The sequence below is a fragment of the Oncorhynchus kisutch genome, linkage group LG21 (genome assembly GCF_002021735.2).
Source record: "Oncorhynchus kisutch isolate 150728-3 linkage group LG21, Okis_V2, whole genome shotgun sequence".
Lineage (NCBI taxonomy): Eukaryota > Metazoa > Chordata > Actinopteri > Salmoniformes > Salmonidae > Oncorhynchus > Oncorhynchus kisutch.
The window spans coordinates 17,039,196-17,183,374 of NC_034194.2; the positions used below are offsets into that span (position 1 = coordinate 17,039,196).

The 144,179-nt window shown below is 42.1% G+C and overlaps 7 protein-coding genes and 1 pseudogene across 11 annotated transcripts; 2 read left to right on the forward strand and 6 right to left on the reverse strand.

Annotated features, from left to right (window-relative positions):
• Positions 1-33,912: 33,912 nt before the first annotated feature.
• LOC109866297 (gap junction alpha-1 protein) lies at positions 33,913-39,618 on the reverse strand. Its single transcript, XM_020454886.2, has 2 exons — positions 39,040-39,618; positions 33,913-36,686 (listed from the first exon to the last, which is right to left on the reverse strand). Exon 2 carries the CDS (start codon positions 36,671-36,673, stop codon positions 35,522-35,524), a length of 1,152 nt encoding a protein of 383 aa, XP_020310475.1. The 5' UTR covers positions 36,674-36,686; positions 39,040-39,618; the 3' UTR covers positions 33,913-35,521.
• A 446-nt stretch (positions 39,619-40,064) lies between these two features.
• Positions 40,065-41,468, reverse strand: LOC109866192 (gap junction Cx32.2 protein-like). The gene is made up of 2 exons (XM_031800155.1): positions 41,456-41,468; positions 40,065-41,018 (listed from the first exon to the last, which is right to left on the reverse strand). Exons 1-2 carry the CDS (start codon positions 41,466-41,468, stop codon positions 40,195-40,197), a joined length of 837 nt encoding a protein of 278 aa, XP_031656015.1. The 3' UTR covers positions 40,065-40,194.
• A 1,344-nt stretch (positions 41,469-42,812) lies between these two features.
• Positions 42,813-43,511, forward strand: LOC109866193 (gap junction Cx32.2 protein-like; annotated as a pseudogene).
• A 4,892-nt stretch (positions 43,512-48,403) lies between these two features.
• Positions 48,404-51,280, reverse strand: LOC109866541 (gap junction Cx32.2 protein-like). Its single transcript, XM_020455257.2, has 2 exons — positions 51,143-51,280; positions 48,404-49,650 (listed from the first exon to the last, which is right to left on the reverse strand). Exon 2 carries the CDS (start codon positions 49,628-49,630, stop codon positions 48,887-48,889), a length of 744 nt encoding a protein of 247 aa, XP_020310846.1. The 5' UTR covers positions 49,631-49,650; positions 51,143-51,280; the 3' UTR covers positions 48,404-48,886.
• A 1,167-nt stretch (positions 51,281-52,447) lies between these two features.
• Positions 52,448-54,517, reverse strand: gja13.1 (gap junction protein alpha 13.1). The gene is made up of 2 exons (XM_020455238.2): positions 54,423-54,517; positions 52,448-53,802 (listed from the first exon to the last, which is right to left on the reverse strand). Exon 2 carries the CDS (start codon positions 53,777-53,779, stop codon positions 52,904-52,906), a length of 876 nt encoding a protein of 291 aa, XP_020310827.1. The 5' UTR covers positions 53,780-53,802; positions 54,423-54,517; the 3' UTR covers positions 52,448-52,903.
• A 277-nt stretch (positions 54,518-54,794) lies between these two features.
• Positions 54,795-56,929, reverse strand: gja11 (gap junction protein, alpha 11). Its single transcript, XM_020455352.2, has 2 exons — positions 56,837-56,929; positions 54,795-55,996 (listed from the first exon to the last, which is right to left on the reverse strand). The coding sequence occupies exon 2, from the start codon at positions 55,973-55,975 to the stop codon at positions 55,079-55,081; it is 897 nt and encodes a 298-aa protein (XP_020310941.1). The 5' UTR covers positions 55,976-55,996; positions 56,837-56,929; the 3' UTR covers positions 54,795-55,078.
• Positions 56,930-57,483: 554 nt separating this feature from the next.
• hsdl1 (hydroxysteroid dehydrogenase like 1) lies at positions 57,484-59,611 on the reverse strand. Its single transcript, XM_020455450.2, has 4 exons — positions 59,117-59,611; positions 58,568-59,013; positions 58,191-58,400; positions 57,484-58,066 (listed from the first exon to the last, which is right to left on the reverse strand). Exons 1-4 carry the CDS (start codon positions 59,334-59,336, stop codon positions 57,995-57,997), a joined length of 948 nt encoding a protein of 315 aa, XP_020311039.1. The 5' UTR covers positions 59,337-59,611; the 3' UTR covers positions 57,484-57,994.
• A 218-nt stretch (positions 59,612-59,829) lies between these two features.
• On the forward strand, positions 59,830-98,064 carry tbc1d32 (TBC1 domain family, member 32). 5 transcript variants are annotated; one of them, XM_031800396.1, is made up of 34 exons: positions 59,830-59,889; positions 60,320-60,499; positions 60,602-60,763; positions 60,978-61,155; positions 61,611-61,682; positions 61,807-61,932; positions 62,368-62,446; positions 62,549-62,652; positions 62,745-62,806; positions 62,892-63,042; positions 63,157-63,216; positions 63,572-63,674; positions 66,973-67,110; positions 67,271-67,360; positions 69,076-69,218; positions 70,159-70,286; positions 70,517-70,718; positions 74,315-74,394; positions 74,558-74,696; positions 76,777-76,864; positions 76,946-77,064; positions 77,905-78,024; positions 78,655-78,743; positions 81,481-81,603; positions 81,912-82,020; positions 82,516-82,609; positions 83,237-83,362; positions 84,333-84,416; positions 90,423-90,492; positions 90,865-90,980; positions 91,505-91,659; positions 92,679-92,819; positions 95,181-95,369; positions 97,031-98,053. In XM_031800396.1, the coding sequence occupies exons 2-34, from the start codon at positions 60,345-60,347 to the stop codon at positions 97,154-97,156; spliced, it is 3,921 nt and encodes a 1,306-aa protein (XP_031656256.1). In that variant the 5' UTR covers positions 59,830-59,889; positions 60,320-60,344; the 3' UTR covers positions 97,157-98,053. The 5 variants fall into 5 exon arrangements, 2 of the variants coding, with proteins under 2 accessions (XP_031656256.1, XP_031656255.1); XR_004204662.1 differs by lacking the exon at positions 59,830-59,889 and having other exon boundaries at positions 59,896-60,499; positions 84,333-84,430; positions 97,031-97,211; positions 97,801-98,064; XR_004204660.1 differs by lacking the exon at positions 59,830-59,889 and having other exon boundaries at positions 59,896-60,499; positions 97,031-97,211; positions 97,801-98,064.
• Positions 98,065-144,179: the final 46,115 nt, after the last annotated feature.

Genomic DNA, 144,179 nt, shown 5'->3' on the forward strand with positions numbered 1-144,179 from the left:
GTCAGTCTAAATCATGAATCAGCTGGCATCATTTTTATGGATATATACAAAGAAATGTAAATTAAAAGGAAACTAAGTGCAGATCGTTTGCAGTCTTTCCAGCTTCAGTTTGAGGTGATTGTGTTAGCTGTGCTGTTGGCTAGCAACTCTGAACAACAGTGTCCCGAAGAGAACACATGTTCTATCCAAGCAAAATCGCACCTCATTAGCTCATTGTTATGGATGTGCGCAAATAAATCTCACTAGAAAACAGCTTAAACAAACGCAGCTACTGTTGTTATTCTGGCTGCACTATTTGACTTGATTGTAAGTTAGCCACAGTTGGCTAGCTAGCAAGCAAGGGATAAGAGCGTCTATAGATACAGAACAAAAAGACTGAACGACTGGGTCGCGTCTCTGGCAACCGAACCGACAGAACGAACGACCAACCGGTTTGGGTAACTACCCTAGATTTGTGTTGGAACTATATCTTGTGGAAGGATGAAATAGTATGAATAAATTCATCAAAATAACGTTTTTAATGAAAATATGTCAATATGTTGGTAACCCGTTGCATAAAAGTGATAATGCCCTCAGAGCCGGTGTTTGGCGGATATATTGGCACAGTGAGACTTCGTCTCGGGCCTAACAACACCCATACCAATATATCCTCCACCAGCTTCTCGGGCATTATCACTTAATTAGGCATATCATGTGAAGTAGCCTTCACGTAAAATAATTGTCAAAAGTACAAAAGATACTGTTGCATGTGGGTCTAAATTATTTATGAATGAATCATACAGAAATATCGAAATATTTTTTCAACAATTCGAAAGCAATTGCCTGTCTATTATGAGGGAACCTCCTGACTCGTTGCATTTTTCTATTAGCGAGACATGAGGTGTCCAAAATATCTGGTGACTAGGTGTTACTCTTATGAGTAAAGAGGCTTCATGCATAGCTTTTAATTTTTCACATAAGAGTAGGTGTAAAATGTCTCTATTCTCAGGATTTATGTCCAATTTTCGATACTGCCCCTGGTTAAAATCTTTAAGAGTCTATTGATGCACCCATCCGTTAATCTAAGTCACATAATAAAAAAATCCCCATCAAAATCTGTCAATTTAAGCCAGATATAATCTGTTTTTTTGCATGGGCTGAGTCTCAATCCATCACTATGTTGGTCTTTTTCATCTGCGGTGGAAGGTGGCCGAGCTACGGTGTTTGTTAGAACATGTGGCATCCCAAAAATAGGTCTTCTCATGTCTGTAGCATCCAAACTATAACCACTCTATGGAAAGGGGAGACTCACAAACACAATGGTCTTCTCCGTTCTGCTCCACAACCCCCACAAGTGTCACGGGACTCGCCTGAAGTCAGTAACCGCAGATGTGCCAACTTCTGTTTCTAGCATCCGACCCGTTTGAGCAAGTGTCATGGGACTCGTCTAAAGGTAGCCCATCCCAGAGTAAGTGAGCAAAGTTGAGTGCTTGCGCACCGCTCCTGCGCTCCTCACTTGCTAAAAAACGTATCCTCGCTCACAAAAAAAAAACTGCAGCTCCAAATTCACTCCATTCATTAAAATCACAACACCAGTCTATTTTTTGTCACGACCTGGACCTACCATTTGGTTTTGAAGTATTGAAACCAAACTATATCATTTGAATGAAACGTATTTGAATTAACATGAAAAGGTGAACATAAGTGCTCATCATTTCAAATAGGCTACATGTCATATTAAACAGCATATAAACACTCTAAATGTCACGTTCGTTAGAATAAATATCGGACCAAGCTGCAGCGCGATATGGTTTGCACATAATTTGTTAAAGTGAAAACTTAGAACAAAACAAATAAAGAAAGAAATAACGACGACCCGTGCCAACAGAGATGCTACGTGCACTAACTCAAAACAATATCCCATAAACACAGGTGAGAAAAACAGCTACTTAAATATGATCCCCAATTAGAGACAACGATTACCAGCTGCCTCTAATTGGGAATCATACACAAACAGCAACATAGAAAAACAAACCTAGAACCCCACATAGAAATAATAAACTAGACTAACCCCTAGTCACGTCCTGACCTACTCTACCATAGAAAATAAAGTCTCTCTATGGTCAGGACGTGACACTAAATAGGTCAGGAGCCAAACAGGGAGCCTAAGAAGAAACTCAAATGAATTATTTAGGCTGTATTATTTAAATTATTTCAAGGCTATAGTCTACAAAGAAAGACATTGTCAAGCATTTGCAAGTGTGACACACAAGGCTGGTAGGGAGTCAGGAGCATTAAACGCTCAGCATTTAAACAACATTTCGTTGTATTAAGTTATTGTAGTCTATAAATTGTGCATATAGGCTGTGACTTACTTAGAATTAAATTTAAATTAAACAAAAAATGCTTTTTAGGCTCCAGTCTATTTTAATTCATTTTTAGAAACACGAGTTTGGCCAGTCTGTGGCTGAAGGCTCATGAGATGGTCCCTGGAGAGCACCATTTTGGCCACTCTTGCTTGGCTGGGCAGGGATGCAGAGTTGTATTTGGTTTTAGATATGTAGGTAGGCCTAAAGACAAAATAACCCAATTAAAATGGAAAGCTCCTTGAATGCTGGAATATGCCATGACTATTGGGGCAAAATCAATCATTATATAGATAATATAACATCAATTAAGGAAACTTTTAAGAGATCAGATTTTTTGTTTATAAATACCTTGCAACAATGACACACTTAATTAGCTACCCACCTCATTCCTTTCTTTTAGCATGTGCATGTACACTGAACAAAAATATAAATGCAACATGCAACAATTTCAAAGATTTTATTGAGTTACAGTTCATGTAAGGAAATCAGTCAATTGAATATATTCTTTAGGCCCTAATCTATGGATTTCACATAACTGGGAATACAGATATGCATCTGTTGGTCATCGATACCTTAAAAAAGTTGCTGGATATTGGCGGGAACTGCAACACACTGTCATACAGCAGACATGTCACTCACACAACGGCATACACGTTGTCTGCTATCTGCCCTGTACAGTTAAAAGCGGGATTCATCCGTGAAGAACACACTTCTTCAGTGTGCCAGTTGGCCATGGAAGGTGAGCATTTCCCCACTGAAATTGGTTACGACGCCGAACTGTAGTCAGGTCAAGACCCTGGTGAGATCGATGAGCGTGCAGATGAGCCTCCCTGAGATGGTTTCTGGCGGCTTGCGCAGAAAATATTTGGTTGAGCAAACCCAGAGTTTGCTGTCCAGGTGGTTGGTTTCAGACGATCCAGCAGGTGAAGAAGTTGGATGTGGAGGTCCTGGGCTGGCGTGGTTACATGTGGTCTGAGATTGTGAGCCCCGTTGTACCTACTGCCAAGTTCTCTAAAACAATGTTTTGGTAAATAAATTGAATGTTAATTTTGATAAATTAACATTCAATGCTCTGGTAACAGCTCTGGTGGACATTATTGCAGTCTGTGGCATTGTGTGTGACAAAACTGCACATTTTAGAGTGTCCTTTAATTCTCCCCAGTACAAGGTGCACCTGTGTAATGATCATACTGTTTAATCGGCTTCTTGATATGCCACACCTGTCAGGTTTTCTTGGCAAAGAAAAAATGGTCATTAACAGGGATGTTAACAAATTTATGCACAAACTTCGAGAGAAATAAGCGTTTAGTGTAGTGCATATGGAACATTTCTGGGATCTCATGAAACATGGGACCAACACTTTACATGTTGTGTTCATATTTTTGTTTAGTGTAGTAATAAGTACACCATCATGCTTTTGGGACGTGTGTCTTTTCAGATTCCACAATGAGTCTTTAATGGTGGACACAACATCATCGCACTCCCTCTCGTGCTCTTGGTCCACATCTTTGTACGTTACCTTGATTTTGCACCTGTGTGTATTATCAGTTTCTTAATGAAAATATTTAGCGAACTCCATGACAGTAGCTAAAGAAAGGGACTATTAGCAGCACACAAATAGACTACAAATTCATGCTGGGCCGGGCATGCCCTGAGCTCGTGAAGTGAGCACTTACTGGAGCAAAACTGGAGCGGGCAAGAAGGCAGACGCGCCAGCCTTTGGGAATCTAGCTCCACGCTCCAGTCAAATTGGGCACGATAAGCTCCTCGCTCCTCTCTGCTCACATATGCTGGCCCATACAAACCAATGGAAGTATGGAAGTCATTTTGTGACAAACAAAAATAAGGTGTTACATACATGTAAAAAATATATTTTTTAAAATAAATACAGTACCAGTTAAAAGTTTGGACACACCTACTCATTCAAGGGTGTCTTTTTGAAGAATATCAAATATAAAATATATTTAGATTTGTTTAACACTTTTTTGGTTACTACATGATTCCATATGTGTTATATGTGTCACAGTGTCTCCTGACCCCTCCTGTCTCAGCCTCCAGTATTTATGCTGCAGTAGTTTGTGTCGGGGGGCTAGGGTCAGTTTGTTATATCTGGAGTACTTCTGCTGACCTATTCGGTGTCCTGTGTGAATTTAAGTGTGCTCTCTCTAATTCTCTCTTTCTTTCTCTCTTTCTTTCTCTCTCTCGGACGACCTGAGCCCTAGGACCATGCCTCAGGACTACCTGACATGATGACTCCTTGCTGTCCCCAGTCCACCTGGCCATGCTGCTGCTCCAGTTTCAACTGTTCTGCCTTATTATTATTGGACCATGCTGGTCATTTATGAAAATTTGAACATCTCGGCCATGTTCTGTTATAATCTCCACCCGGCACAGCCAGAAGAGGACTTGCCACCCCACATAGCCTGGTTCTTCTCTAGGTTTCTTCCTAGCTTTTGGCCTTTCTAGGGAGTTTTTCCTAGCCACCGTGCTTCTACACCTGCATTGCTTGCTGTTTGGGGTTTTAGGCTGGGTTTCTGTACAGCACTTGAGATATCAGCTGATGTACGAAGGGCTATATAAATACATTTGATTTGATTTGATTTCACAGTATTAATGTCTTCACTATTATTCTACAATGTAGAAAATATTTAAAAAATAAAGAAAAACCCTGGAATGAGTAGGTGTGTCCAAACTTGAGACTGGTACTGTATATATATATTACATGTATACATATATACAGTGCATTCAGAAAGTATTCAGACCTCTTCAATTTTTTCACATTTTGTTACGTTACGGCCTGATTCTCTGGTCTGATGAAGCCAAGATTAAACTCTTTAGCCTGAATGCTAAGCGTCACGGCCTGAAGAAACCTGGCACCATCCCTACGGTAAAGCATGTTGGTGACAGCATCATGCTATGAGGATGTTTTTCAGCAACAGGAACTGGGAGACTTGTCAGGATTGAGGGAAAGATGAATAGAGCAAAGTACAGCTAGATCCATGATGAAAACCTGCTCCAAAGTGCTCAGGACCTCAGACTGGGGTGAACGTTCATTTCCCAACAGGACAACAACCCTAAGCACACAGCTTTGACAACGCAGGAGTGGCTTCGGGACAAGTCTCTGAATGTCCTTGAGTGGCCCAGCCAGAGCCCGGACTTGAAACCGATCGAACATCTCTGGAGAGACCTGAAAGAAGCTGTGCAGCGACATTCCCCATCCAACCTGACAGAGTTATTGAGTATCTGCAGAGAATAATGGGAGAAACTCCCCAAATACAAGTGTGACAAACTTGTAGCGTCGTCCCCAAGAAGACTAGAGGCTGTAATCGCTGCCAAAGGTGCTTCAACAAAGTACTGAGTAAGGGTCTGAATACTTATGTAAATGTGATATTTGCATTTTTGCAACAACAAAAAACTTAAGCAATTTTAGAATAAGGCTTTAAAGTAACAAAATATGGAAAAATTAAGGGGTCTGAATACTCTCCCAGCAGCCCGGAGTCGCCTCTTCACTGTTGACATTGAGACTGGTGTTTTGCGGGTACTATTTAATAAAGCTGCTAGTTGAGGACTTGTGAGGCATCTGTTTCTCAAACTAGACACTCCAATGAACTTGTCCTCTTGCTCAGTTGTGCACCGGGGAATCCCACTCCTCTTTCTATTCTGGTTAGGGCCAGTTTGCGCTGTTCTGTGAAGGGAGTAGCACACAGCGCTGTATGAGATCTTCAGTTTCTTGGCAATTTCTCGCATAAAATAGCCTTAATTTCTCAGAACAAGAATAGACTGACGAGTTTCAGAAGAAAGGGCTTTGTTTCTGGCCATTTTGATCCTGTAATCGAACCCACAAGTGCTGATGCTCTAGACACTCAACTAGTCTTCAGAAGGCCAGTTGTATTGCTTATTTAATCAGGACAACAGTTTTCAGCTGTGCTAACATAATTGCAAAAGGGTTTTCTAATGATCAATTAGCCTTTTAAAATTATAAACTTGGATTAGCTAACACAACGTGCAATTGGAACACAGGAGTAATGGTTGCTGATATTGGGCCTCTGTACACCTACGTAGATATTCCATAAAAAAAACAGCCGTTTCCAGCTACAATAGTTATTTACAACATTATCAATGCCTACACTGTATTTCTGATCAATTTGATGTTACTTTAATGAACAAAACATTTGCTTTTCTTTCAAAAACAAGGACATTTCTCTGTTCCGTTATTTATTAAATTCACTCCCTGTACTTGCTTCTCGACTCCACGTTATGGAATAACGCCTCACCAAAGGGAAGCAACCCAGGATTTTTTTAATGGTGTTGTTGGGTCCATGGGCCACTGCCGAAGCAACCGGGGATGCCTTGAGAACCTAGGTTCTCAAGCCTCGGTTTTTCCTCGTCAGGCTTCCATTGCCAAAGCTACTGGAGATGCTTCAGCTAGCTCGTCAGGCTTTCAAGCCTCAGCTGGCTCGACAGGTTCTCAAGCCTCGGTTGGCTCATCAGGCTTCCATTGGTGAAGCTCCTAGGGATGTCTCAGCCGATTAGTCAGGTTCTCAAGCCTCAGTCGGCTCGTCAGGCTCCCGTGCCTCAGCCGGCTCGACAGGTTCCCGTGCCTCAGCAGAGCAACCGGCCCGCTCCTGGGCCCCAGGACCATTCCTCTGGTCGGCGTCCTGCGGCTTGAGCAGCATGTCAGGGAGGGGGTACTGTCACGCCTACTCCCGCTCCCCCTCTCTGGCGCTCATTGTCGCCAGTTTTCTCATTATTACGCACACCTATCACCATCGTTATGCGCACCTGCTCCTCATGAGACTCACCTGGACTCAATCACCTTCCTGATTACCTCCCCTAAATCTGTCACTCCCTTTGGTTCTTTCCTCAGGCGTAATTGATTCTGCTTCAGTTCCTGTGTTTGTCTGTATGTTGGCCGATTAGGCCTGGCTCGCAGGCGGCGTTCCAATTAATCCCAAAGGTATTGGATGGTGTTGAGGTCAGGGCTCTGTGCAGGCCAGTCAAGTTCTTCCGCACCAATCTCGACGAAGCATTTCTGTATCGACCTTACTTTATGCACAGGGCCTTGGCTCGGAAGAAATGAATTTGACTAGAAAATGACGTTCACCGGCACACAGCCACAAACACAACACTCCAGACTTTTGAACAGGTGGAAACAAATACCCTCCTGTTGGAATTACATGGTAAAAAAGAATTTGATGATAGAACCAGCCGCTTGATAGCTGAAATATTTTCAGTCAGGGAAAATGTTCCTGTAAATGACATAAAGTAGTTATTCTCAACAGATTACTGTCACAACTGTTCCTAAAAAAAAGGGATTTCAATCAAACAAAGCTCACAATCCAGGCTCTCTTGGCTGAGAGTTGAGGAAAGACTGACTGCATCGCTTCTTTTTTTAATAAGAAACAATCATGTGTTTGATTTGCATAGTCAACTTACACACAGCACTGACACACACGCCACCAGACGTCTTTTCACAGTCCCCAGGTCCAGAACAAATTCAAGGAAAAAAACAGTATTAAACAGGGCTGTGATTGCATGTAACTCCCTTCCATCTCATATAGCACTAGTTAACAGCAAACCTGGTTTAAAAAAACAGTATTATACAGGGCTGTGATTGCATGTAACTCCCTTCCATCTCATATAGCACTAGTTAACAGCAAACCTGGTTTAAAAAAACAAATATAGCAACACCTCACAATGCCTTTCCCCATGTGACCTACTTTTTGTGCTTATGTACTGACATGTATGTGTAACTGATAGATACACACACTACATGTTCATGTTCTTAAATGTATGTAAATTGTAAAGTCTTTGGCCTGTAATGCCTTTTTCGTTGTGTCAGACTCCGGTAAGATTTGCTGTTGCCATTGGCTTTGGCTAATGAATCTCCAATCCCTTTCCTTTCCTAATGGGGATCCATTATATATATTTTTTCCAAGTTAATCACCAACCATCTATCTCCACCATACTGTGGGAGATCAAATCAAATGGATACCAAATGCTGTCACGACTGCAGTTTGGTAAAAGCCAGACAATTGCCCTTTACTAAACTCCATTAAGCTCTTATTTTCCCATTGTAATCTTCTGAAAAGGACACATCAGTTTGACAGCCTTCATCATAGTGAAATGAAGAGACCTTTTTTTCTGCTGTGTGATGCTGCTCTTCAGCTTCAGCCCTGCTAAACACAACAGCTGTCCTCTGGAGCCCCAATCCCCAAGCCTGCACATTGAGCCTGGGCTTGGATCCATGTGACCCACTAAGAACTTAACACCAGCCAGCCTGCAGGCCCAGGCCCTCAGCTGAGGCTTCAGGGGGAGAAGAGAGGACAGGGAGGTGGAGAGGACAGAAATCTGCATCCAGATGCACCTCGACCTGGGCCAAGACAAGTTCACAACTTTGGATGCACTTTGTGTCATGAAAGAGCTGCCAGCTGAGGTAAAAGAGGCAGTCTATCACTACTTAGGGTTGTATTATAGGCAATTTGGTTCCATAGCCATTTTGGAACTTGGTAGTGAGTGTTGCAACCGAGGACCGTTGATTTTTACACATTACGCGCTTCAGCACTCGGCAGTCTCGTTCTGGGAGCTTGTGTGGCCTACCACTTCACGGCTGAGCCGTTGTTGCTCCTAGATATTTCCGCTTCACAATAACAGCACTTGCAGTTGAGCTCTAGCAGGGCAGAAATTTGATGAACTGACTTGTTGGAAAGGGGACATCCTATGACAGTGCCACGTTGAAAGACATTGAGCTCTTCTGTGAGGACATTCTACTGCCAATGTTTGTCTATGGAGATTTCATGGCTGTGTTCTTCATTTTATGTGTTCTTCATTTCACGATGAAGAATACAAACAGTGCAAGAGCTGTTACTTACAGTAGGCAGTGCTATGCAGGGGCCCTTTTAAAAGACTCCTTTAGAGCTCTATTCTTCTGGTGATGGATGATGCAATCTCAGACACTCTTGCTGGGTTTTCTTCCTCTCACGGAGACTTGGTAACTCAATTGACGAGGAGCCGACATGCCTTCACATAGGCTGGCCACTAATTTAAAGCCACATAAACTTTCCACCAGACTTAATAAACTGAGCTCACTTACACACTCCTCAGTAGCAGACGGGAGGTGAACCAGTCTGACACAGCACTATGTCACCATTCCTACAACAGATGGGTCTATACGGAGGGTACAAAACATTAGGAGCACCTGCTCTTTCCATGGCGAATTTAGACTGTTCTGAACGCAAAACGGGCTGCAAATAAATATTAGGCATGGTGTCCTTAGTGTTTTGTACACACAGTGTATATCATACAGTCATGTTTTGGATGGGCCCGAGCCCTTTTTGGTATGGTGAAAATGTCTTTACACATTACACCCTGATAAAATTTCCACTCCACCCTCCTAAAATGTTGACTTACCTGAGAAAGTGAAAAGGTTAGGGATTGGTGTATGCTCTTCCTTACTCTACCTTGAAATGTGAAACTCAGCTAGGGCCTGTGGCGAGGGAGACAGGGGTGCTGGAGGGTATCCTCTTGTGGCATAGACACACTGTCCCTGGCTGGCCCACTGTCAGGTGATACTGGTAGCTACTGTTTATGAAGCTGTTTTGTGGGCAGTAAAACCCAAGAAGAGGGTTATTAAGCCCTGTCTATGTCTGAGAGACCCAGGCCAAACGGTTCAGTAATTACAGCATATAAATGTTCAACTGCTTTCATTTTCATTACTTATTGCTGAGCCCAGCAAAAAATAAATATTGTTGGACAAACATACCTAGTATGTAAATTACTGAATGGCTGTCCTCCATCTATATTGACTCACCTGACTGTCTGATACAGTTCCAATGTGGGAGATTGCTAGAGGTTCAATAAGGTATTCCAAACCAATAATGAATGGTACTGAACCAGTGACTGGGTGATGTTACGCCCCTGAAAACAGGGGAGAAATAATCACGAGAGTGATACGGTGTTGTATTCTCAATTTAACGTTTAGTTGAATGAATTTCACAAAAGTAACACATTACAAAACAACAGAAAAACCATTATACAAATAACACAGCAAAATATCTTATTAACAACGTACATGTTCATTCACAATCGACATAAAATGGCAGCTACTCTCAGTACGATGCTATTCTTCACTTCAACCGAGCAGGGCTAATATTACTCTCTTCAAACTTAACTCTAACTTCCTCAAAACGTTACTAAGACACACCTTAAACACTCTTGACATGTTAGTGAGTTATAACATTTAAATTACTATTTTTATCATCAATAAAGTACCTGAAAACAGGGGAGAAATAATCACGAGAGTGATACGGTGTTGTATTCTCAATTTAACGTTTAGTTGAATGAGAAAAAGACCGCGATTTTCCCCAGGAATATGGGTGGAGACCAGAGCAATCGATCTCCGGCTCATAGATTAAGAGCATTTCGTAGATCACAGATTAACACTTTTAGGCACTACAAAATCAAGTAATCAATATAACGTTTACACATTACTCTCACAATTCGTACCCTTTGACAGATTTGAACTTTAACACAATTATATGAATGTTATCAATCTTTATCAACTGATACTGAATGCATCTTTTTAACCTTAGATGTTTTAAGATCCTCACATACTATGAACTTACTAATACTTTTTAATGTATAACAGGCTATGACTATTTTCTTTAACCTGTCACACTCTCCCCGACACAATAAATGTTGTCCCAACATTACCAACATTGTCTTCTTCAACAGTCCGTATGCACTGGACCTAGAAAATCCTCTTCTGTAAGGTAGTACTTGAGCAGAGGTCAAGGGTCACAGTTCAAATATAACTAACAAGTTATATTCACAGTCCATATCTGTTGACCAGCTATATAACATAAGCAGTATTTTCTCATACTATTGATCAACAGTCCATCAATTTTAATGATCTATATGCATAGTCTGCAAATTGTCTCTTTTGACAGTCTGTGAAATCAGACAGTAGTCCATGGTCAAACATGTCAACTCTGTAGTCTCATGTTTGCTGAAGCCCATACATGTAAGGTGGCTGAAAGTAACATTGCTGTAGTGATGGCAGCCATGGAACCAGTCCTGGTGCAGAGTAGACAGGGAACAACTGTGGCTGTGACTGTATACTGTAGCAGGAAGGGATACCAAGCTGATCATAGGTGATACGTCTTGGAGGGTGTCTCTCTCTTTGTGGCAGTGGGTAGGCTGGTTCCTCAGGTTCAGCAGCATCAGTATATGAAGGAAAGGCACTTGGTGGACGATCATCAGGCAAATTTTCAGCAGGCAAGTTACTCTCCTCAGCAGGCAGGTCTTTAACTGTTGTTGTCTCCTCCAGCCGCTTTTCAACAAGAAGCTGTGCTGGTAGCGTATCAGGGACTGGCACTGCAACTGTCTGTTTCACTGTTGGGGGCCTGTGTTCCCACTCTCTCGCTGGTTCAGCATTCCTCTCCTCAGGTACTGTAGGAGATGTGGGAACCTGTAGCGGCTCATGATGAAGGTCATATTCATCCCCACTATCTTCATCAGAATCTAGAGTCTGTGATGCAGGCTGGTGTCTCCTCGTTTTCTGACTTCTGTCCACTTTGGTCATTTCTGGTTGTGTCTCAAAAGGTAAGTGGTCACAGGACATGAGCAGATTTCTGTGCAGGACCCTGGAGCGTCCCCTACCCTTTTCTGGTCTCAATTAATAAATCGGCAGGTCTGAACCCATTTGTCTCACCACTGTGTGAATTGTATCTTCCCAATAGTTACGGAGTTTTCCTGGTCCTCCTCTTGGTGTCAGGTTTTTAATCAGAACTCGCTCGCCAGGCTGTAGCACTGAACTCCTAACTTTAGTGTCATAGTACTTCTTACTTCTTTCAGCGGCTTTCTGAGCATTTTCATTTGCAATGGCGTATGCTTCTTCCATCCCTCGTTTCCAGTTCTCCACGTATTCTCGCTGGTTACTGGAACCTGCCTCTGTGCACAATCCAAAGAGCATATCAACTGGAAGCCTGGGTGATCTCCCAAACAGAAGATAAAATGGTGAATAGCCAGTCACTTCGCAACGGGTGCAGTTATAGGCATAAACCAGTTTGTTCAGAGACTCCTTCCAATTTGACTTTTGTGTCTCAGTTAGTGTCTTTAACATTTGCAACAATGTTCTGTTCATGCGTTCCGCTTGACCGTTTCCCATCGGGTGATAGGGTGTTGTCCTGGACCCCGCCATGCCACTGAGTTTCTTTAACTGATGGAACAACTGATTTTCAAATTCTCCCCCTTGGTCATGGTGGATGCGGGACGGGAACCCAAACTTCAGGGCAAAGTCATTGAAGATGAGATTTGCAGCAGTTTTACCTGACTTTGATGTGGTGGCGTAGGCTTGAGTGAACCGTGTAAAATGATCAACAATCACGAGGATGTACTCATATCCCCCTTTGCATCTGTCGAGATGAAGGAAGTCAATACATACCAGTTCAAATGGCTGTGTTGTCACAATGTTTGTCAGAGGAGCTCTTGTTGCATGGGCTGGCTTTTTCTGCTTGACACAGCTACAAGTTTTAGTCACATAGTGCTCGATGTCAGATTGCATATATGGCCAGAAGAAGCGGTCACGTACTAGTGATACAGTGCGGTCAGTACCTTGGTGTCCCATGTTATTGTGCAACTCTTCCATCACTTTACCTTTGTACTGCTCTGGTAGAACTAACTGCTTGCGGGCTGTAGTGATTCTGTACAGAATGCCATCACTGTCTATTGTCAATTTGTCCCATTCTCTGAATAGGCATTTTGTCTTTGGACTGAATTTCTTTTGCTCTTTAACTGGCGGTTTGGAACCAGACAGTTTGAAATTGAGCACAGGACGGATGACCGGATCAGATTCTTGTGCTTCCCTTATCCCATCTTTTGGGATCGAGCTGGTTGTTGCAGTGGTTGTCTCACCTTCAGCTGATACTGCCATAGATGCAGCTGAAAATGACCAAGGTACAACAGCCTCTTTCTGTACCTCAACTGCTTGTATCGTGGCGGCGATGGTGTCTGGTGGAAGCTCCTCAGAACATTCTCTCATCAGTGACTCTACATCCAGTGGCATCCTTGACAAAGCATCTGCATCACCGTTCTCTCTGCCTGGCCTGTACTTTATTGTAAAGTGGAAATCAGCCAAGTCTGCAACCCACCTGGAAGTGGTTGCGTTCAGTTTTGCAGTAGACAGAATGTAGCAGAGCGGGTTGTTATCGCTGTATACAGTGAAGGTCGGAGCATAGTACAAATAGTCATGGAACTTATCAGTGATTGCCCATTTTAGAGCTAGAAATTCTAGCTTGCTCGAGTGGTAGTGATAGTTCTTCTCAGCTGCTGTTAAGGTTCGAGAGCCATAAGCAATGACCCTAAGCTTCCCCTCTTGCTTTTGATAAAGAACTGCTCCCAAGCCTTGGTGTGACGCATCAGTGTGTACAACAAATGGCTGAGTGAAATCAGGGAAACCTAAAACTGGTGGGTGAAGCAAACACTCAATCAGCTGTTCAAGTGCCTGTTGATGCTGGTCAGTCCACAGGATTGGCTTGTTTGAGGGCACCACATGACTTACTTTCTTTGTTTTTGTTTTCCGTGGGTGGTCAGGTAATTTCTCTGAATCTGCTTTCAGGAGGTCATACAGGCAGCAGGCACTCCTAGAAAAGTCTTTGATGTACTGTCTGTAGTAAGTGAGTAAACCAAGCATTTTTCTGAGCTGGCCCACAGTCTCTGGTCTGATTTCTTTCAATGCTCTTACTGCTTCAAAATCGTCTGGGTCAACTCGGCTGCCCTCTGCAGACACTATTCTGCCCAAATAACGGACCTGGGGTTTAAAGAGATCACACTTACTTGGCTTGAGTTTAATGCCATACTCTCTGAGACGCTGCAAAACTTTTCGCACATCATTCACATGGCTGTCGAATGTTTTACTGAAAACTAGCGTGTCGTCCAGATAAGGAATGCAGATGTTATCCCGGAGCCCTTCCAAACACTCCTCCATACACCGCTGAAAAGCTGCAGGAGCGTTCATGAGGCCGAATGGCATACGTATCCACTCATAGAGTCCCCATGGGGTCACAAATGCTGTCAGTGGTCTGCTCTCTTCAGAGATGAACCCCTGGTGATACGCTTTCCCCTGATCTAAGAGGGAGAACCAGGAATTACCACCTAAACTGTCCATGATGTCTTGGACCCGAGGGATGGGCTGGCGGTCGGGATGTGTCTTTCTGTTCAGGTCTCTGTAATCTATACACAACCGGAGGGTCCCGTCCTTCTTACGAACGCACACGACAGGTGAAGAATATGAAGAGTTTGACTTCCTAACCCAGCCCTGGACTATGAGGTCATAAATGTAACCCTTCATCTCCTGATACAGTGGCCTGGGCACTGACATGTATGTGCGCTTTACTGGTTCAGAGTCCTTTAGAGAAATAGTCATTTTCAATCGTTCAATGCAGCCAATGTCATTGTCTGATCTGGAGAAGGAGTGACACTCTTCTCTAAGCATTTGCCTAACAACCTCTCTCTGTTCTTCGGTTAGGTGAGTTAAATCTACTGGTGGATCCCACTGTTCAGTAGCAGTACATGGGGTTCGAACGCTGGTGTGATTCACTGTGGCTGGGGTGACAGTTTTTTCAAAGACTTGGGCAGGTAACACAGTCATAATGGTTTGTACTGTACCGATTATTGTGCGTCCTAGCAGGGCAATGTCGTGGTCAGTGGGGTTAGAGACATCAAGCAGGATAACTGGAAAAACACCTTTCCTGACTCTGACTAGTGTGTCAAAGAACTCAAGGTCGTCTGGCCACTGCGGGTTCAGGTCTGGCTGGAAAAGCATTGTCATGTCATCTTTGAAAGGCTGGGAAGCTACACGGCACTCAATCTGAATGCTACTGTGTTTTGGTACAGCAACCTTCTCTTTCTTGGTTTTCACTGCGTATTCATCTGTCTGTTCTGCGCTAACAGCCTGTATAAAAGCTCTCACCTTGTTTCTATTGAGGCTTGGGAAAGCTGTTTTTACTGTACTGTATCGTTTAGTCTTTTCGGTCATTGTCAGGATGTGCTCGATAACATTGAAACCTATGATGGGATGTGATAGGTGACAGCCTTTCATTACCAGCACCGGGATGATCAGTTCCTTTGTTTGGTCAGTTTCAGAGGCTAGCCGAAAAGTTGTTTCAATCCATCCCAGGTACGGCATTTCAGTCCCATTTGCTGCCGTCAACCTTAGATCATCAGGTGAGTCCAGAATTTCTGAAACATCTCTCAGCCTTGCGTTTGGGAGAGATTCCTCTTTCCATCGTTCATCAATGACCGATACCTGAGAGCCTGTGTCCCATAGAGCTTGGAGGTGGTGGCGATTCAGGTGACACTCAATAAGGCACTGTCTGCCTACTAGCGAGGTGACCTTACGGGGGTGGCAACCTTGAGCTAGGGATGGTAAGGAGTGGGCATTTTCCTCTGTACAGGAAAACCTTTCACTATTAGAGTCAGTTTTCAGGTGAGTGCATTTTTCCTTATGTTTAGTCCAATGTTGGATTTGACATACTTTGGAACAGTATAGTGTCTCTTTACATGAACATTGTTTCAGGTTCTCAAATGAACCTTCTCTGGCACAATTTGCACATTCCTGGGACTTTTTGGTAGCTACGGTTAACACTCGTCCCTCAGCGGTAACCCGTTTCCGTTTAAAGGGGCCTCCCTTGATGGTCTGGCTCCCCGGATTTTACATCCAGCTTGAAAATGTTCTCCACTCCCACATCGGAAGCAGTGTGTGCAGCGTGCATCTGTTCTGGCCTGCTGGCAGACAAAACACCTCCTTGGAGCTTGAGCAGAGTGGTTGGTATACCGGTTAGGTGCATATTGATGCTGCACAGGGTCAGGTGCTTGGGACCGACTGTAGTTGCTGTAATACTGCTGCTGGGAAACAGGTGGCTGGGGGTCCCTATTTGGCCTCCTAACTGGGGGTGGGGCAAAGGCACAAGGCGGTGACTGAAACATAGGCTGCTGTAATGTCTCTTTAATCTGAGCAATCTCTGCACTGAGACCTTTTAGAGAAGCTACACCTGTCTTAAGTTCAGCTAACTCTGTTAACAGTCCTGCGGGTATCGTAGTTTTGGCTTCCTTCACAGGACACTTTGTAGATGGCGTATCTTCTAATTGGACTACACTTACAGTTGTAGCAGGCTGTGGGGCATTAAACCGCTTTTTGTTTCGTCTTTCTATCTCATTAGCACAAGCAATGTTAAGCTTCTCTAGCAAAACCTCATCTGATGTTTTGCTCTCTAGCAGGAGAGGCTGCATGTCAATCCTGATACTGTCACTCTGGAGACCCGTAAGGACTGTGTGAAAACACATGCTCTGGACTAGAGCAGGGTCATACTTAAGCCCTGATTCTGACTCCTGGGATGCAAACAGTACTTTTTGCCTCAAATCTAAAACGCGCATCAGGAAACTTTGAGGGGTCTCCTTGCTATGCTGTGCTTCTGAAGCTAGCTGTTTGTAAAGCTCTGTTGCACTCTTCTCTTGGAAGTGGGAACGCAGGATACATCTAAGTGTGGGAAGAGTTAGCTGGGGTTTACCTTCCAAGTAGCTACGTAGCTGTGAGCCTGGAGAAATAGCCCTGACTACTGCGTCTACTATTTCTACCTCAGGATATCCTCTGTGAAGTCCATTTTCAATCTGATGGACAAGGCTGGAAAAAATAAGTTTTTCTTTCTGGCCCGGTTCACCTATCTGACCAGAAATTTTAAACTCTTTGCGCCAGTATGAGCTGGGCTGTGCATTGGGTGAGAGCGGCACGCTCCCCTGAAGATTGGCATGTTGTTGGGGCTGACGCAGAGAATCACTGGCTTTGGCTGCAATAATCTGCTCAGTTCCCACCCCTTGTTGTGGAGTTACAGTTCTCAATTCCTCTATTCTGTGATGTGTTCCGGCTGGTTCAATATCATGGTCAATTTGCCCTGTTTTGTTATCTATGCCACTGATCATCTCTGTCATTTCGTCTCTAAGTAGCAACAATTCCGACATGCCGCCATCTTCTAACTCTGCAACTTCCTCTCTTTCAAGGAACATCATAATGCGAGTCATTAATGCTATGTGGGATTTGTCTTTAACATCTCTTCTCTGTTCGCCTGATATTTCAAGGAAATCACATATCTCTAGTAATTTGTCTTTAGTCAGGGTGTGCAATTCTCCTACTACCTCTTCCTGTAGTTCTTCCAAGGCGCTTGTCATGTTGACAGAACAGGAGGAACTTTTACTGTGCAGGAGTTGACTCTGAATTAGATGGTCCTTACTGTCTCTGATGGTCGATCAATGGCCTCAGTTGACACGTACTTAACCACTAACTTCCAACTTCCCTCGAACAGCAACACTTTCCTCACTGCAGCCTGCCTGAGTTGTTATGTGGAGATTTAGCTGGCTCGGAATTCAGCGACCAGGGTGTGGAAACTGGACATCTGAGCAGCAATCTCAGCGAAGCCTCCAAAAATGTTACGCCCCTGAAAACAGGGGAGAAATAATCACGAGAGTGATACGGTGTTGTATTCTCAATTTAACGTTTAGTTGAATGAATTTCACAAAAGTAACACATTTCAAAACAACAGAAAAACCATTATACAAATAACACAGCAAAATATCTTATTAACAACGTACATGTTCATTCACAATCGACATAAAATGGCAGCTACTCTCAGTACGATGCTATTCTTCACTTCAACCGAGCAGGGCTAATATTACTCTCTTCAAACTTAACTCTAACTTCCTCAAAACGTTACTAAGACACACCTTAAACACTCTTGACATGTTAGTGAGTTATAACATTTAAATTACTATTTTTATCATCAATAAAGTACCTGAAAACAGGGGAGAAATAATCACGAGAGTGATACGGTGTTGTATTCTCAATTTAACGTTTAGTTGAATGAGAAAAAGACCGCGATTTTCCCCAGGAATATGGGTGGAGACCAGAGCAATCGATCTCCGGCTCATAGATTAAGAGCATTTCGTAGATCACAGATTAACACTTTTAGGCACTACAAAATCAAGTAATCAATATAACGTTTACACATTACTCTCACAATTCGTACCCTTTGACAGATTTGAACTTTAACACAATTATATGAATGTTATCAATCTTTATCAACTGATACTGAATGCATCTTTTTAACCTTAGATGTTTTAAGATCCTCACATACTATGAACTTACTAATACTTTTTAATGTATAACAGGCTATGACTATTTCCTTTAACCTGTCACAGTGACACTGTTGCCCCCCAAAAAACATGAAAGAATTTGTTTGGAAGAGACTTGGCCAAGCCCGCCTGACTGACTTCCTCTGAAATACCGTGGGAACATAATGGTGGGAACGTTCAAACTGAAAAGGTGAAAATAATCATTTCCTCAATAATTATGTTTAGGCAAAACAAACCCAATACATAGAATGACATGATGAGTTGGCAGCATAACATACGATTTCATAATCATGGAGTAAGCTGTGTCTGGGTTTCAAGTTCATGAACATAACATCATTTTATTGTTGTGGGCAAAGAATGGGCTTTAGTCTTCTTGAAAATCAAAAGAACGCCACATTTCAAGGTTTCATGTGAGATTTGAATTTCAGGTCTTTAAGAGAAGTGTACGTGGTTGGTAGTGTCATCCTATTTTCCACAGACACAGTGTTTCTGTTCTGATTAAGTCCAGATCATTTTTGCTGTATTTCTATGGTAGTTAATTATCATAATGCTCTCTTCTAATAATTAGTATTACTATTTATGTTGTGTCACTTTCGGGAAAGTTGTCTTGCATCTCAACAAACAACAGCACAGCATCACCAACAGGGTCATAAATACAGACATACATCACAAGTAATATCTACAACAGACAACACAGACGACGGCAAGAACAATTCAGTTGGCAAAATCTAGGAAGTACAAATCTGAAGTTAATAATGAAAAGATGTGCAGGTCTTTCCTCTAGACTAGACCTAAAGGCTATCAGAACATTGTGAGAAGAGTGTTTGTGCATACAGGAAGGAAGGATATAACATTTGATGAAAGGGACAGCAAGCCAAATTAAACACTTGTCTGATTTGCTATGGTTACCGTTCTTCACACTTTTCTATTGCCTGTGGACTATATTGGTACAAAGGGGTGCAGACATCAAGAGCTTAGAGCACTCACCTCTAGTACGTGAAGGGATGAACTCCTGGAGTGCACTTTCTGTCCATTAGCTTAGTTAAATGGTACTTACTCTTACTCTACTCATTACTACCATAAATCATTTTCCATCTGAGAAACTATTTCAAAGTATACATGCATGTATGTACTACAGCTAAAGTAATTGTTGACCATAACAATGACTGAAGCTTAAAAGATGTGGTCATGCCCTAATTTATATCCACTTCTCTAGATGAGATGAGCTCATTGCTTCTGCTGTGCATTTTTTAAATCAACTCATAGAAATGATAATTGCTGTATAAATACATACGGTACTTTTGGACTCAAAGGTGTTTCTTTTAAAACCTTCATAAAAGCATACAGAGCTTGGCAGTGCATTTAAGTATGTGTCCAACTCTTTGTTGCCAACATCCCAAAGACTGACAGCAAGGCATTCGGAGGCGTGCGAAGCAGAGGTGGGGTTGCGTAGGGAAAAAAATCCTGATCTGGGCTCATGCGGGGAAAATTTGAAAAAGCAAAACACGTTTAGTTGCGCATGTGGGAGGGTGTCTCTGCAGTTGTGCGCCATTTTGTCTTTCCATCAAACACATTGAGACTAAATACTTGCATTCCTTAGGTCTGTCACTTTACATGCTACTGTCAAGGGCAATGAGAGCTCATGTCCGTGAAGTACAAATCCTGAATGTGTGCCTGGGTACACAGCTCCCTTGTTAGTAAATATACTTTGAATGGGCCTTCCCTTGAGTAAGGGCTTGGTTTTATTTGTCAGCATCATTTTGAATCAGCATTTTCAGCTGATTAGTTCTGGCAGTGGGATTGGGTTGGAACGTTAGACATTTGCCAATATACTTTGGGTGAGGAAGGATCTCTCTCTCTCTCTGGCTGTACTCAGTCAAAGTGAAGGATTTGAAGTCTCTGCTGAATCCTGGAGTTAGGTGCATTGCTTGCAGTGGTACCTACTACTCTGTCCCCAATCCCTGTGCATATTAGCCATTACATCCAGGTCTAATCCAGTGCATATGCTTGGAGATAATGGGGGTCGCCAAGGTTACACCTCATTAGCTTCACTTCAAAATAACAGAATAATTAACAGATTAGACCTACACTACCGGTCAAAAGTTTTAGAACACCTCCTCATTCAATTGTTTTTCTTTATTTGTACTATTTTCTACATTGGAGAATAATAGTGAAGACAGCAAAACTATGAAATAACACAGATGGAATAATGTAATAACCAAAAAAGTAATTTGACCATGAAGGCCTGGTTCACACAGTCTCCTCTGAACAGTTGACGTTGAGATGTGTCTGTTACTTGAACTCTGTAAAGCATTTGTTTGGGCTGCAATTTCTGAGGCTGGTAACTCTAATGAACTTATCCTCTGCAGAAGAAGTAATTCTAGGTCTTTCATTCCTGTGGCTGTCCTCATGAGAGCCAATTTCATCATAGCGATGGTTATTGTGACTGCACTTGAAGAAACTTTCAAAGTTCTTTACATTTTCCGTATTGACTGACCTTCATGTCTTAAAGTAATGATGGACTGTTGTTTTTCTTTGCTTATTTGAGCTGTTCTTGCCATTAATATGGACATGGCCTTTAACCAAAATGGTGCTATCTTCTGTATACCCCCCTACCTTGTCACAACACAACTGATTGGCTCAAACGCATTAAGATGGAAAAAAAATCCACAAATGAACTTTTAAGAAGGTACACCTGTTAATTGAAATGCATTCCAGGTGACTACCTCATGAAGCTGGTTGAGAGAATGCCAAGCGTGTACAAAGCTGTCATCAAGGCAAAGGGTGGCTACTTTGAAGTAGCCACCCTTTTCTTTTCTTTTTTGAAGAAAGTGTTTAACACTTTTTTGGTTACTACATGATTCCATATGTGTTATTTCATAGTTTTGATGTCTTCATTATTATTCTATGATGTCGAAAATAGTAAAAATAAAGAAAAACCCTTGAAGGACTAGGTGTTCTAAAACTTTTGACCGGTAATGTATCTAAACTTCTTTCATTGTTATGGCAGTACACAAATCCTCAATTATTTTCACTGTGTGATTGACCTGATTGAGATTAGATTTGGGAAGATGGCTGGCCAAGAGAAAGCAATGTCTTGGATATGGCTACCAGACTACCATGGGTAGTAATAGGGTGGCAAAGTCCATTCTGCAAGAGGTTGTGCCATTTCCAAGCCTCTTCAAAGGGTAACATGTTTGTTGTTTTTGTTGTTGTTTGTGCCTGGCTCGGTTGCTGAAGGCATTTGCCTTGCTTGGCCTTCTCATCGTGCAGTACGTGTTTAGCTCTTGTTCATACAGTACCTTCATACATTTCTAGAACTCTCTTTCCATATCTCTCGACCCAACCCACTTGGCACAGACGTTAATTCAACGTCTATTCCACTTTGGTCCAACGTAATTTCACTGATATTACATGGAAACAACGTTGATTCAACCAGCTTGTACCATGTGGCAAGTTTTTTTGTTGTACTTCCATTTAGTAATTCCACTGCAAGATGCTGTGGAAAACATGACAAGTTATTGTCTAACAATCCTTCATGAAACATTTGATATTTGTTGATGTTTTAGTACACAAAACATGCCATAGGGTCATTGTATGTGCAGTGTTTTGGAAAATAGCTATGAGTTCATTTAAGAACATAAACCAAACGGATTATCACATTAGTCCTGAGTACAATTACCATTTGTCTAGGATGATGGAGAGGGAATATGTCAGTATCTCTGATGTTTGGAGATCTCATCACTAGAACTACCCCAAGGTAGTGGCACTAGCATCTTACATTTTTTGGTCCTCTGTTTTCAATGCCATTTAATCCTGTTCATTTGTGCTGCGTCCTCCTTCCTTCCCTCTTGAACATAATAGTTTGTTCCACATTTGGGCCTTTTGTGTTCTGTCCAAAAACACTTGGGATTGGCTCCTTTCTATCAGAGCGTGAACATTTTGAGAGTCTCTTTTTTTATTGAACAAAGGATGTTGAGGGTTCCCAAAAACTGTCTGGATGGTGTGCAGGAACTAGCAGGATCAACATCCTCTGTCTTCTTTCATGTTGCTTTTCAAAACCTGTCCAGTCCCCATTGTTGGATAGCACACGTACCCTCCACTTCCTGTTCAATTTCCACAGTGGCCTTTCTCCTCCTTTTCTACATGAGTTGCTTACGCTCTTTCCCTCTCTTTTCATTCTGCTTCATCCAGCTAAATACTCACGTCCCCAGTGTGCAGGCTTGTATGCTAATAGAAAAGCAGTATGCTCTGCGTGACTCATTATCAGTAGCAAAGATATTGCCCCGGTAAATCTACTACAACTACAATCGCTTGAGAGGCAAGACAGTAGCCTCTCATCTTTACATTTCATCTTCATTACATCTTCAACATAACCAACGCCTCATGTACACAGCCTTATATTGCGTAATAGCTTGCCAATGAAAACAAGTTCAGTTTTGACATTGGTGGATGTGTTCTTCAACTTGTTTGTTGATTGCATCCACAGCTTTAAAGTGGTGCTATGTTATACTCAGCATGTTGTATTGGCCTCTGAAAGTCATTTGTAGCCTACAGTCCTCACTAATCTACTGAATCTAGTTAGCCCTTTCCTGCAGTCAATGACCAAAAGCGCTATATTTGGCCTCATGGATGGAATGTTATTCATATTTTTTATAATTTCATAGTTAATACATCATTTAAAAAAATGTTCGACAAAAATCCAGTGTTTCTATGTTAAACAGTTTTGTTATATTTCAGTCTTCAGTGATGTATATAAAGTGTAATATTGGGATGCAAACTCAAAATGTAATACATTTCAAGTCTATATCTGACATTGTACAGGTGTCTTCTTTTTTTAAAGCCCATAACCATGTGTGCGTGGTGTATACTTTTTTTTCAAAGTAGATTTTACCTACTTTTACCTAAGTATTTTTTTACCTAATTCTCCTTTTTCATTTTAGTTCTCCTAACCTTTTACGTAAGTTATCCTAACCTTTGTTGTTAGTTCTCCCAACCACCAACCTAAATTGTCCCCATTTTTCTTCTTTGTTGTTATGATGCAACAAGCAACCTGGTCTCAGAGAAATATGTACAATACTATACGTCCTCCAAGATGTATGATAAATCACTTCATCCAATTCATATGCTATTCTCGAACGGGTAAGACGTATGATAATATAGGTTTTCTAATTATTGGGATATTATATGACCGCTATTACCTTCATAATGTAACTTAACGTAACATAATACAGTATTACATACTAACTGGAGGTAGCAAATTTACAGACCAAATCCTACAAATTTTCCCTGAGACCAGGTTGATCTACCATGTTATGGAAAACTCCAAAGAGTAATATGAAAACAAATATACATGTCAGAGGGTTTAAGGGTTTGCATTCTTGGTGTGATTGCAAAGTGTTTATGAATTGTATCTTGTGATATAGGCTACTGTGGCGATGAATACTTGGGCAAACTAAGGACTGTAGTCATTTGGGTGAAGGTAAGCTTTAGCTATTGCTAAGCGCTAGTGCAAATCCAGATTTAGCTTAAACACCGGACTTAACTGGTTCTGATTATCAATCATAACAGAATGATAATCAGAAAGTTATTTTTTCCTAAAGGAGATTTGGATCCGTTTACAGTGAGTAACAGTTTCCACTGGGCAGTCTGTTCTGCTCTGTACTCCTCCTACTGTCTAAAGCCATCTCACTTGCTTTGGGATTAAGAATTATATGTTACTACCAACTGGTCTTGTTTCGTTTCATTTGCATGAGAGGCCAGGTGGTATACAGTATGTACTGTAGGGTCTATATTTTGTTACGCAAGTGAGAGGTTGACTTTGGGCCTGACCCAGTGACTCTCCAAGCCATTAATCACACATTACCTCTGGTTATTTCACTCTGTTCCCTCAGCGAGAGCAAGCGTATAACTGCTTACAGACCTCTCCCGGTGAAATTATTGCTATGGCGAATATGTACAGCATTGCCAAAAGAATCTTGTGCTTCAATGTGAAAGTGATTCAATCTCAAGCATATTAGGTATGTGAAATATAATGTAGAACTCGCCATTCCTGGCTTGATTTTGGAGATTTGGATCTTTCCATGGAAAACCAGGACCCAACTGGCTAAATATAGACAAACCAGCATTGCCTATGTACCAACCAGGCTACATTGTTAGCGACTGCTGATGTGGAAGTGTTAAGAAAATGTGCAGAACAGTATTTAGTGAGATGTGGAAATACTTTGTGTGTGCCAGGAAAATTAGCTATGGTCTTTTTATGCATGCTACATACTGTACTTTATCATGACCTTTCAAAGAACAAAAACCTGTCAAATGGTAAAACTTTTACGATATATCCCATCCATCTAAATCCAAATACAGTATCTTGATTCATGGGCAGTGGCTTGAACTGGCTTCTAATACTTAGGTTAACTTGGACATCTTTCATGTTACCCTTAGCCACTGTACTGGCGCCGCGGTGGATAGCAGTTGTTTTACATGTGTTTTTTTTACGCTGACCCTAACTTTTTTTGTACATAATGTCTCTGCCATAAATTCTTACGACCCGAAAACAGCTTCTGGACATCAGAACAGCGATCTCTAACCTCAATTTGGATTACAGTTTCTACTTCAACAAGTCGTCTGCTCTGGACGATCTGCTTACTCTGGACCAGGCCCTAATCCCCGGGACTCCAAAGAGAAAGCGACAGCGGAAGAGAGGCAGGCGAGCCGACATCCTGACTTGACTACGCTGGTGAGCAAAGAAGACGCTTCTACCCTCCGTTCTATTGGCAAACGTACAGTCACTAGAGAACAAACTGGACGCGCTCCGTTCAAGACTATCCTATCAATGGAACCTGAAGAACTGTAATATTCAATGTTTCTCAGAGTCGTGGCTGAACAAGGACATGGATAATATACAGTGCCTTGCGAAAGTATTCGGCCCCCTTGAACTTTGCGACCTTTTGCCACATTTCAGGCTTCAAACATAAAGATATAAAACTGTATTTTTTTGTGAAGAATCAACAACAAGTGGGACACAATCATGAAGTGGAACGACATTTATTGGATATTTCAAACTTTTTTAACAAATCAAAAACTGAAAAATTGGGCGTGCAAAATTATTCAGCCCCTTTACTTTCAGTGCAGCAAACTCTCTCCAGAAGTTCAGTGAGGATCTCTGAATGATCCAATGTTGACCTAAATGACTAATGATGATAAATACAATCCACCTGTGTGTAATCAAGTCTCCGTATAAATGCACCTGCACTGTGATAGTCTCAGAGGTCCGTTAAAAGCGCAGAGAGCATCATGAAGAACAAGGAACACACCAGGCAGGTCCGAGATACTGTTGTGAAGAAGTTTAAAGCCGGATTTGGATACAAAAAGATTTCCCAAGCTTTACACATCCCAAGGAGCACTGTGCAAGCGATAATATTGAAATGGAAGGAGTATCAGACCACTGCAAATCTACCAAGACCTGGCCGTCCCTCTAAACTTTCAGCTCATACAAGGAGAAGACTGATCAGAGATGCAGCCAAGAGGCCCATGATCACTCTGGATGAACTGCAGAGATCTACAGCTGAGGTGGGAGACTCTGTCCATAGGACAACAATCAGTCGTATATTGCACAAATCTGGCCTTTATGGAAGAGTGGCAAGAAGAAAGCCATTTCTTAAAGATATCCATAAAAAGTGTTGTTTAAAGTTTGCCACAAGCCACCTGGGAGACACACCAAACATGTGGAAGAAGGTGCTCTGGTCAGATGAAACCAAAATCGAACTTTTTGGCAACAATGCAAAACGTTATGTTTGGTGTAAAAGCAACACAGCTCATCACCCTGAACACACCATCCCCACTGTCAAACATGGTGGTGGCAGCATCATGGTTTGGGCCTGCTTTTCTTCAGCAGGGACAGGGAAGATGGTTAAAATTGATGGGAAGATGGATGGAGCCAAATACAGGACCATTCTGGAAGAAAACCTGATGGAGTCTGCAAAAGACCTGAGACTGGGACGGAGATTTGTCGTCCAACAAGACAATGATCCAAAACATAAAGCAAAATCTACAAAAATAAACATATCCAGGTGTTAGAATGGCCAAGTCAAAGTCCAGACCTGAATCCAATCGAGAATCTGTGCAAAGAACTGAAAACTGCTGTTCACAAATGCTCTCCATCCAACCTCACTGAGCTCGAGCTGTTTTGCAAGGAGGAATGGGAAAAAATGTCAGTCTCTCGATGTGCAAAACTGATAGAGACATACCCCAAGCGACTTACAGCTGTAAGGTGCAAAAAAGGTGGCGCTACAAAGTATTAACTTAAGGGGGCTGAATAATTTTGCACGCCCAATTTTTCAGTTTTTGATTTGTTAAAAAAGTTTTGAAATATCCAATAACTGTCGTTCCACTTCATGATTGTGTCCCACTTGTTGTTGATTCTTCACAAAAAAATACAGTTTTATATCTGTATGTTTGAAGCCTGAAATGTGGCAAAAGGTCGCAAAGTTCAAGGGGGCCGAATACTTTCGCAAGGCACTGTACATCTCGCTGGTTTTTCCATGCATCGTCGAGACCGGTCGGCAATGTTCCCTCTAAACTGCACACGGGCGCACAGCTCCCCCGGGACTGCCATGCAGAAGAAATATAAGCCAGCGCAGGGAAGCACGAGATAGAACTTCACTCAAATGTATAATTTTCCCCTTTAGCTAACACTATCAACATTTCCCTTTACTGTGGGAATTGTGATCAAATCAACACAATATTAGCCACTTTCAATGGATCATACTGAAACAAAACGAACTCTGCAACACTTAGTATGCAAACTAACTATGCAAGAGATTTTGTAGAAGGCCGAGCGCATCGGAATAGGATTCTATTGCATTGACAGGCATGACTCAGGCCTTTAGTCTACACAGACCGGTGCGCTATAACCAATCAGAGCCGGATATGCAAATAGACCATTGCCATATATGGATTTGTGCCATTCACTTTGAACTGGACTGTTTTACAGCATGACCTGTTGTGATTAGATGCATTTGTTTTGAGATCAAAGGGAGAGCTACATGTAGCCACATGTGCACATTTGTTCATATCCTTTGCTAGTTAGTGAGTTATTAGCTCAGTTATAGCGAATTTGTAGTCAGCAATGTGGGAGTGATTGCTTCCTACAAAACCACAAAACGTACATTTCTTGCCATCTTTTTAAAGCGAGTCAGGTAAAGAGAATTTTTTTCTTAAAAGGGCAGTGGTGTATTTTGAGACAGGTTTGAATAAGCTAAGTAGCAAATAGGCAGAGGGTAGCATAATTTGTCCGATTTTCTGTAATAATGGTATTGGAATAATAATGAATTGTATTTTGTAAAGTGGTTTCTTGCATCAAACAACACAACAAAATGTTCAGTCACCTCATTGTCGGAAGGACAAGTGGATAAACAAGTTCATGTCAAGACCTGCATGTTTAAAAAAAAAAAATCTCAAGTAATTAGACTTACATTGAACACCACACATTGTAGGCCTACATTATGATCAAATAGCCACAGTAGCCTTATTGGCCACAGTTAAAACACAAAATAAAAAATGATAACGCACGCTGGAAGTTGCACAGAAGTTTGCGCTCAGCAGACCTGAAATGTTCTCAGTGCCCGAAAACCTTTTAGGTGAACATTACGGATCGGTAGCCTTTGGTAAGATGGAGTGGGGAGAGGTGGGTCTCTCTGTTAAAAGAAAGCTGGTGCGCGATCTATAATGTTAAGTCTCAAGTTTTTGTTTGCCTGAGTTAGAATACCTCATGATACGATGCAGACCATACTATTTACCAAGAGAGTTTTCCTCTATATTTTCCATAGCTGTCTATCACAAACTGATGCTGGCACTAAGACTGCACTTAATGAGCTGCATAGGGCCATAAGAAAACAGGAACACGCACGTCCAGAGGCGACGCTTTTCGTGATCAATGATTCATACAAGGCTTGCTCTCACCCTTCCTGACGGGCCACCCCCAGGTGGTAAGGGTAGGCAACAACACATCTGCCACACTGACCCTCAACACTTTGTCCCCTCCTGTGCTCCCTGTTCACCCACGACTGCGTGGCCGTGCACGACTCCAACACCATCGTTAAGTTTGCCGATAACACAACGGTGGTAGACCTGATCACCGATGACGATGTGACAGACTAAAGGCAAGATGTCAGTGACCAGGCAGCGTGGTGCCAGGACAACACCCTTCTCCCTCAACGTCAGCAAGAGAAAGCTGATCGTGGATTACAGGAACAGGATAGCGGAGCATGCCCCATCCACATCAACAGGGCTGCAGTGGAGTGGGTAGAGAGCTTCAAGTTCCTCGGGTTGAACATGGTCCACACATACCAACAGGAATGAACATGTTCCGCACACACCAACACAGTTGTGAAGGCACAACAATGTTGCTTCTCCCTCAGGAGGCTGAACAGATTTGGAATGTTATAGACTGTTCTTTCAGCTACCACACTGCGAGCGGTACCGATGCACTAAGTCTGTAACCAACAGGACCCTGACCAGCTTCTACACCCAAGCCATAAGACTGCTAAACAGTTAACCAAATAGCTACCTGGACCATCTGCATTGATCCTTTTTGCACACTTTTGTGTAAGGACAGACGCTAGGAGATGAGAAGCAAGTACAGGGACTGAACATTTCATAAACAAAGGACATGAAACAGAACACGGACAGTGTCTGGACAGGGGAAACAAAACAACATTAATGCAGACACGGGAAGAAACTGAGGAAGTGACAGATATAGGGGAGGCAATCAATAAAGTAATAGAGTCCAGGTGAGTCCCATGAAGCGCTGATGCGCGTAACGATGGTGACAAGTATGCGTAATGATGGGCCTCCTGGCGCCCTCGAGCGCCAGAGAGGGGGAGCGAGAGCAGGAGTGACACTTTTGACTCATCACATAAGCTGCTGTTACTGTTTATTATCTATCCTGTTGTCTAGTAATTTTACCCCTACTTATATGTACATGTCTATCTCAATTACCTTCTACCCCTGCACATCGACTTGGTACTGGTACCCTGTGTATATAACTAAGTTATCGTTACTCATTGTGTATTTATTTGTCATGTTATTACTTTTCTTTTCTTCTCTATGCATTGTTTGGAAGGGCCTGTAAGCATTTCACAGATAGTCCACACTTCTTGTTTACCAAGCATGTGACGAATAAAATTAGATTAGATTTTGATTTGATTCCAGCTACCTGAGAGACCCTGTTTTTGTGTTCAGTGCTTCTTCTCTGCATCTCTCTCTGCCTTAGGCTCATGTTGTGTGGGACAAGGAAGCTCATTAACCATATACCTCATATGCTGCTCACAGACTTCAAAAGCAAAAATGTCTGGGACACAGCTTAGCTTTCTGCAATCTGTGGTTTATGTGCCTTGAAATAAAGGCATAATAAAAATATGAATGTGTTGTTCTCTCTCTCTGTGTGTGTGTGTGTGTGTGTGTGTGTGTGTGTGTGTGTGTGTGTGTGTGTGTGTGTGTGTGTGTGTGTGTGTGTGTGTGTGTGTGTGTGTGTGTGTGTGTGTGTGTGTGTGTGTGTGTGTGTGTGTGTGTGTGCGTGTGTGTGTGTGAAAATGTTAATAAAAAAAGAATGCATTAAGTTTAACGAAGTGATGTCTTATGGCTGATATTATGGTAAGAACCCCTAAGAATGCTTTTAGCTTTCAGTGTCTGGTAACTTTTCAACAATTATTCAACTCTTCTCTTTAAGTCAGTTCATAAATAAAAATGAACTAATAAAAACACATAGTTCAGATACAGATCTGTTTCACTTTTTGTGTCCTTTTCCGTGAGAGGAAACCCTGGGGGCACATGCTCCTATGCTCTGGGACACCACATTTCAGCACATACTGTACATCCTGCTATGGCTCTGCTTATGGTGGACACCTCCAGGGCAGATCCTCAATAGAATGGGCATGGTATTGTGTGCTTGTCTAACTGACAGTAAAAGTGCATTAGCACAAACCTACTTCGTCTCAGTGCATTTCCTCGTGTTCATTAGACATGTTTGGAGCAGCTTTCCCGTGTTTAATAAAACCACAGTGCTCTGTTTGGGGGCCTCCGTCCGGCAGAGGAAAGATTTGAAGAAAATGTATTGGGTATAAATCCAATTTGTAACCACAAAGAAAGCTGAGACCATTTGAGATCTGCTACTCTTGCCATTTAAAATTGGAAGCATCCAATTGTTTTCCTTTCCTTATGCTTATATAAACAGTTAGGAGTTTGTAGACAGCTCAGGAAACATCACTCACTGTGGATCTACCAATTAAAGAGGATCTGCGATTACAGTACACAGGTAGCACATACAGTGACTATGATATCTCCCACATTTTCTCACATACATGTGGAATGGTTGAGTTTTATCCAGCCTGGGTTTATGATCTCCGTGCTTGGTTTGAGTCTGATGAAAGACCTGCTTGAAGGGATGAAACATGATGTTCTGTTTCACCTATAATCCCTGCAACCGCCAGTCAGCAGCAGGTGGGATGTTTCCACGCTGTGATTTTGAAAGAGCTGCATGTCGAAGTTTGTTAGCTGACCCAATAATGGTGACTGTAAAGTAAATAGGGTCAAGTCTGTGTTGTGTCCACAGCTTTGTCCTAACAAGGGATGGGAAACTGAAGGCATGTAAAAAAACTAAAAAAACAAACATAGGTCAGTTAAAAAATGAATGCTATACTGTCAGGTCCATAATTATTGGAACCATTGATAAAGATGAGCAAAAATATTTATACAAATAATGAGCTGTATTGTATGCAACAATTTTAAAATTATTTTACACTAATACAATTGCTCAGAGAAAGAGATTTTGTTGAACAAATAATGCAACATCTAAAAAAAGAAAGGGGTCACAATTATTGGCACCCCGTTTTCTATACTCCAGAACCCTCTCCTTTGCCTTTTTCGAAAATGTTTTATGATCTTAGAACGTTGCAAGGAATCTTAAAACCATAACCCTACAGTATCAGTCCCGAGACCCCAGCAAAAATTGTATTTTCATTTATCTGACTTTCATTTATCTGCATGTCCAGCTCTTCTATTTAGCCTTACAATGAAGTGTTTTTCCATTTTATTTTCAGGACAACCAGGGCTACAAGTAGAATATGAAACAACTTGACATAAACAATAAAATAATGTCTGCCAAAGCAAAAACCTGATAAAAAAAAAAGGAATTTCTATGTACGCTGTAAGTACAGAAATGGTTTGATCAGTGGGTAAATTAATATACAACTAGTCAATGACAACTGTGTGGAGTTTGTAGTTTGTGACAACAACTATGTGAGATTAATACAGTATTATAGGGATTTCATATGACGATCTTCAATGTGGAATAATCATTTATCTTCTAACGACTCTTGTGTAGCTTGGAAACAGAGGGAAACATACAGTACGTGTTTTCGTGGGATTCTCAGCTTTTCATAGATAGCTTTTAATAGTTTGTAGCTCAAACCATTCAAACTCTACAGATGATTTTGTAAAAAAAACCTGCCACAGGCCCCTTTGGGATACGTCCTTATCTCACAAACACCGCTTTAGTTATGCCCCCATTAATCACACAGACTAAGGCAGAGGCAACCAGGTTTTTGGCAAAAAAATGTCCTAGCACTGGGTAGAGTTCATGATGACCTTGACCTTAACAAGTGCCCCAGGACCAGTGGAAGCAAAATATCCCCTTTTCTACATATGCTTCTGTTTTTTAACGCCACTGGTGTGCGTGGCCAAAGAGCTCTATTTTCATGTCATCTGATCATAGCACAGGTTCCGATCTAAGTGCTGGATTTGGCATAGAAAAACAGAAGCATATGTAGAAAAGTACACCATACCCAGGGTAAAAAATGGTGGATCTTTGATGTTATGGGAATATTTTGCTTGCAATATGCAACATAGCTCAGTATTTGTAATTATATATTTCATACAGTTTTTTAAAAGCATTTTTATCAAAGGTTGCCAATAATTATAGACCTGGCTATATCTACCATATACAGTACAGTAGATAGTTTATCTCACTTTTGATGTGTTGTGCTACCCATTCATCTGTTGTTTTGCACGCTGTCTTTCCTTTAGAGGACAAGGGAATGGCTAATCTGTCAAAGATGCCTAATAAAACTCATTTCCACCCTACTGACATGATAAAAGGAACAAATAACTTTTAAAAGCGTATTTTGTGACGTGAAATATCACGTGAGGTCTACACCAGGCACCAGCTGTTTCTACTAGCTTTACTACAAGTATGTATTGGTAGCACCGCCCTGGCCTTGTGGTCTGAACGGTTGAACAGGCGGTGGAAATGTTACTCAGACATTGAGGTTTACAGTAGTCTGTGAAGAAAACAAAGCTGAAAGTGCTGTAAAGCTGTTCTCATCTGAATCCTTGTTGTCTAAAAAGAAGCAATGAAACATACATTAACACAGTCAAATGTTGTGCAGTTACAATCCCAGGACTTTATTTGACATTTATCAAGTGTGCATGTGGTTAGCATCTGCAACAGAGAGTCAGAAGTTGTGGTACTATAGTGTTCCATCACCTTCTGAATGCTTTCGAATGTGTTAGGACTACTGTTTGAAATGTGAAAATGCTGTGATTTAGTTTTGCTAATTTTGTTTTACGTTTGAACTATTTCTGCCATTTAGTACTCAACAGTAATGCATTTGCTTTTAAACAGAGAATACAGATGGTTGAAACACATTTAAGATAACTTTATCTTAATTGAGTAAACTGCTGCTCTGTTACTTTTCAAACTCTGGCAACAGTTCTTAATTGGTATCTACTGTTATGTAAATACGTTATGTAATAAATATTTTTCTTTTAAATGGTGTGTTTCAACTGTTTTTGTGTCTTACAGTGACATCTTGTTTAAAAGTCCTGATAAAAAGTCATTGTTAAATTAAAAATGTAGATTAATTAGCATTGGATGAAAGTCGAGCTTTTCTATTCGGCTCCAGCCACATGTGGTCTGCAGACTGGATCCAAACATGTGGTTTTATTTAGCTTTGTGGAAAGGTTAAATAGGAAACTTGGATAACAGAAAAAAGTGCTGAGTCTTTGCATATTATGAAGTTTTCAAAGTCTCCAAGGCATTTTCACTACATATACTACATAGTACTTATCATTCTCTTAATATCGAGCAGGGGATCTCATATATGATTATTTGTGTGTGTGTGTGTGTGGGGGGGGGGGTTGTTACCTATGATAGAAGAAAGGCTACTGTTGTCTCAACACATGACAAATGTATATTTTAACCATGATATCTATTTAATACCTATTTTTAAGGCACTTAGGTTCTGGTGGCCCAATGAGTCTGGACTATAGACATAGACTGAATCAAGAAGAGGAAAGGCAGAATGAGGTGCATATGATGACAGACTTGTAAAGAAAGAAAAAATCTTTATTGGTTAAAATTGCCTTTCACAGATATAATTAATGAGTTTTTTGTTTCTTGCTCTCATGCACTTACACACTGTACAACAGTGGATTTCCATGGAATGACATTATCTGACCCCATTATTAAACAAATGTACACCGAAGTGTGTCTTGTATTCTGAATGGAGGCCCTTTGCTTTAGCCTTTTGAGATCATTGAAACCAGCGGTCACAAAAACAAGCCCTGTCTGAATGTATGTACTGTAGTGATTTCTGCCTGGTGTAGTAACATGAATTAGTAACTTAGATATCAGAAAACACTTGCCCCCTTTTTTTTTGCCTCATATTACACCGTAGTCAAGATCTCAGTGCAAACACCATCGCAGCTGAATAACCCATGAAACTCTCTGTAGACGTACCGAAATACCATGATGCAGAATTGGGAGAGAAGAAAAAAACACAGAAAACATGAAAATGTCCAATTGAAATCCCATCTACAAGTGTTTGGTAGTTGTGGAGCTACATTGGCATATACCTTTTAATATATTTGACTAAATATTAGTCTAGCTCTATAAGCAGTCTTCTAAAAACTCACATTGGTGAAACAGTTAGCTTGAATTACAGTACTAAAAATCTGTCTCTCAAGCAGCAATGATTACATTGAGTTAAAAAAAAAAGGTAAAATACAAATTATCATTCTACTGCCCTCCTCTACCATCCTACAGGAAAGAAAAGAAAAAGCAGACGTACACTTTAAAATGAGAACAAAAATAAAGGCTGTCTTTCAAAGATGCTTCGAGACCCAAATGTAGCAATAAGAAACTGTTGCTCTGTATTTCTCTTCCAACAACTTGAGTCCACAGTCTGAAAGCAACCTCTTACCCACAAAGCCCAAAACAACAAGTATCAAATAAAACAACCCACATAAATTCAAAGTTTATCAGGAAATGACAGTCCACGATAATAAAAGCAACCTCTTATTTGTTGAGAAAATTGTATTCTATTAATCATTTTTTATTATTATCAATAAATATGCAGGTGGGTGTAGTGACTTTATATCATTTGTATGGATAGTAGTACATTTTTATCTAGTGGTGGATGTACTGTTACTAATAAATAAATATTAATTCATGAAACTGAGCATCCTTCTTACAATCCTGTTTCACAAGACCGACTTGGAAGTCAGACAGAAGACGAGTGTGACGGAGACATACAAGCCCAATGTTTTCAAACTACTTGCAAAGCATGGAAAAAGACACATTGCTATTATATTGAAGTGCAATCTTTCTAAATGGAATGTAACTGTGTGAGGCCATATAATGATAACTAATACATCGCCAAGGCATATTCTTCTAAAGTGAAACGTGGGCACAGTTATCGGAACAGGGTCACATGCCCACTAGATGTTTTTGTTGTTAAAGCTTGTTAGCTCCACTAGTTTCAAAGTCATCAATAAATGTATAGTACCTCCAACAGTGTAAGTATTTTAATGTCTCTTTATTGACTCTCTAGTTAGGACAGTGAATGGGCTATGCCCCGCCCTGCCCGCCCCGCCCCCCTTGTACTCTCTGTTCTCTGGCACCAAGGCCACCGACAGGGGGGGCTGGTGAGGGGCTAGACATCTAGATCGTCTGGCCTTGGCCGACTGCTCATGCGACTGCTGGCTCGACTGCAGGGCCTGGGGTCCATCAGGGCCAACGGCTGCAGCTCGTGCCCTGGGGTCAGTTTCTTACTCTCCTGGGTGTCGTCAGGGAAGTCAAAGGCCTGTGCATGGGAGTTGGAGATGGTGCTGCCATTATGGCCCAGGCGGTTCTGCTCCGTGCTGTAGTTGGCCCAGTTTTGCTCGTTGGCTTGCTTGTTGTAGTTGCGAACAGAGTTGGTTCTCTCCCCAGTGGCCAGCTTGTACCCCGGGGGTGACATGGGTGACAAGGGGGCAGTGGGAGAGGAACAGCCATTATAGTAGGCATACTTAGTGGTGGACAGATCCTTGGGGGTGGGGCTTAATGTCCCAGTGCCAGGGTAGTGGACGGGCGGTTGTTTCCCCTTCACGCGGTCTTTGATCCTCTTGAACGTCACGTAGAAGAGCTCAATGACATTCAGAACCAGGGAGACCAGAGAGACCACCAGCATGAAGATGATGAAGACGGTTTTCTCAGTGGGTCTGGAGAGGAAACAGTCTACTCTGTGGGGGCAGGGGGACCTCTCACAGGTGTAGACAGCGGCCAAGCTGAAGCCGTAAATGTACCACTGTATGACCAGGAAGCCCACCTCAAAGATGGACTTAAAGAAAATGCTGACGATGTAGGTTCTCAAGAGGGCTCCCTTCATCTTAACCTTCCCATGCTCCTCCAGCCCATGCTTGAGCTTTTTTAACTCAATCTTCTTCAGAGGTACGTCCACATCGCCTCCGTCGTTCTGGATGGTTTTCAGCCCTTCCTCTTTGCGGTTAATCTTCTGCTCTATTCGCAACAGGTAGAACACATGGGCAAGGTAGAGAAGAGTCGGCGTCGAGACAAAGATAATCTGTAGCACCCAGAACCGTACATGTGATATAGGAAAAGATTTGTCATAACACACATTCTCACAACCAGGTTGCTGGGTGTTGCACTTGAAGGCGGACTGCTCGTCCCCCCAGGCAGACTCCACAGCGGTTCCCAGCACCAGGATCCTGAAGATGAAGAGGACAGAGAGCCACACCTTCCCTCCAGCTGTGGAGTAAGCCTGAACCTTGTCCAGTAGCCTCCCCAAAGCACTCCAGTCACCCATGATGGAGTTTTAGCTGCAATCAGACAGAAAATAATCAATATATTGTAAGTGTTCAAACATATTCCTATATACAGTAAACATGGTTATATAGCACTATATCTCAAGTTACATTTGTGAATCGGATCAAATCACATTGTGTTTGTCACATGCGCCGAATACAGTGAAATGCTTACTTACAAGCCCTGAACCAATGATGCAGTTTTAAGAAAATACCACACACAAAAAAAAAATGTTTTTAAGTAAGAGGTAAGAAAAACAAAGAATTAAAAAGCAGAAGTAAATAACAACAGCGGGGCTATATACAGGGGGTACCGGTACAGAGTCAATGTGTCAAATAAATCTCAATGCTTGAGGAAAATGTGTAACAACTAGGAGTCTTGCGATGGCTGTAGTGACGCACAGAACAAATCCAATTGCCAGAAAAGACCTGAACAAGACCAATGTCAACGACCACCTTTCACTATGCTTAATGAATCGTCAACCCAGAAAGCCAATTTAAAGGCTATTGTCTTCCTATTGGAAGTCATGAGAGGAGAATCACATTGTGTGGTCCTACCAGTGTTGATGGAACTTCTTAAAATACTGAGTAAGTGAACAGTGTAATCGTAGATGATAGGGCCCAGATTGGTGAAACACAAGCGCAGACATTTGTTTCCCCTTCATCGGCAGGGTATGAAAACATGCGCTGGGGGCCTGTTTCTCAGCAAACCATCGTTTGTTAACAACTGTAATAAACATGAAACAACGTCGAAATAAGAGACGCTGACCAAATTAAAAGATGTCAAATAGCGTGTATGTCAGCATTTGTCCATGTTAAATTGTGCCGTACTGTGTAATCTAAGGATTGCTATGCAAATACCCCCCAGTCTCAAAGAAATGTATGGCAGTTTTAGACACAGTTACTGTTCCGCACATAACACATGCATTTACTAGTCAGCGGAGAAAATAACTACACGATCTTCATAATAGATGTGTCATTTTTATCCTCACTAACTATCCATCCTCAGTAGATATCATTCCCAAAATCTGGTAGAAACTCTACCTGTGCAGCCTATGAAGGAAGTGGACAGTGGACTAAGGCACGATACTGTAGCTCTCTGCTCTCAGTGCAAGCCTAAGACTGGGGACCAACAGCTCTTCTGCTGGGGAGTGTCTGGAACACGCTCTCTCTGAGCCTCGGAGTCTAGAGCACAGGGCCCCAGTTCATTGTATGCATATTAGTGACCTGCCTAGCTCGGCTACAAAGACCCAATTCTTAATGATACTAATGACACTGCACGTCAGATGGGAATCAAGTTCGTAAACGTGAGTACCATCCGAATAAAGATTCTGAAAGATGTCAGTAAACATAAAAAGTCCCTGGAATGACTGCACAATAAACAACCATGGATGAGGAGAAGCCATCTGTTGAAGGGTGTACCAACAGCATGGCTTCATTTAGCTAATACTGTACTGCATACTGTGCAGGATGCCTACAGTATAGTGAAAAATAACCAAGGACTGCTTCTTACTCAACAATGATGGTACCATGATAAAAAATAAAAATAAATGTTTCACTGAGTCGTTTATAGGCCTATTTAATATCACAGTACCATTTGGAAACTTGAATAATAATAAAAACAGGTCCATGTAGACATTGCTGGTCTACAGTAAGAAACCCACTGATGCCATCATCCCCCTGAGATCTCTGATCTTGAATTTATGTTATTACGGCAATGTAACGAGAAGTTGGGCGAATAAAGAAATGTGTAAGGTTGTAAGCACATCAGCTCAACTTCAAGATTCCCTTAGATTGGAACTGTGCTCTCGAGATGCAAGGAAGACCTTTAAAGATCTGAGTCGCCCAACTTGATCACACTTCACGAGGATATTCTATAAGGCCAAGGGGAAAATATCAATGAAGCATGTCAATATGCTTGGTTACGATGTAGCTGGTTTTAAAACAAATCAATCCCCAGTTTACAGTTTATATACTGTTCAGTTAAAGTCCTCTATAAAGCTTGTAAAAAAAAAAATCATTCCATGCTGCTTTGAGTAATTTGCCTCGGGTTACTCGTTTATTTTAAAAGCACTAAACAGACGAAATTGGTCAAAATAAAACAGCAAAAGAAACAGATGGATCATTTAAACTTTTCATTGTTAAACACAGAAAAAATGAAATGTTTTATAAAGAATATATTATGGACCATACTATAGCAGATAGAAATATATAGAAATACAATGCGTCTGGATTTGGCACAGTGTGTCTGGATTCTGAGCGCAAATTAGTGTCTCATCATAACTTCTGACAGTGACAAAAATATATATAGATACGAATTTTTACCTCTTCATGTCAATAATAGCAGTTGATATAGCGCAAAGCTTACCTGGAAAGTTACTGAGAAGTCAGAAGAGAGCCCTTAGGGACTTTCTCCGTCACTTCTTGAAAACAGTCACCGCTATCTTGAAATCCAAGTTTGGGACCACGGAGAATCTGAGACTGACTTGTCAAACTTTCCTTGCTTATAACAGTCCACATACGGGCTGGGGGAGAGAGAAAAAAAATAAACGATGGAGAGAAAAGTTTGGAGTCAGTCACCTGACCCCTACGTCAAGACTTAGATATCCCTACGCTCGGTTTCTGTACTTTTCTTCTACTGAAATGTAATTGTGCAATAGAAAAATGAACCTTTTTTTTAACAAAGATTAATAGCACCTTTTTCAGACCAGTATGAGTTTACCAAGATCAAGTCTACAGCCTATACTAAAGCGTTCTATATTAGGTCCTGTGGGCAAACCTGTCAACGAGTAGCCTAGTTGTGGAATAGGCTATGTTTTAATGTGTTAAAATAAATCATATTAATCGCATGTAGATCAAAACATGTTTGATAATCTTGTTTTTCATAATTTCTTAAGCCACGCTATGTTGTTGTCCTATGTCTCCCTTTACGTAGTGTTGTGTTGTCTCTCTTGCGTTTTGTCCTATGTTTATATGTAATGTATTTCTAATCCCAGCCCCTCCATTGTGGCAGGAGGCCTTTTGCCTTTTGGTAGGCCTTAATTGTAAATAATAATTTGTTCTTAACTGACTTGCCTTGTTAAATAAAGGTTCAATAAAAATGACGGACCGAAAGTGTCATGAAAGGTAACTTGTGTTGCGTGTGTTTATGTACAAAGATCTAGACCTATAGATAAGACTATAACACATATCCTATACTGCAGATCAGCAGTGCTGTCCACGTCATCTCAATCACCAAGTTTATGCTGCCATCTAGTGTATGCTCTGGGAATGAGTGGCTGTGTGGTGTTTTTCTCATTTCCGTTTACAGTATACATAGCTTGCCAAACATTTGTCATCACACTGTCAGCATAGAAATTAACTGTAATATGAACAAACACATACTCAATTCACTGGAATGTAACTGTACACTTTTTATATTTCTTGTAGGCCACTCATTACAGTATGCCACTTCACAGAGCAGAGCGCCATCAAGTGAAATCTATTAGAAGCCTAACACGTGTTCTTCTCTTCCTCCAACAGTTCAGCTTCGCTCTGGACTCTGTGTAGTAATGAGTGAGTGATCTTTATGTCCATCCATGTTACCGTGCCATGCTGATTCTGGGTTGTAGAGGGTGGCTGTGTTCTCAGATGAGTTGATATGCAGTGGGCACTGTTTCTTGGCTCCACATTTTACTCTGGTGAAAATCAAATAAAACACCTCGACCACATTCAAAAGCAGAGACACACTGGCCACAACAAGCATGAATATTATGAAAATGGTCTTCTCTGTAGGACGGCACATGAAGCATTCAGCATCCAGTTTGGAACAGGGCTCTTGTTGACATTGGAAGAAGGATTTCATGACAAACCCGTATAAGTAGTACTGTCCCGCAATAAAAGCGAGCTCTAACACTATCTTAAAGAGCAATTGGGTCATGTAGCTACGCAGCAGTATTCCCTTGATTTTGATTTTCCCCCTGTCATCTGTGTATTTGGGCTTCTTCAACGTGCCATTATCTTCTTGGCTGTGCAGTATGGCTCTCAGCTTGTTCTCCTGGCTGATGACATGCATGACATGGCCCAGGTACAGAAGAGTTGGAGTGGAGATGAAGATGATCTGCATGACCCAGAAACGGATGTGTGATATGGGGAAGATCCAGTCGTAGCAGACATTTTCACAACCAGGTTCTTCGTTGTTGCAGTAGAAATCAGACTGTTCGTCGCCCCACACACTGTTGGCTCCAGCAACCAGAACCAGGATCCTGAAGCTAAACAGGACACTTATCCATATCTTCCCAATCACTGTTGAGTGGGACTGCACCTTGTCCAGTAATTTAAAAGATATGACCAGTCCCCAAATTGCGGCTTATTAGTATCTATGGAATAAGAAAAGGAGTAGTCTAATTACATTTTATTCAGGAATCCCTTCATAGAGAAATAGTGAAATCCTACTAAGATTATACTTCGACTTTGATAGTAGACTAGTGAGCTGTCAACCCGACTGGAGAAGTACATTAGTTTCATAGGACTATTTTAAAATTAAGTTAAAATAATTTCTAATCAAAATCTATGATCGTTTACTGTATATTTCTATTGATATCTACATTTACATGAGATACTGTATTATCCTCAGTTTGTACAAAACGGATTTACTCACCAGTTTTGTTGCTCAGGTCAGAAATACATTTTCATCAACAAGCCGGAGGCGAGGAATAATGCTTGTGCCCATGGATTAGGATATTGAAAAACTGAAAGGGTAGTCCATTCTTATAAACCTGATGGGTTTGGTCAGCCTGACTCACAGTCACACTGCATGCTTGTTGTCACACTTTGTCACGACTTCCGCCGAAGTCGGTCCCTCTCCTTGTTCGGGCGGCGTTCGCTGTTCGACGTCACCGGTCTTCTAGCCATAGCCGATCCACCTTTCATTTTCCTTTTGTTTTGTCTTGTTTTCCCACACACCTGGTATTCATTCCCTCATTACATGTCATGTATTTAACCCTCTGTTCCCCCCATGTCTGTGTGTGTAATTGTTTATTGTCAGGTTGGCACTCTTCCGGCTGGTTTGCGCCGGGTTCTATTTTAAACCCGTGCTTTTTGACAGCCTGTACTTTGTACCTTGTTATTTTTGTACTCAGTGATGCCTCACCTGTTCTGAGGGCATTTGTTTTTGTAACGCGGTTGCGTTCTATTAATATATTGCCTCAGTAAAGTGTCTTGTCCACTCATCTCTGCTCTCCTGTGCCTGAATTCCAATGCACCAGCTACACCCACACCTTGACACACGTTTACACCAATCAGACTTCACTTACGGATTTGACCCATGCAACAATGGACACCTTGAAAAGTGGATGATCCTCCACCCTCACCTCATGTTAACTTCAGCACAAAGAAGATCTAAACATGTGAGATCCAAACACACTCTGTGGAGTCATTCAACCCTCTCTGACTGTGTTGTCTGCAGAAAGTTAATGATTCTTACCGGATGTTTGTCTTATCTGAATGTTTGTGTCAGTACTTGAAATGACTGTACACAGCTGAGATCCTCCATGAGCAAACGCATCTGTTGATGTTAGGCATCTTTGAAAGTACAGTTGCCTACTCTCTACAGTAGGTAAGAACCAAATACCATGGATCGTGTTTGATAACATCCATGAATCCACCATGGCCTTTTGGATTTACAGACATTTGATTACTTCACAGGGATGAGACATTGGGTGTTGACTGGCCAATGATGACATATTTAGTTGAAAAGACAGTTCTGAGGAAGAGCATGAGTTCCGCCTTCCTTGGTTTAAACATTTGTAAAGAGGAATGAAAGTCGTGCAGGGTGTCAGTGAGTATGGGGGTGGACGGTGTTGACATCATAATGATACAAACAGATGTCAAACTGTAAGAGGAGAGAATCCAATTCATCTAGAGAGTTCAGTAGAAAATGACTGGTGTGAGGAGACGGTGCTCACCTCTGAGGTGAGAAAGCTGCTTAGGTTTAACAGTTGTATTCAGCGGGTACTGTATCCTTTAGTTTACGCGGCAGCAAAACATGTTACATAGAACATCGGCTAACTACTTTATCTACATTTGTAATAACACAATTATTATCACGTTTTCATGTTTTTTTTTGTATCTTCCCTTTGACCATTTAGCCAAACTTCAATCATGGAGGACTGGTCCTTTCTTGCCTCCCTGTTGGACAAAGTACAATCCCACTCTACGGTTGTCGGGAAAGTTTGACTGACTGTCCTGTTTGTGTTTAGACTGCTGGTACGGGTGGCAGGGATCGACAAAGTATGGGGAAATGAACAATCCTATATGGTCTGCAAAACACTTTCATCGGGCTGTAAGAGTTTGTGCTAAGACCGGGCTTTCCCCATCTCCCACATCTGCTTCTGGGTCCTTCAGATCGTCTTCATCTCCACCACCACTCGCGTTGACCTGGCTCATGTCAGACACGTCATCCGCATGGAGAACAAACTAAGATACCAACAATCAAAAGGAAATAAATGAAGTGTGAAGTCACCACGAATTACACTAACGACAAGGGGAAAGTTCACATAAAGGAGACCTTGCTTGTCAGTAACATGTCCCATGTGTTTTTTAAAGATTCTATTTGAGGTTGGATTCATAGTGGGTCAGTGTTCCCTGTATGGCTTCGTGTTGCCCAGTAAGATTAAATACAGTGGATACCCATGTAAAGGAGACCGTGTAGAGTGCTTCATGTCAAGGCCCACTGAGAAGACTATCTTTATCATCTTCCTGCAGGTGATGGCTTGTGTCTCTTTGCTCCTCAATGTGGTCGAGATGTTCCAGCTGATTGGGTCAAATGTTAGGCAGGGGCGTATGACAAACACAGTTTGATAAAGATGCATTTTGCTAGATGTCCGGTTGAATCACTGTCTGTCTTCGTAATTTGTTTTCTCATGTATAGATACCCATGCTGATGAAAGCCATGCAGTGTAGACCTCACAACCATAACAGTGATCTCTGACTCTGTTGTGTAACACTGATTGAATGTATTGCATAGATATTTGTGTTACATTTGTGTTACACCCTTTTATGCGTATGCAGGCAACACTGGGATGTTGTAATGAATAATGAGAAATTGCTGAGTTGTGACTTAAATATCTCATATGTCTAGGAATGTTAGAGGAGATTAGATGCATAGGCTACCGACATCTGGGTTAACAGCGGCAGGTAGCCTAGTGGTTAATAGCGTTGGGCAAGTAACTGAAAGGTCGCTGGTTTGAATCCCTTAGTCGACTAGGTGAAAAATCTGCCTATGGGCATTTGAGCAAGGCACTTAACCCTAAATGATCCTTTAATTCGCTTTGGATAAGACTGTCTGCTAAATTATTAAAATGTGACTGAATTCATTTGTTGTTGTTGTGCGTTTCTTGATTGTTCTGTGAATCATGAAATAGTGCTGTGCATTTTCTAATAAAAATGTGCCTTTTCAACAGATACATCTGCCAACTTCTCTGGACACATGTGTGGCAGTGCGCAAGGGAAGGGGTTACAGGTACCCTCGCGGGTACTAAGATGGCTGCGCATGATGCAGCATGCCAAACTTGAGCCTGCACGCAACAGAGAGGCATGGTTCTCGGAGGAAGTGAGCAGCAGGTTTGTTGAGAAGAGGTCGAGATATCCAGGGCAGCGGGGCTATTGAAAGTGTGCATTCAGAGCCCAATCTACCGATCAAGTAAATGTTAACATGGGCTAATTGACTGACTCTCAGGGAGTGACATATAACAATGGGAAAACTGTTGATGCATTACCAAGTTTAGACATTGCACCGGTGTTCTACTGTTTTAACTCTCAACAGCAAGTTGAGACCGCGATTGATTTTTGCTGGAGGGGGATTGCAGAGATCCAGACATCGGTGTCCTCATATGTAGTTACGGCCCTGGCAGCAACTGAGGCCACAGCAACGGTAAAAGTGATCAACCGTACAAAATCAAATGTTGGAAGATCTTTAGTGGGCCACCCTCTAGCAATGTAATAACTCATGAGTGGGTCGAGGATGTAAAAGGTGTTCGCGTTATATCACAGCTACCCAGTCGGTGGATTTCTTTTTCTTTTTTTGATTTGGAAGGGTGACAGGTAGCCTAGTGGTTAGAGTATTGGGCCAGTAACTGAAAGGTTGCTATATCAAATCCCTGAGCTGACAAGGTAAAAATATATAATTCTGCCCCTGAACAAGGCTGTTAACCCACTGTTCCCCGGTAGGCCATCTTTGTGAAATAAGAATTTGTTCTTAACTGGCTTGCCTAGTTAAATAAACAAGAGATAAAATACAGACCTTCTAGTGTTTGTTCTAACCCAGAGAGTAGGTTGGAGTTTAGCTGGCTGTGATCCCAAGACCTTTGAAGATGAGTATAATACACTCAGAAATGTATTTCCTGAAAATGTCAAAGATAAAGCATTATGTAGAGACTGAAAGAAAATGATTAGACAAAGCCCTAACCCATCTTCCATAGATGTACAGCCCTTCACTGGGTTAACAAGGGAACTTCTCAGGGAAAATCTAAATCACATCATGAGGTGTGGAATCCAGTTGATTGTGAAACCACATTGGTTATGAATCAGACATACCCAATACTAGTACAGCTACTTGAAGCTGTTCAAACTCATCATAAAACACTTGTGGATGAAGTGGCTAACCAACCAATTTGTTTCAAATGTTAATGTTCTAGCCACATAGCCAGGTGTTGTAACCAGAATGTGAACCCCAACCTAGCAAGGGGGCAGGAGCCAAACCATGCCAGCTCGGCCGAGGGCCACGTGTCGGTTGTGGAAAACTGACACACTGCTCACTTAACCCGGAAGCCAGCCACACCAACGTGTCGGAAAAAACTGTATACAACTGGCGTCCGTGTCAACATACATGTGCCTGGCCCGCCACAAGGAGTTGCTAGAGCGCAATGGGACAAGGACATCCCAGGCGGCCAACCCCTCCCCTAAACCGGACGAAGCTGGGCCAATTGTGCTCCGCATTATGGGTCTCCCGGTCGCGGCCGACTGCAACATCGAACCCGGGTCTGTAGTGACGCCTCAAACACTGCAATACAATGCCTTAGACTGCTACCCATTTCGGGAGGCCGAAACAGGGAATTCTGTCATGCCTGCTCCCACTCTCCCCCCCCCCCGGGCACACGAGGGCGCCGGGCTCCCCGGCATTACGCACTCCTGCCACCATCATTACGCACACCTGCTTCCCTCGTCACGAGCATCAGGGATTTATCGGATTCACCTGGACTCAATCACCTGTTTATTACCTCCCCTGTTCCCTTCTGCTGCATTGATTGTTGTCTGTCTTTGTATATCCGTGTGCTGATGCTGTTCCTGTCTTGTTCCATGTCTGTTCCTAATTAAATGTTGACTCCCCGTACCTGCTTCTCGACTCCAGCGTTGGTCCTTATAGAATTCTTGTGGTCAAGGACTCGATGGACCCAGATACCAGGGAGAGAAAAGGGGAGGTTCCAGGACTAGTGGGAATGAATGTAATTCAAAATTATTTCAGCATTCTCAAGCGGCATCAGATACCAGTGTGAAGCCACATTTAGGCAGGCCTTAGAGGTATGTTGAGCCTAGGACAAACAGGACAACAAGTTTGTAAATCTTCTCTCCCCTGCACACATTTTAATCCCACTATGAAGTTGGTCTCAGCCACTGACTGCCAGGTTGGGCTGAGCCCAGGGGCACCAGTACTATGAGAACCTTTGACACTAGAGGAAGGTGACTTACCAGCGGGTATCTTAATGACCAGTGCCTTTATATCTCAAGAAACTGGCCAGTTATGAATGTGGGGGTAGAGAATGTGTATCTGGAACCAGGTATGCATTTAGCTTCCACCCAGTCAGCAGAGGTGGTGTTTAGCAGTTCAGAAACAGAGGTTATGTTTACAGATATTCCTGATGAGAGTAGGTCTACTGTATTCATAGAACATATTCAGTTGTGTTCAAAACCAGATAAACCATCCATTTCAAAACAGGTGAACTACAGTTTCACAAATTGAGTCCATCTCAGGAAGAACAGGTCAGGGGTTTACTGCATAAGTACTCTGATGTTTTTGCTAAAGGGGATGGATGGAGATGTAGGATACACTGACCTGATAGAACATGAGATTCCTCACATGGATGATGTTCCAGTATGTCAGAGGTACAGATGTTTTCCACCAAGTCAGTAGAAGAAGGTCAAGGCTCACATCAAACTGCTGTTAGAGCAGAAGATTATCAGGGAGACTTGCAGTCCGTATTCCTCACCTATAGTCATTGTTATGAAGAAGGGTGGCTCAATAAAGATGTGGATGGATTACAGGAGAATGAATGCTACAACGAGATGAGATGCTTACCCACTCCCAAGAATTGAAGAATCCTGGATGCACTGAGTGGCACCTGCTGGTTCCCCACGCTGGAGCTGTTGAGTGGCTTCAACCAGGTGGAGGTGGCAGAGAAAGACAAACACAAAACTGTTTTTTTCCCCAGATGCCTGTGACATGGGACTAGGGGCCCAGGTACACGATAGAGAGGGGCCAAAAAATGTAATAACAAACTAAATAAAACATCAACAATATGACCATACATATTTGTCACATTAAGCTACTGAGCTTGAGCGGGAGGTTTAATGAGAGGCAGCCTCATGTACAGGCCGGCGGGTTTATTTAAAGTGTGCATTCAGAGCCTCAGATCCTATCACAGTTTTAATTTATTCCCAGTATTTATTGAGATCTATTCCTGTATCGTGGTATGACCCAGTAGCTTATTTTCATCATAGTCTTATATCCTAGTAGCACCCTCAAGTTCAACACTATGTGCCCTGTGTTTGTATCGCTCGTTCTTTTTGTTAACAATTATGAATTATTGTGTAATTCAGAGTTTGAGTAGATTTACCCATGCAGCACGGCAGGTGTAAAAGATTAATCTGGAGTTCATTGTGCTTTATGCAACTAGCTCTCACAGTCTCATGTTAGAATTAAACGTTCGTCCAGGTTTCTCAAATGTAAAATATTGAAGTTGTTGAAAATGTAACATTTCTAAGTGTTTAATGTGAAGTTTAGGCATTAATTCCTAAAGGTTAGGAATTAAAGCCGAATGGTTAAGGTAAGGGTTAAGGTTTGGGATAGGCTTAAAACAAAAATCTCAAAAACATCTTTCTATCGCTGGCTTTCAACTTGCAACCATTGGAATCAGAGGCAGATGTGTACACCGATCCACCATCCCCAATGCCCTTGCAAATCCGTAATCTACTTGAAGGTAACAGCGCTCACTGTTGCCCCTGGTGGCCGGTTTCCACATCATCTCCCGACTCTCAAGCAAACTTTCACTGAATAGTACAGACAGTAGATGACTCACTTGTATTGAAAATCTAACAGATGAGGTACTTATACTTGCGTCTTATAAAATTAAACCATAATTGACTTGTAATAAACTGTACATTCCTGCAGATATACATACTGCGTGTAGTCTACAGCCTCATTGCACACACATTTGCTATAGTCCATTATCACCATGAAGATTTTGTTGCACCTCTTGACCGAAGAAGACTATGCTATATTTACAGCCAATCAAATCAGTGATACAGTATACACATCATAGTCTAGTTTTGCTGCACAATTTACTTTTTTATATGCTGTGCATAGAGTATATTGACAGGAGAAAATATTATGGTATAAAACATCACACCAGTCACCTGTTTATAGTTATTTAAATGTTTTCCTCACCTTATAACATAAAATACACTCTAGGCAAAGCTCACATTTTTTACATTTTATTTACAACCACATAAAATAAATACAAAAATCAAACTGACATATTTACAAATATTGAAAGTCACAAATAATTTTGTTTTGGTCACTTCGGTCAGTGTGGTTTCAATAACCCAAACAATGTATGATGAATCACATTATATTAAGATGATCACATGATCACAAAAAGCCAATTCGAGGACCATCTCACTGAGGAGCGACAAGACTGCTGAAAATTAGGTTGCATTGCATTTGATTTCCTTCTAGTGCTCACCATGAACAAATACAACATGTTGGCTTGGTTTACCAGAGGACAACAAATCAAGCTCAAAGTTTCAGTCCTGTTACACCTACTGCATCGTATTTACCTATTCTTCTAGAATCAAGCCAAGCCTAACAATATTTTTTAGACACTGCATTATTTTAGGACTGAACAGTTTCCGTGTCATCCTTTCTCTGCCACTGAATAGCTGAGTGGTGATCAATGATTTCAGGCAGTACTGCCCCCATCCAGACAGCTGTGCATTGCGATGGCTGGGACTTTTTGGGCTCGTCTTCTTGAGCCAGAGCCACACTTAGAGCATATCAAATAAAATATCTCCACCACATTCAGCAGCAGAGATACGCAAGCCACCACCAGCATGAAGATGATGAAGATGGTCTTCTCTGTTGGTCGTGACATGAAACATTCTACAGTGAACGGACAGGGAGCTCTGCTGCATTCAATTTTGGGGTCCAGAATAAACCCATACAAGTAATACTGACCCACTATAAACGCTATCTCAAGCAGAATCCTGAATAATATATTGACTGTGTAACTAGCCAGCAATTCACCTTTGATTTTGACATGACCCTTCTCATCAGAATACTTAGGCATTTTCCCCATCTCATTGCCTGCCTGACTCAGCCATTGCCTCAGTTTGTTCTCCTTGTGGATGACGTGCATGACATGTCCCAGGTACACCAACGTTGGGGTGGAGACGAAGATGATCTGAAGGACCCAGAAGCGGATGTGGGAGATGGGGAAGGCGTGGTCATAGCACACGTTCTTACAGCCGGGCTGTTTGGTATTGCAAATCATATTGGACTGCTCATCGCCCCACACCTTCTCCGCCCCTGCTCCGAGGACCATGATCCTGAAGATAAACAGGACGGTCATCCAAACCTTTCCAATGACCGTGAAGTGCGACTGCACCTTGTCCAGCAGCGACGACAGGAATCCCCACTCTCCCATTTTTTTGCTGATAGCTCTGGCTAGAAAGACGTAGAAAAAAACCCATAAATGTATATGTTTGGGAAAACAAAGAGAAAGGTTCAGTTACACTATTGGCAACACTCTGACAAATGATTGGAAATCTATGATGAGAATGAATGAAAAAAATACCAGAGTGGATGAACAGAGAGCAGTCTGTGTTACGGAGAGAAGAACACCAGCTGCTTATGGGATGCTAAGGCTATTTCTTTGAGTAAAGTAAGCTATAAAACACATTGCCTAAATGGAAAGATTCCACATGCTGTCTGTTATCAAGAGATTAAGTGTATTCTAAGTCAAAATCTGATGTATAATATTTGAGCATCAGACATTATAATTTAGTTTTTCAATAGGAAAATATATAATGTTTTTCTTTATATATATACAGTACATTACAGTCAGACCCAACATTATTGGTACCCTTGATAAATGCACACTCTATAAAATAAATAATACAAATGCTAAGCTACAGTATACTGTAATATTATTTTATACTAATTGAATTGCTCAGAGATTTTGTTTAAACAAGTCATTTAAAAAATGTGATAAAAGATACTGGTCAAAATGACTGGCAACCCTGTTTTCAATAGCTTTCAATACCTCACCTTGCGAGGATAATGGCACTAAACATGTCCTGGTGCTTGGTAAAGGGCCCAATGACCAGTGGAAGGCAAAATAGCCCCATAACATCAAAGATCCACCACCAACATATTTGATGTTATGGGGCTTTCACTTCCACTGGTCCTGGGGCCATTGTTAATAAGGTCATACGCATCATGAACTTTACCCAGTACCAGGACATTTTAGACCTAAAACGGACAAAAGTGCATCTTCCAGCAAGACAATAACCTCAAGCAAACATCAAAATCCACAAAGAAATGGTTCATTGACAACAAAATCATCTCAGCCTCCGGACTTGAACCCCGTTGAAAACCTGTGGTTTGAATTGAAGAGGGGATCCCAAAAGCACAGACGAAGGATATCAAGGATCTGGATTCTGTATGGAGGAACGGTCTAAGATACCTTCCAATGTGATCTCTAATCTAAATCTCTAAACTACTGTATATCTCTTTCTCTGAGCAATTGTCATAGAATAAAATCATTTCTATATTTGTTTGAGAATACAATATAGCTCAGTATTTCATACTCCCTTTTCTTGCTCATCTTTATCAAGGGTGCCAATAATGATGGGCCCAACTGTACATTCTGTTTTGAGCATAATTTTTTTTAAACAAATTATTTCGATTTATTTGTATGATATGCCCAAAGTATGTAAGTGTAAAATGTCCCAAATACCACAAAATCAATATTTCAATAAAAACTCAAACTTTTGTTTCTAGGTTAATTAAAGATATGTTTAAGCCTAGGTTGTCCCTCTTACAATGGTTCAAGCGTATCCAGAAATCATTTTGCTTTTGGTGATATTAGATTAGCATTCTTATGTGTTTTCATGTAAAGGGAAAACAACAAAATAGTTCATTAAATGTGTCTTACCTTTATACAGACACCTTCTGAACACAATATCCACCAGTTGTAAGTGGCAAATGTTCAAATGCTACGTACTGCTACTAGTTTACCTTGAAATTCAGTTTTGTCGAATTACACAATTGTCTTGTCGTGCGAGCTGACACGTTGTGCATGGAAATGATACATCTTCTGTTTAGAATTATGTGTTCCTGGGAATGATTGTACCAGTTAATAATTGGCAAAACAATGATAAGGTACATTTTAATGTTGAGTCATTTTGTATTTCCAAATGAGTCAGTAATAACCATGAAATGGCATTGTAATCTAAGCCATAGCCTTTGCTAATGATTCTCATTGACAATGTGGGTGGTCCAGTTCTAGGTAGTCAAAGGGTAATATAAGTTCATGAAATCTTAAATCAATATTTGTTTTTGTTTTTTTGGGGGGGGGGGGGGGGGGTTCCTTGGATAGTTTTCAGAGTATACTGTATGAAATTGTATTGTTCCTTGGATAGTTTTCAGAGTATACTGTATGAAATTGTATTTTTGTTGTTGACAATGCTCTCCCTGATTGACATTAATAGAGTTCTGGCAAAACATAAGGATACTTATTTTATTATACTATAGCTATACGCCCCTTTATTGTGAGGGTTGGAGGATGTGCCATTCATCATTTTCAAGTTGTGCCTATAGCAATATTTTCATATGCAGTCTTGCACTCCTAGAACATTTATCTGGATTGGTATTTTGGCAAAGTTCTGGTATAATAATAAGCCACTTTATTTTGAGGGTTGGGAGACATACAGATGTAGGATCTTAATTTGAGCCAGTTTACTACAGCAGGAAAATAATCCTGCAGCAACAGGAAATGTGAATTATTAGGTGGATTATAATGAATGGATTTTTTGTAAGGGTTGATAAACCTTTTTTTATTTATTTATTTATTTTACCTTTATTTAACCAGGCAAGTCAGTTAAGAAGAAATTCTTATTTTCAATGACGGCCTGGGAACAGTGGGTTAACTGCCTGTTCAGGGGCAGAACGACAGATTTCTACCTTGTCAGCTTGGGGGTTTGAACTCGCAACCTTCCGGTTACTAGTCCAACGCTCTAACCACTAGGCTACCCTGATAAACCTTAAATACACTACAGCAAGAAAATAGTGATCAAATGAAGATCTTATTCTTCAGTGATGTTCATTTAAAAGCAATATTTCCATAAATGCTGTCCTAAGAGACTCAACTATTCATGTGTATTATTGTAACATGTTTCTGTGATTGTTTGATGAGTTTTCAGTCTCTAAGGTTCATGCAACCACCATTAATACAAACATTTAAAACATTATTTTTTTTACAATATATTTGATTTATTCCTTCAAAAAAAGAAACACTGCATATCTAGATTGTATTGTAGGATAGACAATATCTCAGTTGTTAACATTCATCAGGCTAACTTCCTTCATACTGGACATGGAGACATAGAAATAGTATCCACGAATTCATCTGACTGGGGAAATACATTTACAAAATCCCAAAGCTTCCTATAACAGAAAATGTTACATAGAACCATTGGGATATAATAACTGAATTGCATTTCTATTCAAGGTTGAACAGTAAACACTCACAATTGAACAGTAAACATTCAACATCAATACATAAAATACACTAACTACTAGTGCACTGCGTTTAAATCAATAAACATAAGAAAGCAAAACAGGTAGTGTATTCATTCAGATTTTCAACAATACAAAAGATCAAGATACAGTCATGGCTAATTAACTTTCAAGTGTCTTAGTGGGCACCTAGCAACCTTTTCTCTTGTGTGGCTCCATCCAGACTACCCCCTAAACTCTGCCCACTCTCAAACCCCAGGTTCATCTTATTCTGTCTCAGTGGGTCCATCTCATTATCCACGCGACCAGACCACCCAGAGGAGTGGAGGGTGGCGGGGTTCGCTGCTGACGTAGTGCGATGAGTGCGCCCCTTGGAGCCGCCACATCTCACTCTTGTGTAAAGCAGATAGAACACCTCAATCACATTCAGAGCCAGAGACACACAGGCTACCACCAGCATGAAGATGATGAAGATGGTCTTCTCTGTGGGACGAGACATATAGCATTCTACAGTATAGGGACAGGGAGATTTGGAGCAAGGGAACATGGGAACCATGACAAACCCATACAGGTAGTACTGGCCAACAATAAAAGCGATCTCTAGAATGATCTTAAAGAATAGCTGGGTCATGTAACTGCCCAACAAATCTCCCCTAATTCTGACCTTCCCTGCTTCATCTGTGTATTTGGGCTTCTTCAACGTGCCATTATCTTCTTGGCTGTGCAGTATGGCTCTCAGCTTGTTCTCCTGGCTGATGACATGCATGGCATGGCCCAGGTACAGAAGAGTTGGAGTGGAGATGAAGATGATCTGCATGACCCAGAAACGGATGTGTGATATGGGGAAGATCCAGTCGTAGCAGACATTTTCACAACCAGGTTGTTGCGTATTGCATATGAAACCAGATTGTTCATCACCCCACACGCTCTCCGCTCCAGCACCCAGAACCATGATTCTGAACAGGAACAGGACACTCATCCATATCTTTCCAATGACCGTTGAGTGGGACTGCACCTTGTCCAGTAACGTGGAAAGAAAACCCCAGTCTCCCATGTTTGCTGATGTTCAATGGCTTTCTGAAGAGGAGAAGAAAATAACCAGGTAATTCATTTGACAGGAGAAGGCCCATCTTATCAATGAGTCAGGTTGTCAATGTTTTCCACTTCTCTTGTTATCCTTAATCATTCATTTGATTTTTGGGGCACGCACACAATGGCATCAAGACCAAGTTCCTAAAACTGATATCCCTCTATCATTAAGACAATACAATATATATATATATATATATTAATATATATATATATATATATTACAACATTGTATGTAATAACCCTTCTGTATTGAAAGATAACCCTCGTTCAAAAATAAACTTAAAATGTAAGCAGTTAGGCACACAATGAAAAGCAACAAAAACGCACATGACAGGCTAGATCATAGTTCATGTCTAGTATGTATTGATTATGAGGAAAAGTTGATGTATGCCTTATTTACTATTAATAATATGTTCATATTTTATGATATTGCATGGTAATCAGTACACCCCAAACACATTACGTACTGAACAGTCTACTACTATAATAACTTAAATAAAAATGAATTCGATCCAAAAGAATTACAGAACAAACTACTACTTGTTTTTCTTTAAAAAATGACTCAAAGGATAGGAAAATGTGAAGTGAAAAAAGTTGCCTCCTACCTGGTCCTGACTCTATGGAGAATATACCTCTTAGACCAACTGATCACTAACATGAGTTGAACCTTGAGTTTTGGAGGATGGTGGTAAGGATTGCGTCAGGTTCCCCGTCACGTTGTCATAATCATCTAATTCAATTTTAAAAGTTAACCTGTAAAGGACTAACAGGAAGAGCGATATATAATGACTGACAGAAAGATACACACCCACAACAATAAGAAACATGCACTCAACAGACTTCATAGGAACACATCTAAAGAAATAATTTTGTATTGTTATGAATTGATAACACAGAGCCCGGAGTTGTTCCTAAAATAGGCATCATGGTGTCCGAAACATTCAAACCAAACACAATACGAGCCAGAATAATTTCCTTATAAAATCATTATTTATTAAATCAAGATTATAGTGTTATATGAATGACATCTACATATACATGCAATGTCACAACCAATAATACAAAATCCCAAAGAAATATTTAGAAAGAAACATATTTATATTAGACAGCTCAAACGTGAATCCTTTATCACATAAAAACATGATGAATATGTTACTTAATGTTTAGGAGAAATATATATGGCTGTAGACTGGCATGCGAATCATTGAGTCAACATTACAAGCAGGCTTTGTGAAAAAGAATGTGTACAAAAGCTGACACCTTAGATGTGGACTTCCCCCATGTTAGCAGTGTTTTCCTCAGAAGCCACACTTTTCGTCACCCCACTGCCCAGCTTCCTCCCCTGCAGCTCCAACTCCAGATTGACCCAGTTCTGGATCATCTGGTCTTTGTTCTCAAAGGCCTTCCTCTCCAGGACAGGGGTGACCGGGGTCACCGTGTAGTCCTGCCGCCTGTCCAGACACTCTTTGACCGATTTAACAAACAGGTAAAAGAGCTCAATGATGTTGAGGAGTAGAGACACACAGGCTACCACCAGCATAAACCAGATGAAGACGGTTTTCTCTGTGGGTCTGGACAGGAAGCAGTCCACCTTGTGAGGGCAGGGGAAGCGAGCACAGATAAAGCGGGCCTGGAGGGTGAAGCCATACAGGTAGTACTGTCCCACGATGAACCCCACCTCTAGAAGGATCTTCACCAGTACGTGCAGTACGTAACTGCGTAACAGACGGCCACGCAGGTTAATCTTTCCATTGTCGTTGCTGTACTTGGGGACTTTGTAGCCCTTCTTCAGGAAGTTATTGGCCTGCTCATCCTGTGCTTGCTTCTTCATCTTCTCCCGGACTTTCTTCTCTACGTGGATGATGTGGAGGACATGGCCTAGGTACACCAGGGTTGGGGTGGAAACGGAGATGATCTGAAGCACCCAGAAACGGACGTGTGAGATGGGGAAGGCGTGGTCATAGCAGACGTTCTCACATCCCGGCTGGTCTGTGTTACAGACAAAGTCTGACTGCTCGTCCCCCCACACCTTCTCTGCCCCGGACCCAAGGACCAGGATCCTGAAGACAAACAAGACCGTTAGCCAGATCTTCCCTATGACCGTGGAGTGGGACTGCACTTTGTCCAGCAGCCGGCCCAGCAAGTCCCATTCACCCATTTCGATCAGTTAGACAGTTTGCTGTGGAAAAACATATCATTGATTTATCACATGGTGGATTACTGTTATGACTACAACTGTCAAATGTTTTTAATGTTTTAAGCAATGTTTTAGAGAATGAATAGATCTCATAACAGCATGAAGTAAACTGTACTAATTAAAATGTAACAATGATTTGTCAATCAAGAACCTTCTTTATCGGTTAATTTGAACCATTGAGTACATTGATAAGTGAAGGCCCATGAGGCCCAGATATCAGGAGCCATTACAATAACAGACCTTTGCAATCTGGTGGGAACCAAGGACCTGACCTTGTTAAACCCCCAAACATTGATTGCTTTATGCAGGAGGCACAAGACATTACAATTATTTCCTGCCTTTCCATTACAGTTTCCTGTGCCACAATTTAATTCAGGGTCATTTACTGAACACATACACAAAATGGAATCTTTGCCGATCAACATTTTCTGAGGAAAAACTTCTCACTGCAGATAGTTTTTCCTCAAAGATGTAAGCGTAGTCTAAGTATTGTTAAACAGGTATGTTCACGTCATAAATACTATAATTATAGGCTATGTCATTACTTTTTAGTCATGGTCAGCAAATCTCATCAACCCTTACAAAATATCCCTTTAATGTAAATTTCAATTGATTAACCTCACTGTCCATGCATTATGACTGTCTAGTATAGTATTACCAATCAGAGGCAATGCACTTAACTATTTTAAGAGACCTTTGCATTTTCGTAATAAAAGAAGAGACCATTACATCTCACTTTCTAATGTCATGAATGCAATTTGCACAAACCTGGTATTTGATTGTGTAATAATCATAAGTCAATTGCTTGCTTTTTCAACTTACCAACGGACAAGACTTGCAGAAAGTTTGGAGCTCTCAGTCTCTCAGGAGGGTGATGTCAGAGTGAAGCCGAGAATCCTCTCAACCTTCCCCTCTTATGGAGGCACCATCCAAACCACAGCAAAGACTACATATCCCACCTCTTAGTCATGACACCATTCAATGACCTGTGGTAGTGTTGTTGCCCAAGGTGAAACCATAAAATGATAATTTAGGTTCATATGATATCTACTGTATACCAAACATAGAGGCAGGGTATGCCAATATCCGAGAAATTACGCTTTAAAAAAAAGAAAAAGTGAGACATTGCCAACCTGCAACAAGATTGAATTGACTACATATCAAATATTGATTTTCATACACAATGTGCATTTTATGTGTCTAATAATTAGACATTTTGCCATTTCTTTGTCAGTTGTTACTTTCCAATTCTTCCATCAATTGTTTTGTTTTTAACAGCAGACTTTACTTCACATGTCCTTGTGAGGATTACAGACAATGACTGACCACATTTTTTCTAAATAATATTACATATGTCAAGATGGTTGATCTTTCTAAATAGAAATGATTTACAAAACTATCTTTGTTGTTAAAAACATATATATGTTATGTTCAAAAATGAAACCCTGATCAAGTACATCAACAAATAGTTATCTAGTAAGGACCATCTTTATTGAGATACATTTTAGATGAAAAGTCATTCACGAGCACACAAGTTGTTTCTGCAATCATATCACCAATATTTATAATCACAGCACATCACTAAATAAAAAAGAACCCATTTCAAAATCTATTCTCAAGTATACTGTCAGTTGTACCAAAACAACTCTTTACATAGGAATGCCAGTTAAACACCTCAGTGATCACTGTTGGTCAAATAAACCTCAAATCACTGCAAAAAAATATCTCCATCACCTCCCATATCTGTGCATTTCACAGATGTCATCAACATAATTTGGGCACTACACTCCTGGAGATTCTTTAGTATTATTATAAACTATGAATAAATATCATTTTGTTATGCAATTCAAGATACAATCATTACACAAACTAATTCACTCACTAGTGTAATATCATCTGTATGATGACTGTATGACTACCAGCAAGGCATAACTTTGTTGTCATGAGTTCAGTGGCTGGAGTTCTGTTTCTGGAGAACTTTCAGCATGAGCTTGTGAGCATACGTGACCCCAAGACCCAAATCCATTCGGGCATTGACTGCACAAGTCGAAACTGGAAAAGAGAACACCAACAAGAGAGTCATGGTTAGTCTATAGTTTAAAATGGACTATGGCTACTAAATGTCTATCCCTCTACTCTACCAAGACCCATTTTAAATCAGCACTGATCTGTGTACCTGCAGTGTATGAGGCCAATAGCCTGTGGTTCTGTGTGAGATGCCCAGGGTGGAGATGGCATGACGGGCATACACGTCTGACTGCGGTATTAGCCACCCGCCTGCTGATGCTCCATGGGGCGCCACTTGGAAAGGTACCAGACTTTGCACAAAGACTCCCTGACGACCATATTCATGGTGCAGAGCACGTGAAAAGTTGTCAAGGTAAGCCTGAGAAAAAAGAGAAGAATCACAGCCATTTCAGTACAACAGTAGGCCACAACGCATTTACAAACATGAAGGTCATTAGGATCACACACACACACACACACACACACACACACACACACACACACACACACCCTATTAGGTGTGTATGTGTGTGTGTAGAATCTGACCGTAGACGCAGAGAGAGCAGCTTTGCTTGGAGAGGGTCTATAACATGCCCCAGAAGAGATGTTCACTACTGCTCCACGTCTCCTCTCTACCATGCCAGGTAGAACCAGGCGCGTCATCAGTGTGGTGGCAGCAATATTTCTGTTGATTACGTCCCATAACAGGTCTTCAGACAGGCCAGTAAAGTTTGGCGAGTTGCGAAGGGAGTCATCCACACAGTTAACTAAAAAGCCTATGTCTTTGTCCCGCAATGCATCTTTGACAGGCTTGCAAGCTGCATGGCCCTGACTGAAGTCTGCCACAAGCACCATTGTATCCACTCTGTGAGTCTCAGATATGGCCTTGGCTGTGTCACTGACACTGGCACCCTCTTGGCTTATCAGGATGATGCAGATGCCCTGCCTGGCAAGCTCCTCTGCATAGGCTTTCCCTATGGCCTCTGAAGCACCTGCAATACATGGGCATAGAAGACATGATGAGAACCACAACATAAAAACCCTTTATGTGAACTGTGGAATTATTCTCTGTCTATTCTATTGCATTTACCTTACCATAAATGACAGCCCATTCACCAAAACGGCGGCCAAGGCGCGTGCTTGGCATCAGTCGAGGAAGGAAATGCACCCTGACAAAGCTGTAGCAGTCCCGCACGAGGATAACAGCTTTGCTGGCTGTATACAGAGCACCCACAACGGCTAGGGTTTCCACACATGAATTGCATGACCGAGCAATTTCTTTGTACAAAAGCTCAAAACTGTCAACAGCAGCCATAGCAGTCACGGGTTGGTATTTAGCTAGCTAAACTTTTTTTTAAACTACAGACAATGGTTTCCAATCCTAGCCAATCTGTACTACTTATGTTCGTCAATAAGCCAGCTAACGCTTTTCTGATTATATACTTGACTTGATACTTAGGACAATTTTGTCTCGTATTATGCCATCTAGGTAAATAGCAGTTCTGACAGGTGCAATCTTGAGCTAGTTTGGCTTTTGACAGACGCTCCTTTCCCGGAAGGGACTGTAAACATGGGGACCATGTGACACCTAAAACAGGAACGGGATTTAAAGGCACAGTAACAAGCATAACGTCTGAAACCTTTTACAAGTAGTAGCTGTAATTTATTGCATATCATCATTGTCAATATTAACTTCATAAAAAATTCAAACATCCTTAAACATCCTCCACCATTGGTGTTTGTTTGCAACCCTTTTCTCAGCATCATCTTTGCCTGTGACCTTAATCTGCTTTGAATATCCCACAATGCACGAGTGTGAGCTAGCTACCTGTTTCCATAGAGACAGTGGTCGAGCCAAGCTGCAGCAGGTTCGAAATGTTTATAAACTATTCAACTAGCTAACGTTAGCTAGCTATAATGACTAAATACGCGGTACCATATGTAGCTAGAAAGTCTTACACCGTTTATTACAATGTGATACATTTGCAATGGTTTGGGGAAATGTTGAACGAAGTTAGGTCATGCAAAGGACTTTATCTAATTTCCTTCGTAGCTAGCAAGCTAACGTTAGCTACCGTCGTTAGCAAACTATGTTAGCGCCCTAATTGCAGAAATGTTAACAAACACCATCAACTGGCTACATAGCAATACAATGCGTGTACAGGTTTTTAATACAATTACATCGCTTGTCTAACTAGCTAGTTATCGCATTGAAGAAGCGCTGTAGTAGCTAGCTAGATAACAAAGTTGGCACATTCTAATCTGAATTCTGCAGATAACGTTACAGTATTTCTGCAGAGAAGAGTGAATCCACATCAAGACCATGTCTCAGTTCTCAGCTGAGGCTGAGGCTGAACTTCAGTCTCTGTTGAGGCAACTTCTAAAAAGCATCAAAGACAGAATCTCTGGTGCACCATCCATTGAATGTGCAGAGGAAATCTTGCTTCATCTGGAGGAGACAGACAAGAACTTCCATAAGTATTCAGAAATAAATTGCTTTCTCGATTGTTCCCATCAAATCTGTAGTAATTTGTGTCCATTTTCATATCATTCTTGTTTATTATTGGTCTCTTTTTTTAGTTATGAATTTGTTAAGTACCTGAGGCAGTATGTGGAAAGCTCTCTGGGAGCAGTCATCGAGGAGGAGACAGAGAGCTGTGCCCGAGGAGAGGGATATGCTGTTGGGTCTGTTCAGGACACCTTGGTCCATGCTGTTACAAGGAAGACTAGAGAATCTGGAGAGTATGTATGGTGTCTCTTTCCAGTGTCCATTAAGCATTCCCAGTGAAGACGAGATGACTAACATGACTCGCCACTTATTTCACAGAATATTCCACCGCTTACAGGGGGAGTCTGTATGTGTGTGTATGCTTCACAACGAATACAATCTTGAAGCAGGAGTGTAGACTAGATATGGCATTGCATTCACCCATCACATTTACTTTCTCATGTGTAGATACAAGCAAATGATGCAGACATTGAAGAACACGATGATGGTAGTCGTTGAATCCTTGATTAATAAATTTGAAGAGGACCAACTGAGAAAGGAGGAGATGCACAGGGAGAGCCAACATCAGCAGTCAAACAGCCATTACACAGACAACTGCTCTGACAGTGATTCATCCTTCAATCAGGTAATAATAGCATGTAAAATAAATAGCCTACAAGTCACTTTTGATGCCCTAATTGAATTTGGTCTGCAACGTTGTGGTCTGCTACTCAACATTGCTATATATACGCATGATGTGTTTTTGTTTGTGCTGGCAGAGTTCATATTGATTTATAGGGGGTTTAATCTAGGCCGGGACAAAGTGAGGATCCACCCAACTATCCACTGAATGGCTTTTTATACACTATCAGAACAGTATCATTATACCTTATTAACATATTTATTTTGGTTTGGATAAGTAATACTATTAAACGTGTAAATCATTACGTTATAGGCTACATTTGTTTGTGTTGCCTCTGAGTTGCGTTTGTAATCAGTGTAATTTATGCTGTCTAATTTTAGCTTACCAAGCTCAAAAAAGGGAATGTACAGTAATTACACATTAACTACAGTTGCAAATGCTTCCATGTTTCCATACAGAGTTATGCATTTATCAAACAAGAACAGCTGCAAGTTCTAGCTGAAAAGCTTGACCCTAGTAGGCCTAAAGAGGTAAAAGGATTTCAATATGATTTCTATCCTGTATAATTTGCTAGGTTATTACTAGCGGCAGAGATTTAATTGATTGGAGCCAATATTGTGTGGTCCCTGAGAGTGAAAGTGATGTGTTGTGCAGGTGCGCTGGGAGGCCCTGCAGGCTTTGTGCTGTGCCCCGCCCTCGGATGTGCTAAGCTGTGAGAGTTGGAGTGGCCTGCGCAGGAACCTCTCTGCTGCCTTGGCTGACCCAGACCCTGACCTCAGTGTAAGTCACTGAATAATGCTCACAGAAAGGTTGGCTCCTATGAGTGCAGATAACATGTTCTCAGAGAGATGCCTGTCTTGTGATATTTTGAAAATCATATTAAAGAGCCAACAAAGGAGAATGAATACTGTCATCCTTGTTTTGCTTGTACAAGGAAAAGAGCTGGCCAGCTTAGTTTGGGTATTTCTTGTAGGCATACTTAGAGTAGACATTTGAAACCTCAGATGAATACAAGGTCCATAAATAGAAAAGGATACTCTGATATGGGAATTCACCCCCTAGGGAACTTGTGGTCAACTTTAGTTGTTTTCAGTCTGATGAACATTTGTCACAGTGAAATTGCAACAATTCACATTTGTAGGAGTCCTATTTCCCAAAGGTTGTCTGTTTCTCTCCTCAGATTTCTCAGTATTATTTTGTTTACTCTCTACTCAGGATAAGGTCCTGCGCTTTTTTGCAAAAACATTCTCCTGTTCGCCACTGAATGTAACAAGGGAGATCTACACCAGTTTAGGTAATTAATTTGTTTTTCCCATATATGTTTCTGAAATGTATTGTTTGAAAAAAAAATCAAAGTCTGATGTGGATAATACATATTTTGCCTTCTGATAAATAGCCAAAAGTCTGGAGTCTGACTTCCTGTACCATAAATTGAGCCTCCCTACTGGATCAGCAGGGATTGATGTAAACAGACAGGACATTACCCGTCTCCTAAAACAAGTATGCACCCTCTCTAATGGAATACTTTCATGGCAGTTATAACTATTTGAAAATTATGTCATTATTATACTTTTTTTTTTTTTTTTTGCCAGATGCGATTAATGAATGATTTTCAGAAGGAAGTAACAACCTTTTGGATTCGGCACCCAGAGAAGTGAGATGTTTGTTCTATTTTATGACGTGATCCAAATGAATAGTTTAATCTAGAATTAGATTTAGTATCTTCTTTCTGTCACTAGGTACATGGAGGAGATAATAGAGAGTACTTTCTCCCTCCTGTCCATAAACCCTGAACACGGGTTAGAGACACAAGGGTCAGAGAAAGCCTTGAAGCCCATGCACCTCATTGCCTTACTGGATATCAAAGCCACCTGGTTTAAGAAGTGGATGGTGAGCACAATATTAACCTTCTCTAAACACCACAAAAAAAAACAATCCCCCCCATAAGTAGTCAAACCAATTGTCAGTGCTGAGTGAATATGATGTCATTCCTGTCTCTTCCAGCATGGTTACTACAGCAGGACCGTGGTCTTTAGGCTCCTGGAGAGGAAGTACAAGTCTCTGGTGAGTGAGTGATAACTCATCTTTATGGTTCTGTGACAGTGAGGGTGGTGGTGACGCGATTGATGACGAGCTGATGATAGTCTCTGATTGTCCTCCTTCGTGATGATACATTTTTTTCCAGTTTTATTAAGATTAAAGTCTAGATTGCCTTTATAGCTATTGTCTTGCAGTATACAGTTGATGAATGTTGAAGACATTAAACTTTCTATATATCTAGTTATATTCTATTCGCAGGTAGAGTGCTGGAAAATGTATTACCCTCAAACAAATGATTTACTTTACAGGTCTTCAGTTGTATTTTTTCAGTGTTTTCAACATTCCTTTGATGATTGTAATGAGCGCTGTTCTATCCCAGATTGTGGCAGCTCTTCAGCAGTGCATTCATTATTATGACTCCTGTGACCCAGTCAGAGATGAGACGGCTGAGGTCATCCACTCTATGGAGCACCAGCACATCGGTAAATTAAACTTTCATCTACACTGGTATTTCTCTATTCTATTCAAATTATATTGTAACCAAGATCTACTGTAGCACAACCAACATGTAGACCTATTTTGTACACTGCTCAAAAAAAGAAAGGGAACACTAAAATAACACATCCTAGATCTGAATGAATGAAATATTCTTATTAAATATTTTTTTTCTTTACATAGTTGAATGTGCTGACAACAAAATCACACAAAAACGATCAATGGAAATCAAATTTATCAACCCATGGAGGTCTGGATTTGGAGTCACACTTTGGAAAACCAAACTACAGGCTGATCCAACTTTGATGTAATGTCCTTAAAACAAGTCAAAATGAGGCTCAGTAGTGTGTGTGGCCTCCACGTGACTGTATGACCTCCCTACAACGCCTGGGCATGCTCCTGATGAGTTGACGGATGGTCTCCTGAGGGATCTACTCCCAGACCTGGACTAAAGCATCTGCCAACTCCTGGACAGTCTGTGGTGCAACGTGTCGTTGGTGGATGGAGTGAGACATGATGTCCCAGATGTGCTCAATTGGATTCAGGTCTGGGGAACGGGCGGGCCAGTCCATAGCATCAATGCCTTCCTCTTGCAGGAACTGCTGACACACTCCAGCCACATGAGGTCTAGCATTGTCTTGCATTAGGAGGAACCCAGGGCCAACCGCACCATCATATGGTCTCACAAGGGGTCTGAGGATCTCATCTCGGTACCTAATAGCAGTCAGTCTACCTCTGGCGAGCACATGGAGGGCTGTGCGGCTCCCCAAAGAAATGCCACCCCACACCATGACTGACCCACCGCCAAACCGGTCATGCTGGAGGATGTTGCAGGCAGCAGAACGTTCTCCACGGCGTCGCCTGACTGTCACATCTGTCACATGTGCTCAGTGTGAACCTGCTTTCATCTGTGAAGAGCACAGGGCGCCAGTGGCGAATTTGACAGTCTTGGTGTTCTCTGGCAAATTAAAAACGTCCTGCACGGTGTTGGGCTGTAAGCACAACCCCCACCTGTGGACGTCGGGCCCTCATACCACCCTCATGGAGTCTGTTTCTGACCGTTTGAGCAGACACATGCACATTTGTGGCCTGCTGGAGGTCATTTTGCAGGGCTCTGGCAGTGCTCCTCCTGCTCCTCCTTGCACAAAGGCGGAGGTAGCGGTCCTGCTGCTGGGTTGTTGCCCTCCTACGGCCTCCTCCACGTCTCCTGATGTACTGTTCCCTTTATTTTTTTGAGCAGTGTATTTGGTTGTTGGAGAACATTTCTAATTATTACACAGGACATTTTAATCATTAGAGGCTAATAGCTTTTTCCGTGGCTTTTCACCTGCTGTACATCCCTTGAGAACTCAATGCAGGCGCCAGGCCCTCCCTCCCAGCTCGCCTCCACCTCTCCCTATTCACCTGGTTCACACGCCTCCTTATCCCACTGAGTGTGGGGTGTTTAGATGCTGAATAAGTCAAGTCTTGTTGAGGCGGCCCGTATCTGCAGTTATCAGACACCCGGTGGTTTGTTTTCCTCTGTCTGTGGTCTTACAGTCTGTCCTCCTCTCCAGGCCCGATGGCTCTGCTGCTATCTATCTATCGCCAGGGCCGAGGAGGGCTCCCATGCTTTGAAAGAGATTACCACTGTGTATACTGTGTAGTCTGGGGAAGAGCAGAGGAGCTGCATAGTGAAATACTGTTAGGGATGGTGGGGATGGAGGAAATCACTGACTGGCCAAGCTCAGGGAGTAGAATAGCAAAATGTCTATAACATCAGCCAGAGTATATTCAAGTCTGGTCTTTTGAGTCTTGAGAAGCCCAGATTATGTATGACCATGTGATATGTATTCATCATTTGGTCCATGATACAAAGAATGACTTGTGTGAACTGGAGCTCACCTGTAATGAATATGTAGGGAGTCAGGAAGCAGGTGTAGAAAGAGAGTTTAATAATAAGACAAGGCAGGTGAACAAACCAGGAGTAGTGTACTGAACGTGAAAACAAACCAATTCTGCCTGATGACTGAGGCTACTGAAAGCTAAATAAAGGGAAGGTAATCAAGGTGATGAAGAAGTCCAGGTGTGGGTAATGATGGGGAGCGGGTGTGGGTAATGATGGGGAGGGTGTGTGTGTAATGATGGGGAGCAGGTGTGGGTAATGATGGGGTGCAGGTGTGGGTAGTGATGGGGTGTGGGTGGTGATGGGGTGTGGGTAGTGGTGGTGAGCGGGTGTGGGTAATGATGGGGAGCGGGTGTGGGTAATGTTGGGGAGGGTGTGTAATGATGGGGAGCAGGGTTGAGTAATGATGTGGTGCGGGTGTGGGTAATATTGGGGAGCGGGTGTGGATAATGATGGGGAGTGGGTGTGGGTAATGATGGGGAGCGGGTGTGGGTAATGATGGAGAGCGGTTGTGGGTAATGATGGAGAGCGGGTGTGGGTAATGATGGGGAGTGGGTGTGGGTAATGATGGAGAGCGGGTGTGGAAATTATGGAGAGCGGGTGTGGGTAATGATGGAGAGTGGGTGTGCGTAATGATGGAGAGCGGGTGTGGGTAATGATGGTTGCCAGGACCATCATGGAGATGGGGAGCGGGTGTAGGCGGGACAACACCATGATTGTGCTAAACAACTAATTGTAAGCTATGTAGGAGGTAATTAGGTAAGGGAGACTGGGGTTATGGAAGTGCAGAAATGATTTAAGCATCCCTTAGGCTTTTTGAAAAACTTTTCCTAAGCCTGTATTCTATTTCAAACTAGCTTCTCTCTCCTCTCCCAATGCTATATCCACTGAGACCTAAGAATGGCCCACTATTTCTCTCCCATACGCTGTTTCTCCTGAATACAGTGCCGTTTATATTTCCTACAGCCTCATGTATAGAATGGAAGGCCTAATAAAAAAGATGCCTAATGTCTCTCTCCCTTATAGTTCTCCTTAAAACAGAGCGTACCTCGTGTTGTCTTCTGTGGGGCAGCTCTGCCGTAGAGTGAGGCTGCGTTCTTGACCTTGCATTGGATGAACACAGATAAACTGACCCCGTTGTCAGTGATTGTGCAAAAGGTTTTTTTTGTCCCTTGTTTGAACCTGTATTATCAGCACTGCCCATGGTGTTTTATTGTTTCAGCATATGCTAAAAGATAGGTTGGTGAAGAAATTGTATTATGTTTCATATCAAATTACATCAGTATGCTATTTGTTACATGTCGTGAATGGAGTTTCACCTGAATAAATGTTAAAGGAGTTTAGACAGCATGTTATCTCTTTTGTTTCCACTGTTGAAGCATAATCTTTTTTCTGTCCAGGCACTGCTCAAAGGACTCTCTACACTACCAAGGAGCTGGAATATATGTATTTCGTTCACTCATTATGTGTGCTTGGAAGGCTTCTCATGTACACTAATGGGAGAAAGCTCTTTCCCGTCACAGTGTGGAAACGCAAAGGTATGAACAGAAGTGAATACTTTTATTTAAACTGGAAAAAAAAGCGTAGTTTGACAGTTTTTTCACAGAAGTTGCGTTGACCCCCATCCTGGAGGAAGAGCTGTTGCATTACTCTCGGTTGCCACCCTAACTGTCTGATACATGTGTCATTTTCTTACAGATCCAGTCAGTCTGACAGACTTGGTTGTCATTCTGATTAGCATCATGTACCAACACCCCAAGCCTCCTCACAGTGACTCATCACATGCAGGTGTGGTTCACGTTGCCTCTCCCATCCCTTGACTCACTATCCAGCCTTCTTTTACACATGCTTCCCACCCTCTCATTAAGATGATGACGTAACTATGCAAGATGGTGCAACAACAGATGAGTTGTTCCACGGAATGAGTGCCTTTTGCATCCCTTTGATATTTTAAGTAGAAATATTGCATTTAAGGGCAAGTTATATTAATGGACGTGCCCTTTAATATAGACCACATGGAGAATTCAATACATCAGATTTTTATAATGACTGAAGTCTGGCTAAAGTCCCAAAATGCAGCATTTTGATATGTCCCCCAATGCACCCTTTGTGACTTCTAGGAAGACTTTGTCGTCCCCACCTTCATCGGCCCTAGTTCTTTGGCTGCTTTGACAAAGTCATTTCTGAGTAGTGTTATTTATTTCGTCGTTCACGTCTGTCTGTCCCTCATTTTAAGGTCAACCCTGTTACGTGAACTGAACTCTTGTTTTAATGTGGTTAAAGTATTTATTGTTAAATATATATTTTAAAATAACATTGAACATCTAATCCTGACATCACAGTGTAAAAGCAGCTGAGCTGGTTCTCCGTTTTTTTGTTGTCTGTGTTCTGGTATTTTGTGGTTGAAAAGTGAGAGGGTCAAACATAACTTGTCAACCCTTGCTACCCATAGATAGACAAGCTAGGAATGTTTTAACAATAAAGCCATTTTTGTGAAGCTTTCTTTCAATTCCCCCTCCCTGTTGTCCACAGCAAACTTCCAATTCCCCTGTCACAAGGGGATTTATGTCTGTTCTCACCTCGAGAGATGGGAAACAGTGTTTTTTAAGATTTAGTTCTTTGTGACAGAATGTAAAAATGACGTGAAATCTAAGTTTGTTTTTGCCCAAGTTACACTACTCAAAGGCACCCAATTTGGTGGAACAACTCAGATACTCCAGTATGTGGCTTAGTTTTTATGACAGCCCTTTATCTTGATATGTGTATTCTAGAGTACACCCACTTTGTGTCTGTCAGACCTTTGTCAAGGTGACACTGTGATACTCACTGAGATGAGACATAACATCACTGAGACTCAACTTGTGTTGAGCCGTTATACACTGAGTGTACTACATCTTTTTCTATGATACAGACTGACCGGGTGAATCCAGGTGAAAGCTACGATTGATGTCACCTGTTAAATCCACTACAATCAGTGTAGATGAAGTGGAGGAGACGGGATATAGAATCGTTTTTAAGCATTGAGACAATTGAGACATGGATTGTGTATGAGTGCCATTCGGAGGGTGAATGGGCAAGACAAAATATTTAAGTGCCTTTGAACAGGGTATGGTAGTAGGTGCCAGGCACAACTCAATATTAGGAAGGTGTCCTTAATGTTTTGTACACTCATTGTATATTATCTGTTGGTGACACCAACACCCATTTTATTGCCCCTTCACTTTCATGAGCAACACTACAATACCTTTATCCCAGTTAAATGATCAATAGTAATGTACCTTCCCTGTCTAACAGCATGTCCTTTGCCAGTGCTCCACAGCTAAAGCCACAAACTATAGCTTAAAATAAACATATCTTTCATGGTCTTTGTTCAAATAATGATTACTGATACTTAGGAATTTTCGTTGCTGTGTCGTAAAATCTTAAACTGAGCTGTCCCGTGTGTTTGTGTGGGTGGGTGTATGTGCATGTCTGCATGTGTGTCGTTGCAATTGTGTTTCTAGACACTCTCTCTCCCACCACTCTTGTAATGGAGTTGCTGAGGACCCTGGGTGACCGCACAGAGTGTGCAGTGGAGTGCCTTTACCAAACCCCTGTCATAGAGACATTGCTGGCACCCATCATCACCCTGCTCAAAGGAAAACAGGTCAGTATAAAGCAGGTCAGCATAAAACAGGTCAGTATAAAGCAGGTCAGAATAAAGCAGGTCAGCATAAAACAGGTCAGCATAAAGCAGGTCAACATAAAGCAGGTCAGTATAAAACAGGTCAGTATAAAACAGGTCAGCATAAAACAGGTCAACATAAAGCAGGTCAGTATAAAGCAGGTCAGCATGAAGCAGGTCAGTATAAAACAGGTCAGTATAAAACAGGTCAGCATAAAACAGGTCAACATAAAGCAGGTCAGTATACAACAGGTCAACATAAAGCAGGTCAGTATAAAGCAGGTCAGCATGAAGCAGGTCAGCATAAAGCAGGTCAGCATAAAGCAGGTCAGTATAAAGCAGGTCAGTATAAAACAGGTCATTATAAAGCAGGTCAGCATAAAACAGGTCAGCATAAAGCAGGTCAGTATATAGCAGATCAGCATAAAGCAGGTCAGTATAAAACAGGTCAGTATAAAACAGGTCAGCATAAAGCAGGTCAGTATAAAGCAGGTCAGCATAAAACAGGTCAACATAAAGCAGGTCAGTATAAAGCAGGTCAGCATAAAGCAGGTCAGTATAAAGCAGGTCAGCATAAAGCATTTTTTGCATTTTAGGTTACTTGGTACAATATCACTAAATAACTACACTAAAATAATACAATCTCTCAGCTCTAATGGTTATAAACCTGTATTTATTCAATATATGTAATGCAGTGTAAGCTCGGGTAAATCCAAATGTTTATTTATACAATATTTCAGTTCAGTTCTATATACAAATGAATGAACCAACATCCCCAGCATGATGTTTATTAGTATTGTAGAAATGTGTTGATTGTATGTGGTAAGTTAGTTACATTTGCACTGTATGAGTTGTCTGTGTTATTTTGCATTAATTCTGCAATGTGCCCAAAGCCATTTCAATTAAGTGTTTTGTGTCACAGGCTAAATTAAACTCCCCAGAAACTACATTGATTCATATAGCAGACACTCTCGCAAGAATTGCCACCACTGAGCGAGGATTATCACTTTTCTTATATGAAAGAAATCTAGTTTCTGGTGAGGGGGAAGGGTAAGTACAAACTTATTTTATACAAGGTACTTATTCATTGTTTATTATTATGAATATTGCACTTTCAGCATCTTAAGTGTACTAAAAAAGTATGACGTTTTTTCTCGTGTACTTACAGAGCACAACAATTTATGTTGGATTGTTAATCCTTATACATCAAACATTTGAATGGTATACCAGTATGAGTGACGGCTCATGTAATCGATCAGGGTGTTTTATTTGTGGTCTAGTATTTCAGCTGCCCATGTAATCGTTCAGTTCACCCAGAGGCTCCTGGCTAAAGAGCTGCCATTGTTACGGAATGCAGAGACATCCTATGGCGTGAGCGGGGCCTTCATCTTCGTGTGTCGGCAGATGTACAACACATGTGAAGGACTGCAGGTGCTCAGGCCCTATGGCCTGCATGAGTGCATCGCTGCAGCTTGGAAAAAGGTATGTTTTTACTCTACCGAAAAGGAGGCAATTTTCCATCATACTAATCAATTCTAAATGTTTTGGTCGCGTACACAGTTTAGCAGATGTTATAGTTGGTGCAGCGAAATGCTTATGTTACTAGCTCCTAACAATGCAGTAAAATGTCAAACAGGTACACAATTAATCAATTAAAAATAGAAAGAACAAGAAATCAATAAATAATGGAACAAATCCAATTAACAACCCAAATAGCACTTTAACAGTAATCCTGATGCAATCTATACATATCTATCTGTACTCCAGCACTTTGGATTTGAAATGATACAATGACTATGAGGTTAAAGTGCAGACTGTCAGGTTTAGTTACTGCACTTTTTGTACATACAGTGTTTCTTCCTTTAAAAGTTGCTGCGTACTGCAGCACAGCTTGCGGGGTGCCGCAGAATTCTATGGCACGTTATTTAAATGTCAGCCGTTGTTGCCAGAATGATGCAATTTACCACAATCTGCCACCATCTACCACAAATGGTAAAAAAGCTCAAAACTTTTAAAGGGAGAACCACTGTAGTAGTCCCACCGTTTTAGGGGACCAAAAGTATTGGGACAAAAGTACTTCCACTGAGATGTAACATCACTGAGACTCAACTTGTGTTGAGCCATTAAACACTGAGTGTACAAAACATTAAGGACATCTGCTCTTTCCATGCCATAGACTGACCAGGTGAATTCAGGTGAAAGATATGATGCCTTATTGATGTCACCTGTTAAATCCACTTCAATCAGTGTAGATGAAGGGGAGAAGGCAGGTTAAAGAAGGATTTTTAAGCCTTGAGACAATTGAGACATGGATTGTGTATATGTGTCATTCAGAGGGTGAATTGTCAAGACTAAATATTTAAGTGCCATAGAATGGGTTATGGTAGTAGGTGCCTGGCGCACACATTTGAGTGAGTCAAGAACTGCCACGCTGCTGGGATTTTCACACTTAAAAGTGTCCCGTGTGTTTCACGAATGGTCCAACACCCGAAAGACATCCAGCCAACTTGACACAACGGTGGGAAGCATTGTAGTCAACATGGGCTAACATCCCTGTGGAACGCTTTCGACAGCTTGTAGAGTCCATGACCCCGACGAATTGAGGCTGTTTTGAGTGCAACTCAATATTAGGAAGTTGTTCCTAATGTTTTGTACACTCAGTGTATACTATATATATATCTTATTATATATATATATATATAAGATTACATAAGAAAGATCTTTAACTTATCCTAAGACACTCCCAGTGTATCAGCAGTTTTACTAGTTTGATTACTCATTTGCCAGCAAGCAGGTATGATATGCTGTTTGCTTTTATGAGCCATTGTCTACGCCTTTATCAATAGGAATTCTAAGTAATCCTTATCCCACATTCAGATACCAAACTCCACCCTCCTAAAATGTTCTCATTAACATAACATGTGAAATACAGTATTAACTATTGTACTTGGTGGGGGGGGGGGGGGGGGGGGGGGGGGACATCAGAAAAATACTTTTTTACCTGTTGAGTCAAATGTCAGAAAGTTAAAGTTCCTGCAGCCCTATAAAATATTTGGAGTCATTAAATGACCAAGGATGCTGGAGGTTACTGAAAACCATACTTTATGACGGACAAGCTGTATTTTGTTGATCTGTAAACCTCCAGCATCCGTGGTGTCTTAAAAATCTAACAAAATTGTATTTGTCACATGCTCCGAATACAACAGGTGTAGGCTTGACCATGAAATGCTTTCTTACGAGCCCTTCCAATGATGCAGAGATTTATAATAAAAAGAAAAATAGTAATACAAGAGGAATAAAATACACAAGAATGGAGCAATATACAAGGAGTACAATTACCAGATCAATGTGCAGAGAGAGGTATGAGGTAGATACTGTACTTTATCTACATGAAGGCAGGGTAAAGAGACTAGGCATCAGGATAGAAAATAATAAGAGTAAACTAAAGAACAGAGTAGCGTCAGTATATGATGAGAGTAAAAGTGTGTGTGAATGTGTGTTGATGTTGTGTCCATATATGTGTGTGTATGTGTGTCGAAGGTAAGCGTGTGTGTGCGTATGTTGTGTATGTGTGTGGGTTTTCTGTGTGTATCAGTGTAGTTGTGTGTGTGTGTGTGTGTGTGTGTGTGTGTGTGTGTGTGTGTGTGTGTGTGTGTGTGTGTGTGTGTGTGTGTGTGTGTGTGTGTGTGTGTGTGTGTGTGTGTGTGTGTGTGGTCTTGTGAGTGCGCATAGAGTCAGTGCAAGAGAGGGTCAGTGCATATAGTCCAGGTAACCATTAGGTAACTATTTAGCTGTCTTATGGCTTGGGGGTAGAAATGGTCTCGGAGCCTGTTGGTCCGAGAGCTAATGCTCCAGTACCGTTTGCCGGACGGTAGCTGAGTGAACAGTCTGTGGCTGGAGACTTCAGCAATTTTTATGGCCTTCCTCTGACACGTCCTGAATGGCAGCTGTCCGCACCACCCTCTGTAGCGCTTTGTGGTCGAGGGTGGTGCATTTGCCAAACCAAGCGGTGATGCAACCAGTCAAGATGCTCTCCATGGTGCGACTTTTTGAGGATCTTTGGGCCCATGACATATCTGACCCCTCCCTGTAGGCTGTCTCATCGTCGTCGGTGATCAGGCCTGCCACCGGAGTGTCGTCAGCATACTTGATGATGGTGTTGGAGTCGTGGGTGGCTACACAGTCGAGGGTGAACAGGGAGTACAGGAGGGGACTAAGCAAACACCCTTGAGGGGTCCCCCGTGTTGAGAGTCAGCGTGGCAGAGGGGTTGTTGCCTACCCTCACCACCGAACAGTTACAGAGGGTGGTGTTCAGTCCCAGGTTCCACAGCTTGGTGATGGACAATGATGTTGAACGCTGAGCTGTAGTTTATGAACAGCATTTTCAAATAGTTATTTCCCCTTTTGTCCAGGTGGGAGAGGGCAGTGTGAAGTGCAACTGAGATTGTGTCATCCGTGGATCTGCTGGGCGGTATGCTAATTGGAGTGGGTCCAAGGTGTCTGGGATGATGGTGTGATGTGTCTCATGACCCGCCTTTCAAAGCACTTCATAATGACAGCTGTGAGTGCTACGGGGCGATAGTCATTTACCTTGGAATTCTTGGGAACAGAAACAATGGTGGTCAGCTTGAAACATGTTGGGATTACACACTTGCCAGCTGGTCTGTGCATGCTTTGAGAACGCGTCCTGGTGTTCCGTCTGGCGGCCTTGCGAGTGTTAACCAATTCTCAATTTGAGCTTGTCAACTACCCTCACAAACCCCAGAATAAAACTTTGCCTTCACAATAGCACCTCCACAAACCAAATTTCATGAAAGTTTAAACAAAACCATATTGTCTAAGGCCATTGTTTTGTGATGGGTGTTGAGTATCAGGCAGGCAGCTACAGGAGATAGAGACACTGCTAATAATGGATCCCTGTGAGCCCTGTGCCTCTATGGAGGAAGGTATAAAGACTGGAGGAATGAGATGCAGAGCCTCTAACATGACTGCTGAACTCCTCATTATTGAAGTTCAGTGTACGGGTTCAGGGGAGAAAAACAAAGGCTCAAGCTGAAGGTTTCTTTTCTCTCTCACAGACAAGCTCCCTGTCAGAAAGAGTTCCCACCCCGGTTCCCGGAGCAATCCCCGGCACGTCCTCTCAGGAGCTGCAGAATGTGTAAGTTTCTTTGTGTCTCCCCCTGCAGGCAAACAGCATCTATTATAATTATGTTGTGATTTTATTTTCAGTCACCCCTCTAGCATGTTGTTAGGAAGGATAAATAAGATGGAAAATAATGAGTCTTCCCATCAATCATTCCTTCTGCTGTCTGTTCACACAGAGTGGTTTGGGAGGAGACTTTGCTGGACAACCTGCTGAACTTCGCTGCCACACCGAAAGGCCTGCTGCTCCTCCAGCAGACTGGAGCCATCAATGAGTGTGTCACCTACATGTTCTCCAGGTTTACCAAGAAACTACAGGTATGGAGAGAAAACACCATGGTGGGGATGAATAGGCTAAATTGAGTCCACTACCCTACTTATTATTTATAACGCCCAGCTATATACAGTATACAGTTGAAGTCTGAAGCTTACATACACCTTAGCCAACTTTATTTAAACTCAGCTTTTCACAAAAAACTAGTACAAATTCCCTGTGTTAGGTCAGTTATGATGACCATTTTATTTTAAGATTGTGAAATGTCAGAATAAGAGTAGGGAGAATTATTTATTTCAGCATTTATTTCCACATTCACAGTGGGTCAGAAGTATACATACACTCAATTAGTATTTGGTAGTATTGCCTTTAAATTGTTTAACTTGGGTCAAACATTTCAGGTAGCCTTCCACAAACTTCCCACAATAAGTTGGGTAATTTTCCTGCCTCATGATGCCATATTTTGTGAAGTGAACCAGTCCCTCCTGCAGCAATGCACCCCCACAACATGATGCTGCCACCCCCGTGCTTCACGGTTGGGATGGTGTTCTTCGGCTTGCAAGCCTCCCCCTTTTTCCTCCAAACATAACGATGGTCATTATGGCCAAACAGTTCTATTTTTGTTTCATCAAACCAGAGGACATTTCTCCAAAAAGTACGATCTTTATCCTCATGTGCAGTTGCAAACCGTAGTTTGGCTTTTTTATGGCAGTTTTGGAGCAGTGGCTTCTTCCTTGCTGAGTGGCCTTTCAGGTTATGTCGATATAGGACTCGTTTTACTGTGGATATAGATACTTTTGTACCTGTTTCCTCCCGCATCTTCACAAGGTTCTTTGCTGTTGTTCCGGGATTGATTTGCACTTTTCGCACTGAATTACGTTCATCTCTAGGAGACAGCACGCGTCTCCTTCCTGAGCGGTATGACGGCTGCGTGGTCCCATGGAGTTTATACTTGCGTACTATTGTTTGTACAGATGAACGTGGTACCTTCAGGCATTTGGAAATTGCTCCCAAGGATGATTTCTTTTGATTTTTCCATGTCAAGCAAAGAGGCTCTGAGTTTGAAGGTAGGCCTTGAAATACATCCACTGGTACTCCTCCAATTGACTCAAATGATGTCAATTAGCCTATCAGAAGCTTCTAAAGCCATGACATCATTTTCTGGAATTGTCCAAGCTGTTTAAAGGCACAGTCAACTTAGTGTGTTCTGACCCACTGGAATTGTGATACAGTGAATTATAAGTGAAATAATCTGTCTCTAAATAATTGTTGGAAAAATGACTTGTGTCATGCACAAAGTAGATGTCCTAACCGACTTGCCAAAACTAGTTTGTTAACAAGAAATTTGTGGAGTGGTTGAAAAACTAGTTTTAATGACTCCAACCTAAGTGTATGTAAACTTCTGACTTCAACTGTACACATGCTGGTACCGCTACACTGAATTTGAAGTATAAATGTATTTTTATGTAGCCTTACTGCCCAATGTATACATCATGTACTGCAAATGTGGGCACAATTCCCTGCTGATTTAATTGACTAGAATTGTTAACATTGCACTTCCTAATTACCTTCCTTGATTTGCGTACATTTTGCTCCAGATTGTAATTAAGCTAATCTATTTTTAACTTGTGCCATTGTTTTGTAATTAGTTAAGAATCTTTACACATTAAATCACTTTGTATTTACATTTAATAATGTTTTAAATCTTGCATTTCATATTTTAGTCCTATCTGTAGTTAATGCTCATTACTTTGATTCATCCACAATATTGGTGAAAATGTGCTTGGTATCTGAGGCTTAAATTCTGTAGGTCTTTCTTGCGTTTTCCACTTATTGTTTTACTTTCATCTTTATTTTCGATCAATTGTTTGAGCTAGTGATTTACATCAAATCAATTAACAGAAATACGGTGTATTTATACATCTGAGTGCCATTTCGATAACCCAGAGGATAGAACCATGCCTCTGGCCTAACTAATGTGTTCCCATTTTCAGAATAAACTAATATTCTTCACACAAAGACATGCACACACATACACTTTTTTGAATATGCAAGATAGTAAATAGCTTTTGGCTAATAGCAATCATGGGCTATTCTCAAATCTGTGAAAACGCTTTCCTCCAGGTCAGCCGATGTGAGAAGTTTGGCTACGGTGTGATGGTAACACAGGTAGCAGCAACAGCCCCCGGTGTGGTGGCTTTACACAGTTCTGGTACAGTAATACTACTAGTAAAACAGAGCATATTGTTATACAGTGTTAACACATGAGTTACCCCTCAGTATGTCCTGGCAGGTTTTGTGCAGGCCTTAGTGGTGGAGATATGGTCGGTCCTGGAGTGTGGGAGAGAGGATGTGAGGGTCGTTCACCCCAAGTCCACCCCCATGGACCCCATTGACAGGAGCTGTCTGAAGGTAAATTATTTCGCTCAGATCTTTACAGTGCTGTGTGCTTCAACGTCCATGGTTTCCTCATACAGCCTCCTGAGGATAATCAGCAGGACAACTCAGCCTTGGTATTCACAGTCAGCCTTTCTTGGCCATCAGGTCAGAGAGAGGACTTACTACAGAGAGTGCTCATGAACAGGATGGATGGTTTATTTTAGTGAGCAGTGCTCTGATTGACATTGGTGTTATGACTGTCGGCCCTGTTATGTTAGCTATTCATGGTGGGTGGGTCAGAGGTTGAGTGGAGGTCTATACCATATTCAGACAGGATAGGAACCAGAATGACAAGAAAGACAATTATGTTTTTGTTTTGCTGGCATTTATCCCCTAAATTAAATAACGGGATCTAACAGATAATAGCCTAGCTCTTGTTTTCGGATGTTTTATTTCAATATGGTCTTTTATATTCACCAATCTACAGGAAGTAATCTACTCAAGTATTCACAGTTGGTGTTCATCAGTTTGAGATGATCTAGCAATATGTCAGTCCTCTGATACACCTCCGCAATACACACTGTCTGGAGCACATGTGAATGTAATTGTCATCCCTTTGATCCTTTTTTATTGAAATGCAGTATAGATCTTTAGACTTATAACGTTCCAAGTTCCATTTTCAGCAACAAAAAAAAAGCTCTTTGAATAAATAGAATGTAGGAAAGAAACAACATAAATTGCTGCACCCCAACCTTGTCATAAACCCAAACTCATTTCATCTTGACCTTAGCTTTTCAGAACAACCAAATGATGTATGACTGTTTGATGTATGATGTATGACTGTTTTGACCCCACCCCTTCCCTTCCCCCCAGTCGTTCCTGTCCTTGGTCAACCTGCTGTCCTCCTCCCATGCTGTGTGGGAGCTCCTGGGACAGCAGCCTCTGCCCAACAAGGCTGAGTACAACCTAAGGGAGATGCCCACATCCATTACAGTCAGTCCCGACCCTCACACCCTACCATGAGAATGCTGGACTTGACATACACTTGTATCTGTTTCCTATGTTGGATATGGTTTTAACATCAGTTTGTTCGGATTATGCTACCCATAAATAAAATGTATTGCTTCAGATATTTGAAAATGTGAAATATAAGGTTATGCAGACAATGTCAAAGATAAGGTAGTACCAAAAGGTGAATAAATGAAGATTGTTCACTCGGGCCATTTACCATTGGAAAACAATGGTCAGTTCCGGTCTGCTTAACGGGGTGGTTCTCTCATAGACACCAATGCAGTAGCAGCTGGGTCTGGTCTGCTTAGTTTATTGAATGTAATGTAACCAGAAAAAAATGAGGGAGTGGGGTGTGTCGCTTCCTCTTCTGTCTCTGGTAGAATGTTTTTATGTGGTTGCAGTTCCAGGTTTTGCCATAGGAGGCCACACTTACATAGGTTGTGTGCAAACGCAGCTGTTGTAACATAGTCCTACATGCGTACTTCTACAGACATAGCCCAATCAATAACTACTGCACACGACCAGGATGTAGGTAGAAATGTAATTATCTACCTTTCACATCATCACAATCTTTTCAGCATTTTCATTCTGTGTTGTACCTCTTTGCCACAGGATTTGATTGATAGGCTGATTGCTGTGAACTCAGATGTGAAAATTCATTCACTGTTCAACTACGAGCAATCTCACACGTTTGGCCTGAGGTAAGATCAATACTGTTCTCCGATCTTTCTTTCAGAATGAATGGGTGGTGGGAGCACAAAGGCACAGCAGTGCATGCATTGTGGGGTTTATCATCTGATTGGCCTGATTAGCCTGATCAATATGAGATTGACTCTTTGCTTTATGCTATTTTTATGCGACATCGACTGTAACACTAAATCATTTGCTACAGATTAGACCCCACGACTGTTAAAGCTACCACAAAGGATATTCCTATTTTTGATCAGTAATTTTTTTCATTCTAAACATGATTTGATGTGAGTGTTTTGTTTTGTTTATATCGCTCACATCTTTTGTGAACTCTTCGGGAAAATAATCTTCCATCAACCTAGTGATGTATATGGATTGGAAAGGGCAATGTATTCCACGTTGACTTCAAACAAACACCAGGCTGCCTCAGTGTTAACACGGCTGGCTGGTTCTTTCACTTTTACACACTTCTAGTGGTTATAGACTTGTCACTGGATGACCTCTGCCTCACTCTCTCTCTCTGAGGAGAGGTCATCATTACTGAGCCACTGTCCCTCCTCACGTCCTCATTTCACCCAACAACTGTCACAGCCGCCTGTGTGTCGCTGGACTGGCTGGCAGGATATTACAGGGAGGACCTGTCAGAGTGACGTGTACGGTGTCCATAGGACAGTCTAGACATGTCTAGTCTCTGACAGCACATCACGGTGTAGATGTAGCAGCTGCTATGTGTTTATGGGTGAGTAAACCAGTTTTCTAGTGGAGGAAGAGTGGATAAATAATGCACAGCACTGCGAGTACAGACTACCTGATAACCATTTCTCAATGCTGAGGGGCTGTATTTATTCTCTGGCATGGAAGTAGCTCTTGGAAATGAGGAAAGTATTTTTTGTTCCACTTCCAAGCTGCCTTACTCAGGCTTGACTGGGTGTTAGCTCACCCACTGTTTTTTAGGGTTTCTCCACGCTAATTGTCCTTGGAACTGAACACAACATCCTCATCTTGAAAAGAACTGTAGATATAGGTTAGATGTTGACCTGCATGCTAAACAATGAAGGATGAGTTGGGAAACGGACAGCCTTCAGAACTCACCAAAGCCATTCTGTCTTCCAATGGACGTCAAACTGAATGACTGAAGGTGCCCATCACACTGAGGGCATGATGACAGTTGACAGCAGCACAGAAATGAATCATCTTGCTTTGACAGAATGCTCTATCACAGCCACAACTCACACCTCTCCTTGCTTAACCAGATCACATCCCTGTGTACCTCATCTCAAAGGGCTGTCTCTAGATTGTTCTCTTACAAACACCTTATTGTTTTTTAACACACTGAATTTTTCACTACTTTAGACTTATTTTTTCTCTCTGCTGTTTTGAATGTTCTGTATTTTTCTGCCAGAGGGACACACACTGGTTTTGAAGTCAAAGTGAATCCTTAGCGATGGCCGCCCCAGTCAGAAGGAGGGCAAGTCAGTGTTGGTGTTTCAGGGAGCGTGGCGGAAACTGCAGATGAAAGAGCCTGAGCTACATTCTCTTAGGAGGGCCCCACTCAGCTCCACCAAATATGCAAAATGGATCAATTAGGAGACTCTTGTTTTTGAAGAGGATGGCTTCCTGTTGACAAAACGCTGTGGCTGTGTAATTTGCTTGAACGGTTATATTCAGTGTTCATTTCACAAGTGTCTCAGTAACACGTTGGCTCCCATTTTTCATGCTTAAAATAATGATAATGAATTGCCCTCACGCTGCACTCCTTATCAGAGCCTGTAATGATATGAACAAAGATGGAGCTCCTTACTCCCTGAATGCAGAACAAGCATTTATAATGTTTACTGCCTCCTGGCTGGCTTCTACACAATCTTTCACTTGTAGTTAATGATTTGACTGGTGGGATTATTTCTGCTCAAGGACTGTATCTTTTTTCCTGTTTACAAGAACTTGCATTCCTGCAGTTTGGTGTCTGTGTTGAAAGAATTATATCTAGAATTGCTCTGAGTGTCCCAAGATTGTTTTGGTCTTGAGTTAAAGAGCAGGCTGCAATGGAAGAACCATTTTGGTTGAGTGCAGCTTCCGGACAGTATGTTGTGTTTGCTGCCCAAATTCTGTTCAGTAGGATTGTGTCACTGTCACTGTAAAAGGACCAGGCTGATATGAACTGACTGCTAGGTAGAAAATCCCTTCATTATAGCCATTAGAGAGCGACATCTCTGTCACTTAACAATATAACCCAAGGTTGTCATATTTTACTGCTCACTTCCACCTGCCTGTTTTATTTCCCAGCTATGTTCTCCAAAAGTACACAATGTCTCCGTCACATCGCTCCTGTATCCGCTTTCATGATTTATTACTCTCACAACTGCTGCATTAATGTTGAAATCTATTTCCACAACTCAGTTAGGGATTCTTTCTCCCTATTATGCAAAGCCCTCTGGCTTGGTCCTCTGCGGAGTCTGTTAATATACAAGGCAATAAGGCAGGCTAGCAGAAACAAATGCTAGCTTTCATAAGACCTGGGAAAAAGACAACATGCTGTCCGTTGTAGGTGTGTAAGCAATAGGCAGCTAGACCCAATGAGTTGTCAGAGCAAGCACCCAATGGGTTGTCAGAGCAAGCACCCAATGGGTTGTCAGAGCAACATTTGGTTGTGGCTGAGTCATTTTAAAACGATTACGTCTGTACGATCTGTAATTCTATGTCCTTGAGAAGTAAAAATGTGTTTATCTATGTATTTTGGTGTACTTTCAGATTACTTAGTGTGATGTGCTGCAACCTAGACTCCCTCCTTCTTCTGGAGTCACAGTACAACATTTCCGACATGTTGCTGCAATGTCAGAAGGACAACATCACCGATCCATCGTCCGGTGAAGGGTATTTGAAAAGGGTTTTGTTTTCCTGTGCCTCATAGTGGTATGGCAGGCTTTGGTTCCACCATTAGAGGTTAATCACAACAAAATAAGAAATGGATCATTTGCCTTGTCATGGAAATAAAGCGTAAACAAAAGGCAATTTCCAAAAGGGTGTTTTGAATACCTCCTTAATGGATATTGCAACTGTTCATGAATTGAAATGCTCCATATTGTCCGGTCACAAAATAAATATATTTGCATGCACGATAGTTTTATTTGTGAAGTGGAGATTTATCCTCCCATTGTTCCTTCACCCCTCTCCTCTCTCAGAGATTTCATCATTGATGGTCTATCTGTGGAGAGGAACCACATCCTGGTGCGTATGAGTGTGATTGGAGGACCATCGGAGAGGAGACTTCCCCTTAGGGTCCTCCAGAAGGTCAGTGCCCTTCTACTCACACCCCTTGGCCTTACATCAAGTCGAGGAAGTCCTGATGACTGAAGGAATGGTTTTCCAGAACTGTGTGTTACACTTAAGTGCTATCATCTGCATATACAAAAGGTTCATCATGGTAACCTGTTCCAGGGATGCTGTGATCTTCCGTGACCTGGAAAGACATGCTTTCAATAGCACAATGTCTTCAATGAATGTAAATAGCACAGACAAGATGATAAGGATTAGCAAACAAAACTCCATTAACATTTAGAGTACACTGAATCTGAAAAGTAAACCATGGTTCATATGTGATTTATATTCTACATCTTTACATGTGGAATAGCTCAGATTTCACTTATTACATAGCATCTACAGACAATCAGTAATACACCATATTTGTATTAGGCGTGTCAATAATATGAGATACGTAAGCTTGTAGGAGTTTGTAAACAGAGAGATCACATATATTTTAACATAATGATTATTTATCTTTTTTAGGGCACTGACCCTTATCCATGGCCGATGTTTTCATCATACCCCCTGCCCAAGTATTATATACTGAACCTTCCAAAGACTACCCGGGGTAAACAGGGTAAGATTTACATACTGCATCTTCCAAAGACTACCCGGGGTAAACAGGGTAAGCATTACATACTGAATCTTCCAAAGACTACCCGGGGTAAACAGGGTAAGCATTACATACTGAATCTTCCAAAGACTACCCGGGGTAAACAGGGTAAGAATTACATACTGAATCTTCCAAAGACTACCCGGGGTAAACAGGGTAAGAATTACATACTGAATCTTCTAAAGACTACCCGGGGTGAACAGGGTAAGAATTACATACTGAATCTTCCAAAGACTACCCGGGGTAAACAGGGTAAGAATTACATACTGAATCTTCCAAAGACTACCCGGGGTAAACAGGGTAAGAATTACATACTGAATCTTCCAAAGACTACCCGGGGTAAACAGGGTAAATATTACATTATACATTGTCAGGGATTGTGAAAAACTGAGTTTAAATGTATTTGGCTAAGGTGTATGTAAATTTCCGACTTCAACTGTATGTCAGTGTTGTTTAAAAGGTCAGGGTCAAGAAAGAAAATATATCTCTGATTGCATAATGGAGGCAAAATTCTCTCCTGGAAGTTAATAAGAATGTGAATAAATGCATTTGGTAGTCGGAGTGAGCAATGTCTTTTTGTTTTGTCTGTAGACTGTGAGATAAGTGCCTTCCTGTCCTCCACCAAGAACACGGAGAGGGATGGGAGCTGGATGGATACCTGTAGGAGACAGTACTGCAAAGTCATGACCACCAAGTCCAACATTGTCTCAGGGAACGGTGGGTGATATAAAATTATGTTATGTGTAGGGCAATAAGTTTTTCTAGACAACATGTAACCAGGAACACCTCTGGGCCCGACATACGATACAGAGATATTCCTGGTCAGGTCACATGGTCAGAAGGGAAAAAACCCAGACCTAGACTTCTGACCCTGAATAGTTTATCAATAAAAACCCTGAATCAATATTTCAAAGTTCTTGCCATTACATGATATGCTACAATCAATACGTTACACACTGTATTTGAGAACGATAGTTCTGTTGGGTTATAACTCATCTGTTTTATATTCAAACCACAGACAGAGGACACAGTATGTTAACATTTGATAGTCCGTTAAGTTCCCATGAATAAATGGACAATCAGTTTGTCAGTGGAGGAAATGATAGACCCATATTGAGTGTCCTGACAACTAGATCATGAAGAACCAATAGCTCTCTGCATATAACTGCAAGTGCATCAATGACCAATTTGTTAAGATTACTATCTTTCCCACATAAGATTTTCATTTACTGTACTTGTAATTGACCATACTTGTCATGTGTCAACTGTTGCGGTCTCTGAGGGTGTTCGCGTCATTCATTGGTTGCTAATCATCGAAACCGTCATGATTCATTGTGTGTTCAATTGCTTCCTCTGAATGTCAATCTAAAGTAGTTACATTTTGAATTATTTCTTGTGAAGGGATCACGGAGTGCAGAGTAAGAGACTTCATGATTTCTTATTTAATTCAGAGACAAAGAAGCGCCCAGGACGAGGGCCTTTGATGTAGCTTAAATTATAAAAATTGTCTACATAGAGCTTCCTCTCTTCATATATTAGATAAACAAGATGCTTGATTACTTTCCTATTTTCCCAGCTGTGTGTACAGTAAAAGCAGCTCAATTTGTTCATTGAAGAGAGATGGCTTTTTCAAAGGCATCTGTGATGTTCCTAAAACCCACTATGTGTTTCCTGTATCCGCCCCCAGTCCTGGCTGATCTACTGGAGAAGGCTGTGTCGTACCTTTCTGCTTTGCCATCAGAACGTTTCTTCCCACCTGCGGACTACATAGGTCAGTGTGGCATAGTGAGTGAGTGATTCATCTTGCATTTTTGTGGAATTTGCCTTGAAGCTTTCCCAGTGGTGACACATTTATCAATCAAAAGTAAAGAGCAAATGATAAAATGCTGCTATCGGTGTCACAATCGCAGTTTTGTTATCTATAATTAACTGTTTTAATTAGTGATGAGTCCTTCATTTACAGTTGTAGTCGGACGTTTACATACACTGAGGTTGGAGTCATTAAAACTCGTTTTTCAACCACTCCACAAATTTTATGTTAACAAACTATGGTTTTGCCAAGTCGGTTAGGACATCCACTTTGTGCACGACACAAGTCATTTTTACAACAATTGTTTACAGACAGATTATTTCACTTTTCACTAATTCACTGTATCATAATTCCAGTGGGTTAGAAGGATGATAGGCTAATTGATAGGCTAATTGACATAATTTGAGTCAATTGGAGGTGTACCTGTGGATGTATTTTAAGGCCTACCTTCAAACTCAGTGCTTTTTTGCTTGACATCATGGGAAAATCAAAAGAAATCAGCCAAGACCTCAGAAAAACAAATGTAGACCTCCACAATTCTGGTTCATCCTTGGGAGCAATTTCCAAATGCCTGAAGGTACCACGTTCATCTGTACAAACAATAGTACGCAAGTATAAACACCATGGGACCACGCAGCCGTCATACCGCTCAGGAAGGGGACACGTTCTGTCTCCTAGAGATGAATGGCCATGCTGCTGTTCCAGTTTCAACTGACCTGAGCCCTAGGACCATGCCCCAGGACTACCTGACATGATGACTCCTTGCTGTCCCCAGTCCACCTGGCCATGCTGCTGCTCCAGTTTCAACTTCCACCTGACTGTGCTGCTGCTCCAGTTTCAACTGTTCTGCCTTATTATTATTCGACCATGCTGGTCATTTATGAACATTTGAACATCTTGGCCATGTTCTGTTATAATCTCCACCCGGCACAGCCAGAAGAGGACTGGCCACCCCACATAGCCTGGTTCCTCTCTAGGTTTCTTCCTAGGTATTGGCCTTTCTAGGGAGTTTTTCCTAGCCACCGTGCTTCTACACCTGCATTGCTTGCTGTTTGGGGTTTTAGGCTGGGTTTCTGTACAACACTTTGAGATATCAGCTGATGTACGAAGGGCTATATAAATACATTTGATTTGATTTGATTTGATGTACTTTGATGCGAAAAGTGCAAATCAATCCCAGAACAACAGCAAGGGACCTTGTGAAGATGTGGGAGGAAACAGGTACAAATGTATCTATATCCACAGTAAAACGAGTCCTATATCGACATAACCTGAAAGGCCTCTCAGCAAGGAAGAGGTCACTGCTCCAAAACTGCCATAAAAAAAGCCAGACTACGGTTTGCAACTGCACATGGGGACAAAGATCGTACTTTTTGGAGAAATGTCCTCTGGTCTGATGAAACAAAAATAGAACTGTTTGGCCATAATATGTTTGGAGGAAAAAGGGGGAGGCTTGCAAGCCGAAGAACACCATCCCAACCGTGAAGCACGGGGGTGGCAGCATCATGTTGTGGGTGTGCTTTACTGCAGGAGGGACTGGTGCACTTCACAAAATAGATGGCATAATGAGGTAGGAAAATTAGGTGGATATATTGAAGTAACATCTCAAGACATTATTCAAGAAGTTAAAGCTTGATCCCAAATGGGTCTTCCAAAGGGACAATGACCCCAAGCATCCTTCCAAAGTTCTGGCAAAATGGCTTAAGGACAACAAAGTCAAGATATTGGAGTGGCCATCACAAAGCCCTGACCTCAATCCCATAGAACATTTGTGGGAAGAACTGAAAAGGCGTGTGCGAGCAAGGAGACCTACAAACCTGACTCAGTTACACCAGCTCTGTCAGGAGGAATGGGCCAAAATTCACCAAACTTATTGTGGGAAGCTTGTGGAAGACTACCCGAAATGTTTGACCCAAGTTAAACAATTTAAAGGCAATGCTACCAAATACTAATTGAGTGTATGTAAACTTCTGACCCACTGGGAATGTGATGAAATAAATAAAAGCTGAAATTAATCATTCTCTCTACTATTATTCTGACATTTCACATTCTTAAAATAAAGTGGTGATCCTAACTGACCTAAAACAGGGAATTCTTACTTGGATTAAATGTCAGGAATTGTGAAAAACTGAATTTAAATGTATTTGGCTAAGGTGTATGTAAACTTCCGACTTCAAATGTATGTGGATATCTAATGTCAGGACAAATCAGCATCCATCCGCCACTCATATAGAATGGAACATTTTAAATCCAAAACTCAAATATAGTTTTTTTCCCCTAGTGTTATAATCATTTCCCATGTATTATTTATCTCATGCAATGTGCTCCATCATGACATCTGACTCTTTGTCCAGAAATCCAAAGGCAGGTTATTTACTGTTCAGTGAGCACATTCTCTCCATCTCATCACTAGTTATTTAACTAACTTTCCCTTGAAGCTCAAAGGATCCTCAGTGCTTTGGTGTTCTTTTAGCCTCATTATGCTATCAACACACATCAACATTTTCAGGGTCCAATGAGACCTCACTGTCCATTATCTATTAATGGGAGCTAGCTAATAACTTTAGACCAGTCAATGATGGTCTGTCATTTCTAAAGCTTTGGTGCTGATTTGAAATCTTTATTTTCATGTTTTCTTGGAGCTTAGTTTTAGTGTTTCCTCAAACCTGGGCTAACATACCTTTATCACTGTTTGAGACCCCTTCCCTTATATATGTTGCGTTGTGTGTTTCTGTAGAATTCTGTTAATAAATGTCTAATAGTATATGGTTGACTTGGTAACATGCAGAGGTGCGTCAGTGTTTCTCATTGAGCCCTCTGAGTTTTAGTCCTGATCAATACCATGAATGTGGCAGGGCTTGTAAACTATCACAGATTACAAAGGGAAACCCAGCTGAGAGTTGCCCAGTGATGTGAGCCTACCAGATAAGCTAAATTCCTTCTATGCTCGCTTCAAGGCAAGAAACACTGAACCATGCTGTCCCCTGACGACTGTATGATCACACTCTCCGTAGCCGATGTGAGAGAATTTTAAGTGCCTTCAACAGGTTAACATTCACAAGGCCGCAGGCCCAGAGGGATTACCAGGGCGAGTACTCAAAGCATGCGCACCTGCTGGCAAGTGTCTTCACTGACATTTTCAACATCTCTCTGTCCCCGTCTGTAATACCTACATCAGGACTGCCCAACCCCCTTCCTGGAGATCTACCGTCCTGTGGGTTTTCAGTCCAACCCTAAATTAACACACCGGATTCTAATTAGCTGCTCAACATGACCTTAACTAGCTGAATCAGATATGCTAAATTAGGGTTGGACTGAAAACCTACAGGACAGTAGATCTCCAGGAAGAGGGTTGGACTGAAAACCTACAGGGCAGTAGATCTCCAGGAAGAGGGTTGGACTGAAAACCTACAGGACAGTAGATCTCCAGGAAGAGGGTTGGGCAGCCCTGACCTACATGTTTCAAGCAAACCACCATAGTCCCTGTGCCTAAGAATGCCAAGGTAACCTGTCTAAATGACTACCACCTCATAGCACTCACATCTGTAGCCATGAAATGCTTTGAAAGGCTGGTCATGGCTCACATCAACACCATCATTGCAGACCCGCTCCAATTCGCATACTGCCCCAACAGATCCACAGATGACACAATCTCTATTGCACTCCACACTCCCCTTCCCACCTGTTTTAAAGGAACACCTATGTTAGAATGCTGTTCATTGACTACAGCTCAGTGTTCAACACCATAGTGCCCTCCAAGCTCATCACTAAGCTCAGGAACCTAGGACTGAACACCTTCCTCTGCAACTGGATCCTGGACTTCCTGACGGGCCGCCACCAGATGGTTAGGGTAGGCAACAACAATATCTGCCACGCTTACCCTCAACACAGGGGCCCCCAATGGGTGCGTGCTCAGTTCCCTCCTGTAATCCCTGTATACCCAGGACTGCGTGGCCGCACACGACTCCAACACCATCATTAAGTTTGCCGACAACGTGACGGTGGTAGGCTTGATCACCGACGACAATGAGACGGCCTATAGGGAGGAGGTCAGAGACATGGCAGTGTAGTGCCAGGACAACAACCTCTCCCTCAACATCAGCAAGATAAAGGAGCTTATCATGGACTACAGGAAACGGAGTGCCGATATGCCCCCATTCACGTCGACGGGGCTGTAGTAGAGTGGGTCGAGAAGTTCCTCAGTGTCCACATCACTAAGGACCTATTATGGTCCAAATACACCAACACAACATCACCCCTCCCCCTGAAAAGATTTGGCATGGGCCCACAGATCCTCAGAAAGTTGTACAGCTGCACCACTGAGAGCATCTTGACTGGCTGCATTACCGCTTGGTATGGCAACTGCTCGGCATCTGACCGCAAGGGGCTACAGAGGGTAGTGAGTACGGCCCAGTACATCACTGGGGCCAAACTCCCTGCTATTCAGGACTTTTATACCAGGCAGTGTCAGAGGAAGGCCCTAAAAATACTCAAGCCACCCATGTCATAGACTCTTCTCTCTGCTACCACATGACAAGCGGTACCAGAGCTCCAAGTCTGTGACCAAAAGGCACCTGAACAGCTTCTAGCCATAAGACTGATGAACAGTTAATCAAATGGCTACCAGGACTATTTACATTGACCCTTTATTATCATTTATTTATCTTAGTTGTTTTGCACTGACTCCATTGCACTGGCTGTATGCACACTCACTAAACTATACTCACACTACATACGCTCACACACACAAAACACACATACACACATGCATATTGATGTCATAAACACACACTCACAGATAGACACTTTCACACACTCTGCTGCTACTCTGTTTATGATATATCCTGATTGCCCTGTCACTTTTACCCCTACTCACATGTACATACTGTATTACCTCAACTACCTCGTACGCCTGTACATTGACTCGGTACTGGTACTCCTTGTATACAGCCTCGTTATTGTTTTTATTGCGTTACTATTTCCTTTTTTATTTAGCAAATATGTGTCTTACTTTTTAATTCTACACTGTAAAGTAAGCATTTCACTGTAAAGTCTATTCCTGTTGTATTTGGCGCATGTGACAAATTACATTTGATTTTGATTTGAAGTGTTCTTTCTCCGCTTCGCTTGCTTAACTCAAACACACACTGGAGTCTCTTTGTACGAGACATGCTCATTAGAGCTGAGCTGTAACTCTTGGGCTGTACTGTAGCTCACAAAGGAGGGTGAATCGTAGAAAAAGTCTAAAGAAACTTGAAAAGTCAAGAAAACCATTTCTCTCTCACACTCTCCATCTCCCCCTCAGACACACATGCACACACACACTCCAATGCCCTGTTTTCCCCTTTTGTCCTTTCCTCCGTGAAGTTATTCCTTTCACCAAATGGTCCATCAGGGGAGCAGTTGTCATAGCCTGTGCGGTTTAGCTCTCTTCCCCTCTCCTGTCATGGCTTGTGATTGACATTAACAACAGGCTCGCAGATTTGCTCATGTCGAGGGGCTGCCATTATGTGGTGGAGAATAATTTGCTGGAGTTCCTTCACCTCACTCCCAGGCCTTTCTCAGGGGCTCATCTATCAAGAAGAAACAATGGCAGACGGGAGAGAGAAGCCATTCATCTCCATTAGATAGTCATTTCAATCAGGGAGTGGCACTGATATTAATAAAGAGGGAAGAGTAGTTTCCACAGAGCTGCAGGTTTACTTCACTCTCATCAAGGCCATTTTCTCAATTAAAGCATGCGTTGGTTTCTATGATGAATACAGAACGCTCGTCTGATCATCTCTGCAATGTATCACTTGATGCGAGATTAGGGTTTGAGTCATTTCGCCAAATGAGCGAGCATTGTCAAAGGCACAGTCGCTTTGCTTTGCCACAGTCATTGAATTGACATTTTTATTGATGGCTGGGGAGCGCTAGTGAGTAAACCCCTGGTAATTTCCAGTTCCTTTATTGCCTGTTTTATAGCGTCGGGGAGCGGCATAAAGACTGGCAGCCTGTCGTCTGTGGACCAGCTGGGGATTCGGGCCTCTCTCAGGTAACGCCATCTGCATCCTCAAAGTCTGAACCTCCCAGCTTTGTTCCAATCTCAGAGAGGGCAGGTACTCAACGGCCAATAAAGATAACAAAAAAACGATTATTACAGAATGATGTGGTGATCAGCACTATTGCAGAGACATTCTAGAACAATAGGTCAATGTTCTATGAACTCAAATGAGATATTGCATACTCTTTGGGCAATATGCTAATGAGAGATGAGCGTTAAGACAAGGCTAATTTAGGCTAATTATATCCTTCTATTAACCCTAATTGTTCTGATTGAACACCACATAATTTGTTAAATAGATGAGTCAAAGTGTGATCTACAGTAGGATCCTGAATGTTTGAATTTGTGTCTGTTTGTTTGTAGGTATGGGAGACATCTGAACTTACTGAGGGATAACTCTGAGCAGGACCTCTGTCTTTTGATGAAGCATTGCCAAGAGCTCCTATCTCAACAGAGAGCCAAACTCACGTCGGAGCTTTGTATCCTTATCAGCTATGTTGGCAACCATACGAATCACAATGGGACTGACTAAGCATCCGCTGACTATTCCAGAGTCAGTAAAGTGATATCTATTGTTTTCTCTCAGAAGGAAGAAAATATATTTTACACCTGCTTTTTTCAAGGACGCAACATGAACCCTCAAGAGGCTTTCAGAAACGTACATTTTTCTCAATTGAATGATACTTGAAGTTCTGCTGAGATTCCTCTCTTTATTCCCTGATAAGAGCCTCTCATATGACTCTGCTCTGTTTTAAATTCAGATTCATACGTCTATGTTTATCATCATCATCGTCCACTCCCCTACAGTATGTGTCTGTCAATCTCATTGAGGAGGCCCACTGCATCCAGCCTCGGGCCCCTCAATATTTAACCCCTCTCCTGCCTGCTGAGACTGACCTGTGGTGCTCTAGGTGTGGTTTTTATAGTGGCCCTGGTGATGTCCAGTCAGACAGGCCCAGATGTTGCACTCTGTCAGAGCCTCTCCATAACTCCACTCCACCAGACACTCTGCAGGGAGCCTACCCCGGTCATGACTGGTTCGCCTCCACCGTGTTCCTCATCATGGCTGGAGACATGGAGAGAGCACTCCGCCTCCTCCTCCACCTCTCCACCCTGCTCACATCAGCCTTCCTCTGGCCCGCCAGGCTCCACGGATCGGTGAGTCCAGCAGCCCACCCCTCGTTCTTCCAGGAAGGGACTGAATACTAAGTTGCCTCCAGTCTGACAGATAGAGCGTAGCTCTTTTCTCCCCCTGCTCTCTCCCTCTGTTTCTCCCTGCCCTCTATTTTCAGGCAGCGCTGGAAGTAGTCAAGGAAGAGGATGGTTAAAAGTATGTAAGGAGATAAACACGTCTTTCATTTGGTGGGAGCGTGTAATGAATCCTGCTGCAAAATTGGATTCTTATGAAATACTGTCATTTGTATGGCCATACATTGGAAAGATGCATTTTAGAGTTGCATTTTAATGCTAAATATTCTCACCCAATTTAGGCACCACAAGCCAAATCATACACGTTTGAGTTATGTTATCGTTTGTATCTGTGTAGACTAGGGATTCTTAATACTGCGTGTTTTCTTGATGGAAATGGTGGATATGATAAGATTATGCTGGAATAGTTATTATCAATGTCCCCACTTACATTTGGAAACAGCCATCTCTGGCTGCTGATGATGTTCAATACTCAGCTGTTAATAGTGCTTCAGCAGTAAGAATATGTCTCGGAAATGGTGGAAGCGTTTGTACAACTGATTACAAATCTGCCATCCGAACAGCAGTGCATGCAAATCAGGATGTATGCAGACAGATGGGAGTAAGCACACCATGTCGCAGATGAGGGAGAATTACTAAACAGTGGCGGCACAATCCTCTGTAAATTTTATGCGGCCGATGCTGTCAATACCTAGAAGAACAGAGGGACAAGTGATTAAGTGATAGTAGCAAATTCACACAGTGTACCCAGTGAAACACATACACACACGCATGCACACTGCGTTCTCCGAAAGCATTGGGCTCTGACAATTCTGTTTGGAGGAAATTGAGGAGTGAAAATCAGACCAATCCGCTGTCTGCTGTTTCATCTGTGTGTCATTTGGCAAGTTTAGCTATTAACCTACAGAGCTTGGCTTTTGTAGTTAGTTACTATGCATTGTAAATCTGAACTTCTCTTCGCCTTTTAGGTTCACCTGCCCATGGAGATTGCTCAGTCTAGCATCCATCCGGTCTACTCATGCACAGCACACTATGTCGAGATGCTGCTGAAGACTGAAGTGCCTCTAGTTTTCTCTGCCTTCAGGATGTCCGGTTTTACCCCCTCCCAGGTATAATATCACCTTCCGTCCTTTCACTCGTCCAAATGTTTCACTCGCCAGGGTGCTATTATAATGAAATGGACACCCTAAGGGACTATTTTGACCATGTTTATGACCATTAAAATAGGATAGAAAATGAGTTTTCATGAACCGGCATAATACGTTTTCCTCAAGGTGACAGTAGTACTTATTCTACCTATAAAAGTTCAGAACTGAGGCTGCGGAATCCCTCTGTTGTTCGGCTTGCCACAGTTGATTCCCTTGACGTCAACTTTCATCCTCAAACAAAGAGTTCACCTTGAAAAATCTTCCTTTTGATCTCATCTCCTTTTGGCTCAGTGTTTCAGGCGGACTGTCATCTCAGACGTAATGTGTGTCAACAGGGACTATAAGCCAAAGAGTCTCTCACAATAAAAAAAAGTTTATAATATAGCTTTTAAGTCAAAGTCATTGGGTGCAAACTATTGAATGCACTTCCTCCCAGTTTCCCAATCACAGCTCTATATATAAATCCAGTATATTCTTTGCCATAAATGAAAATATACCCTCATAAGTTGAGTTTTGAAAACATGACAAATCAGGAATCACGTCATGAATCTGACCATCGGATGAAGGTCAGATTCATTCCTCCATCAGGAATGGCAAGATATTATTGTGCTCCTGGGTGCCTCGTTAAAATTCCAGCTGCAGCTACGCCACATCCTTTGAAGTTGCGAGGAAAGATATTCAGAGAATGTAAACATACAGAGTAAATTGCAGTGTGGAGTTGGTGGGCAGAGGTGGAGGGCCTAGCAGAACAGGCTGGGACTTGAGTTAGCTCTGTCTGACGGAATAGTTCAAGTTGAATTCACTTCTTTCCCTTGAAAATACTGTCATTGAAAATAACTTGAGAAGACAATGCATTCTCAACATGCTCTTAGAGGCCCAGTTAGAAAGAACTGTAAAGGGTGTCCAGTGTACTGGTAATTCTGACAGGAAAACCAATTAGGATTTGTCATTGTTTTTATTGGTGCATTATATGAGCTTGATAGTAATCCATTATGCATTGAAAATAAACTCAGCAAAAAACAAAACGTCATCTCACTGTCAACTGCGTTTATTTTCAGCAAACTTAAGTAAATTTGCAAATATTTGTATGAACATAAGATTCAACAACTAAGACATAAACTGAACAAGTTCCACAGACATGTGACTAACAGAAATGGAATAATGTGTCCTTGATCAAAGGGGGGGTCAAAAACAAAGTAGCAGCCAGTATCTGGTGTGACCACCAGCTGCACCAGATTTGCCAGTTCTTGCTGTGAGATGTTACCCCAGTCTTCCACCAAGGCACCTGCAAGTTCCTGGACATTTCTGGGGGGATTGGCCCTATCCCTCACCCTCCGATCAAACAGGTCCCAGACGTGCTCAATGGGATTGAGATCCGGGCTCTTCGCTGGCCATGGCAGAACACTGACATTCCTGTCTTGCAGGAAATCCCACACAGAACGAGCAGTATGGCTGGTGGCATTGTCATGCTGGAGGGTCATGTCAGGATGACAGCCTGCAGGAAGAGTACCACATGATAGAGGAGGATGTCTTCCCTGTAACCCACAGTGTTGAGATTGCCTGCAATGACAACAAGCTCAGTCCGATGATGCTGTGACACACCGCCCCAGACCATGACGGAACCTCCAGCGTTGTCTTAGGCGTCTCCCAGTACGGACATTGCAATTTATTGCCCTGGCCACATCTGCACTCCTCATGCCTCCTTTCAGCATGCCTAAGGCACGTTCACACAGATGAGCAGGGACCCTGGGCATCCTTCTTTTGGTGTTTTTCAGAGGCAGTAGAAAGGCCTCTTTAGTGTCCCAAGTTTTCATAACTGTGACCTTAATTCCCTACCGTCTGTAAGCTGTTAGTGTCTTAACGACTGTTCCATAGGTACATGTTCATTAATGGTTTATGGTTCATTGAACAAGCATGGGAAACAGTGTTTAAACCCTTTACAATGAAGACCTGTGAAGTTATTTGAATTTTTAGAAATTATCTTTGAAAGACAGGGTCCTGAAAAAGGGAGGTTTCTTTTTTAAAACTTTTTTTACCTCTTGTCTTCTGTGTGCTTCAGTATTCTAGGTAGAGTGTTAAGTCAGTTTATTATGGTCAGTCAGACTGTCCAGTTATTTTTCATGTAACCCCAGTTATTAAAGCACATGGTAGACTTACAACCACTCTGCATGCTCCACAAAGCTATTGCCTCAAAGCCTTAATACTCTTTTCATTTGATAAAAAAAAAAGCATAGCCCTTTATTTTCATCACTTCAACCATCTAATTTTATGGTTTACAATCTTTATATAATTGATTTAATGTGTGGGCGGATGTTTTTCCAGATGTGTGTGCAGTGGCTAGGCCAGTGTTTCTGGAACTACCTGGACTGGTCTGAGATCTGCCACTACGTGTCCACCTGTGTGGTGATGGGGCCGGACTACCAGGTGTACATGTGTGTGGCTGTGCTGAAACACCTGCAGCAGGACATCCTGCAGCACACACAGACCCAGGACCTGCAGGTCTTCCTCAAGGTGAGTCTGTTTGTCTACCTGGGGTTAGTGAATCGGATCTTCAGCAGATAACAGAGTCCACGCTCCATCAACAGCCTCTGACAGTAGTTTGAATAAAAGATCATGTTATGGCTGTATCTGGAGATATGCTTGTGGTGAATTGTAGCATGCATCTTTGTAGCAAATACAGCTTGACAGAAACACACTTACGCAGTCGCTTCACTGTCCTCGGTTCAACATGGAAAGTTTGAAACATGCCATCTTGTATATGCTCATTGAGGTTCACACTTTGAGTAATAGGAGAAGGGTTTAAGCCGGACTTCAGATGGGTTTGTTGGGTTTTTACATATCTACACCTTCTGAGTCTATATTTCATGTCAATAAAACATTGAAATGGAAATGACTTGTTACAATTGTTCTTGATGTCAGTCTGCAGCTTGATGCGGTGGAAGACACAAAGTGAAAAAGCATCGTCAGTGACTCAGATGTTACATGGAAAAACTGAAAATAAAGCCTTTCTTTGTGAAAATTCTAAAGAAGATGCCTGTCATTACACAATGCTGCCATAGGTTTTTATCACCCAAAGAACTGCTCCGAAACATTTTCTAAAGTGCCTTCCAACATGTCCACTTCTTCCCCTACTTTACTTCTCTCTCGCGGTAACAATAAGATCAAGGCTGCGGTATAGTTGGTATACCTTCTTGCTGTATGAATTCTTATCTGTTCACTATTTCCACACGTTTGACGGTGTTTACAGCTCTTTTCTGGGTGACAAGTGATAAAGGGAAATTGCATTGGTCATTTTGATGGATTTTCAAACAAAGATTGGCGTCTACAGAGAATGAAACAGGATGTAGGATGTTCTTCATGCTAATCTCACATTTATCATGACGGCACTCTCATGTTTTGACAGGGTGATTAAGTGAATGTACTCCTGAACATACTGCAGATAACAGGTCTATCTTATGTCTGGCAATGTACTCAGACACAAAGACCTCGTACCTGTACCTCTCTACATAATTTAAAGCATGAATTTAAGAATGTGAAATTAGCTTTGCACTTGTTTGATCAGGGTTGTTCATGAAAAAGTAATGAAAATAAAATGTGCTTTTTGATCTTAATTGAAGGTTAGGGTTAGGCATTCAGATTAGGCTTAGCAGTATGGTTAAGATTCGGTTTAAATCAGATTTTTTGTGACTGTGCTAGCTAGTGACCACTCTGCATAGTTGCCTCCAGATCAAGATTCATGACAATAAATGCGAACCTGCCCTTTGGGTGCTGTGTTCTGTAGGTAGCAAACAGAATACACACTGAGTGTTTTTCATTTTCATTGTCTATGAACTTGAGAATCACCATAAAGAATGTGTCACTCAGAGTAATTATAATACTTTCAAGTAAATTGCCGACAGTACAAATGACCAAATTAAATGTTATCTTCTTGTCCCTAGCATTTTGGCCTTGATCCAATTAGGTTTGTTAAGTTGTCCTTGCAAATTAGGTCATACCACATACTGGCTGCACTATTACAGGTTGTTAAGTCCACGTTGTTGTTGGTTGTATATTGCTATGCCACCCTCCTTACCACACACACATACACACACGCGCACACAGCTCATAAAGCTCTGGACTAGGAGCCTAACCAGAGTTGTTGTGTTCTCTTCTCTCCCCTTGATTTCCATCAGGAGGAACCCATCCAAGGCTTCAGAGTGAGTAATTACCTTGAGTACATGGAGGGTCTGGAGTGCAGTTACAGAACAATGGTACTGACAGACATGAACAATATCTCCCAGAGAGTCAGCCAGCAGTGATAAGACACACAATAGTCTCCACTCACCAGGCTGCACTGGGACTGGTTATAACAAGGTAAAGGATTCTCAAGACGGGTTTAACATTCAATATTGCGTATGCTCTCTGTAAATGTTTTTATTTTTTAACCTGTAAGATCTGATATTTCTCGCCGTATTTAAAGATGTACAGTGGCATATAATGTATGTATGCCATATTATTTAACAGATTGAGAATGTTATGAAATACATGGTAATTAACTTCTTGCTTGACGTACTTTCTTGTCTATTTACATCTTCATGGATCTTCTTGAAATGTTCTGATCATTCTCTATATTAATCCAACCTTAAGGGCATAATGATATTTACTTGTAAACCTACTGACCTCTCCTATCCGATACAGCCCCTACTAATACCTCCACTAGACAATATGATGACTGTTTGTTCACACCTTTTAATTCCACTTCTACTTGTCAATGCATTACAGATCATAAGCTCCTAACTGTAATGGGAGGTGTATGGTCTGTGTACGTGCCACAAGTGTCGCTTACCAAGTGTATCTATGTTGTGGGTCCAATCTCCTCATTGAGAGGCTTGATGGTGACCGTGGAGAGGCAGCATGTTGTTGTCACAAGTCTTAGTAAACAGCCCATCTCTCTCTCTTTCAGCTGAACCATCTGATACGAACGCCTCTGAATAATGAATGAGATCGTTAAAGCCTTTAGTAGCTCCAACACGACTGTTAAATATTATATACTGTTTACCATCTACGTAGGGCAGAGGTCGATAGAAGAGATAGAAATCAGTGCCACAAAATGTTTACCCGATAAGCACTTGAAGTGAGGTTTTAAAATGAGTTTGACTTTTATTTATTTATCTTTGATCTCCCATGTGTTAAATAAAATTGAACATTCAGTCTAGGTTTGATTGTCTGTCAGTGTCCTTTGTCCCCTGTTGGTACGTCCCATAATTCCGTTGTGCTAAATCAATTAGTTTCAGTGTAATGAGCTGTTTATTTAAATTATGTGAAAAATCTCATCGGCCAACACTGCTGCATCTGCTGGAGATGGCGCTTAGATTACATTTTAGAAATGACAACAGCAACCTTTACGGTAATGATGACTCTAATAGTTCATCTCAATGATAGACTTTAAATTACAGGAACTCATTTGAATTGGCTAATTAGTTATCATTACACTGATTGTGGTAATTAAGGCACACCCTCAGCTGCTGTGCGACACTACCATGCCAAGCCTTTTCTTAGCAGATTCACGATTTTATTATTTATTTATTTATTTTGTACTTGTATTTCAATGGTTGCTAATGCCTATGTTGGTGCGGTATACTGTTCACCTTGCATGCGTGTGGAGCAGGTTGGTTTGGGAATAACAACTCAATACCGCACACCATTACATCAGACATATTGATGGGCAACCAACTCACAGAATAGTATAGGTCATTGGATGCCATCTTAACTTAGTATTTTACAACCACGTCTTTGCTGACTATAACAATTTGCAATTGTTTATTGATCCAAAAGCGCATTAAACAGCGGTAGAAACTCCATAACTTGAGTCTCCATTCCATTGCTGCCTCCCCTTTAATTTGAAATGGGCTGGCGTTTATTAAAATGCAAGAGGTAGACTCTCGTAGTCCCTCTGCCTAAACCCTGCTTACGTCAACCCCTAGATTGACAGTTTGTCCCGTCTGAGAGAGAACAGAACGACGGAGAGAAAATAAAACATTCCGTTCTCTTCGTTGGATAGAGGTGGAAGAAGGAATTGGATGGAAAGGACAAGATAATAGGGAGACCAATCAAGAAACTTGAAACAACTCTTGTTGTTCTGAATTGGTAGATATTCACGAGGCAACATTTTGCTTGGTCTTTTAAGATTGTAATGGCATTGCTGTCCCCAACATAGTGGCTAAGTGGTTGGCTATATATGCCCTATCCATTTCTCCACATCTAATCTAATGCCTCCATGATCTAACATTTCATAATTGTATTAGTCCACAGTCACACTTCGACTTCATCACTGTTGATCCTCATTATTGTTTGTTGCCGTTTGAAAAGCAGTTGTAGGCGTTTGTACAGAGATTTTTATAGAGCCCACGAGAGAGTAGAATGGTAGAATGAGAACCAAAGGCAATGAGTGAACTGTAAATGATAACCCGGCCGAACAAACTCCCTCTAAGTGTCTATCAGTTGTAATCGCTGCATTGGCCACACTCCCAAAGTGTTTATTCCACTCACTGGTCCCAGGTCAGTGGAGGAGGACTGAACTAGAAAGGTGCAGAGGCACAACTGTGTCACCTGGCTGGCAAAGAAATCAGCTTTGCATGTTTTCATTCTGTGTCATCCAAGCCATTTCACTCTGATCCTTTGGGAGACCTTGTGAAGGAGAACTGTATATTGACCTGTAGATTGCTTGGAGACTCCTCGCTTTAGAGAGGAGAGGTGAGTGGATCGATGGCGCATTAATCACCCTGGTCAACTTGCTCTTATTACTCCCCTTTCACACAAATAACACTCTGCCACAGCACCCTCATATTCTTTACCTCTTTACAAAAGTTTCCAGATTCCACACCTCCTTGTTCAGCTGTCTGTTGTATCTGTCAGGGTTTGGTGACACAGGCAGAAGTGTAGTAATGAAGAGCTTCCAACAAGACATGTTTGGTGGTGTACAACTGAGGTGAGTGATAAAGGTTAACACTCATTTAACACTCGTTTAATTAGTCAAAACTCTGGTCTCTTTTGCTTTCTATTTATACAAAATATATGGTTTTTAACTTCTGCTTTTGCAGTTGAAGGACATCTTTCCAAAGAGCACACAACATGCACTGGTCCATGTGTCCTGTTAGAATACTGAACAAGAGCCCTGAAAGAAAAAATAAATGAGAAATGGCAAAGAAACCCAGACCTGAACTGCAATACAGAGAGGAACACACACTGATAACAGCGCACACACTCTCATGAACGCACACATAAACACACACACACGCAAACATTAGGTTTCCAACCAACACTCAAGTATCCATCCAAAACAATGAAACAGGAAATCAGGCTGCAAACCAGTCATAATTAATAGGCTGGCACTTGCAGAATAAGAGATGCTAGAGAGCCCGGATTGTACCAGTGTCACTCGGATACATCCGTTAAATGAAGGAGCAGTACCTGACTAACAGGCACTGTGTAACGCGCATGAAGGGCAATAAGTCAGAGCAGCTCCTCACCATACATCACAGCAACATGATAGCAGGGACACTTCCTCACGTCTCAGACACCCGCGGAGAAAGGTCACTAGCTGGAGACATCATTAGAAGGGCCTGACCGCTGCGCAAATAATGGATAGATCCTCTCATTCTGACTCAAGTGCTCTCATCACCTCAGCCCTCGTAATGGTCAGCATTGAAACATAATTTAGTCGTGTTGTGTTGCGTTCGTCTCAGCTCTGCTTCATTGGGATTCACATGTTGCGCAGGCTGTAATGAATGACAGATGATTATGGCTAACCAATAACAGTCATGTTTTTAGACCATGCTCCGTACTAGCAACAAAGCTAGTACCGAGCATAGTGTTTTTTTTTTTTATTTCACCTTCATTTAAACAGGTAGGCTAGTTGAGAACAAGTTCTCATTTACAACTGCGACCTGGCCAAGATAAAGCACAGCAGTTCAACACATACAACAACAGAGTTACACATGGAATAAACAAACATACAGTCAATAATACAGTAGAAAAAAAGGTATATATACTGTGTGTGCAAATGAGGTAAGATAAGGGAGGTAAGGCAATCAAATAGGCCATCGTGGCGAGGTAATTACGATATAGCAATTAAACACTGGAGTGAAAGATGTGCGGAGATGAATGTGCAAGTAGAGATACTGGGGTGCAAAGGAGCAAAATAAATACAGTATGGGGATGAGGTAGTTGGATGAGCTATTTACAGATGGGCTATGTACAGGTGCAATGATCTGTGAGCTGCTCTGACAGCTGGTGCTTGAAGTTAGTGAGGGAGATAAGAGTCTCCAGTTTCAGCTATTTTTGCAGTTCGTTCCAGTCATTGGCAGCAGAGAACTGGAAGGAAAGGCGGCCAAAGGAGGAATTGGCTTTGGGGGTGACCAGTGAAATATACCTGCTGGAGCTCGCGCTGCGGGTGGGTGCTGCTATGGTGACCAGTGAACTGAGATAAGGCGGGGCTTTACCTAGCAAAGACTTGTAGATGACCTGGAGCCAGTGGGTTTGGCGATGAGTATGAAGCGAGGGCCAGACAACGAGAGCGTACAGGTCGCAGTGGTGGGTAGTATATTGGGCTTTGGAGACAAAACGGATGGCACTGTGATAGACTGCATCCAATTTGTTGAGTAGAGTGTTATTTTGTACATGACATCACCGAAGTCGAGGATTGGTAGAATAGTCAGTTTTACGAGGGTATGTTTGGCAGCATGAGTGAAGGATGCTTTGTTGCGAAATAGGAAGCCAATTCTGGATTTAATTTTGGATTGGAGATGCTTAATGTGGGTCTGGAAGGAGAGTTTACAGTCTAACCAGATGCCTAGGTATTTGTAATTGTCCACATATTCTAGGTCAGAACCGTCCAGAGTAGTGATGCTGGACGGGTGGGCAGGTGCGGGCATCGGTTGAAGAGCATGCATTTAGTTTTACTTGCATTTAAGAGCAGTTGGAGGCCACGGAAGGAGAGTTGTAGGCATTGAAGCTCATCTGGAGGTTAGTTAGCACAGTGTCCAAAGAAAGGCCAGGGAAAACAGAATGGTGTCGTCTGCGTAGAGGTGGATCAAAGAATCACCAGCAGCAAGAGCAACATCATTGATGTATACAGAGAAGAGAGTTGGCCCGAGAATTGAATCCTGTGGCACCCCCATAGAGACTGCCAGAGGTCCAGACAACAGGCCCTCCGATTTGACACACTGAACTCTATCAGAGAAGTAGTTGGTGAACCAGGCGAGTTAGTCATTTGAGAAACCAAGGCTGCTGAGTCTGCCGATAAGAATGTGGTGATTGACAGAGTCGAAAGCCTTGGCCAGGTCAATGAATACGGCTGCACAGTATTGTCTCTGATCGATGGCAGTTATGAAATCGTTTAGGACCTTGAGCGTGGCTGAGGTGCCCATGACCAGCTCGGAAGCCAGATTGTATAGCGGAAAAGGTACGGTGGGATTCGAAATGGTCGGTGATCTGTTTGTTAACTTGGCTTTCGAAGACCTTAGAAAGGCAGGGTAGGATAGATATAGGTCTGTAGCAGTTTGGGTCTAGAGTGTCACCCCCTTTGAAGAGGGGACCGCGGCAGCTTTCCAATCTTTGGGGATCTTAGATGATATGAAAGAGAGGTTGAACAGGCTAGTAATAGGGGTTGCAGCAATTTCGGCAGATCATTTTAGAAAGAGATGGTCCAGATTGGGGGGTCCGGCTGATTTGTAGGGGTCCAGACTTTGCAGCTCTTTCAGAACATCAGCTATCTGGATATGGGTGAAGGAGAAATGGGGAGGCTTGGGCGAGTTGCTGTGGGGGGTGCAGGGCAGTTGACCGGGGTAGGGGTAGCCAGGTGGAAAGCATGGCCAGCTGTAGAAAAATGCTTATTGAAATTCTCAATTATCATAGATTTATTGGTGGTGACAGTGTTTCCTAGCCTCAGTGCAGTGGGCAGCTGGGAGGAGGTGCTCTTATTCTCCATGGACTTTACAGTGTCCCAGAACATTTTGGAGTTTGTGCTACAGGATGCAAATTTCTGTTTGAAAAAGCTAGCCTTAGCTTTCCTAACTGCTTGTGCATATTGGTTTTTAACTTCCCTGAAAAGTTGCATAACACGGGGGCTATTTGATGCTAATTCAGTACCCCACAGGATATTTTTGTGCTGGTCGAGGGCAGACAGGTCTGGAGTGAACCAAGGGCTATATCTGTTCCTGGTTCTACATTTTTTGAATGGGGCATGCTTATTTAAGATGGTGAGGGAGGCACTTTTAAAGAATAACCAGGTATCCTCTACTGACGGAATGAGGTCAATATCCTTCCAGGAAGTGTTTTAGGGAGCGTTTGACAGTTTGACAGTGATGAGGGGTAGTCATTTGACCGCAGACCCATTACGGATGCAGGCAATGAGGCAGTGATCGCTGAGATCTTGGTTGAAGACAGCAGTGGTGTATTTTGAGGGCAAGTTGGTTAGGATGATATCCATGAGGGTGAGCGTGTTTACGGATTTGGGGTTGTACCTGGTAGGTTCATTGATCATTTGTGTGAGATTGAGGGCATCGAGTTTAGATTGTAGGATGGCCGGGGTGTTAATCATGTTCCAGTTTAGGTCACCTAGCAGCATGAGCTCTGAAGATAGATGGGGGGGCAATCAATTAACATATGGTGTCCAGGACGCAGGTGGGGGCAGAGGGTGGTCTATAGCAAGCGGCAACGGTGAGAGACTTGTTTCTGGAAGGGTGGATTTTTAGAAGTAGAAGCTCAAATTGTTTGGGCACAGACCTGGATAGTATGACAGAACTCTGCAGGCTATCTCTGCAGTAGATTGCCACTCTGCCCCCTTTGGCAGTTCTATCTTGTTGTAAAATGCTATAGTAAGGGATGGAAATTTCAGGGTTTATGTAGGTCTTCCTAAGCTAGGATTCAGACTTGGCTAGGACATCCGGGTTGGCAGAGTGTGCTAAGGCAGTGAATAAAACAAACTTGGGGAGGAGGCTTCTAATGTTAATATGCATGAAACCAAGGCTTTTACGATTACAGAAGTCAACAAATGAGAGCGCCTGGGGAATGGGAGTGGTGCTAGTCACTGCTGGACCTGGATTAACCTCTACATCACCAGAGGAACAGAGGAGGAGTAGGATAAGGGTACAGCTAAAGGCTATAAGAACTGGTCGTCTAGTACGTTCGGAACAGAGAGTAAAAGGAGCAGGTTTCTGGGCGCGATAGAATAGATTCAAGGCATAATGTACAGACAAAGGTATGGTAGGATGTGAATACAGTGGAGGTAAACCTAGGCAAATAGTGACGATGAGAGAAATATTGACTCTAGAAACATAATTTAAACCAGGTGATGTAACCGCATGTGTGGGAGGTGGAACTGAAGGGTTAGCTAAGGCATATTGAGCAGGGCTAGAGGCTCTACAGTGAAATAAGACAATAATCACCAACCAGAACAGCAATGGACAAGGCATATTGACATTAGGGAGAGGCATGCGTAGCTGACTGATCATAGGGGTCCAGTGAGTAGTTAAGCTGGCTGGAGAACGGCAATTCAGACAGCTAGCGGGCCAGGGCTAGCAAGCTAGCGGTAGGGCCTTTGAAGGACGTCGTGACGGAAGAAGTTTGTTGTAGCATCCTCGTGTGGTTCCGTCGGCAGACCAGCCGTAATGGATTAGTAAGGTTCCGTGTAGTAAAGCTGCCCAGTCCAATTGGCAAAATAGGTATAGTGGCCCAAGAAATTGGCCAATGGACCTATTCAGCTAACAGTCCGATATGCTCTAGACAGCTAGTGGGCCGTGGCTAGCAGGCTAGCAGATTCAGGGGACGTTGCGACGTAGGGTCCTGTTGGAAAAAGAACCCTCGAGCAGATTACGTCGGTAGTCCAGTCGTGATGGATTAGTGTAGGCTTTACAGGTAGTTAATATCTTTAACTCTTCACAATGCATGCATTTAACTCTCTGTCGTAGTATTATGCACCTGCGGCTCAAGCGTTTTGAGTTCCAATGCTGTCCATGGGCATCAGTGTGCAGACGAGGGCCATTTCTGACAGCTTGTATTGGTGTGAGGAAATGTCAGGCTAGTGTCAGAGTGTTCATAGCTGCGTTAGCTGCTCTGTACTGTTGAATGTCACAACTCCAGAGACATTGTTTGGAGCGGAGCACGCCCGTCAACAGCTGATGCTAAACTTTACGGTAACAATGGCTCCCTTTTAAAGGTCAGAGCTGAATGTCACTCATTTTTTACAGGGGTTTAGTAGTGTACGTAGAGAAAGAAACCTGTCGGTCTGAAAGTGACATTATTTGTTGAGTGTACCACTCTAACGTGCTTAAAACCTATTTTATCCAGGGTTGGCGATGCCAGTGATAAGGTGCTTTATTTATTGACATGAATACAGTTTGTGTATACTGTGCATAGTGATACCCTTATAAAGGTGTCCATACAAAAGCAATGTGATTACAGAGACACTTTTTCTTACTGCTCACCATGATTTATTACAGGAAATAAAAATAATCACTGGCCTGCTTTGCTGGGGATGTGACAAACAACATTGGGTGAAAGATAGATGAGACCGATGAATTGGGATGCAACTGTTCTCTATTGTATAGCCTTGACTGGGCAGATCAAACAAGCTGAACTTAGTGCTCTTCATGCATCAATACAGGCCCCTCTGGGGGAAGGAGAGACAAGAGTCCAGGGACAATTCCAGTCAAATATTAATCATAATGTCACAGAGTATGAGTGCACTCTGCAAGCTCCCAGTCATGGAAAAGTGGTCCACTCTGCAAGTCATGCAAAGAGATTAGATTGATAATGACAAGGCTTTGCAGACTCACTAAAAGTCTGAATCTAGCTCTTAGCCAGGCAATCTATAAAGCTAAACAAAAGCTAATAATAATGTATTAATATGAATAGCTACGATGACTAACCGAGGGCGTTTTCCCATGGCGTCTTGTCGGCTGTCTTGATATTCCCCTTTGGATATGAGCAGCGGAGCAGTTTGAGAGAGAGTGGGATGAAAGTGCAACAGTAAATGAGTTTGGCCTGGTGAGGTGCAAGAGTTCTCCCTGTACAGAGGAGATGAAAGGTCAGTAAGCGAGATGGGCTGAGTAATCAGATCGGATGGGCCGGTGAGCTCAGCCATGCAATAAACATGACCTCTGTCATCTATATTTTTTTCCACCAGCGACGGACGGCCAACAGCATCTCATCTGCTGATTACAAAAAAAGAGATAACAAAATCAGATCACACTGCACCTGTAAAAGCAAGTCCTGGAATCACCCCCTAGCACCATACTGCAGGCAATGTATTTGAACTAATATTTAAATACAATAATATGACATAACTAAAAAAAAGTCCAATGCTGTTGTGTGCAGAGGTGTCCCAGTCAGGATGGAGTGAGGTGAGGGAAGAAATAGAGAAGAGGAGATGGAGAGATTGATTATTCAGTGGGGACGCTGACATGCATGGAAAATGCAGCCTGTCCCTTTCCTCCTATTACCATTTGAAATATTCCTAAAGTTTCATTAACCCTGGAAAGTTCACATTCGTCATGCTGCTATTGATCCCACTGGCATGACCAGCAGAGGAGAGGAGAGGAGAGGAGAAGGGGAGGGGTGGCCCTCACATCGAGAGCTACCGTCAAGCTACATTATCTGGATGGATTCATTAGCAGTAGGTAGACTTGTAAACCATTTTTATTTTATTTCACCTTTATTTAACCAGGTAGGCTAGTTGAGAACAAGTTCTCATTTGCAACTGCGACCTGGCCAAGATAAAGCATAGCAGTGTGAGCATACAACAAAGAGTTACACATGGAGTAAACAATTAACAAGTCAATAACACATTAGAAAACAAAGGGGGGGTCTATATACAATGTGTGCAAAAGGCATGAGGAGGTAGGCAAATAATTACAATTTTGCAGATTAACACTGGAGTGATAAATGATCAGATGGTCATGTACAGGTAGAGATATTGGTGTGCAGAAGAGCAGAAAAGTAAATAAATAAAAACAGTATGGGGATGAGGTAGGTGAAAAGGGTGGGCTATTTACCAATAGACTATGTACAGCTGCAGCGATCGGTTAGCTGCTCAGATAGCTGATGTTTGAAGTTGGTGAGGGAGATAAAAGTCTCCAACTTCAGCGATTTTTGCAATTCGTTCCAGTCACAGGCAGCAGAGTACTGGAACGAAAGGCGGCCAAATGAGGTGTTGGCTTCCAACACTCTACTCAGCAAACTGGATGCAGTCTATCACAGTGCCATCCGTTTTGTCACTAAAGCACCTTATACCACCCACCACTGCGACTTGTATGCTCTAGTCGGCTGGCCCTCGCTACATATTCGTCGCCAGACCCACTGGCTCCAGGTCATCTACAAGTCTATGCTAGGTAAAGCTCCGCCTTATCTCAGCTCACTGGTCACGATGGCAACACCCATCCGTAGCACGCGCTCCAGCAGGTGTATCTCACTGATCATCCCTAAAGCCAACACCTCATTTGGCCGCCTTTCGTTCCAGTACTCTGCTGCCTGTGACTGGAACGAATTGCAAAAATCTTTTATCTCCCTCACCAACTTCAAACATCAGCTATCTGAGCAGCTAACCGATCGCTGCAGCTGTACATAGTCTATTGGTAAATAGCCCACCCTTTTCACCTACCTCATCCCCATACTGTTTTTATTTATTTACTTTTCTGCTCTTCTGCACACCAATATCTCTACCTGTACATGACCATCTGATCTTTTATCACTCCAGTGTTAATCTGCAAAATTGTAATTATTTGCCTACCTCCTCATGCCTTTTGCACACATTGTATATATACCCCCCCCTTTGTTTTCTACTGTGTTATTGACTTGTTAATTGTTTACTCCATGTGTAACTCTTTGTTGTATGCTCACACTGCTATGCTTTATCTTGGCCAGGTCGCAGTTGCAAATGAGAACTTGTTCTCAACTAGCCTACCTGGTTAAATAAAGGTGAAATAAAAATAAAAAATAAAAAGGGATGATCAGTGAGATACACCTGCTGGAGCGCGTGCTACGGATGGGTGTTGCCATCGTGACCAGTGAGCTGAGATAAGGCGGAGCTTTACCTAGCATAGACTTGTAGATGACCTGGAGCCAGTGGGTCTGGCGACGAATATGTAGCGAGGGCCAGCCAACTAGAGCATACAAGTCGCAGTGGTGGGTGGTATAAGGTGCTTTAGTGCCAAAATCGGATGGCCCTGTGATAGACTGCATCCAGTTTGCTGAGTAGAGTGTTGGAAGCCATTTTGTAGATGACATCGCCGAAGTCGAGGATCGGTAGGATAGTCAGTTTTACTAGGGTAAGCTTGGCGGCTTGAGTGAAGGAGGCTTTGTTGCGGAATAGAAAGCCGACTCTTGATTTGATTTTCGATTGGAGATGTTTGATATGAGTCTGGAAGGAGAGTTTGCAGTCTAGCCAGACACCTAGGTACTTATAGACGTCCACATATTCTAGGTCGGAACCATCCAGGGTGGTGATGCTAGTCGGGCATGCAGGTGCAGGCAGCGACCGGTTGAAAAGCATGCATTTGGTTTTACTAGCGTTTAAGAGCAGTTGGAGGCCACGGAAGGAGTGTTGTATGGCATTGAAGCTTGTTTGGAGGTTAGATAGCACAGTGTCCAAAGACGGGCCGAAAGTATATAGAATGGTGTCGTCTGCGTAGAGGTGGATCAGGGAATCGCCCGCAGCAAGAGCAACATCATTGATATACACAGAGAAAAGAGTCGGCCCGAGAATTGAACCCTGTGGCACCCCCATAGAGACTGCCAGAGGACCGGACAGCATGCCCTCCGATTTGACGCACTGAACTCTGTCTGCAAAGTAATTGGTGAACCAGGCAAGGCAGTCATCCGAAAAACCGAGGCTACTGAGTCTGCCGATAAGAATATGGTGATTGACAGAGTCGAAAGCCTTGGCAAGGTCGATGAAGACGGCTGCACAGTACTGTCTTTTATCGATGGCGGTTATGATATCGTTTAGTACCTTGAGTGTGGCTGAGGTGCACCCGTGACCGGCTCGGAAACCAGATTGCACAGCGGAGAAGGTACGGTGGGATTCGAGATGGTCAGTGACCTGTTTGTTGACTTGGCTTTCGAAGACCTTAGATAGGCAGGGCAGGATGGATATAGGTCTGTAACAGTTTGGGTCCAGGGTGTCTCCCCCTTTGAAGAGGGGGATGACTGCGGCAGCTTTCCAATCCTTGGGGATCTCAGACGAGATGAAAGAGAGGTTGAACAGGCTGGTAATAGGGGTTGCGACAATGGTGGCAGATAGTTTCAGAAATAGAGGGTCCAGATTGTCAAGCCCAGCTGATTTGTACGGGTCCAGGTTTTGCAGCTCTTTCAGAACATCTGCTATCTGGATTTGGGTAAAGGAGAACCTGGAGAGGCTTGGGCGAGGAGCTGCGGTGGGGGCGGAGCTGTTGGCCGAGGTTGAAGTAGCCAGGCGGAAGGCATGGCCAGCCGTTGAGAAATGCTTATTGAAGTTTTCGATAATCATGGATTTATCAGTGGTGACCGTGTTACCTAGCCTCAGTGCAGTGGGCAGCTGGGAGGAGGTGCGCTTGTTCTCCATGGACTTCACAGTGTCCCAGAACTTTTTGGAGTTTGAGCTACAGGATGCAAACTTCTGCCTGAAGAAGCTGGCCTTAGCTTTCCTGACTGACTGCGTGTATTGGTTCCGGACTTCCCTGAACAGTTGCATATCACGGGGACTATTCGATGCGATTGCAGTCCGCCACAGGATGTTTTTGTGCTGGTCGAGGGCAGTCAGGTCTGGGGTGAACCAAGGGCTGTATCTGTTCTTAGTTCTGCATTTTTTGAACGGAGCATGCTTATCTAAAATGGTGAGGAAGTTACTTTTAAAGAATGACCAGGCATCCTCAACTGACGGGATGAGGTCAATGTCCTTCCAGGATACCCGGGCCAGGTCGATTAGAAAGGCCTGCTCACAGAAGTGTTTTAGGGAGCGTTTGACAGTGATGAGGGGTGGTCGTTTGACTGCGGCTCTGTAGCGGATACAGGCAATGAGGCAGTGATCGCTGAGATCCTGGTTGAAGACAGCGGAGGTGTATTTGGAGGGCCAGTTGGTCAGGATGACGTCTATGAGGGTGCCCTTGTTTACAGAGTTAGGGTTGTACCTGATGGGTTCCTTGATGATTTGTGTGAGATTGAGGGCATCTAGCTTAGATTGTAGGACTGGCGGGGTGTTAAGCATATCCCAGTTTAGGTCACCTAACAGAACAAACTCTGAAGCTAGATGGGGGGCGATCAATTCACAAATGGTGTCCAGGGCACAGCTGGGAGCTGAGGGGGGTCGGTAGCAGGCGGCAACCGTGAGAGACTTATTTCTGGAGAGAGTAATTTTCAAAATTAGTAGTTCGAACTGTTTGGGTATGGACCTGGAAAGTATGACATTACTTTGCAGGCTATCTCTGCAGTAAACTGCAACTCCTCCCCCTTTGGCAGTTCTATCTTGACGGAAGATGTTATAGTTGGGTATGGAAATCTCTGAATTTTTGGTGGCCTTCCTGAGCCAGGATTCAGACACAGCAAGGACATCAGGGTTAGCAGAGTGTGCTAAAGCAGTGAGTAAGACAAACTTAGGGAGGAGGCTTCTGATGTTGACATGCATGAAACCAAGGCTTTTTCGATCACAGAAGTCAACAAATGAGGGTGCCTGGGGACATGCAGGGCCTGGGTTTACCTCCACATCACCCGCGGAACAGAGAAGGAGTAGTATGAGGGTGCGGCTAAAGGCTATCAAAACTGGTCGCCTAGAGCGTTGGGGACAGAGAATAAGAGGAGCAGGTTTCTGGGCATGGTAGAATATATTCAGGGCATAATGCGCATCTGTTGTCATGGTCAAAGTCTGTCCTTGTGCCAATCAATAACCTTAACCAATATTCGTATCATGCTAAATCAATGTTTTGTATACAGTTTCTACTTATATATCTACCAAAAATAGTTGTGTCAGGGATTATGCAATCAGTGTAGCTTCACTTCTTGAATGGCAGAGAAATGAGCATTAGAGCCACTGATGTCTGCGAGGGCAGTACAAAAATAGGAGACGCTCATTGACATTAATTTGATGGCAGCTGCACTAGCCCTGAAATCCCTGCAAAGTTCAGCATGGGGCACAGATTATACCAGCTCTAATTAATGATGTGGCCCTGGAGCCTCTGCAACCAGTGATCAGAGTGGCAATGAGCTCACATATCAATCGACAGAGCACGCACACACACACACACACACACACCCTGTATGCACACACACACAGTATGCCCTCATTACCCTCATATACATTTGGATGAGTGCTCATTACTGAGGGCAAATCAAACAAACCTATCAACTATTTTACAGATCCTACCACCTGAGCTTTTTATAGATTACGAATTTTCATAACCATAGCCACTACAATTAGAATATGATTCCCACCTTCCAGACATACTATATCACAGTAAATAGATACTGGAGAAGAATATAATAAAAAGTTGCCTAGGCTTTCAAGAGGGCTTGTCACCAAACTATGGATTGATTGCAACACATTTGCCTCCCAGACAAAGGGAGCGCCTTAACAAGCATCCTGTCGAGAACTTTGCAGTTCATCTGATTTAAATTACACATTCCATCATCCAAAATTTGCATCTGCACAATATCAGTAATTAAAGAGAGAGCTAGCGAGGCAAGTCGGTAATCGTTTCGGCCTTTCTCACACTGAATGAGACTCACAGTCGGAGAGGGAGGAATTATAATTTCCATCCCAGCCTCCTTTCAGCACATTCATAGACCTACAGTGTTGCTCTTTAGAATATACAAGAGCAGAGGTTATGTCCAAGCACACCTAGCTAGTGAATTACCCTGAGTCGTGGTAGATGTCTGTTTATGGTTAAACATGAATCATGTTGTTAGCAGTAGCCAAGGATACCGTGTCTATTTATCTCATTGACCTTTTCATTAACCCAATCGTCTTCTTGAACTGTCATTAGCTAGGTTCCCATCCATTTGGGGACAGATTTGAATGCAAATACTCATCAAATCGGCATTAAAAACATGTTCAACTCTACCGACGGTTGTCACAAAAGCTGTTGTGCTTGATAAAAATGTGCTCACTCTGCTCTCTAGACAACTGTTTGTTGATCAAGTGGACCGTTTATATGATGAGATATGGAGCAAGAATGTTTGATTTGATAACTGGCAGCCAAGCACCGATCATCATGTCACCAGCATAAAAAAATGCCTACCCTCGCTATTTAGCCTATTGGAAATGAGCATGATCACAAGCAACTGTTCGGTCCTCTGAAGATCATCATAACATGTTTAATCTGCCTTGAAACTCTCCATGCCTTTCCTCCTCGTGGAGGTAGGCCTACAACTTAACACATCATTGCGTGACTCCACATTTGTTGTTGTTGTTGACGTTATGGTCATTTTAGCAATATCTGCGAATAAGGGCGTTTCCACGGCAATTTCTCTCATAGTACATTTTGCCGTGTCGAACGAACAAATTGTCTGTCGACATCTATGAATATGATCTGACATTTCCGGTTCCCATCACCACTGTGGTGACTTTCTTTTTATGTGTCAGGTAATTCATCCGCATGAAAAGGTTGGATGGAAATCTTCCTAATGGCACTCCAGAAAGCCGTGAATTGAAATGTATAAAAAGCGGACAGGCACAGATGGTCTCCATGGTGGCTGGGCACACAGTGCAATGCACATGATGACATGATCACCGTACTGAGAAAGGGACCGTGGTTTATGTCTGTGGTTGATGGGGACAGTTAAGGAGGTGATTGTTTTTCTTACACACCCACAAATTGATCTGCCTTGGCTCCATCACGTGGTGTCATTATCAACACCTCAGATGATATTCTCTCTCTCTCTCTCTTCTGTCTCTCTATCTTTCTCCTTTGGAGGTTCTGTAGGAGAGAGATCACCTCATCACCTGCTCTGACAGTGGTCCTTGTCTTCATAGATGAAGAGGGGGCTTGGGTAGTCATGCCTGTCCATTCGGTTTAAATGGGTGGTTTGTATGGGGCTGACGGGTGCATTTATATCACCTTGGAGGCTCTGATTTAGCCTACTGTGCTCAGGGTCTTCCTGCTCAGCAGTAAAACAGTCATATCTGATGAGCAGGCCCAGTATTGGACTTGGGTGGAAGGGTTCTTTAACACCTGTTTTTATATCTGAACAATGGTTGTCATTTGAAAGGGTGTCATTTTATAGGGTTAGAGCAGGAGTCAAATACATTTGTTTCCGACATAGCTGTTGTGAGTGACACTCAAACCTCTGTTTGGAACGTTTTGCCCTTTCCCAGTGATGGTGTATCTGGGCGGAATAGAATATACTGTATATTCCTAGTGACAGTTATGGGGGCACAGTGTCCCCTATTTCCTGGTTATTGTGGCAGAGTAGAATACCCCCATTACTGCCATATTTCTGGTTGACAGTAATGGACCAATACAAGTGCCTGAGACCAGAGTCCAGTGACAGGCAAAAGACAAGGTCCCAGCCAGCCCAGGCTAAAATAGTCAGTGGAGGACCTCGGGCCCCTAGCAGCCCCACTCGGTCTCCTCTGACGTAGCCTAATATGATTTGAGTCTGGTACTTTGAGAGGGGAGGTGTGTGTGCGCGTTTGAGGCATTTGCACTGGCGTAATTCCGACAGCTTTTCTGTGATGCAGACGGCCCCGCTTGAACTTGTCACTTCACCGTTCTAAAATACAGAGCAATAATCACAAACACAAGAGCTATTTCAGTATCCACAGGAAGCATAACAGATGCCATTATTTCCATCGGTGTGAGACGTTTTGCTCAGTCTTCTCTGAAATGCAAAAATGGAAGCTCAGAGCAGTGATCTGTGTATTCAAATGAATAGGTTGTGGATTTGTCAGCTAAGGATGGCAGTGTAGACATCAAAATGCTGCTTTGCTCAAACACAAAAGGGCCTTCATATTAGGCACTGTGTATGGTGTGGCATGAAAAGGTGCCTATTCTCACAGATTGAAATTGCAAGGCATAAATTATAGATAATAAGGGGATTTTTGAAAATGTACCAGTAGAACAATTAGTCATCATGTCTAGACATGGCTTATGCTTTGTTTTTGAGCTGTTAAACAGAATTGGAGACAAAAAAATGTAATAATGAGAGGCCGGGTGTTTGCTATTCAACCTTCCTGTCTTGAGCAGTTAAGTATTCTTCTGTTCTCTTGTTGCTCGCCAGGTAAAGCAGAAAACATGAGGGGATTTGTGGGCTCAATTGCATTCATCATTCATAGAAATGTCATGTCAAATTATCAGATGGAAGCAATCACTGCCTCGTTATTTTCAGAGAAATATTATTTTCTGACTAACACCTTCACAAAATACTTCAGTCAGTGAGTGGATTTGCCTAATGAGTCCCACCGTGGTGGACTTCTAACCCCTTTAAAAATATAGCCTAGGGGTTAAGAGCGTTGGGCCAGTAACCAAAAGGTTGCTGGTTCGAATCCCTGAGCCGACTAGATGAAAACTCTGTCAATGTGCACTTGAGCAAGGCACTTATCCTTAATTGCTCCTGTAAATCGCTCTGGATAAGAACGTCTGCTAAATGATTTTTAAAAATGACTAATAATAATCATAATTAACAGGGGCTGAGCTCGAGCGTGCTTGTGAAACAACGAAGGATCCCAAAAGGGCCCCGGGGCTGGGTCTTTTTTACAAAAACGCCTGTGGAGTCTGAATGGTTTGAGCTACAAACCATTAAAAACAATCTGAGACATGTTTTGCTCTATGATGCTCACAAGCCACACGAGTCGTTAGAAGGTAAGGGGCTCTTCTACCTAGATCATAGGAAATCCAAGGACATCGTGTCTATAGTACTGTAATAAGCTCACATAGTTGCTGTCACAAACTCCAAACTCCACACAGTTGTCACTGACTAGTTGAATATTCATTTCTCACTGAGCAACCTATTTCTGTACTTTTCTGTACATTTTTACAGCTTTGGCTGACCTTTATTTCTGGACATTTGTCAATAAAACTCATGAATGCAACTGTTTATGTCATATTAATTTGTGTTCTACTTGTAGCCCTGGTTGTCTTGAAAATAAAATGGTAAAAACACTTCATTGTGAGGCTAAATATAAGGGCAGGTCATGCAGATAAATGAAAAGCAGTTTTTTTTTGCTGTGGTCTCGGGAGTGATAGGGTTAATTCACTGATCAGCGATGTAAAAGGTTAACATTTCATTCGCTCTATCAAGAATTAACAGAGAAGTGTGACAGTAAACTAACTGTCGGTTACTGTTGTTCAGTTCTCCTCTCCCCTCTTGTTCATATTCCCATGTCACTCACACATAGCCAGTGTTCCCGCCAACCATATTCAGCATGAAAACTGACACTCCATTTATTATACAACGGTCATATTTGACTGATAAATGATAATGAATCAGAACTTTCCAGCGACAAGAGTCCATTTGAAAAACCTATTTCAGTTTAGTTTTTGCTGTTGTCTCTTTCATTTCTCTATGTCAGAGGGGGAGAATGATGGTGGAAGGTTGTTGAAACAATACACTCCCAGGAGGGGATATCTGTCCTGTTTTAATGGATTCCTTCAAACAGTCCGATCGGCCGGTGCCCGCTGCTCGTTCAGCTCAGGAACGTGTGCAACATATATCCACTGCTCACTCAACAGGATGAAATTGTGGCACCTCCGAACGCCATGCCATAGAAAATATCAACAACAGACAGCAGAGGGGTTGCTGCCTTCACTGCTTGCTAGAACCGCTGTGATTGTTTGTTTTTTTAAAAGCATTTTCACTCAAAAGACATAGATTAGGACTAGAGGAGAGGAAGCAGACAGCATCACTGAAGTGATAACGACGTGTTTAATAACCGACGGTTAAACAGCAGGATTGTGACTTGCAATTAACTGCTAGAGTCTGTCAAATAATCCTGCTCATAAAGGAGAAGGGGAGGACATTTTTAGAAATCCTACCTTCAGAAACTTTGAGAAGCTACGTTTTCGGAGAACATTCTTTTGTAATAAAGAGACCTTTCTACTCACACAGTAGAGAACCGTCTTAGTCAATACTTTCACAATAAAGTTCTAGATTATCAGTGGAGTCCACATTTGCTGGTGTGACAAGTTTATCAAGCATTACTGAAAGCCCTTACAACAGTTTTTGTAGGCTCTTGAATTGCCTCTTGAAGCATACAGCTTTTACAGTATGTCTATACTGAACTAGTATGAAAATGTATTTTAAAAAGACTATGCTAGATAAATCAGGGAATTACCACTAATACTGCAATATTTTGTAATACTCATGTCCGGTGTGACTTCACAATCCAAAAGTAGTAAACACTGGAGGGTAACTACTAAGGAATGCAGTAGTTTGTGGTGAGGCCATAGCAACATGCTTATCATAAAGAAACCTCAGTGAGCACAAAGCCTAGGGAGTGTTTGAGAGCAGAATTGAGATGAGACAGAGGAGCTTCTTGGCCTGAACGCATCACAAAGCATACACACTCTGAGACCTCCATCTCAAACATGTAAATCTCAGTGAGCTACATCCTCCAGGGACGGAGAGAGAGAGGGAGAGAGGGGGGAGCAAAGAGGGAGAGAGTTTCACGGAAGTCAGCCTCTCTGACTCTTTGCTCTCCATGGGGAAATCCCATCAAATCAAATGTATTTATATAGCCCTTCGTACATCAGCTGATATCTGAAAGTGCTGTACAGAAACCCAGCCTAAAACCCCAAACAGCAAGCAATGCAGGTGTAGAAATACGGTGGCTAGGAAAAATTCCCTAGAAAGGCCATAACCTAGGAAGAAACCTAGAGAGGAACCAGGCTATGAGGGGTGGCCAGTCTTCATCTGGCTGTGCCGGGTGGAGATTATAACAGAACATGGCCAAGATGTTCAAATGTTCATAAATGACCAGCATGGTCAAATAATAATAATCACAGTAGTTGTCGAGGGTACAGCAAGTCAGCACCTCAGGAGTAAATGTCAGTTGGCTTTTCATAGCCGATGATTAAAAGTATCTCTACCACTCCTGCTGTCTCTAGAGTTGAAAACAGCAGGTCTGGGAAAGGTAGCACTTCCAGTGAACAGGTCAGGATTCCATAGCCGCAGGCAGAACAGTTGAAACTGGAGCAGCAGCACGGCCAGGTGGACTGGGGACAGCAAGGAGTCATCATGCCAGGTAGTCCTGAGGCATGGTACAGAGAGAAAGAGAGAATTAGAGAGAGCATACTTAAATTCACACAGGACACCGGATAAGACAGGAGAAGTACTCCAGATATAACAAACTGACCCTAGCCCCCCGACACATAAACTACTGCAGCATAAATACTGGAGGGTGAGACAGGAGGGGTCAGGAGACACTGTGGCTCCATCCGATGATACCCCCGGACAGGGCCAAACAGGAAGGATATAACCCCACCCACTTTGCCAAAGCACAGCCCCCACACCACTAGAGGGATATCTTCAACCACCAACTTACCATCCTGAGACAAGGCCGAGTACAGCCCACTAAGATCTCCGCCACGGCACAACCCAAGGGGGGGCACCAACCCAGACAGGAAGATCACATCAGTGACTCAACCCACTCAAGTGACGCACCCCTCCTAGGGACGGCATGAAAGAGCACCAGTAAGCCAGTGACTCAGCCCCTGTAATAGTAATAGTACCCCTGCATAGTATAAAACAGGTATGCAATAAAAAATCCTGTAAAATACATATAGCTAGCTACATACGGAATGTCAATTTTTATCTATACTTCATGCTGACCCCAATCTAACCAACTTGCTCAAAGACACCAACCCACATTTTTTTATCTGCATACAGAATTGGATTTCTTGTAACAGACTCTCTAGAAAGTAAGAGAATTCTCCCGGGATCTCTAAGACGACCAATACTTGGGAAACAACTTCAAAGGAGGATTTTTCCCAATAGCTGCTTATGTAGGCATCAAAGGGACTGTATTAAAGACATGCGCCGGAACTTTAACGACGACTAAGTAGTTTTTAAACCTCCCGTTTGGGGTGGATGTGTCAATGTGTAGTTCATACATGCATAATCTATGAGCTTTTACCTCAATTAGCCACGAATTAGCCACGAAATCCCCTAGTTTAAAAGTGACTGTTTTCTGGAAGGTGTGCAGCGCCATTTTCCCTACATTTCCCCCACATTGCTAGCCCCCTAGCAATTTCAACCAATGAGCTTGAGCCCCTCGCCATTTGAGTGACAGCTAGCAAGATGCACACACAGCGGAGTGAGAGAGAGAGAGAGAGAGAGCAATGAAGTGGTGCCCATATCTGCACATATGTGACATCGTACACAATTTTCAGGGATCACTTTTGGCACGTGAGCACTACTTTCAGATCTACTGGCTAAAAAGTATACAAAAGTACCGGAGATTTAAAAAATAAAATAAAATCATTGCAGCCCAACAGGCTTTAATGTCCAGATTTATATATGCAGTTGTGGGAATTGTTGAAATAAAATATAGATTATGAATGCCTTATGATACAGATGTGTATGGGTAAGATTGTTGTCAATATTATATTGTCAATGAATGTAATATTCCAATGCATTTATAACAATCCGTTTGTGATGTCCTGCAATGATTTTGATTTTATAGTCATGCACTGGTAGTGCCAAAGCGTATTCATTCTAGGTACCTTGTGTGACCTTGAGTCATTAATCCTCACGTCCAGTAAATTCATGTAACGCAGTATTAATTGCTCTACGGCCCATTTGATTTTTTTTGCATCTCCTGTGTATTCCCCCACATCTCTGTGGATTTTAAAAATATATTTATGTTCTGTGCTGTGGTTCATTGACAAGTTTATGTTTTCCAAGCTCCATCAATTCATCTGAAAATGTAAAAAAGTGGGTTATTGTGTTTGTCAATAAAAGTGATATATCAAAAGATTCCCAACTCATTTGAATTCATATTCCGGTAGCAAGTAAGTGAAATAACCATGACACTCATCACCTGCAACAAAACATGCAAGGAATGTCAAATAGTGCATCTCATAGATCCAGTCCTATATTGTTCTGCAGTCAGAGGATGCAGGGCACAGTATCTATTAGTGAAGATGTGGACGTCTGTTCCCCTTCCCTGGGTTCCCTTGGATCATTTTCACAACGGTGTGTCTGATTTAAGGAGAGCTCTCCCAGGAAGAGTAGGAAGAGACAAACGTCAGGCCAGATTAAGGCAAAACCACAGCCATAGAAGAAGAGCCTCATCCACTCCAACACTACACTCCTGAGTGCACTTACTCACCCTCATCCAGTCACTTACTCAGTTTCAAAACTCTCTGAGACAATGGAGACCTTACTGTCAGTGACAGCGAAATGGACTACAGCTAAGAATGAAAAGGCCCAAGACCCACTGCAGTCTGCCCAGTTTGCTCACTCCTACAAGCGTCAGATCCAAGATCTTTGTGGATTATGGACTTTTGGAAGCAGTGAACACAAATACTGTACAGACTATAGGAATTTTTGTTTGGTCATTGGAGAAAATACGAAAGAGATGAAGAACATAGCATAAAACATGGATAGGGAGTTTCACCCAGCAACAGGGTTCTACCTATGATCTCTACCACACTGATCCAGAGTAACCCTGCTGTGATCCCCGGAGATTATACCAGCACCCTAAGAGTGGGAGGTTCTGATCCCAGATCAGTGGAGAAGGGCGCCCTGTTGGAGCAGATACATTATGTGATTCCTTTGAAAGTCCTCTCAGGGGTACGCAGTCTAATCTGTTTTTACCCTTTGAAGCATCTGCTCACAAATGAAATATTAATCCAAGATGGTTGAAGTAATTTCAATATATTCTCAAGTGCAACACCGGATGTGATCTGTTGCCAAGAGCAACAGCGTATTCATATTTCTTGTAAACATGAACTGATTGTCGAGGGAATCGCATACAAAATAAGCTGTCAACTTCTTGATTATTCATCTTTATTGAGATGGAAAATGGTGATGATTTCTATTATATTTCCATCTCAGCACAGTGAGCGGCTCTCAACTTCAGTCAATCATTCTGGAAAATATATGCCACAATAAAACTGTGTTATATAGTCAGTAGGGGACAAAACAGTTAGGAAAGACAGAATAATGGTCAGAGTTTGAAATGTTTCTCAAATATATGCACTCAAGGAAAAAAGTGGAACCCTCTATCTACAGTGAGCTCCAAAAGTATTGGGACAGTGACACATTTTCTGTTGTTTTGGCTCTGTATTCCAGCACTTTGGATTTGAAATTATACAATGACTATGAAGTGAAAGTGCAGACTATTAGCTATAACTTGAAGGTATTTTAATCTGTATCTGGGGAACCGTTTTGAAATTACAACACTTTTTGTAAATAGTACCCCCATTTTAGGGGACCAAAAGTATTGGGACAAATTCACTTATAGTACCAGTCAAAAGATTGGACACACCAACTCATTCAAGGGTTTTACTATTTTCTACATTGTAGAATAATAGTGAAGACATCAAAACAATTAAATAAAACATTTAGAATCATGTAGTAACAAAAAAACTTAAACAAATCTAAATATATTTTAGATTCTTCAAAGTAGCCACCCTTTGCCTTGATGACAGCTTTACACAATCTTCACAGTCTCTCAACTAGCTTCATGATGTAGTCACCTGGAATGCATTTCAATTAACAGGTGTGCCTTGTTAAAAGTTTATTTGTGGAATGTATTTCCTTCTTAATGCGGTTGAGCCAATCAGTTGTGTTGTGACAAGGTAGTGGTGATATACAGACGATAGCCCTATTTGGTAAAATACCAAGTCTACATTATGGCAAGAACAGCTCAAATAAGCAGAGAAATACCAGTCCATCATTACTTTACGACATGAAAGTCAGTCAATGCGGAAAATTTCAAGAACTTTGAAGGTTTCTTCAAGTGCAGTCGCAAAGACCATCAAGCGCTTTGATGAAACTGGCTCTTATGAGGACCGCCACAAGAAAGGAAGACGCAGAGTTCTCTGCTACAGAGGATAATTTCGTTCGAGTTCCCAGCCTCAGAAATTGCAGCCCAAATAAATGCTTCACAGAGTTCAAGTAACAGACACATCTCAACATCAACTGTTCAGAGGAGACTGAGTGAATCAGGACTTCATGGTTGAATTGCTGCAAAGAAACCACCACTAAATGACACCAATAAGAATAAAATAATTGGGCCAAGAAATACGAGCAATGGACGTTAGACCGGTGGAAATCTGTCCTTTGGTCTGATGAGTCCAAATTTGAGATTTTTGGTTCCAACCGCCGTGTCTTTGTAAGGCGCAGAGTAGGTGAACTGATGATCTCCGCATGTGTGGTTCCCACCGTGCACCAGCGTTCCAATTTATACCAAAGGTATTTATTTGATGGGGTTGAGGTCAGGGCTCTATGCAGGCCAGTCAAATTCTTCCACACCGATCTTGACAAACCATTTCTGTATGGACCTCGCTTATTGCACAGGGGGATTGCCATGCTGAAACTGGAAAGGGCTTTCCCCAAACTGTTGCCACAAAGTTGGAAGCACAGAACTGTCTAGAATGTCATTGTATGCTGTAGCGTTAAGATTTCCCTTCACTGGAACTAAGGGGCCTAGCCCGAACCATGAAAAAACAACCCCAGACCATTATTCCTCCTCCACTAAAATGTACAGTTGGCACCATCCATTTGGGCAGGTAGCTTACTCCTGGCATCTGCCAAACCCTGATTCGTCCATCGGACTGCTAGATGGTGATGCATCTGTCCTTGTGCTCCTAGACCTTAGTGCTGCTTTTGATACCATCAATCACCACATTCTTTTGGAGAGATTGGAAACCTAAATTGGTCTACACGGACAAGTTCTGGCCTGGTATAGGTCTTATCTGTCGGAAAGATATCAGTTTGTCTCTATGGATGTTTTGTCTTCTGACAAATCAACTGTAAATTTTGGTGTTCCTCAAGGTTCCGTTTTAGGACCACAATTGTTTTCACTATATATTTTACCTCTTGGGGATGTCATTCGAAAACATAATGTTAACTTTCACTTCTATACAGACGATACACAGCTGTACATTTCGATGAAACATGGTGACGCCCAAAATTGCCCTCCCTGGAAGCCTGTGTTTCAGACATAAGGAAGTGGATAGCGGCAAATGTTTTACATTTAAACTCAGACAAACAGAGATGCTTGTTCTAGGTCACAAGAAACAAAGAGATCTGCTGTTGGATACGACAATTAATCTTGATGGTTGTACAGTCATCATAAAACTGTGAAGGTCCTCGTGTTACTCTGAACCATAGGTCCTCTCTTTTGACGAACATATCAAGACTACTTCAAGGACAGCTTCGTAACATTGCAAAATTCAAAAACTTTCTGTCCAAAAATGACGCAGAAAAATGTATCCATGCTTTTGTCACTTCTAGACTTCTGCAATGCCCTACTTTCCGGTTACCCAGATAAAGCACTAAATAAACTTCAGTTTGTGCTAAACACGGCTGCTAGAATCTTGACTATAACCAACAAATTTGATCATATTACTCCAGTGCTAGCCTCTACACTGGCTTTCTGTTAAGGTCTCCTATAGAGGTAAATTTTTATGGAATGGCCTGCCTATCCATGTGAGAGACGCAGACTCGATCTCGACCTTTAAGTCTTTATTGAAGACTCATCTCTTCAGTAGGTCCTATGGTTGAGTCTAGTCTGGCCCAGGGGTGTGAAGGTGAACGGAAAGGCACTGGAGCGACGAACCGCCCTTGCTGTCTGTGCTGGCCGGTTCCCCTCTCTCCACTGGGATTCTCTGCCTCTAACCCTATTACGGGGGCTGAGTCACTGGCTTACTGGTGCTCTTCCATGCCGTCCCTAGGAGGGGTGCGTCACTTGAGTGGGTTGAGTCACTGACATGATCTATCTGTCCGGGTTGGCACCTCCCTCGGGTTCGTGCTGTGGGGGAGATCTTCATGGGCTACGTATACTCAGCCTTGTCTCAGGGTAGTAGGTTGGTGGTTGAAGATATCCCTCTAATGGTGTGGGGGCTGTGCTTTGGCAAAGTGGGTGGGGTTATATCCTGCCTGTTTGTCCCTGTCCAGGGGTACTGTCGGACAGGGCCACAGTGTCCCCCGACCCCTCCTGTCTCAGCCTCCAGTATTTTTGCTGCAATCGTTTATGTGTCGGGGTGCTAGAGACAGTCTGTTATATCTGGAGTGTTTATCCTGTCTTATCCGGGGTCCTGTGTGATTTTAAATATGCTTCCTCTAATTCTCTCGTTCTCTTTATCTCTCTTTCTCCTCTCTCTCTTTCTCTCTCTCTCTCTTCTCTTGGAGGGCCTGAGCCCTAGGACCGTGCCTCAGGACTACCTGGCCTGATGACTCCTTGCTGTCCAGTGCACCTGGTCATGCTGCTGCTCCAGTTTCAACTGTTCTGCCTATGGAACCCTGACCATTTCACTGGACGTGCTACCTTGTCCCGGACCTGTTGTTTTGGACTCTCTCTCTACCGCACTTGCTGTCTCTAACTCTGAATGATCGGCTATGAAAAGCTAACCGACATTTACTCCTGACCTGTTGCACCCTCTACAACCACTGTGATTATTATTATCTGACCCTGCTGGTCATCTATGAATGTTTGAACAGCTTGGCCATGTACTGTTATAATCTCCACTCGACACAGCCAGGAGAGGACTGGCCACCCATCAGAGCCTGGTACCTCTCTAGATTTCTTCCTAGGTTCCGGCCTTTCTAGGTAATTTTTCCTAGCCACCGTGCTTCTACAACTGCATTGCTTGCTGTTTGGGGATTTAGTCTGGGTTTCTGTACAGCACTTTGTGACATCGGCTGATGTAAAAAGGGCTTTCAAAATAAATTTGATTGATTGATTGAAGCGTGATTCACCACTCCAGAGACCGTTTTTCCACTGCTCCAGAGTCCAATGGTGGCGAGCTTTACACCACTCCAGCTGATGCTTGGCATTGTGCATAGTGATCTTAGGGTTGTGGAAATCTATTTCATGAAGCTCCCAACGAAAGGTTATTGTGCTGACGTTGCTTCCAGAGGCAGTTTGGACCTCGATAGTGAGTGGTGCAACCAAGGACAGACGGTATTTATGCTGTTGTTGCTCTTAGATGATTCCACTTCACAATAACAACACTTACAGTTGACCGGGGCAGTTCTAGCAGGGCAGAAATTTGACAAACTGACTTGTTAGAAAGGTGGTATTCCATGACAGTGCCACGTTGAAAGTCACTGAGCTCTTTAGTACGGGCCATTCCACTGCCAATGGTTGTCTATGGAGATTGCATGGCTTTGTGCTCAATTGTATACACCTGTCAGCAACGGGTGTGGCTGAAATAGCCGAATCCACTAATTTGAAATGGTGTCCACATACTTTTGTATATATAGTGTATGTTTCTAAACACTTCTACATTAATGTGGAGGCTACCATGATTACGGATAAAACTGAATGAAGCGTGAATAATGATGAGTGAGAAATTTAAAGGCATAAATATCATACCACCCCAAAAATCCTAAACTCCCCTGTTATTTTAATGGTGAGAGGTTAGCATGTCTCGGGGGTATGATATTTGTACATTATTTACCATTCATTTCTAAACACAACCTAAACAAACAGCAAATGCATCCAATAAGTTTGTAAAGTCACAAGCTTGATGTAACTTTTTACTACGTTAATACACGTATAAATTAATTTGTCCCAATACTTTTGCTCCACTAAAATGGGGAGACTAGGTACAAAAAGTGCTATAATTTTTAAACGGTTCACCCGATATGGATGAAAATACCCTCAAAGCTGACCGTCTGCACTTTAACCTCATAGTCATTGTATCATTTCAAATCCAAAGTGCTGAAGTGCAGAGCCAGAACAACACCAAACGTGTCACTGTCCCAATACTTGTGGAACTCTAAATGAAACATTTAGGTTAAAAAACATCCACAAAGCAGTCTGTACACTTTGTTCCCACCATTCCAGTACCTGACGTGGGGATAGTTCTGTATGTGCTGCTGTAAAGAGCATCCGCACAACAGATGCACCAATCTAATTTGGTGAGGACTATTCCTTTTCACAGCTTTACTCTTTACTGTTTAAGATGCTGCCGTCCCCTCTAGTCACCCTTTCTATTTTAACTACAGACATACTCATTTGGACGAGCTGCTTTACATTTTCAATGCGGAACACTGTATTTTTCTTTCTGATTTCATCTTTCCCATCCAATTTTACAGTGTCAATAACCCCCAGCCATTTAAGCCTAAGGCAGTGGTTGGAAGAATATCCTTGAACATCCATATGATGCATCAGCCTTTTCAAATTTAATGAGAGCAGGAGAGAGCTGAGTGACAGTATCTGCAGGTGGGCAGGGAAACATGAACTGGTGCTGAGAGCCTCTTTTAACACCCTGGTTGTGTGAAGTAGAAAACACATTCTCTGGTGTGTCTTACAAGTGGGGATATCATGTAAATATCAGAGAAGCTACTGTCTTTGATATCTACTCATTCCAGTAAGTAAGTGCTAGCCAGCTTCATTATTAGTTCTGTGTGTCTCCCTATGGGAGTGATCTTGTAGTGGGTTTATATAGCATCTCCATCTGAATCACACAACAGGGGGCAGATGGGACATGAAGGTGTAGTAGATGGATTTATAACTCCAGGCTGTGGCACACAACTTGGAAAAGCAGTTCACATGCATGTAGGAATAAAACACATTAATTCACTTTTATCTGCAGGCTGAAGTACATCTTTAACATGCCTCCACTGAATAACCTTGTTGGGAAGGAAACAACTCACAGCTCCCACTAAGCAGTACTATCAACCATATATCTTCTCACCTGGTGGCATAGGTGGTGCGTGCGTTTTGGGAAGCTTACCGATCAGTGATTTTCATATGCACATTTTTGTGGAACGGTTTCATTTTAATCATTTGTTTCTCAAAATCATTATCAGGTGGTTAATTATATAAATCAGAATTGAAATGGTAAAAATGATAAAAATCTAAAAGTTAAAATGAACTCATGCGAGAGCAACAGCCTGTGCCATACGGACACATTGATACACCGTGAGCCATTGTCGGCGAAAGAAATTAGCTTATGGAACTCAGAGATTGCCTATAGTCCAATGCAGCATGCCTATAACTTCCATTGTCAACTAAGTCAAAATACATAAAGCCGACAAAATAAAAACATTCGAAAATATCCTGATGAAAAAATATCCTCTATAAATCACATTGACTACGCATGGCAGTTGGTTCAGATTCTTCCAATCGCATTCAACTCTCTATTCCGCCTGTCTGCCTCCCTTTCTGTCTGTGTTGACTTGAGCGATCGCCGGTGAATGTGCAACATTGTATCAAATCAATCAACAATGTCCTGCCCGAAGCTGTTGCTAGTGAACTTGCAACTTAATATAAAGTGAGTCAGTCCCGAAGCTGTCGCTAGCGAACTTGCAACATTGTATCAATTCTATTCTGGGCCCTCAGAGTTTTCCATGGCAGCGAGCTAGGGACAGACACAGCTGTATTTGTAAGGGAATGTGCAAGAATTGGTGGGAGACAGCTGAGAGCGTTCTGGAGAGACACACCTACTGTACATGTTTGCCACACACCTCTCTCCTTCTTCTCGTCTCAACATTTTTTATTATACTCAAGACACGTTATCTTCAGGCATTTTTCAGATGCTTTTCACTGACAGCCGCAACTCAATAATCAGCTAGGCCTATTGCCGTGCTCCCTGCCCAAGTTGTGGCCTTCCCAGCTGTAGACAATTTGTGCTTGAGATTTGAAACAGTCCACAGCTATTTTTAAAAGAAGCAAATGATCCTCTGTGGCTAAGTCATGCTCTCTGGTGTAGTATTTAGAATAATATTTTATTTGTTTCTGTATAGACTGGGGTAATTATATAATTTTGGCAAATGTATTTCAATTTACTTCAGGGGAAGCGTAGTTTAGCCTATTGGACGCGCCACCTATGCCTGGTGGTAGCAAAAAGTGAGTGATGCAACTCATTATTTGCATAGGAGAAGGAGGAGATGGGGCAGTAGTGTTTTTAAAAAATGATTTATTCTGTTTATTTCCCCCTGTAATAGCTCTACTAGGGTAGAATACATTTATTTCTGATTCAGGTGTGTTAAATTAGTCTTATATTTTTTTAACAACCTCCCCACATAGTGATATTTAAACATAAACCCTTATTTGTTAAGTCCCTTGTTTATATGCAGTATTTGAGAGCCCTCACTACCCTCCTAAACGGAACAAATAACAAATCTTCAGAAACATTAAAACCCCCAACTAAATACTAACATTTTCCCAATATTGTTTTGATGTGAAAGATACTTTAGATTTGTCTTAGTTGTTATAAATGGGGATTGATTTCTTTCTGTCTGAGTCTACTGCTAATTGGACAGCCAGTATGTGTGTTTTAACGTGGCTGAAGAGATTGACAGGTAGCTATACAGCCCTGTTGTGCATCATGATCACAGAGTCATCGTGGTGTCAGGCTGCATCTGAATGAACTGAGCTGCTGCTTGTTAAATGGGCTCCACTTCATTTAATTACCAATTTTTCAAGGTAATTACATGCACCTCCGGGAAAAACTCTTCCACAGCAGCGGTCAATCATGATTTTTTTTGTACTTTGAACATAATATCCATATAAATGATGCAATCTCTATGAAACGTGTTCATACTTCAATTTGCTAAAATCAACTTCAGCAAATCATACAGCACAGCATGCTTTCAAAACCTGTCTGTTGCCTGCAGCAGAATTATGTGAGGAGCATACACATTGCTGTCGTCAGGAGAAAGAACAGGTCCATGTCAGCCAGATAGTTCTCCTTCATTACTGAGGCTAGCCCTCAGAGAGATAACCCAGCTCATTGGGTATTCGTGTCCAGTCCGCTGCTCCCACTTAACTCAGACCCACTTCTTGTGCATTGCACCTGCATCCCCGGTCACTAATTACTTACAGTAAACATGGGCCTCAATCCTGGCATACATGGGGGAGAGGGGGTCAATACCCTGGCATACATGGGGGAGAGGGGGTCAATACCCTGGCATACATGGGGGAGAGGGGGTCAATACCCTGGCATACATGGGGAGAGGGGGTCAATACCCTGGCATACATGGGGAGAGTGGGTCAATACCCTGGCATACATGGGGGAGAGGGGGTCAATACCCTGGCATACATGGGGAGAGGGGGTCACTACCCTGGCATACATGGGGGAGAGGGGGTCAATACCCTGGCATACATGGGGAGAGGGGGTCAATACCCTGGCATACATGGGGGAGAGGTGGTCATTTTTGACAATGCATTACGGTTTTACAAGTCTGTATCCTTTCAAAGCTAATGAGGTGTGTTTTTTTTTTCAAATAATATTTATCACAAAAGCTGACCAGAACAATAGAATACCACTACACACTCCTGGAGAGCTATAGTAATGGCCGTGTACAAACAGGATAGCGCTGATGATTAAAAAACAACATTACACGTTACTTGATTAAAGTACATTTGAATCAACAGTTGTGTAAAAAGTAAATGCACAAATTTAACATCACTGTAAAGAGTCACATTTTATTTAAAAGGCAACAGAGAGAAAGACATTGTTTACTGCAGGGATTTGAAGACTTGTACATTTGAAAATATAGTAAGAAAAACATGGTAATTTGTCATGGACGTGTGTATAGGTGGCAGGGAAGTCCGGCGCAGGAGAATCGAACTTGGTATAATGGAGTAGTTTAATAACTTAAAAACACAGCTCCAAAACCATGATACATAATCAAAAACAAAGTAGGTACGAGGACCCGTCGCGCACCAACACAAACTACACGATCATGAACGAACAAACAATCTCTGACAAGGACATGAGGGGAAACAGAGGGTTAAATACACAACAGGTAATGAATGGGATTGGAACCAGGTGTGTAGGAAGGCAAGACAAAACCAATTGAAAATGAAAAATGGATCCAATGATGGCTAGAAGACCGGTGACGTTGACTGCCAAGCACCGCCCGAACAAGGAGCGGCATCGACTTCGATAGAAGTCGTGACATAATTGTTACAAGTATAACCTACTCTATTAGCCCTGAGATACATTTCAAATGTGGCAGACCTTGTAGTACTGCATCTGAATGACACAAAATGTATCTTATTAAATGTGTGTATCTCTGGATACATGTAACATATACCAAAGCTTCTGGGATTGAAATGCATATTCAGTGATCTGTGTGAAAAAAATCACTGATTCTGTCATTCAGGCACATTATTTATAGCGATTCTACAGAAATAAATCAGAGAGGGAAAGCAAATCTTTCAGTTCTTGAGTTTATGTATTCCATTTTCCTCATTATATCATCAATTAATAATTCAGCGTTTGACGTGGTGAGACTGATGATTTCAACCCACTGATGGAGTCATTGCAATAATCAGCCATGCACTGGGGATGTGCAGTTATCTGAAATAATTTTATGATTGAATGGTTTTCATTTAGGCTCCATGTCGCTGTGTGCACTGGTGTCTGCTACCTTCTATCAGTAAGTCCAGGGAATCTGTCACGCTTCCTCTGAGCCGGATGTAAGCCATGGGCCATATCCGAGCAGCCTCTCATCCGGGGTGGGCCTGTCTAAGATCTCTCTCCCCACCAGGTTGCATCATTTGAGAAAGGCTCAGCAAAGCAGCATGGCCACAGGTTAGATTTGCAAGGGATTCGGGATCTGCTTAGCGTTCCCAGACATGCTTGATATACACACTGTTCAGTGTCTGAAAGAATCTGAGGGCCAAAGCTGTCAGTCATATGCCCACTGTGTTATTTTCATTGTTGCATCCGTTTACTGTTGACAAATAAAGGAATATCCACCGTAAGGCTTGCCTGACGACTCAAACGGAATTCTTCCGCTGCTTTCTTGTTCGCTACATACTTCAGTCTGAGATTGCCATCATTGAAGTTGTTTGAGTAAATGTCAAAATGAGGAGTGTTGTACAAAACAAAGTCATCAGCGATTGGATCATCTCTAACCAATCAGAGTATCAAAGCCAATGACACATTTTCTAACCACCGCTTTATCCACGTGTGTTCTGGATCTAGCTCAACCCATCAATTTCTGGTACCAATCAGAAAGGCTAGAATCTTTTCCCGTTCTAGAAATCGTCTAAGAGGTACTCAGATCCAGACTCAGAAACTAACATCCTTGGGCGTGGCACAGCGTTTGGCCGGTGTTTGGGTAGCCAGGCAACTGTAAGGCAACATCATCTCCAAGGTAACTGCTGAAAGGCTTCATAATTTCTAACATAATTCTCTGCTCTCTTCTGAAATGTGACTGTGGTGAAATATGTCCCACTGGGCACAGACATCAATTCCATGTCTATTCCACGTTGGTTCAATTTAATTTAATTGAAATGACGTGAAAACAAGGTTGATTCATACAGTGTGTGCCCAGTGGAGTAGCCTGCTATGGTAGAAGTCATGTAAAATGACAGAGTGAGGACATGAGCATTACAGATATGATGATCAGGACATTTTAAGGTCTGAAATCAGCAGGTGAAAGACCGGTATCAGAGCCCCAGTTCTATACAGCTCTCATGTGCCAGTGATTATAAGGTGGCTGTGTTACAGCATCCCTCAGGGTACAACTGGTGTCCAGAGACAGGAGAGGAAGTCACACTCCGACTGTTCCATTTGCAAGCCCCTTTCAGATCTGAGAATTCCCATCATGTAGCTATTCATCAGTACATGGCTGCCAGAAGGGCTGAATGGTAGAGAGGGGGGGATCCATTTTTATTCTCCTGGGGAAAGGAGCGCACATGCTGATATGTCTCAGCCCCCCCCCCCCCCTCATCACATAGATAAATATTTTTCAGGTTCATGACTCATAAGAGGTTACTTATGTGGGAGCAGCGTGGATCTGTCTGCCCTGGTTACATAGTTAACCAGGATAAACATTGACACTGACAATACAGGTCACGGAGAATCTAGCTATATGTGCCGCACTCAGAATTTCAAACAGGGTGTGCTCACTTCTGTTGCTGTACACTGTATGTCTCCGACAAATCCATGTGCTATAGTGGTTGACTCGCCCTTTCCCTTTGTTCAGTAGCGTATTTAAGTAGCTAGCCTATTCCCCAAAACAGCCAGTGACTGAAACTGGTGACACTTTTCAAATATGTCCTGATTTGCAGTATATTCAGATACTAATATACACTAAATGTACAAAACATTAAGAACACCTGCCTAATATTGAGATGCACCCCCCTTTGCCCTCGGGACAGCCTTAATTCATCAGGCCATGGACTCTACTTTTTTCGAAAGTATCCCACAGGGATGCTGGCCCATGTTGACTCCAATGCTTCCCACAGTTGTGTCAAGTTGGCTGTATCTCCTTTGGTGGACCATTCTTGATACACACGGAAAACTGTTGAGCGTGAAAAGCCGAGCAGAGCTGCAGTTCTTGTCACAAACCGGTGCACCTTGCACCTACTACCATTCCCCGTTAAAAGGCACTTAAATGTGTTGTCTTGCCAATTCACCCTCTGAATGGCACACACACACCGTGTCCATGTCTCAATTGTCTCAAGGTTTAAAAATCCTTCTTCAACCTGTCTCCTCTCCTTCATCTACACTGATTGAAGTGGATATAACAGGTGACATTAATAAGGGATCATATCTTTCACCTGGATTCACCTGGTCAGTCTGTGTCATGGAAAGAGTAGTGGTTCATAACACTCAATGTATGTACAAAATGAATATGTAATGCAATCAAAGGCCAATTTTTATTTCTGATTGATTGAAAGGGTACTTCCAGGACAACTGCAGTTAGTCTAGTATCCCTAGTTGTTAGTCTAATATCCCTAGTAGTTAGTCTGGTATCCATAGTAGTTAGTCTAGTATCCCTAGTAGTTAGTCTAGTATCCCTAGCAGTTAGTCTGGTATCCATAGTAGTTAGTCTAGTATCCCCAGTAGTTAGTTGAGTATCCCTAGTAGTTAGTCTAGTATCCCCAGTAGTCAGTCTAGTATCCCTAGTAGTCAGTCTAGTATCCCTAGTAGTCAGTCTAGTATCCCTAGTAGTTAGTCTAGTATCCCTAGTAGTCAGTCTAGTATCCCCAGTAGTTAGTCTAATATCCCTAGTAGTTAGTCTAGTATCCCTAGTAGTTAGTTTAGTATCCCTAATAGTTAGTCTACTATACCCAGTAGTCAGTCTAATATCCCTAGTAGTTAGTCTAGTACTCTACGGGACAGCATCTTGCTCTCAAGATGAAAGTAGTGACTAATTGTATTAATACGTCTACATTCAAAGGAGAAATCAGCCCGTACACCCTCTCCTACTTCATCAAGTTGTATTTTCCTTTCTCATTAGTTGGGGAGAACTCAAGGAGGAGTCGCAGTGTGCATCTCCATAAAATCCCATTGCCGTTAATACTCTAAATCTGCGTGGAGCTGCTGCGTGAAATCACAGTCGTGGGGGGTGGATTAGTTACAGTACCCCTCAATGAAAGAGAGAGAGAGAGAGGAGACCGGTTTGTCAATCAGGATGTGTTGTTCAGCTAGCTAGCTAGCCACTCTGCAACCCATCATGAAAGTTAACCTGCACAGCAACCCATCCCGGTATACATGTTGGAGATAGAATAACGACAGACTGGCAATCAACACTCGTGGCTAGACGTTTGATTATGTACCGATGTTTACATCTGAAATCTATAGTTTTCTATAGTCCAAAATTATAGACAAATTCAAATCCATAGTTTAGACAAAACGTATAAATGTTGTCCTGTCATCATGTCTTGCATTCAGTATTACAGGCCAACATTTCTTTTCATTCTCCACAAAGAATAAGTATGTCCCAAAAAATATATTGGAGACTTGTTTGTTTGTACCAGCTCTGAATGCTGAAGTCACAGACTTTACTTGCCATTACGATTTGTTGTTAATTAGAAGTGAGAGGTGATGAAAATGAGGGAAAACAAGCTGTCTCCTGGGGAGAAGTGATTACATATTTAATGACAGTATCGTTGATGTTGGAGAGAGAATGATTGGCAAGCCTGTCGATACAAATATTTAAATACTTTCCTGAGACACCTTTAGTGGCTTTATTCAAGCCATTGCCGTGACATAATCTTGTCATTAAGTTGTATTTATTGTCATTGACCATTGTATTTCTACTCTCTCCTCCTAGCATTCAACCGTACATACCCCTGTGTTACATCTGTTTATGAAGGATAAATGTACAGTAAGTACCGAACAAGTTTGATTTATTCATGAGTATAGCTCAAAACAAACTTTACTTAATCCCCTTCAATAGCTAGGGTAATCAACATCAGAACGCTGAGTTTCCATAGTCACACATGACCACAGCAAGTCCTAGCACATCTAATATGATGTATGAGGCGCTAGCCAACCAGCTTGCATAAAGTGATTAATTATAAATGGGATGGAGGAGCATATTTTCCATGCAGTAAACCAAAACAGGGAACGGTTTGATGCACCAGGCAGAAGTCATTAGTATGCTCACTAATCTCTGAAACACTGGTTTTCCTTGCAGCTACAAAAAAGCTAAAAGCTCAAAAGGCGCGGGGAGTCAGACTTCAGCTCAGTACCAACGCTGAGGCAACTTGGGAAAAGACACTCAGCAAGGAGAGAAGAAGAAGTAGAAGCAGAACTTCAGTGCAGCCAGCCAAGTGAGAACATAAATTGAGGTCAACCTCCTGCGAATCACTCAGTGAACATACTTCCCAATGTTCAAATCCCAATGTGCCCGTGTGCAAAATTAGGCGGGAAAAGTATTTCACGTGCTTGTAATCATCACAATAGGAATGCATCTCCTTGTGACTTATACTCAAGGTTCCTGATTTTGTGTGCTGTAAATCAGACTGTGCTTCTGGCTACTGCTGCTTGCCAGATTTACAGCCTACAGACTGCGATAAGGAGACATATTTATTGAATGTTTGCCTGCTTCTTTGGGGCATTTACGGGCAATTCCGTGCTACCACATCGAAATTCGAACCAGGCTAGGATTATTGTTTTGTTACTGGCAAGGGCTGTGTAACAAGCGTTTTATATCGTACAGACACTGTGAAACAGTCAGACTCCTTCACAGTGATGTGCGTTACTCTCAACAGGTGCTTGGCACAACTCTAGCTAGACCTTGAGCCACAAGTTTTACAAACTTGAAATAGACTCCTTCAGTTTTTTAGATAAGCCAAATGTATTCAGCCTCGTGTTAAATCAGAGTTGTTTTCACTCTCTCTACTTCATAACTTATTTTCTTTCATTGGGTGATGACTGACGAGGGAAGGCAGGCAGTGCTCAGAGCGGTGAAATAATTGTCAACCGTATGAGCCAACGCCGGGCGTAGGGCGGGGGATGCAGTGTCATGGGAGTCGCTACACGGATCAGTCAGAAGTAATTACTGCAGGCAGCCACAACACTGAGGAGAAACGCTACAGGGTCCACAGGTCCCCAACACCCCACTCACTTCCTCATTAGCACGACACCTCCCAACCCAATCTCACAAAACACTACCACACTCACTACCACAAACTAAGTGCCATCCGTTCCTGAACAATTCTACCCACTCTCACACCAGAACCTCTCCAGTCCAATCCATAGTCCACTAATCCACGGCTAATACAGCTACTGGCCACAGAAAGTCTGATGTTCATTAAGGAGAGGAATAATTGGTCTGGGGTGTTTGTAAAGGTGTTGTTATCTCCCCTGATTCATTTGGAGTATTAGGTATTTTCCTGTGGTGGAAAAAGTACCCAATTGTCATACTTGAGTAAAAGTAAATATACCTTAAGAGAAAATGACTCAAGTAAAAGTGGAAGTAGCCCAGTACAATTCTACTTGAGTAAATTGTTTAAAAAAATATTTGATTGGAATATACTTAAGTATCAAATGTAAATGTAATTGCTAAAATATACTTAAGTATCGATGTAGAAGTTCAATTATACATCATTTAAAATTCTTCATTTTTCCAGTTTTTTTTTAAATTTACAGATAGCAAGGGGCATGCTTCAACACTCAGACATAATTGACAAATTAAGCATGTGTTTAGTGAGTCCGCCAGATCAGAGAGAGTAGGGATGACCAGAGATGTTCTCTTGATAAGTGTGTGAATTTGACCATTTCCTGTCCTGCTAAGCATTCAAAATCTAACGAGTACGTTTGGGTGTCAGGAAAAATGTATGGAGTAAAAAGTGCATCCTTTTCTCGGGGAATGTAGTGAAGTAAAAATGGTCCAAAATATAAATAGTAAAGTGAAGTACAGATACCCAAAAAAATAACAATTTAAGTAGTACATTCAAGTCTTTTTACTTAAGTACTTTACACCACTGGTATTTTCACTGGTCTCATACTCGAGACTTGATTAAGAGATCTTGTCAAGTGGACCCGCTGGTCAGCAAATGAATCAACATTAACATGAATAAGTCAGAGAATTGTCTGACAACTCTTTTCTGCTTTCCCCTGTAGAATATTGAGGAAGTACTGTACCGTATTGAGCAAATCATTTTTGCAGCACTGCTTTGATGGACTCTACCTTTATTGAAGTTATGGGCACCGTAAGCTGTTTTCGGAGCTCTAAAATAACATAAACGTGTATCTCACCGTGATTAATTGACTTAATCTGCTCAGATCCTTAGCAATGCTTCGATCAATATGAGGCTGATGATATGCATGTGAACACTCCACCAGTCTCATTCTCCTACCACCGGTGCATGTCCCTATTAAGACATAATAAACCTTTTATTTCCAGCCCGTGCTCAGGGCTGAAGTAGGGGCTTGACAGAGATCATGTGAAAAGGTTGCACTTCAGGGATGAATGAAGGATGACTGAAGCAATAAGGCCCGGGGGGAGGGGTTGTCGAAAATTGGCCATATACCACAACCCCCTGGGGTGCTTTATTGCTATTATAAACTGGTTTTCCAACGTAATTAGACGAGTAAAAATACATGTTTTGTCATACCCATGATATACCAGGTGGTATTGAACCACCCGGTTTATAACACTTGATTGGTACCTTTTGAAAGTTTGATCCAATCAAAACAATACACATGATCACACTGAAGTGGCTTTATGTACTGAAGGGCTGAATACTGCAGCATGGATGTGGGAGGAAAACGAAGGAGGAACATCTGCTCTGAGTGTACAACATGGGATGCCTTATTCAGAAGACACAGATACACACGTTTGCCATGCAGTAAATTCATCTACCGTGAGATGTTTCATACCTTCATGCAGTGCAATTTATCATAAACGAGTTGACCATACATAGGGCTACATATAAAATATCCGACACGGACACTTTTAAGTGAGATTAAAAATAGCACACGCCAGGTGCCTATTTCATACACTCCGCTCACCACAAAGGTGTAGAGGACATCGATGTAAATAATACATGGAACATGGTGTTGAACCTAGACCTAAATGTCCTAGTGTAGGTCTTTGTTAATAGTTGTAGCGATCATCTTGGATGAATTTCCAAGACAGGGGGACAGGGATATAGTGGATGAGCATTAAAGGTCATGCTAAGATCATTTAGATAGGACTGCTAGATGAAAAACCAGCAATGACATGATATAGCTTAGAGAAATGTGTTTTCTCCCCTCAGAATACACATGCACACGCACACGCACAGCATTGGCTGACAAACTGCAGCATTTTTGAAGCTGGGTACAGAGTGTGTTCCTCCCTGACAGGTCTGCATCATTCTCCCAGTGTGGCTCCTCCGTGTCTCCCTGAGGTCCTACTGATGTGGAGGAACAGCATGTTGCTGACAGAACCCAGATGAATTCCTGGAACCTCAGCTTTAAATAGGCCCCTGTATTAAAAAAAAACTCACAGCCATTCTCCATGATCTCCTTTATCACTCCATTCTGCTTAGAGCTGTGGGAGAGGCACTAAGCTTTACACGTGATTAAGATCCTATATACCCTGGCCACTGATGGTGGACATCTAGAGGTACACAGTAATGTTCTAGAAAACCAATTTTGATTTCTTTGTTGCAGCCAGCACAGCACACAAGAGCTCTTTCCTTCTTGTTTTCCATTGCAAAGTCGTGGCTCGTAGCTGCAGGGTGTTATGGAGTTAGTGTCTCTGTGGCCAGATGTATTGATCGGCCTGAAGTTTGGATGGAGCCAGAGGGTCCATTGAGCAGACAAATAACTGTCTATGCCTGAGAATCAGACTTCCTCTCTCCAAGCACACAGACTAATAACATCAAACCCTTTTTGTCTGCCTGCCTTGCCTGCCTATCTCACAGAGTAGCTTGGAACCGGCCGTCCAAAACCTCCTTTGTCTCAACAACTTGCTTGGAAAAGGCTGCTTTTACAAATGCTACACAAAAACGACATTGTTCTATAATTACAGCAGAAGATAAAGCATTCCCGGTAAATGTCATTCAGCCTTGGCCAAAAAAAACAGACAAAGCCTTTGCAGTACTCAGCGGAAACAGTCAAAAGACAGAGAAAGATACTGTAGGACTGGAAAGTAGTTCAATTAATCATACCGCTTTGAAATTAACAGATTAATCTCACTGTGTTATCAATTTGGTGGTATTGGTTACAATAGATTTGCTGACATTAGAGAAAGGATGTGCATCTATTTTGAGGTTCTCTCTCTCTCTCTCTCTCTCTCTCTGTCTGTCTCTCTCTCTCGTCCCCCCCCCCCCCCATATGCCTCTGGGATGTAATGCACAAATGATTGAGAATGCTGTTTTACCATGAACAATTTGTGGATTGTTCTCCATGCGTGACTTCAGTCATAGCTGTGCCCACTGAGAATACACATTTCAGTTAAATGCACTGATGGTGCATTCGGAAAGTGCATTCGGACCCCTTCCCTTTTGCATATTTTATACGTTACAGCATTATCTAAAATGGATTACTTTTTTTTTAAACACACAATACACCATAATGACGAAGTGAAAACAGGCTTTTAGAAATGTTTGCAAATGTGTTAAAAAAAAAAAAAAAAAAATACCTTATTTACATAAGTATTCAGACCCTTTGCTATGAGACTCGAAATTGAGATCAGGTGCATCCTGTTCCCATTGATCATCCTTGAGATGTTTCTACAACTTGATTAGAGTCCACCTGTGGTAAATTCAATTGATTGAACATGATTTGGAAAGGAACACACCTGTCTATATAAGGTCCCACAGTTGACAGTGCAAATCAAAGCAAAAACCAAGCCATGAGGTCGAAGGAATTGTCCGTAGAGCACTGAGACAAAATTGTGTCGAGGTACAGATCTGGGGAAGAGTACCAAAACATTTCTGCAGCATTGAAGGTCCCCAAGAACATAGTGGCCTCAATCATTCTTAAATGGAAGAAGTTTGGAACCACCAAGAGCTGGCCTCCCGGCCAAACTGAGCAATCGGGGGAGAAGGGCCTTGGTTAGTGAGTTGACCAAGAACCCAATGATCACTCTGACAGAGTTACTCTGTGGTGATGGGAGAACCTTCCAGAAGGACAACCATCTTTGCAGCACTCCACCAATCAGGCTTTTATGGTAGTGGCCAGACGGAAGACACTCCTCAGTAAAAGGCACATGACAGCCCGCTTGGAGTTTGCCAAAATGCACCTAAAGGACTCTCAGACCATGAGAAACAAGATTCTCTGGTCCTTTGGCCTGAATGCCAGCGTCACGTCTGGAGGAAACTAGGCACCATCCCTACGGTGAAGCATGGTGGTGGCAGGATCATGCTGTGGGGGTGGTTTTCAGCTGCAGGGACTGGGAGACTTGTCAGGCTTGAGGGAAAGATGAACGGAGCAAAGTAAAGAGAGATCTTTGATGAAAACCTGCTCCAGAACACTCAGGACATCAGACTGGGGTGAAGGTTCACCTTTTATAGCTGTGAGTCTTTCTGGGTAAGTCTCTAAGACCTTTGCTCTCCTGGGTTGAACAATATTTCCTAATTATTTAAATTCTTCAAGCTCTGTCAAGTTGGTTTTTGATCATTGCTAGACAACTATTTTAAATTCTTGCCATATATTTTCAAGCTGATTTTAGTCAAAACTATGCTACTCAGGAACACTGTACTTAGCTCTGTTCAGTTTATTTTTATCCCCCCCCCCAAAAAAAACTCCCTAGTCCTTGCTGATGACAAGCTTACCCATAACATGATGCAGCCACCACCATGTGTGGAAATGTGAAGAGTGGTACTCAGTAATGTGTTGTTTTGGATTTGCCTCAAACATAATCATTTCTATTCAGGATATACAGATAATTTCTTTGTTACATCTTTTGCAGTTTTACTTTAGTGCCTTATTGCAAACAGGATGCATGTTTTGGAATTTTCTGTTCATTTGTCCTTCTTTTCAATCTGACAATTAGGTTAGTATTGTGGAGCAACTACAATGTTGTTGATTCGTCCTCAGTTTTCTCCTATCACAACCATTAAACTCTATAACTGTTTTGAAGTCCATATTAGCCTCATGGTGAAATTCCTGAGCAGTTTCCTTCCTCTCCGGCAACTGAGTTAGGAAGGACGCCTGTATCTTTGTAGTGACTGGGTATATTGATACACCATCCAAAGTGTAATTAATAACTTTGCCATGCTCAAAGGGATATTGAATGTTAGCTTTTTTTTTACCGATCTACCAATAGGTGCCCTTCTTTGTGAGGCATTAGAAAACCTGGTCTTTGTGGTTGAATATGTGTTTGAAATTCACTGCTCGACTGAGGGACCGTACAGATAATTGCATGTGTGGGGTATAGAGATGAGGTAGTAATTAAAAAATCACATTAAACACTATTGCATGCAATTTATTATGTGACTTAACCAAATTTTTAACTACTGAATTTATTTAGATGTGCCATGACAAAAGGGTTGAATACTTATTGACTCGAGACATTTCAGATTTTCATTTTTTATTAATTTGTAATTCCACTTTGACATTATGGGGCATTGTGTGAAGACTAGTCACACAAAATCTACATTTTATCCATTTAAAATTCAGGCTGTAACACAACAAAATGTGGAAAAAGTCTAGGGTAATCATAAAAAGCTTGCACGTTCAAGATAGCATGCATAGGTCATCGCAAGTCTGTGGACATCTTCACAATTGCTGTAATAATCTGCGCAGAATCTCGAAACGGCATTGATCACCATGTCCTTTTAATGTAATCTTAACTGCAATCTAGGCCATTTGGTTCAGCTATTAGATGAAGCACAGCAATAACACATTCATCTGTTGTATAAATAAACAAAATATCTGACATTTTATTCCCATTTGAACTTTAGTGTGCTTTTAAATGGTTGAAAGCACAGTGATGGACATTAAACTAAACTCAACAAAAATCCAACATTGTTCTTCCATTGGAATTTGGTTGTGCTTTTACATGGTTTAAACTTTTGGCTGTCTTTTTGAGTGTGTGAATATAGGTTGTGATCTCATTGATCAACAACTCAACCAAATATTACCCAATTATCCACGCCGAAATGACCTGGTGTGCCCAGTGGGTATGTACACTTGGTAAAGAATTCTATTGAAAGTTCACATTGTTCAACTCAAAGTTGGCCTATTAAAGAGCAAGAGGAAGTCAGTTCCCACTATTTACCAGCAGGAGCAGGCAACTAGATGCCAAGTCAAATATTTCAGTGTTGACTAATCACAGTAATTCCTAAGTACTCATCATGCCAAGGCATCCTTCACAGTCCATGTTCAAGAGGTTCTTAACAGTGTAATCTACACAACCACGTTGTCCTGATCTATTTTGAGTAAACAGTAATCTCGTCTCCCAGTGACTATACCGCAGGTGACTGTTTTTGCAGTCACCTTTGCACCCATAACCTGGGGCCACTAAATGTGGTGAGAGGTTTGGCGAATGGCGTGCAATTTGTGTGAATGGTGCAAACATCTTAGAGTGCCTTATCGGAGTGCTGGAGTCACTGAAGCGTTCTTCTGCATCCTCTCAGCCTCCTCTCTCGTTGTCGGACAGATACAAAAGATAACAAAAGCTGTCCATGTGCTAAGGATGAAAGCATTCTGAACAGGCCCAAATGAAACATAATGGTAAGTCCATTGGTGAGTCAGTCACAGTGTTTTGGAGATCTGGGAAGCTCTTTGCTGTCTTCTCTGGTGCACTTACCATTTCGAAAGCCATATCCTAATTGGAGAGGTTTGCCTTTATGTAAAGTGCAATTTCCTGTGCACTTCCCCTGTCCTCTCACAAATACAGATTCTCCCAAATGTGCGTGCATTAGCATGTAGAGCGAAGGTACTCCCATGGTATACTGTGTGGAGTGAGATAGGGGGTCATGTGAGTGATGGAGGGGGTCATCATTTTTTAAAACCCCCCTGACATTGAGCCTTCTTTTACAGCATGACTTAATCACAGTCACTCAGTTCCCTGCATTCCCCAGAGATGGCTCCTGTATTATAATTGGGATATTTTCCTTCTTCCATCCCATTTTTGGGGAAATAAAACTTTGGGAGCGGGGCTGTCTGTGTTATTGGCAATGCAGACTGTTTGTGCATCAGCTCACAGAAGCCAGCTGTCAGACCCAGAAAGGGATGAACTGTTCATGCTAAGTTGCTCAGCTCTTGTGCGATGAATTTGCAAATGAAGTAAATAATGAATTCCATTAGGATTTTGTAAATAGCTTTTCAACAGCAGAGTGTGTTCGTTGATGCACATTCTCAGCTTCTAATTCAAATCTGCGATTACGGAGTGGAAACGGGCAAAAGCTGGAACGTTTAGACCTATTTGGTATCGAAAACGGTTTTAATAGAACTGGGGTTGCTCTGGGATAGAGTTGCAAGCTCTGCTTAAATCCAGTCACACTTAACTGGCTCTGGCAGAGAACCCCCTTATAAGAGAACCATGCATTTCATTTGAGCTGCTTTTACGTACTCCTAATTGGCCAAAAGGCTCACTCTGCCCCCTCTCTCATACACATTCATGATGGATACTTTTTGGGGGATAAACAAAAGGAAGTTTTCAGGTCTTTCAAAGGTTACGGGACAGTGCAGAGCACACATACTCATTATTAGTCAAACACTTACTGTGTTGACATCTCTCGGAAACCTGCAGTCTCATCATTTCTTGTATCTCTGTTCCACTGCATTTTGGTGCCTCTCTGTAGCAGCAAAAATGCTGCATCATCTCAGCCATAGCAATTATGGCTCACTCAGCATAGGTCTCAGTGGGGCTCCAAACCTGTATGGCAGAGAAGAGGATTAGGTTAGGTTTTCATATAGATTTATAACAGCATCTCCGCTGAGGATCCTAGAGGCCAGCGGTGAAGCAAATGAACATTGTTTTCTATCTCTGCTAAGCGGTGCATTACTAAACACACCATTGGAGCCCCCAGCACTTATCCTAATTGAGGGAGCCATGTTAATAATGTTTCTATCTATTACAGGGCTGAGCAGATAAGGCCTTTTATATCCTCTTGTATGGGAGACACTGGAATGACATCAGTGTCAATCCTCAAAGGACCAAAAATGGTTTGGAGGAAGGGGTTGTAACATGTAGATTCACCTTTCTTTCAGTCTGTATCTTTACCTTTCAACGTCTGTCTCCTCACTGAATGAAGAGTGATTTCGAAATCCGTCAGCTGGAAACCGAAATATACCTTCCCTTGTGCAGATCTCTGGAGCAAAATATTTCATAAAGTAGTCATTTTTGAAAGCTATTCATTAGATCTAGATTTATACTCTGTTGTGGCTGCCAGTTTTCTACTCAAAGTCCTCTAAGTATAAGTGCATGGTATAAATCTTGTGATTTAACATACCCTCTTTCCAGTTCAGAGAGTTGTTTGGGGTTATAACTCCACTCTGTTACAGAATTCCTCTCACTCTGAGGTGTACGTTTCTAAACGTTATATACAGTATAGTATGGCCCTTTTAATATTGAAACTTCAAGAAATTGTAATCAATAATCACATAGCCAGCTTATTCTACTGTGAACAGGACTGAAACACAAAATCAGCCTGGGCTATGGCAAAAATATTACATTACAAACATGATCCCTCATACTTGATTTTTATTTCTACTTAAACTCAAATGTGTTGAACTGAGATATACCGTATTTCAGATGTTTTTTTTGTAAAAAAAAACAGGTCTCTTCCCTCCAATTTTCCACAGAAACGGTCTCTTCACATACGAACAGAGAGACGTCGGTCGGCTTCAGAAGCCATCAGCGTGTGAATTACAGTGGTCGTGATTGAGGCAGGAAGAGAAGATGCCGCCTGAAATGAAATTTAAAATGGAGACACGTTCCCATCTTCAGATCTAAATCAGAGGTGGAGATTGGAAGCAGAGTGCTTCCTCTACATTAGCTGTCAGGCTGACCTTGGCCACTCTGGCTTTCCACTCAGGATATGATATTTTTTTCATTGAGATTTACTCCCCAGCTCTCGCATGCTCATTTACAGCCTCTGCAATGTGCAGGTGTTTGCTTCTTGTTTGATTGACACCTCCTGGGCCAACATATATGATTGGTGGGAGATTGATGTATGTGCTTGAGAGCAGTGGTGCACATGTATTAATTTATGAATAAATCAGTCAATCAAGCCTTTAGCTTTCAAAGTTCAACAATTTATCAAACCACACCTGGCATAGATGACAATGCTTAGTTTCTGTTATTACTCAGAGCCATAGTGAATAACATGCGAGTGTCTCTGACAACATGTTTATTTTTCTGTTTTCTATTCTTTTCCATCTGTCTTTGGGGAGAGCTAAGGGAGAAGAGAAGAGAAGAGAGGGGTGAAACTAAGACAAGCCCTAATTTGGTAGTTTTGAAGAGATGCAAATTACAATGGAGAACAGTTATTTCATTTTCTAGCCTTTGAGCAGTGTTTGTTTCCAGAGGGAAATTAGCAGTCTCTTTATTGAATTCAGATACACAGACACGGCAAGGCCACAGCTCTTCTTTGCTATATTAATCAACATTTACAATTGAGTTGCATAAAAAATAAAATTGAAATAAACTATTTCCAAGGCCTAATCCAACGTAAGGTTCACTATGGTCAGACTGTGGTATTGGTTCACCTTAATCTATGGGGAACTGATACCCTCTCACCTAGAAGGGGAGGGGAGGAGGAAATATCATTATTAAACTATATAAAGAAAAATAGGTCTGAGTAGTTGAACTAGTCACTAGGGAAATATTATAATGAATATTCCTGTTTATAAGAATGATTTCCTAAATCATACAAAGCAGTTCAGCCATCCAAAAACTTTCCATAGATTTCTCTCCTCATGAGCTCATAAATTGATGCTCTTTGGCCCCCTGTGTGTAGCCAGGACAACTATAAATCAGTAAAAGGCATAAGTGATTAAAGTCAATGACATTTGGATGGGAGGGAAAATTTGGGCTTTGGTGAGATAATGATTG

Bases quoted from the DNA above. Each gene is read 5' to 3' on its own strand.
- tbc1d32 (XM_031800396.1), top strand. From the start codon at position 60,345: ATGTCTCAGTTCTCAGCTGAGGCTGAGGCTGAACTTCAGTCTCTGTTG. The intron at 61,933-62,367 runs GTAAGTCACTGA...CTCTCTACTCAG, and splicing joins ACCCAGACCCTGACCTCAGT to GATAAGGTCCTGCGCTTTTT. The intron at 78,744-81,480 runs GTAAGATCAATA...GTGTACTTTCAG, and splicing joins TCTCACACGTTTGGCCTGAG to ATTACTTAGTGTGATGTGCT.
- gja11 (XM_020455352.2), bottom strand. From the start codon at position 55,975: ATGGGTGAATGGGACTTGCTGGGCCGGCTGCTGGACAAAGTGCAGTCC.
- LOC109866541 (XM_020455257.2), bottom strand. From the start codon at position 49,630: ATGGGAGAGTGGGGATTCCTGTCGTCGCTGCTGGACAAGGTGCAGTCG.
- hsdl1 (XM_020455450.2), bottom strand. From the start codon at position 59,336: ATGGCTGCTGTTGACAGTTTTGAGCTTTTGTACAAAGAAATTGCTCGG. The intron at 59,014-59,116 runs GTAAGGTAAATG...CATGTATTGCAG, and splicing joins TGAATGGGCTGTCATTTATG to GTGCTTCAGAGGCCATAGGG. The intron at 58,401-58,567 runs GTCAGATTCTAC...CTTTTTTCTCAG, and splicing joins CTGCTCTCTCTGCGTCTACG to GCTTACCTTGACAACTTTTC.
- gja13.1 (XM_020455238.2), bottom strand. From the start codon at position 53,779: ATGGGAGACTGGGGTTTTCTTTCCACGTTACTGGACAAGGTGCAGTCC.
- LOC109866297 (XM_020454886.2), bottom strand. From the start codon at position 36,673: ATGGGTGACTGGAGTGCTTTGGGGAGGCTACTGGACAAGGTTCAGGCT.